We start from the raw sequence: 144,179 nt of genomic DNA on the forward strand, positions 1-144,179 counted from the left end.
GACAACCATTATTCATGGAAGTGTTCTCACAACAAATACAGCTAAACCAGGAGAGACAGCCTTTCTTGGAGAAACTGTTGCTCCTCCCCTACGAGAGTTCACTAGAGAGGGACCCTCAACATCAAAGTGGACCACTGCAAGTAGCCCAACTCTAGCACCAAGATATATTCCTACACCAAAAGTGCGACCACAGATCACACCACAACAACATTTTTCTCACTATGACAATCGGAGGGTAGGTGAGCCAACTCGGCCTCCCATAAATGCACCTCCTGAAATGCGGATAACAAGATCTTTGGAGGGGGTTGGTGAGGCAGGTAATAGGGGACCCACACCAAATTGGGATGCATGTGGACCATCTTACCAAAGAGAGGAACAATTCCCACTGAGAGTGAGAGGCCGTAGGCCCTATGATGAGTATTCAAGACAAGTAAGGCCATCAACTCTTTAGAAACTAGTAAAGAAGTATGAAGGGTCGGGAGATCCATACGACCATGTAGCAGCATTTAGGCAAGCAGTTCGAGCTGACTGACAAGCATACTCAAATTGAAGGATTTGGGCTCACTCTTGAGGGAAAGGCCTTTGCTTGGTTTCAGGCACTAGAGGCTTCAAACAAAGCTTCTTTACGAGTTTTGGAAGAGAGATTCATTGGTGCTTTTTCCTTGATGGGGATTCAACATGACACAGTAGCAAACATCTACTCTTTCAAGCAAGGCGAGACTGAGAGTGTTAGAGACTGTGTAAATAGAATGAAGCAGTACATTAATCGTTGCCTAGAAGATGAGAAGCCCGCCCAAAGTCGATTAATTTCTCTGTTCTTAAAAGGACTCAAAAATTCAACACTGCATACACATCTCTATGCAAAGAAGCATACAAATTTCAATGAGTGTTGCCATGATGCTATGGATTTCACCGATAACTTCAAATTCCAAGATGGTACTAGCCCTGAGGTGAAACCTAGAGATCAGTGGGGTGATGACCAAAGTTCAGGATCTAGCGCGCTAGTAAATCCAGACCAGATAGCTAACCTAGTACTAAGGAGATTGGGACAAACCTATCGCTCACCCATGCAGCCACAACAACAGCAGCAACAAATGAGGAGTGTACTACCTACAGATCCTCATCTTTATGGAGCATGTGGCGGTAACCATAAAACTGAAGAATGTAATACTTTTTCTCCTCTAGTCACAAACCAACCCACAAAGAAGTGGTGCCAGGCCTGTGCTTGTTGGAACTTTACCCACACCACACAGGAATGTACTCGCATTGCAAGAATGAGAGAGGAACGTGAGCAGCCAAGGGGTGGAGTGGCTCCACAAATGTATCAACAGTATACTAATTTTGAACGTAAGCCACCGATGGCACAAGAGCAAGCACGACCTGTTCTTGGAGCTCAACCTCGTGCTGCTCCTGTGAGGGTTGTTGACTACGACATTTCAAATATGTGTAGAGACTTGGTAAACCCAGGCTATGTGGAGGAGGAATACGCATCATATTCATCCAAGGAAAATCTCTTTGAAAGTCCCGCATATCAAAGCCAAGCGCTGGAGGCTCAACCAGGGGAACAAAATTCTTTGATGTTGCTACTCGGCTACCAACCTAGGACTCCAGGCCCCTCAGGTCAATGGCAGCAAAGGAAAGTAGAAGCTAAACTAATGGGCCCCTGTTATGAGTGCGGAGAACCCCATTGGGCTCGTGATTGTCCACATCGCTCAAGGCAAGCAGCTCGATCCAATACAACAATACCACAGTTTCCACCAATTGAAAGATATTGTCTAGGGTGTTGTGTAGAACACTTCCCAAAGGATTGTTTGCTGAAACCACATGAGGAAGGCACCTCTCAACCAAAGGTCTCACTCAACCTTGTAGGGGCAGTTCCATCACCACCTTCCTCTGAGAATGAGGATGTCGTGCCACTTAGAGTCATGACTAGATCACAGACACGAAATGCCGAAATGCAAACTGATGAGACACCTCGAACTAGGGATGCAAAGGCAAATCTAGTGGACAAAACCCTACATTTCAATAGAAAAAGGACCACTAGGAGGAAAAAGAACCGAAACAAGTGAACTAAAAGTGCATCCACTAGTTCTCAAGAAATCTCTAAACAAAACATGAGGGATAAAACTTTTACATCCCAAAAAGTGCATGAGGAGCATCAACCTCAACTTGGGCCTAGTGCTAAACAAGCCCATTTCACAAGCTCATAGCGAGAGATCTGCACCAATTGACACCCCATTGAAAGAAGGAATTCTGCCACCACCTAGCCTTGCCTTCCCGTGCAATGATGAATTTATTGATGCTAACGAGGACATGGCAAATGAGATGGGGGTAGCAGTTCATGAGAAAGTTAATGAGAATATGTCCTCTATTAGTTCATCTCCATTCTCTGAGGTGGATTTTACCAGCGGCACGAAAAACAACTTTAGACGCCCAAGCATCCAGGAGGAAGTTCAAACAATTGTTTCTCCTAGAAGTAAGCATACAATGAAAACCTTACCATCATATTTGGGAGAATATGAGAACTGTTCTCAAACCTTGAGGATACCCTCTATGCATAGAAGGTTGACAAAGGAGATGGATATGGGTATCGTGCAAGCTAATTTGTCAGCACCAATGGCTTGTACCTTACCTTTGCTTGATTTGATAAAGCTTCGACCTGAGTTGTGGAATGATATTGCCACATATTTGTCAGAGCAGGTATTGCTACAAAAGGGTCACCATCATTGTACTATACACCCTGAGACAAAACATGTTTTACCAGTTCCTATCAACAAAGTAGAAAAATTTTGTGAGGACGATCAGGGAAATGCTACCCTCCCATTAGAAGTGCGAAAAGTAGCTTCAACTGCAATACTTGATAGTGGTGCAGGAGTGGGCATTGTGACAAGGTCCATATGGGAAAAGTGGGGCAAACCAGCTATTAGGAGTACCAGGATGTGCTTGCAGCTAGCAAATGGAAGCTTAGAACATCCCCTTGGGCTGCTTGAGAACATATTGGTCACCACATGTTGGATTGAATATGAGCACACCTTTGCAGTAGTGGATTTTGGAAAACATCCAAACTATGAAGTGATATTGGGTAGACCATTCATGCGACAATTTCAAATGATTCAAGATTGGGGATACAGTTATTTGTACCTCCGACATGATTCTCTCATCACAAGGGTCAACCTAAGGAATCACTCATATCGTGATGTAATAAGGTCTCCAATAGATGAGTTTGATTCTGCTTCATCTGAGGGCTCGAGAGTTACATTGTCAGATGGGCGAGAAGATCTGTGGATGTGTGGAGCCTCATGTAGGGATTTCAACACTGAGAGACTTAAGGGTAATCGAAGTGTATCAGACGAGGCATACATTCCACAACCCTTCCCTGAGCATTTAATTGATCCACTAGAATGGAGTCATGTCCTTACAACATTATCGACCTGTGCTTTACCTAAACCAATTCAATTTTGTGACTCAGATGGATATGACATTATTCCTATACGAATGGTACAACCACGTGACCTTCTAGATGTTTTGTACTATAGGGATGCATCCACAACAGCTCTGCATGTAGAGGAAGTCTCAGTGGAGGATTTAACACTCGAATCTGCTTATGATGCTGATAAGGAAGATGGATGAGACTTTGATTTTAATAATGATGTGATAATCCCTGAGGAAGAGTTAGGAAAGGCACGCTTACTCTTGAGAGGAAGGGAGGTTCAAGTAGAGATCTCTCGAAGCCGACCTAAACGTAAATGCTGTAAGAGCCATAAAAGAATCTGTAAACAAGATGAGAGGGAACGACGTGAGAGACTACAAAAAGAAAAGGAGGAGGTTAAGAATGAACACTCTCGACCACCACCTCACTTCTCAGGAAAGAACGGATATCTATACTATGTCCAAGCACAAGATAGTATCAAAGACCAAGTAAAACGATCAGATGGATTCCAAGCAGGAGAAAAGCTAAAAACTGTTAGCAAAAATCGTAAAAAAATGAAGAAACAAAAACCAAAACTCAAGTCTAAAACCGATTCAAAAGAGAGTGTCGGAAGTGCAAAGATAACGGTTGAACAAAAAAATCCGATGCAAGAATGCAAAGGAGAACTCAAAACTGCATGGTCTTCAATGAGTGATGACTCAAGTGGACAAGAACAAGGTCTCAATGTTCCCCCCCAACTTCACACAGTACACTCTTCAAGATCGGAAGATTGTTCTTCAACAGCCCATGCGACAAAAGCCAAGCGTGCCAGGGGTTTCATATGATGGTCCAGAAGATGCAAAAAAGATTGATATCGCTAAGCCAGGAGAAGAGCCTCGCTATGTGTGGATTGCCACAGACTTGTCCTTAGATGAGGAGAAGTTATTAATTCAAACAATAAAGGAGTATCGCGATGTTTTTGCTTGGAGTTATAAAGACCTCAAAGGAGTTGATCCAAGCATATGTCAGCATACAATTCCATTGCGAGAGGATGCAAAGCCTTCCAAGCAACGTCCTTATACTTACAATGAGAATTTTGCACGAAAGATAAAAGAAGAAATAGACAAGCTCTTAGAGGCAGAATTTATCTATGAGATTGAACACACTGAATGGGTCTCCCCTATTGTAGTGGTGCCCAAGAAAAATGGAAAACTTCGAGTATGTGTAAACCTCAAGAAGGTAAATGCAGCTACTGTACGTGATCATTACCCACTTCCAATCACACGGATCATGTTCTGGAATGAGTTGCAGGGAAAAAGGCATATAGTTTCTTGGATGGATTCTCCGGTTACAATCAAGTGTCAATTGATCCAAAGGATCAACACAAGACAGCCTTTGCTACTGAAGATGGCATCTTTGCCTATCGTGTTATGCCATTTGGTCTAACAAATGCACCAGCAACCTTTCAGCGGTTAATGAGTCATGTATTCAAGGAGTACCTTAGGTAATTTCTTGAGATCTTCATGGATGATTCGTGTGTTCACTCACAAGAGCGTGATGATCATATAGAACACCTCAGACTTGTGTTTCAAAAGTGTCAACTTTATCGTATATGCTTGAATCCTGACAAGTGCAAATTCATGGTAAGACAAGGAAAAATCTTGGGCCATATTGTTTCTCGCAATGGGATTTCAACAGATATGGATAAAATTGATGTCATTGTCTCATTACCTTGGCCTATCAACCCTAAAGGGGTACAAACATTCATGGGACATTGTGGCTATTATCGTCGATTCATCTACATGTACGCGGTCCTAGCCAGACCATTATATGCTCTTCTTGTAAAGTTTAATTGGACTGATGAGTGTGAGGAATCCTTTGAAAAGTTGAAGCAAGCATTAGTGATGACTGCACCCATCTTACGGGCACAGATTGGAACCAAATCTTTCATGTCCATATTGATGCTTCAAACTTTGCAATTGGATGTATTTTGGCTCAATCGGGAGAACATAATAAGGATTTCCCAATCTCATATGCTAGTCGACAGTTGAACAATGCTGAGAAGAATTATACCACAACAGAAAGAGAAGGTTTGTCCATGATATATGCAATGAAAAAGTTTCGCCATTACCTTTTGGCAAACAAATTCATATTTTTTGTGGACCATCGAGCACTGTTATATTTGGTGAATAAGCCTTGTGCAACTGGAAGGATTGTGAGGTGGTTTATCATCCTTCTTGAGTTTGATTTTGAAGTGGCAGTCCGAAAAGGAACAACTCATCTTAGGGCAGATCATTTATCTCGAATGAAGCTCCTGTGGGTGTGGACGATGATATGTTAGATTCAACACTTTTCCTTGTAGAGACAGCTCCTAGATGGTCTGAATCCATCTTAGAAATTTTGACAAGTGGGCAGATACAACTAGCGGGTCATAATGTGGACCTATGGCGACCATTCAAGTTAATCTGAGGGAGATTATATCGTCAGGGTAATGATGGAGTGTTGCGACTTATACCTAACCCTGATCAATATGAGGAGATCTTGGAATGGGCACATGCGGGTATCAGTGGAATCCATGCATCAGCTACTACTTGTGTGCGACGTATATCACAGGATGGGAAATGGTGGCCTACCATGCATGCGGATGCTGAAAAATTTGTTCATAACTGTGCTTCATGTCAAATTCAACAACCAATTCATAATGTCACATTATTCCAAATTTCAACTACACCAAGTTGGAGTAAGTATATTGTGGACTATCTTCAGCATGGTCATACTGATCAAAAAATTCCTAAACATCGAAAGCGTGCTATTAAAGTTGAAGCGGCAAACTATATGCTGATAGAGGGCCAACTCTACAAGAGGGGCAAGGATGGCAACTTACGCATGTGTGTATGTGAAGCTGACTACTTGAAAATCTTGACTCATGCACATGCAAGTGTCGGGGGTGGACACTTTTCGGGCAATACCACAACTAAGTTGATTAGGTGGTCTGGGCTTTGGTGGCCAACCTTACAAATGGATGCCGAAAAATATGTGAAACGTTGTGACGATTGTCAAAGGACCAAACCTCCCATCACAAAAGACAATATGCCATTGCGGCCTATGTTAAGCACACGTGCTTTTGCAAAATGGGGTATTGATTTTGTCGGTCCCATTAAACCTCCAGCTCGTCACACGCATGCAGAATATATTATAGTCGCAACTGACTATTTGACCAAATGGGTAGAGGCAAAGGCTACAGTTAAAAATGATGCCAGAACCACAGCCAAGTTCTTGTATGAGTACGTGTTTACACGCTATGGCTTACCTATTGAGATCGTTAGTGATCAAGGTGTGCACTTTGTGAATGAGGTCATAGAGTTTTTGCTTCAAGAATTTATGGTAATTCACAAGCGTTCTGCACCCTATCATCCCCAGACCAATGGACAAGCTGAGAGTACTAACAAGATTCTCTGCACAGCACTAACAAAGATTGTTGAGGGACATAGGACTGATTGGGAGCAAAAGTTGCACTTAGTTCTTTGGGCATATAGGACAGCCTATAAAACATCTGTGGGCACAACCCCATTTGAGCTTGCTTTTGGGCTAGATGCAATTCTTCCCATTGAATTTCTTGTACCTACTCTACGAGTAGCTAAACAATTGGATTGGACTGGTCATGAGCTTTCACAATGCATTGATGAATTGGAAAAGCTTGATGAGACCCGCTTATTGCTTGGCGGTAATGGGGATGTATGCCGAGAAGAGGAGACAAAAGCAATGGTATGATAGAAATGTAACAACTGGCCAATTCAAAAAAGGGGACCTTGTGCTCTTGTACACACTTAAGAAGCATAAGAGAAAGCTCAAGAAACGTGGCCTAGGACCGTTTGTGATTAATGAGCTTACTCCAAGTGGTACAGTGCGTTTAGAGACACTAGAAGGTGAGCAAATGCCTAACTTCATTAATGGAAGTCGTCTCAAGAAATACAATGAACCATTAACTGAAGCCATGCTTCAACAAATGCATGCTGCACAAACACGGAAAGAAGCACTTGACCTACTTAAACGTTAGGCTCAAGAAGAGGCTAAAGCTAGAGTTGCAAAAGCCAAGGAGCATCGCAAGGCTTCTATGTTGGCCTTACAGTTGGCTACTGAGATGAACCATATGTCGATCCTTTCAATATTCAAGTGTGCCTTCATCTTCATGAGACTACCTACTTTGTCTCTGCCTTAATTGACTCTGGTGCAGATTATAATGTTCTCTCATTTGACACATGGAAAGCCTTGGGACAACTAACACTTGTGCACATTCCTATTAACTTACGAAGCTTCTCAGGTGAAGACAACCCTATAGAGGGAAAATGTGTCATTATGATGTCCATTCAGGATCACCAGATGTCAGTGCCCTTTTATGTGGCAAGTAAGTCCAAGGCAGTGGTGGTAGAGGCTGTTCTTCTCGGTCGATCATGGTTAAGTGCTACCAATTGTTCATTAGATTGGAAGAATAGACAATACAAGTTGCAAATTGATTCTGATTGCATCTTGGGATCTGCTACTCCACGAGCTTTATCATGTCAAAAGGGTGGTGTTTCTACCCTACACAACCCACTTTCAAAATCTGCTCTTGAAGCTCCAACACAAATGATGTGGATAATTGATGAGTACTCAAGTGAGGGACATGGCTGGCATGTTCCAACTACTTTAGTCACTGCTCAAAGAAGGCCAGGCAAGAAGGAGTTATTAATTTGGCTACCAAAAGATGCGTACAAACTTGTACCATCTAGCCTAGTTGCCTAAAAAGCACATCTTTTCCAAGCCTAAACCTCATATTGTTACTCGTTGGGTCCCCAAGCATGTTCTTAAAGCACAAGGCTATTATGAGGGTGCAACAGCACTTTGGCTTCCCAAATGCCATGGTTTTCTAGGGGTAAAAGAGTGTATCAGAAAGATTCCAAAGGCCACCCTTGGTTTTCCATATCAGTGGGTGCAAAAGAAATCAACACAACCTCTTCAAGATAGGATAGGTGGCTGCGATAGCACCTACAAATCTACTTGTGTTGATCTTCCTAAAACATGTATTGAAACACCAGTTGTCCTAATTTCTCCTTGTTACACAATTCCAGCATCAACTTGTGTACCTAAGACAAGTCCAAATGAGTCTCATTTGAGCATAGATTCTAGCACTTCAATGCCTAAATCCTCTTATCTTGCTCAAATTCGTCGACAATTGCTAAAATTCCCACCTCTTAAGAAGGACATACCCAAAACCAAAGATAAGGCATTAACACTACAATTGAAGCTCTTTGGTAGATCAGTGTTTACATAATATGGTTCCTTATGCCTTTAGAGGATTGCGTTCTTTTTGAGATAATCTTGTCTACAATGTTTTTGATTGGGATTTTAATGATGGATATGAGTGTTTCTAAATTTCATTGTTCTACGTCCAGATAACTCCTGATGGATATTTGGCGAGATACATGTCCACCATGCATTGACCCTGATAGTACTCGACCTGATCATCACGGGGGTTATAGTGCTCCTTCTTTTCAAACTCATTCTAGGTACTTCTATGCTCCCTTAGGTGAAAATTGCTGTGGGCATCACTTTGTCACATTATTCTATCAACAGCATCACCCATTTCCACATTGTCAAGAGTGTGCACGACTCGTATTAGGAGAAGCTTCACACATTTGTTGGATATGCTGCTCTTACTTTCGACGATATGGCATGGGCTTAATGAAACAAATTGTGGGAATTACACTCCAACGCCATAATCTTCTTAATGTGAGAATACCAGAGAGAGGACCAAATCAACGTAGATTACCTGAGGAGGTTCAAGCACAACAATGGAGGGATACATGCTTAAATGACTTGCAACCACCTATCTTGCAAGCCCTCCTTCCCCAAGCCTCAACATGTCAATTTTGGATCAATATGAGTACCTATATTGCGCAGTTCCAAAATCGAAATTGTCTGCTTAACCTTCCCATAGAACCAATGCCATATTTTAGCGAGGAAGCACTCCTTCCTCTACCACCTTCTCCAGAGGCCGGTTTTTGTGAAGAGTTGTCCCTGCATCCTGAAGAAATTGATACCATCTTTCCAGTAGACGTGGACACGGATCCACCACCAGCACAAGGGTAAGCTCAGTGACTACATAATAAGATCAACAAGCCAGGCAACTTTTCTCCCATTGGGTTTTTCCCCTCGGCTATATTCGGTGATTGGCACCAATAACAAATTTTATTCCTTTCTTTTCTTTTCTTGTTTGTTAATAAACATTTTGCAGAGATCTCAGCTAAACAAGAGCATTAACCACGCCCCAATAGTCCACCTACCGTGCATACAAATTAGGAAGGGGGGAGACATGCAATGCCTACAAGAAGCAAAAAGAAGCAATCAGCATCAGCAATGAATCAATGCAAACACACAACATCAACGAGCACTACAACAGGTGTATTCAAATCATAATCTTTTGTTCTTTATGTGCTTTTAACTTTTGGATATATGGTTTGCATGTTCACACACAGTTGGCTGGTTTAAGTTTTAGATTAGTTGTTAAAATGTGGTGAGTGATTTCTAGATTCTTAGAGGACTTAGTAGAAGATATTTCTATTTAAAGACAGTGTAGGATATATACCAATGGAGTATGCCAAGTTCTTATGTTCTCAAGGTATATTAGTTATCCCTAGTGGTAGCTACCTCTTAGGTATGAGCTAGGTGCTAGGATTAATAAAAAATTTACGAAAGTATACCCTAAAAAAATATATACAAGTGAATCGAGACATGACGTGTCTACAGCCATGTGGAATGCTTGGTAGGACCTGGGGTTGTCTTAGCACCTTGGGGCCGATGCCTTGGTTTCCATGGGGTGAACACTGACGTCTAAAAGCTTCAGAAAAAGACCTTCAATGAATCTATCGCCTTGATAGATGTTGGTAGGACTCCGACATTATGGGCCCTCGAGACCGATGCCCTCATCTTCATGGGATACTCCTTATGACAAAAAGAAAGAAAAGGGTCTGTCGCCTTTGAGATACTTAGCGGCCTTTAGATTCTCTTGGCGGAGGTCTCTTGGCCATGGCTTGGGTCTCATTGGGATCGAACCTTCATCTTTATCATCTTTTACAAACAAAAAAAAGAGAAAAAAAAACAGGAGAAAACAAGAAGAGGTCCAATCACCATTTGCTCATATTTAGGAATAAGCTTGCCACTTAGGAATAACTTAAATACTTGTAGGACATTGAGACTGCGGTCATAACCTGTGGTGTGCAAGCACACTTGCCTTTGCATAGCACTTCTCACTTTGACTAGTCTTTACTCACCTATTTTAGCACTCTTTAAAACTCTAATCAGCCTTTCACTTGTATGTTCACGTGTGAAATTGTCATTGCTGGTTTTTTTTCTTTCCTTTTCTTTTCTTTTTTTCAATAAGAGGCTTTACTTGTATCCATTGTTTTTGTAGCTCTTGCTTCTACCGCGCTCGAGGACGTGCACAAAATAGGAAGGGGGGAGTGTTGCGTGACGAGTGAAGATCAATGCAAGGATGCAACAAAAAGATACTTAGGGCTCTTGTAAAGAGTTCCAAGTTGTAGATGAGTGTGGGAGTGGGCTTGACAATAATCCCACATGGGAACTTTTGGGAGTTTTAGAGTTTTTGTATAAAAAGTGGCTCATTTGAGAGCTTAGGGAGACATTGGGCAAATTCATGTTTGAGCTCTCTTGAGACTAGCTCTCCCTCTTTTCCCATAGAGGTGCAAGTTCTTCTCTCTCCCCATCTACATTGTTGTAAGTTCTATTTTTTGTTAATTCAATGCAATGAGTTGATATTTGTCTCTCTTCTCATGTCTATTCTCTAGTGTGCATGTTTCATGGTTGATAGTTTCAAGGTTTTTTGTGCATGCTAGGGAAATGAGTATTTGAGAATGAAGAATGCTTTGATCTTGTGTATGCAATAGCTAAGCTTTCTTCTTATTTGGATGCATGGATGAGTGGAATGTGGAGTTGAGTTAGCAATAGCAAGATTGAGCTTGTGTGTGTGTCAAGTCTATGTCAATAGTAGTAGTATTCCTAGCATTCTCTCCATCAAATGGATAAGCTTTTGTGCACCGATACGGGTTGAATCCCTAGCTCCGAAAGGGTTGCAAATCCCATTGGATTGAGCTACATGTGGATCATATTACTCTTGCTACAAGTGAGAGAGTTTTCCGTCTCTCTAGTAGCTTGGGCTTGAGCCTCCTTTAGTTGCTTGAGGCGATCCTGCCAGTGAGATTGGTTGTTGATTAAGCTGCTGGTTGACATGTTCTAGAACTTTCATGTGACTCTTGAGCATATGGTCCATCTCCTTGGTCTTTGCACTAATAGCCTCATTGAGCTCCCTTATCTTTTTTATGTGTGTTTTGTTGAGTAGTTCATGTTCAAATTGCAGGCTAGTCACCTTAGGCTAGTCACCTTTTATTGCAAGGTAGCCTTCTCTTCTTTGAGTTCATCTACTTGTTATACCCACTTCTTTAGCTTTGAACATGGCATGTGCTTCCTTCAGTTATTGTTTGTGCTTCTCTTCTTTTTCTTTATGCACTTCCTTCTAGAGATGTTCTTTAACCTGTTCGCGACCTGAGTGCTGAGTGTCTCATTCTCCTTGTGCCTTCTAACGATTCTCTTGCTCAGCAGCTTATTATGTTCTTCCAATGATATCAGCTTTTTTTCTTGGTCCTCTACAGTCTTTAAACTTATAACAATTGCTTCCTTGTGTGTGGCTTTTGCTATAATGATCTGGTCTTTTAGGGCTTGCACATGGCTGATGGTGGCTCTGATTTGCTTCCATAGCTCTGCATGCAGTAGATGCATGGTCATTAGGTGGCATCGCCACACTCGCTGTTGTTTGTGACCATATATGTGTGCTAGTAGAGGTGGACACTCGTTGTTCTTGTGACCATATATGTGTGCTGGTAGAGGCGGAACCTTCTATTTCTTCCTGAAGCTGGAGCTGGAGCAGCTGGTCCATCCCTTCCAAGCTTTCTTCTAGGAATGTATCTGCATCTTTTGGCATGTCTAGCTGCTCTAAGAATGATCTTGCTCCTTGGAGATTTTCAAACTCAAGGCGCCTTCTGGGGCTGGGACTCTCTTCTTGCCTTTTCACTTTTCTTCTTCCTTTGCTTGTTCCTCCAACCAGGCTCTTGAGTGCTCATGAGGCTTCCTTGATTTCCTTAATGACATCTCCCTATGGCTGTGGCTACTCCTCCTTTTCTGGTTGCTCTCCCTTTTCATCTGATGGGGGAAAATCTAGGAGTATTGTATCATGCAAAAGCGAGAGGTTTTTGAATACTAAGGCTGTCGGGATGGAAGGGGGGGGTTAGAGTATAGATTCTATTATTTTTTGTTGGGCTTATGGGACAGCTTGTTCTTGAGGTGCCTTTGGTATCAGAATATTACCAGCATGGCTTAGAATTTTGGTGAGGAGATAAGGGTTGCAAACCTTGGATTGGTGAGATTTGAGGTATTGCTCCATCTCTTTATGCAAGTACCAAGCCCAATCATATTCTTTCTCATCATGCACATGTGCTATCTTGTGAAGGGGAATTCGGTTGTACCTATCCACCGGCTTGATTTGCATAATCATTGAAATTGCATGGCACGCTCTCTCATCCACTTCTTCCTTTATGTTGTCATACTCTACCCCATTAGAATTGTAGAAGATGTCCTTCAGCATATCTTTTACAGGCATCTCATCAATGTGGTGGAGATGTGTTGCAAAAACTGGAGGTGGCAAGTGGAGGGCTTCTCTGATCGTGTGTTCCGTGATATGGATTTGCTCCTTGGATCCATCGGGCTTGGTGATGGTTCCTCGCTTTGTGTTTTTGATGTATGTCTTGAGGTATTCTGCACATAAGTCCTGGTTGAAGGTTCTCGGAGTACCTCAGCCATCCTTTCCAGCCCCACTTTCTCCAGCTTGTACTACACATCTGTATTCTCCAAAAGCTTGAGGCATTTTGGGATATGATATTGGAAGAGGAGGTTCCCTTGCTCTGTCTGGACGTCTTGTTGAATCATTGTCCCATCCAGGTCCTTGGCATAGGGGCTAAGATAAGTTAGTTTGATTCCTTGATGCCCCCTCTTCTTACCTTCTAGTGACTCCAGCGTAGGATTTGGCTTTGTCTTCTTCTTCTTCTTCTTCCTCTTTTCTGCAGGAGATCTGGTGACGCTTGCTTGAGTGACATCAGGGGGGTCTCTTCATAATTAGGGTCGGAGTCTTGTTTGGTGGATTTGGAAGCCATCTAAAACAAAATCATGAGAGCGTCAGCCTCTTTCGGGGGGCTAGTAGGATTTTAAAACTGCTCGGTACATGTGTGTGGTAGTTAGCTATGCCATGGGGATGTCAAAAACTTGAAAGTGGTCAAAAAGTGAGAATTTCACGTTCTGCCCTGTCACATGGCATTTCACAACGTGAAATGCAACCTGCTCATGGCTTGAGATCTCAATTGTTCGAGTGTAGGAGTTTGATTCTAAGATACAAAAGAAAAGTATGATCAATAATCCACAAGTGGATGTGATTGCAAGCATGAGAAGAAATTGATGAATCAGTAAGCATGGTTGCAAGCATGATGAGAATCAATGAATTATTAACATGTCAAAGCGTATGAGCCCCCACCTGAGGAATGGAAATGGCAAAGTGCTGAGGGTTGATGATGCGCATGCGAGGAACACGATCTTCAGATCTTAGATGCAGAATTTGAAGGTTGATAGGAGCGAAGTGCAAGAAAATGGCCTAACCTGTCGGCATGGTGAATGTCTGTTAACCTATGACGGACATTGAGACGTACTATGTTTTACATTATTAATTTAAATATTCTGAGTCATGGGCCGGGCTTGTCGGCACCATATGTTAAGGATAAAGGGATTAGGTGATCGCTGATGAGAGGCGCACCTTGAATATCAGTAGGATAAGGGTTAGGATCGGCCGGCCATGTATGGGCACCCATGTGTGAACGGCCAGGTCACCTATAAGAGTCAAATGTAACCCTAAAACCCTCATTCTCATGTGTTGAATACAAGAGTGCTCTTGCCTTATCTCCTTGGTTTCCTTCTCCTGCGTGTGTGTGTGTGAGAGAGAGAGAGAGAGAGCGAGAGAGCGATCGAGCACTGTGTAGCGGCACGGCGGCGGCGAGGTGGTAGAGCGGCGATGGCGGCTCCTCCTTCACTGCTGCAACGCGGGAATCCTTCACGATGGCGGTTAGAGCGGTGAGTGACACACCTTTGCATTCTGTTTGAGCTTACTTTCCTGGTTGTATGCTTGTAGCCATTCGTGGCTCGCATACGGTGTTCGGCAAGTCCCCAGCTACTACGACCTATGCGGCAAAAGCGCACATTTTTGGCGCCGCTACTGGGGAGATGCCCTGCACCAAGCTCCAGTTTGCAGCTCGGGCTACTGCGTGAAGTGAAATTTACACTGTAGGAAAGGCGACTGTGTGTTTGTTGTTGAGGTGTTTCCATGTTTTGCAATCTGTTTCTGCAATTTGTCTTCTGTAACTCTGCTTCTTTTGTTATTTTTCCCTTCCTCATGCATTCTGTTCTCTGGTTTTCCGCGTGTGAGGGGGGGATTTCTGAATCCCCAGGCCTGCGCTCTGTGTGCGAACTGCACCGCGACAAAGTCTGAACCCTAGAAAGAAACCCTAGAAAACTTATCCCACCAAAATAATAATAATAATAATAATAATTTTAGAAAAAATATATATATATTAATAAAAATAAAAAATTAAATTTTTCTAAAAGAAAAAAAACCAAACGTGTGAAGAAAGATTTTTTATTTAGAGAAAAAAAATTTGGAAAGAAAAACCCCCAATCGACCCCGGCCTTGGTCTCGGTCTTTTGATATATATATATAGGAGAGTGAGCCTCCATAGCTTTCTTTCAAGTGAGAGCTTATGGGAAGTTGTGCCCTATATGTAGCCCACCCCCCAAGGAGTGAAGTAAGCATGTGGGATAAAGCCTTCACCCTTTCCTCCACAAGCCAATAGGCCTGCACCCCTTCCCCCACAAGGAAACAGACTATTTTGAGGACCATAGGAGCTCTGGATAGGCGAACACGGTGCTGTAAAGCACGCTAGGACCCTTTAAACGATACGCTCGTTTCGAGCTATCACACGTCCTAGTTCAGGTTTTTCGAGCTATCACACGTCCTAGTTCAGGTTCGACCATAAGCAAGGGGGTTAGAAACAGGTTAAAAACAATACAAAAACAAGTAAAAACGGGGTGTGAAACACCTAAGAAACCACTTGTGTGGACTTCAAGGGTAGTTACCAACGCCCGTAGGGTACCCACGTCACATGCATCTATGCTCTGGTTGGGTGCTAGAGCCTGAGCCACTAGAAAGCGTTTCAGTTTACACAGGCTCACACCATCCCTCCACGATAGCATCTTGGCCTTCTGCTGGAACCCAAGGAAGTGCAACCCAAGATCCACGAATAGCGACTAGTGACTCGTCCTCTGACTCAGAAGCCATGGAAGGGCACCCTACCAAGAACCCTGAGGAGACAAGCCAAAACATGCCAGTTTGGGCCCACAACCCGGATCTAGCATGTTTAGTCGTTTAATAGAGACCTTTAGTAGAGCTACACGCTCTGAACATGCGACAAGCGAAGTAAATGAAGAAGGAGGGGTAGTGGATTCGCCATTCACATCTCATGTAGACCCTACCCTAACAAAGAGTGTCCATGTGGATATTCTACCCACTTCGTTTAATGAGGGTCCTACTGAGCTACCACCTTCCGATGCTCTTCCTAAAGTAGAGGTCCCTAGAAGCCAATCCATAAGAAGTGACATTGCGTCCACTTCAAGAGAACCGTTTGGCACACCAAGTCTAGATGGGATATTTCTCAATGAAAATTGGGAATATGATCTACACACAGAGACTCTAACTGACCTATACACGGGTTACACATACCATGTAGGTTGGTTAGAAGTCCTACGATCTACATCTAGCGCCACTAATCTAGAGGAGCAACAACAAATGATATGTGAGGTTATTCATAGAATTATCCAAATTGAGAGGCAAAATAGGGGAGTGAACTTAGTTTCCACTAGCCCTATGAGATTTTTGGATACGGGCAAGGCCAAACAACCAACCCTATCACAATTGGAGACTCCCTCGGTGAGTCCCATAGACCCTTCGTATCTTGTTTCGCCTGGAGTCTCAATGCAGGTTGAGCCCACGATCAGTAACTTTAGCTTTCCAACCTTGGCTCAACTTTCCATTAAGGAATCCACAATGCCTACCCCAATGATGAGTATGACGGAAGGCGCACCTGTTACCGCTGTAGTTAGTACGACGCCGCTACCTAGTGGAACAGTACCTACAACAGTGCGTGCCAGTGCCTATCGACCATATGTACCTATCGCTACTCATACTCATGTAGCTCCTATGCCTCTTAGTATGCCAATGGCGTATGCTCCACGACCGCCTTATCACAACCCTTATCCAAGAGGAGCTAGGCCTAGTCACATATCATATCCTACGTCATTTGCCAACATACCCAGACCAACGCCAACTCCTATCAGCCAGGCTATCCCAGAAGTGCCTCCACCAGCTATGCTTGCTCACCTAGGTGATCTCGCAGCGTTTGCTCAGACGATCGGACGATCTATTTACGGAAAACATGCGGGGCATGCCTGAGAGAGAACCTAGAAGCAAGGCAATACAAGTGGCTAAGCTCACTCAGAACTTCAGTGGTAACGAGGATGTTAGGAAGCACATTGAAGTCTTCGAACACGTGTGTGATTCCTTGGAAGAGCACAATGAGCTGCATAAGTGTAAAGCCTTAGGCTTAACCTTGAGTGGGAAGGCCAGAGATTGGTATCGAACCTTAAGGATTGAAGAGCGCACTCACTACCCCACTCTCAAGAGATTGTTCTTGAAAGAATACATACATGAGGGTGTGCTTTGGGGAGTAGCATCTCAACTCCAAAAAGCTGAACGTGAGGAAGGGGAGTCAGTGATGAGAGACTTTATAAGTCAATTGAAGCATCTAAATTCTCACTGCACGCTTCAATAATAACCAACTGCTCGATAGATTCATTGGAGGATTGCGCCATGAGGACATATACAATGGCCTAGTCATTAGAGGTCTTACAACGTGGAAAGCAGTCACTGCCAATGCAATCCAATTAGAAGACAACTTGATGATTGCAGGTAAAAAGGTGTCTTCGGAGACAAAATTCGTTAGTTCGCACAAGTATCTGGGCACGAGCCAATGATGACGGTAAAACCTATTGCCAAGGAGCCCAAGATATCCGAAATGTCTGTGAACCGACCTTACTAAGGCTCTCCAAGAATACTTTAGGGGTAATCGAGCTCCTCAAAATAGCCATATGTACCCAAGAAGAGAGCAACAATGGTGTTCGGTTTGCTTAGGACCACATAGCACGAGTGAATGTCCCACATTTAGAGTCAAATTCAATGGGAATTGTAATGCATGTGGTAAGTATGGCCATCAATCTAAAGATTGCCTAGTACTTAAGCGAATGTTAGCAAATCAGGCACCATTAGCCTGGTCAAACACACCTCAAGTACCCGCGCTAATGCATGCACAACCTGTCGAGCAACCGTCACAGCACATAGTTCCAAGGAATCCGAATGTAGTCTAGTCTGTGTCGTTACCACCGCCAGTGCTAGGACCACAACCTCCACATCCACCAAGGATTACCCCTGTAAACTAGATGGGTTGTGAGTCAAGGACCACAACCTCCACATCCCAAGGATTACCCCTGTAAACTAGATGGGTTGTGAGTCACATAGTGCGTGTGGGGATTATGAAGAGGAGATAGACCCTCTTCGGGCATTTCTCAATGGAGAACTGAAGGCGGGATTACCACAATTTGCAAATATGGATAGACCCGACACGCTTCAAGATGAAGGGGAACATTGGGATCTACAACCCAACCTAGATGAAGACTCGGTCGTTGAAATACTTGTGAACAAGTTGGGACAATACTTTGAAGGTGACGAATCTAATGCCACCCTCCCCATTACTACCAAGGGATTAACTCTAAAGGGAATCCTTGATGGTGGTGCTGGCGTGAGCATTGTGACTAAAAACTGTTGGGAATCCATGGGAAGACCTCACCTCGAAGTCACAAACATAGTGGTTAAGATGGCAAACGGAACTATTGCTAAACCTATTGGAATGTTAAGGGACCTTAAGATCAAGGTTCTGGGATACAAGGTAAGACATACCTTCATTGTAATGGATTTCTCCAAGCATCCTATGTCATATCAAATGATCTTAGGACGTCCTTTCATGAGGGAAGCACAAATGGTGCATGATTGGTCGAAAAACCATGTCTACCTACAATCCCAAGACTCTGTCATTCGAGTTGATCTTGAGAATGGTCATGCACATCCTTTAGGAAGCAAGGTTATCATTGATAATCGATCGGATACCACTATTCACTCCGCCCCATTAAGGTATTGCTATACATGCAAAAAAGAGACTGATGATGGGAAAGATTCTCCTTATATGGATGTCCTACTGGGTATGACTGAGTCGGATAACGTGGATTGGGTATACCTAGTGGCAACCATAGACACGCGGGGAAATAGAGGCACAAGTTGGGTAACACCTGAGGGGCAAGATACCACCATTAGTGCCAATAAACATGATAGGTGTTATGCACTTGACTCCTAATGGTGAGAAAGTGGCAAACTCCACTGACACTGAACGCAGCAAAGACTCTGACCAATGCAACTTTGAGTATGAATCTCGAGAAGAAACTGACCCTGAGCCTGATGGGGGGGATGAATCAAATATTCACCCAAATGTGGAAGCAATGTGCTCAAGGCCTAGGATGGTGACCTCCTGCAGTTCATCCGAAAGTGAGGGGGACACAAGTGAAAATCGACCAAGTGAGTTCGAATCTGACAGAAACAAAAATCAAAAACTTGGTAAGAAGAAAACGAGACATAAGCGCCAGCGCTATCGAGCTAATGTACGCACTGCAATAAACAAGGAGAGATCCACCGCAGAATGGCTTAGTTATGTAGGAGCTATTGACGCTCATCGGAAGTTAGCAGATAATTGGGGACAATACCTCCAAAGTGTCATGTGGTGTATTCTGCAACGTCATGACGTCGCCCAATTAGAAATCGAAGAGAAGCTGAAACTAAGTCGTACTGCAAGAAGGCGGCAAAACCAAGAGTTAGCTCAGCAACAAAAGGAGGCGGAATTGAAAGAAAAAAGCCTGGCACAACAAGAACGAGTAGACTTACACCCCGCACCCGAGCATTTCAAATCATTCACCACAGGGGAACGTAAAGTGGTCTACACAAAAACCCAACGACGAACGGCTACTAATGGGAGTAGTGGTGTCTACGATGGCCATGCGTGTTGAGATATCGAGCTCGTCTAATGAGGTGGTGGCCACTGATGACCCGCCTGGGGGATAGGCCCCACACTTACACCACTGGCATGGTTGGTGAGATCTTGGGTGATATGCGGCCAGTGGGATGACAGGCTGTGTGACAGCCATTCTAGAGACTGGCATAGTTATAGCACCAACTCATTTAGTCGGGTTCACACTTTAGAGAACCCGTGTATGTATTGGTTGAGTACCTTTCATATTGTGAGTACTCTTATTCTTGTATATGGTGTGTTGAGTGTGTTGCTACTCAAGAGGGTTGGGATGGTAATCCCTTAGTAGAGCGTCTATATATCCTTGAGCGGCTAAACAAAGAAAGACAATTGGCTGTGTACAATGCCCTTCTGGAGAAGGATAGAAGGAAAAAATGGTTTGATCGCCACCTAAAGGACAAGGACATCAAGGTTGGGGATAAAGTCATGATGTATGGAGTGCGTAACGGAAAGAAGAAGCTCAAATATGCTGGTAAGGGACCGTATAGAGTATGTGAAATTACCCCGCAAGGTACCATCAGAGTGGAGACTCTCGACGGAGTTGAAACCATTGGATTCCTTAATGGGAGTAAATTCAAAAGATACTATGACCCCCTGAGCCAAGAGGAGTTACATGCAATCCATCAGAAGAAAACAGCTAAAGAACAAGCTGAGCTTAAAAAGATACAAGCAAGAATTGAAGCCAAAGAACGTCAACAACGTGCTAGGCGCCAACGAGAAGCCAACTTGGGGATTACGCAAGCATTTTTTGAGGAGACAGAGGAGGATTCACTAGAATCTGACCCGCCTCTAAGATACCCAATTAAGTTACAGAGTTCTTACAGGGAGGTGCTGTATAATGCATTATTGGATACAGGAGCTCAACACAATTTGCTATCATATGGCATGTGGTGTAAACTTGGAAAACCACCTTTATCCAAGAGTGCTATCCAAGTTAAAGAAATCAACAAGAAGAAAACCCCTGTCTCAGGAATTCTGCACACTCCGGTTGTCTATGACAAGGGGACCGTAATTCAAAGGTTTTTGGTTATGCCTACTGGTACCATGGAAGGGACTGTAAACTTAGGGCGCAAATGGATGTTGGCCACCAAGTGCAATATCGATTGGGCAACCAGATGAGTCACAACGCAAGAACCAACACTCAGTCTGACCGCTCAAAATCCCGCACCTAAGGATAACGAAAAATCACAAAGTCCAGTGGCAAAACCATCTTTGATTGTTTGCCACCCCTCTAACGCTTCAATGCCAAGAGAGGAAACAGGCAATGTGGTCTCCAAGGTTCCGCTTACTATGCCAGAGAGTACATACAAATGGGTCCCAAAATCTTCGTTAACAACTACTTCCCCTGCTCAATCTCGTTCAAACAAGAAGCCTCGTAGAAGGAAAGCAGCTACCCACCCGAGAAAGGGCAATGTAACATCACGATGGATCCCTAAAAAATTATTAGTAGCCCAAGGGTATTACGAAGGGAATGACCAGATTTGGGTCCCTAAGCATAAGCTGAATCCCTCTACATCACCTGTAAAACCTTGCAAACCAAATGTTGCCACCCCAACGACAATTCAAGACCGTGGTAAAGGGAAGGTAACAGAGTGCTCCGCACCACTCCCTCCAGAGCTAGTTTGGATTCCCAAACAATATCGATCAATACCACCTAGGGGGAAGCCACATGAAGCTTCTAGCTCCTCATGCTAGGCACACGACGTTGATATAGAAGTTTCTTCATGCTCTACACCTACTCTTGTCAACACCCAACAAGAGACCAATGAGTCTATGTCTCCCTTTGTAAAAGTATCGTCGAAAACCATTTCCTCCATTCGTTAATGGGAGCGTACACTACCATCTCTGCAACTGGATGTGGCCACAAGGGTCATAAAAAGCTATCTGCCCACATCACAACCTATGACCCGCTGGACAAATTGGTTCCAAGAGGCTGCAACATCATTGCAGAAAATATGATCTACCCAAGGAAAGGGGGAGCATGTACTCACGCTCGACATTCTATTGCTTCCTCCTTAACCTTCTTCCCTAACCATGTAATTGCCAAATTCAAGGGGATGTATATATAGCTTCATACATAAAAAAGAAAAGAAAAGAAAAACAAAAAATAGTAAAAAGAGCAAGAGCACATTAAGAGCAGAAATATCCGTATACAATCAGGAACTAGATTGACCTGTCATAAACCTACTGATGCTATATCTGTGTTTGCAGATATGGCAAATGCACGAGCATCACACACTTCATCCACTCCCACCTTTGGTGAGAGGTATCATCTGTACCTTTCTCATATATTTCACATGTGCTATCTTGTAATTGAAACTGAATGGGATCATATAGATGTACTAGCTAGAGAGGAAAATGTTGAGGAATTAGAATGGCTAATTTGCCTATTGACCATGACTGACCCCTACTCTGTAGAGGAAATATCCCCGATGGCCCAATGCTTTCCTTTTCTACAAGATGACTATCCTCGCATGGTTACATTCTTGATGAGTTTCTGTGGATGGGAAAACGAAAACGATATATCTGACGACGATAAATGGACGGATGAAACTCATGGCACTATTGAGGCTGACTTTATTTATTTGGATGATGCGGATAAAGGCTTAGCCTTAGGGCTAGCGCCAAGACTCTACAACATCCTCTTACCATATCCTCAATAGTAGTGTGGTGACTGGTAGGTAGGTTAGTGTTTTCAAGTTGTTTCTAGTTTGGAGTCCTTAAACGAGTCTTTATTTTTTCACATTGATGTGCCTCTCGAGGTATAGTGCTTTTTAGTTGATTGTACAGGTTGAAAAGTTTGAGGTGGGTTCGCTTTCAAGTCCTGAGATAGCCGCAACGCTCATACATAAATATCTCATCAAATTGCAGGCATTTCTCTCATCGAATCAAGGAGATCTCCAAAATACAGGTGTAATTCTTCCATGCCCACTCTCTTTCGTTTTTACTGTTCAATTAATTGCATGAACTGAAGGCATGACCACATGGAACTTATCAAAGTACTACTTAGTTTTTGAAGTTGCCTGACGGGCTAGTGTAAATCATTAATGAGCTTAACCTTATTGGATATATTCCTAAGAATGCATGAAGTCTTTCATTAACCTTGGAATACGATTGTCTTAGGTCTAGGGTCAAACCATCTTAATGTTTGACACCTGGCCATGTGTGTGTTGACCTCTAAGACATAGCTTTTACCCCTTGGTCAAAAGGATGTAAGAACACATTATAGTTCAGGAGCGAAGATCAAAAGAAATAAATCTTTTAAAAAAAAGCCTACAATAAATGGCAATGCAAGTCTATTATGTGCTCTAATGTTGACCTATCGCCTTATTGACACTTGGTAGGCGAGGAGTATTCTACTCCAAACCAATGCCTTGGTTGGTAGGGGGTAGCCTTGACTAAGGTGAACTAATAGATTCCTGGATAATGCTTTGTGTTAAACATGGTACCAGGATCGATGTTAGTTTTGCCTTAGGGAGGTCGCCATTGTGTGTAAAAATTATCACATGCATAAAGAAATAAAGGCAAAAGGCTCCTGTAACTCTAATGTTTCTTGTGTCCCTAGGCTCATGGTATTAACTTGTTCTTAGAGTAGACACATTGTGGTCATCTGTTTATTTATTACGCTTGGTTATTTCCCTTGACTTAAGCCACTTATAAACCTTGATTAACCTTTGCTTGCTAACTCTTGATTTACTTTCAATAATTTTAAAGTCCTGTTAATTTGCTACACTAGCTCATTCATGTGACCCCTTAAACTAAGGTTCTCATAGCAACATCCATGGTGGTCTAACATGCTTGAATTTAGTACACTTTCTATCTTTTGAATTCCAGCATACTTTCACTCTACTTTCCTGTTTTGCAGACGGTCTACCACAACAAACCCTATCGAGCTTACCATACCATAGCTTCCGAGGACGGAATCTACATCAGGAAGGGGGGCATGTTAACCTACGAAAGGACATTGAGACGTACTATGTTTTACGTCATGTAATTAATTTATATATTCTGAGTCATGGGCCGGGCTTGTCGGCACCATATGTAAAGGATAAAGGGATTGGGTGATCGCCGATGAGAGGTGCACCTTGAATATCAGCAGGGTAAGGGTTAGGATTAGCCGGCCATATATGGGCGCCTATGTGTGAATGGCTAAGTCACCCATAAGAGTCAAATATAACCCTAAAACTCTCATTCTCATGTGTTGAATACAAGAGTGCTCTTGCCTTATCTTCTTGGTTTCCTTCTCCTGCGTGTGTGCGAGAGAGAGAGAGAGTGAGTGAGTGAGAGAGCGATCGAGCACTGTGTAGCGGCACGGCGGTGGAGAGGCGGTAGAGCGGCGACGGCGGCTCCTTCTTCACTACGATGCGAGAATCCTTCACGGCGACGGTTTGAGCGGTGAGTGACACAGCTTTGCATTCTGTTTGAGCTTGCTTTCTTGGTTGTATGCTTGCAGCCATTCGTGGCTCGCATACGGTGTTCGGCAAGTCCCCAGCTACGACTCGTGTAGCAAAACCGTTCAAGTGGAAGGTATGCAGAATATGTGAAGCATGACAATTTGGAAAGCAAACAAAGCATGTATTTCCACGTAACAGATATGTGAGCAGAAATGCACTAGATGTTGTGTATTCAGATGTATGGGGTCCTACAAAGACCATGTCTATGGGAGGCTACAGGTATTATGTGACATTTATTGATGACCACACAAGGAAAGTGTGGGTATACTTCATGAAGCAGAAGGGTGAGGTGTTCACTCACTTTCAGAATTTCAGAGTTATGGTTGAAAAGCAAACAGGGAAATATGTAAAGTGCCTAAGGTCAGATGGAGGGGGAGAGTACTTCTCCAATGAGTTCTCTGAATTTTTTAAGAAGAATGGTATTCGAAGATAGTTTACATGCAGATACACTTCGTAGCAAAATGGAGTTACTGAGTGAAAAAACAAGCACATTGCTGAGATTGCACGAGCATTGATGGAAGAGAAGAATATGCCGCATAGCTATTGGGCTGAGGCTGTTTCTACAGCAGTTTACATTATGAACAGGACTCCAACTGCAGCCATACATGATGTAACTCCAGAGGAGAGGTTTACTGGCAGAAAACCTGATTTGTCTCATCTGAAAGTCTTTGGATGCATTGCATATGTGCATGTGCCAGATGAGCTAAGAACTAAGCTGGATCCACTAGCTAAAAAATGTGTGTTTATTGGATATTCCCTTGAGCAAAAGGGATACATGTGTTATAACCCTGCTACACGTGAGCTGAGGGTAAGCAGGGATGTTGTTTTTGATGAGATGAGCAGCTGGTATGCTTACTGAAAAAGAAGCTATTGGGGCTGATGTGGTTGCACAGAATGCAAGTCAGCAATCATAGTCTTTGAGTGGACCAGGAGAGTCCTCATCTAGTGGTTCAGTTGATAGACCATGGAGTGGCAAGCTATGTCATAATACCAGTCATGCAAATGTGATTAGTACATCATATAAAGGAAAAGAGAAAGTGGTTGAGCCCCTTGGTATGCCTGACATTTCTGCAGGGCATTCTCATGTTAGTGGCTCAGAGATGAGCCTTGATGAGGAGCTTGGGATCCCAACTATGAGAACACCTGGTGTAAAGAAGGCTATGGAAGCCATGAATGAAAAGCTCCGAAGATCTGGGAGAGTGAAGAACCCTGTGCAGAGGTTTACCTATGATGGTTATGTGGCACATCACTATGCATATATGGCAAAGGTTGTACAGGTTGTAGAGTCCACATGCATTGATAAGGCTGTTGGAAATGTGTGTTGGGAGAAAGCTATGGATGAGGAGATGGATGCACTATATGGAAATGAGACTTGGGATTTAGTGCAATTGACTGAATGCAAGAAAACCATTTGGATGCAAGTGGGTGTACAAAGTAAAACATAATAGTGATGGAAGCATAAACAGGTATAAGGCTAGATTGGTAGTAGCCAAAGGATATGCGCAGACATATGGCATTGATTATGAGGAAACTTTTAGCCCAGTTGCCAAGATGGCAATAGTGAGAGTTGTGATAGCAGTGGCTAAGTGAAAGCAATGGTCTTTACATCATATGGATGTAAAGAATGCATTCTTGCATGGGGATTTACGGGAAGAGGTGTATATGTTATAACCACCTAGTTATGAGGATGTGAGTCACCCTGAGCATGTTTGCAGGTTGAAGAAAGCCTTGCATGGCTTAAAACAAGCACTAAGAGCATGGTCTGACAAGATTTTTGAATATCTTGTCACTATTGGATTTCATGTAGCCAATGCAGATTTCTTGCTGTATGTGAGACACAGTCATAGAGGGGTTGTGCTTGTTGTCATCTATGTAAATGACATGATCATTACGGGGGACCATGATGCAGAGATCTTTGATGTAAAGATCTTGCTTAGACAGAAGTTTAAGATGAAGGATTTGGGGGAGCTCAGATATTTCTTGGGCATTGAGGTGATTAGGTCACCACATGGTATTGGATTACTACAGAGACAGTATGGCTTGGACATGTTATCCAAGTATGGTATGATAGGCTGTAAGCCTATCTCAGTGCCATTGGATCAGAATGGCAAGTTGAGTGTAGATTCAGGAGAGATTTTGGAGGATCCTACTATGTATAGGCGCATAGTAGGTGATCTACATGACGATTACCAGACCAGACCAGATTTGAGCTATGCTGTTGGGTTGGTGAGTTAGTTTATGTAGGTTCCACGGAAGTCGCATTTGGATGCATTTAGATGCATACTGAGGTATGTGAGGTCTACTTTGCATTGTGGACTATTTTATGAAACTAGGACAGAGATATGTGTACATGGGTACATAGATGCTGATTGGGCTGATAGTATCTCAGATAGAAGATCTACTAGTGGCTTCATGTTTTCTTTGGGGAGTGCTGCTGTGACTTGGAGCAGCAAGAAGCAGCCTACGGTTGCTCTATCCAGTACTTACAGAGACCGAGTACAGAGGTGCTGCTATGGCAGCACGTGAGGTAGCTTGGTTGAGAAAGCTACTTGCAGATTTGGGTCTATCAGGTATCTCTAGTGTATCTTCATGCTCACCTTCTATATAGTCCCAGTAACCCTTTCCCATCAAGAAATATGTCAACTTAAACCTCCAAGCATGGAAGTTATTCTTATCAAGCTTCTCAGTAACAATCTGGTTTATGCCATCATTTGACATCTTGCCAGACACACAAATTTACCAGAAACAGCACTCTGGTTTGTCCTGCACAAACTGCTATATTTTCTGCAGAGCAGCGGTATTGTATTACACTCAAATGTCACAACCAGTGACCTCAATGTGCATACATACACCCAATGGCAACTGTTGACCTCCTTGCAGCACACACAATGTCTGCACAACCAATCTGTCTTCCTGTAGTTCTTAAAACATAGTTCTGCAGAGAATCGATGACTTACCCCCGCAGTGCTCGAAATCGCCTGCTTTCTGAAAAACGGAGGTCTTAACGCACCCGAAACACGTTTTCGGCTTGAAAAACTCTGTCCAATAGGATAAAACCTGTTCAATAGGACAATATAGTTACCCTATAGCTTTACTCCCGTGAAGAAAGCTCCTCAATCAGTGGTCGTTTGTCGGTGCCTCCCGTAGAGCTCCCGACAAGGGTGTAGTCACCCCAACACAAATAGGGAAGAGTAGTTGAAGTTCTTACCCTCGTACCGCTTTCCGTGCTTCTGTTGCTTGCATCTCAGCCCTTAGCATGAACCAGGCTCTGATACCATGAAAAGATGTAGGGGAGAAGAGAGCTTGAGCTCTTGCAAGCACACACACACTCACAAAACCCTAAAAGAGAACACACAAGGTGAGAGGCTGAAAATCTTCTTCTTCACACAACACTCAACACTCCATATACAAAGATAAGAGTACACACACTGAAAAGGTACTCAACCAAATACATACTAGGGTTCTCTATAGTGTGAACCCAACTAAATGAGCTGGCGCTATAACTATGCTAGCCTCCTCTAGAATGGCTCTCACACAGCCTGTCATCCCACTGGCTACATATCACCCATGATCTCACCAACCATGCTAGTGGTGTAAGTGTGGGGCCTATCCCCCAAGCATCCATCGCCTCACTAGATGAGCTCAATATCTCAACAAATGTACCCCCACCATTTGCAGCAGTGTGAGCACAACTCTACCAACTCCTTTGACAAGATATGGGGAACCATTTGCACATGTGATGGTTCTTGCACTTGGGACAGATTCCAGAGATGAGAACACACCTTTTTGTGAAGTAATGTGCTTACTAGAACCACTGTCAAAGTACCAAACATCCGATTATGCCACTGACACATGCATACATCATGAACAAAAGGGTCATAACTGTAATGTACATTCCATGCCCAATCATCTTGAGCAAAACTTACAGATTCCTTCTTCTCTGCACTTGGTGCAGATGCATCAGCCCCACAGCCATGCCCGATTCTTTCTTTTTCTCCTTCTCTAGCCTTTTCTTACACTCATGTATGTAGTGCCCTGGTTTCCTACAATAGTGACAGTTGCCCTTCTTTTTAGGTTTATCACCTTTTTTCTCTGCATCCTTACCTAAGGATTCTGATTTTGTCTTATAGCCACCATGCGAAGAAGCTTTACTTTTGCCTTTCTTATTAGCAACAAAAGCTTGGTCACCAACTTGCATATTAGATTTGTTTTTCCTAGACTGCTCTTCTTGCAAGAGTACTGAAATCAGCTCATCAAATGTAAGGGCATTTGGATTTCCCTTCATCATGATTCTAAGGGTAGAGGCAAAACTTTGATAAGAATCCGGCAATGCATTAAGAACTGTGGGACACCAATGTACTATCATAATATATCTCATCCACACTAACAAGCTGCTCCTTAAAATCTTTGATCTTGGTCCAAAAGCTATCCATTGAGTTTCCCTCATTCATGTGCTCAGACTCCAATTGTTTGTTCAGATATGCAACACGTGCTTCATTGCACACCTGGTATAATGCAGCAAGTGCACCCCATACCTATTTTGAAGTCTTACATGACCGAATATGAGGAATAATGCTTCGCTTCACAGAAAGTGCAAGCAATGCATGTGCCTCTGCATCTCTTCCATCCCATCTCGTTTGAGCAGCAATGGGAGATACTAGTGGTGCATGTGGAGGAGCCACATCTGTATCAGATTCTACTTCAGATGTACCTGTAGCACTTGGTTGCACTGGTAGTAGTGAAATAGGACGAGTTTCACTACCACTAACCACATTCCAAAGGCCTTTAGTAACTAGTGAATGCCTCATTATATAGGACCACCATGGGTAGTTAGTCCCATCAAGTTTGTCCTCGATAGACATGTTGAATACATCATTACTGCTAGCCATGACTTTCTACCAAATGTAAAATCTTTACTACTAGCCATGACTTTCTACCAAAAGTAAAATCTTTCAACACACTGCAAGTACTCTGCAAGTACTTAGGATTCACTGAATGCAACCTTGGATGACTGCCGACTAACTGAATCACTTGCAAAGTGTATGAAAAATAACACAGGGTCAAGAATAGAGTGTTACTGGCAAAAGTATAATGGTCAATGTTATTGAAGACACTGTAGATGCTGCTGCACACCAAATCTTTGCCGCTACACAACCCAAACACCCATAATCAAGTAGAACCAATCCAAAATGATACCTCTCCAGAATGTCTGCAGAAACCTTGCAGTGCCCAAATTGCGCCCGAATTGTACCGCAGACCCCGAAAATGCTCTATACATTGTACACAACATACTATAGTATACACCTTCTTCTCCTAAGAGGGTATCTCAATCGAAGACAGAAAAATAGGGTCGTGTGAGGAGGGAGGTAGACTACTAGATCAAGTGTCAAGGAAGCTAACTCTGATACCAATTATTGGAATTAGGGTTAGGGTTGCAACAATGCACACACACAAGATAGAGAAGCTTGAGAGCACACAAACTCACTAGATTAGACTGAACAAATGTGTACTTGATATACAAAAGATAAGTACACACCCCAAAATGAGTAGATAAGAGGATGTACATACGTATGGGGGAAAAACCTCCTAGTAGTGAGGGAAAAAGTGCCCCGATGGTCCTAAGTGTGTTCACACAGATCACTACCATATAATGCTACAAAAAAACAGCCTAGTTTTTCATGTATGGAAAAAAATGTCCAAATTATCATTGAATGTACAAATAACTTCACTAACAACAGTTTATAACATCAACACACTTACTCTTTTAAAACAATGAGGTAAGCAACTAAGGAGTCTCTCTACAATCCAATTTAGGGCTGACAAATCTAATTCCCATTGTTACAAGATGACTCCTCATAAGAAGGAGTGTAAAGATTCATATTATGCATACTCAGAGCCAGAAACCCCTGGAGAGGTCGAGACTACCCCAGCCAAAAAGAAAGGAAAAAAGAAGATATCAAGGGCCCAGAAGCTCAGAGCCAGAAACCCCTGGAGAGGTTGAGACCACCCCAGCAAAAAAGAAAGGAAAAAAGAAGATCTCAAGGGCCCAGAAACTCACCAACCTGGGGCCACAAAAATGTGGGCAGAAGCAAGCTCTCTTTTCAGTATCATTTACCAGAGTGCCTACTTTTCTTGGAAACCCCAAAAGTCAAGGCCAAGCTAGAGATGATCAAGTTAGACCAATACGCACAAAAGCTTCCTTGGCTATGTGCAAACTTTATCAAGTCTTGTGATAAGAGGACAAAGACACGTAAGGCCTTCAAGGAGAATTATGTTCCAAGAAGTTAATATCAGGCAAGCCATGCAACTACCCTTGGCCACACCACACATAGGGTGGAGCAAAAGGATTTTCTGTTTGACATAATGCTTAAGGAAAATGTCTTCAACAACAATGGCATGGAATATTCAAAACTCAAGGAGAGGGCGGATGAACTCACCAAAAGGGTAGTATCGATGATAATGCAGATTGCCGAGAGATTCACTCTTAGAAAACTTGCGATATCACGTGAGTGTACAATAGGGGAGTTTTTTGAAATGAGGCATCAGTGTATAAGGTAGGGGTAAGGCTATGTATTTAGGTGAATACTAAATCTTAAATTTAAGCTATTGGGAGGGAACCTCAGCAGGGGGGATGGGGAGGGATATATGAACATAGCTGTACAAAATTATTGCAATGTTTTGGTAGCATTCCATCAATACTTTTAGCAATGAAATGTTAGAGAAGGGGAGTGACATAGTCATTTTTAAAGGTATCCTTTATAAGCTTAAATAAGGGGGTGTTATCATCTTATGAGCATCATATATAGGGGGTTTTCTTGAGGTTCATGTATGCGGGTGACATCCTTCTTTGTTGTGTGATTGAATCCCCTAGGTGTAGATTAAACCCATAGATAGGGATAAGAGGATAGACCTTCATAAATTATATCCAAATTAATCTGAAGGAATGGACCTACTACCTGAATAAGGAGCTATATGCATACTTGTCATCACAAGACCAAAACAAGTTAGTAAAGCCATTCTTGATCATAAAAGTTTTAAGCCATATTACGTGTACATATTACAACTACCCCACTCCTCGCCACACCGAAGAGGAAGTGTTTGTAGAACCGGCCAAGATGAGCCAGGAGGGTCTCATGGAACACCTGGAAGAGGTGGATGTTATAAGAGATGAAGATGCAAAAGGGTCAAAGGAAAGACCAAGCAAAGTATAATGGAGATTCCCTCTTAAGGATCTTACCTTACAAATGTTAGCCCAGGGTTCCTCACTGATCGTTTGCTCTTATTTCCATGCCACATAGAGCCTAACCTTTTAAGTTACATGATAGCTTTGGAAAATTTCCTTGGGAAGAAGTATAGAGATATGGAATCTTACATGGAAACCCCATCAAAGGAGGAGGATGACAATGAAGGGTTAGTGTTCAATGGTGGTCACACATTGACTAGCTACATATTGGACAAGAATCAACACTTCGATAGGAAAAGGCTAAAATCTTATTGAGAGAAATTAGAAAAAACGAAGGACAAGCTGGTTGTAGAGGGGAAAAAAGGGACCAAGGTGGAGGAAGAGCTCAAGGAGACGAAGAAAAAACATGATGCTACGATGAAGGAGATAAATGTCCATCTCAATGTAATGTGAAATCACGTTTTGATGATAATTTGAAAACCCTACAAGGACAAAGGATAGAATCCAAGAGATTGCAAGAGCAGGTAAGCCAACATGAAAAAAGTAAATACATGACTCCTAAGAGGAAAAACTAAAAAAGGAGGTAGAGCAACCTAGTGAACTAAAGGTAAAGCTCTAGCAAACAAAGGCCAACTTTGAAGCAAGTAAGAAGCTAGCCGAGGAGCACATAACATAATTGCACATGGAAGAAGATATCAAAAAGCAATAGATAAAACATATAGAAAAGGAACACATGCCCAATCTATCCATTCGCTACATGTAAATATCTATCTAAATATCCAGTCTCAGGGAAGAGCAACTAGAGTTAGCTACTATTAATAGTCACCAACAAAGGTGACTATTAATAGGTGAATGAAAATAGAGATTTTCAACAAGTATGAAGGCCATGGAGTGTTTGGTGTCAACAAGGAAGCTGCCAAGAAGTTTGTGGAGGTGCATTCTTGTCAAGATGATGGCAAGTGAGATGGTGGATTCAATGGAGTTCACATATGTGTGCATTAAGAAGAGGATGCACTTGTGAAATTGCTCAAAGAAGGTTGAGCATGCAAATTCTTTCACTTGAAACAAAGTATGGCTAAGTGCTTCAAGAAGGGAAGCACAATGGTAGTGCACAAAAGGATGCACAATTGGAAGCTTGGACAACAAGCTTGTAAAAAGAGAGTGAAGACTCCCTAATTAGTAATGGTGAAGGCCATAGTGGCCCTAAGAGCCTTAATGCAAAGGCTGTTGGAGCTTGACTCTCAACTAAGGAGAAGCTCAAGAAGATTTACAGCAAAGATAAGGCTAGAGAAAGCCTTGAGAGGCTCAAGAGAAGAGTCACCATCCTCATGACATGTAGAAGCTTAAGCCCCATAAAGAAGTGCAACTTGTAGTGGAAGAGAAGGCTTTTGAAGCCTTCGAGCAACTCAATGAAGGAGTTGCTATCCTCAAATGAAAGAGCTTAGAAAGGTCTAAGGTTAGCCAGTGTGCATTGAGAGCATACAAGACAGCAGCAAAAACGCAATGGCATTAGAACCAGAACAGTAAAAAAAGAGGCAATCAATTTGAAATCTCAAGTTCATGACAATGTGTGGAAGCTTAGCTAGCTTCAAATTGAAGCGATGATGAGTAGCAGCAGTTGGACGGAATGACAAAAAAAGTAATTGGTGAAAAGCATTAAAATGATAGCTACAGAAGCTAATGCGATGGTGGCCAGGAATTTGATGGGAGCTAATGCAAATGCAGGAAAGTCTTTAATACCCACACTTGCCATGGGCCAATCATCTAAGGAGAAGTTTGGTGGTATTGTTCAGAGTATCATGAGAATTCGGGGGGCTAATGCAAATGCAGGAAAGTCTTTAATACCCACACTTGCCATGGGCCAATCATCTAAGGAGAAGTTTGGTGGTATTGTTCAGAGTATCATGAGAATTCGGGGGGCAAAGATCAATATTGATGTGTAGGAGACAAGAGTGGTTCCTATGTTTAGCAATGCAATGTGTAGGAGACAAGAGTGGTTCCTGTGTTTAGCAATGCAATGTTGCATGAAGCAGGCATGGAGGAGAAGACTGGGTACAGCTAGTAGCGATTGCGTTACTATAAAAAACAAAGGTAAAAGGCATTGCACGTGCTAGGGCGAAGGTAGCTATGTAGAGTAGTGAAGATAGCAAGCTCAGAGCAAGAGTCCAAGGTCTAGCTATGGCAGTAACACAAGCTCTTGGTGGCAACACTAACAGCGGGTCCCAAAGATACAATGCAAGATTGTTCAGCATAACAAATGCAGACTGCAAAGTCCAAATGGCCAGCTACTACAAGATAAAGTTCTTTTAAAAGACATAATATGAAAAATGTGTGGTATAAAGGGGCCAAATTTTAGCCTTTGTTCACATGGACAGTTTTGAAACATTTTTTTTGGAAAATCTCTCATTAGCCTTGAAAAATTGGGCAAATATCAGCTTGTAAAATAAAGCAATGGAATTTATTTATTTATTCTTATCAATTGGAGTTTGACGGGTGCCCTGCCTTGCTCGTACGCATAAAAAGGATTGTATTTTCTCACCTAGATTTATGAGGGTCCCCTGCCCAAGCTCGCTGGTGCTTAAAACGATTTGTTAATGTGGTGTGCGTTGAGTTGTGCACACATAAGCGTTGCACTTCATGGGTTGGTTCCCACCCGAACATTTATGTTTAAATTAGACTTACTGGTTCTGCCTGTGAGCAAGTGGGATCAAAATGGACTTCGTGACTAGGTTGGCTAGGCACATGCACACACACTTGTTGAACACTTAAATTTGCATTGAGGGGGAGTGTTGACATTGGCAATGCCAAATTGGTTTGGGGTGAGAGGTGAGTTATCACATCATGCTCTTGTTCTTCATCTTTATAATCCATATCTATATAAAATGGTATGGGCTTCCCTCCATCAGAATGTAAGGAAGTCCATGTTGCTACATGTGGAGGTTGCATTACTTTGGTGATTCCCTTATTGCATGAAGAAGAAGGAGGAAGCTCCTCCTCGATCCAACGTGGCTATTCCACCACATCACAGCTCACTATGGTCTTCTTTGCTTGAGGGTCATAGAGCCGATATCCTTTTGACTCCATGCTCTAACCTGAGAAGATGTATTTCTAGCTTTTGTTATCCAATTTGGTCCTTTGAGAATCTGAAATATGTACATAACATTTACACCCAAAAACTTGCAACAAGTGTGTAGCTAAAGGTTTCTTACCCAAGTAGGCATGTAATGGAGTCATCCCTTTTACGACCTTTATTGCACTCCTATTAAGAATGTAATTGCCTCAGATTCTTACCAGTAAGCATACTCCTTGCCATCTCAAAAAATAGCATGATTCTTGATTTCCCTGCAGAAACTCAAGAATTCATCAGATGTGAATCCTCCTCCTCGCTCTATGTTTTAAACTACTTCAGTTTTGTTCTTGATTTCCCTGCAAAAACTCAAGAATTCATCAGATGTGAATCCTCCTCCTCGCTCTCTGTTTTAAACTACTTCAGTTTTGTTCTTGTCTCAATTTTAACCAATGCAAGTCATTCCTTAAACTTTCCAAAAGCTAGAGATTTTTTCTTAAGAAAATACACCCAAATCCTCCTACTATAATTATCTATAAATGTGAAAAATACACCCAAATCTTTCTACTGTATTGTTTTCTTAAGAAAATACACCCAAATCTTCCTACTACAATTATCTATCAATGTGAAAAAATAGAAAGAACCTCCAAGTGCATTATGACCCTACATCCTCATCCTTATCACATGAAGTAATTGGTTGAACTCCTCAAATGTGAGAGGAGTTGGCCTAACACCAACATTCAAAGATGTAACAAAACTATCATACTTAGGTAGAAATACCCTTAGACAACGAGACGAGCGTCATCTAAGGAGAGAACACTCATGCCGATTATAGCCATCTAGTCACATAGAGATCTTTAATTCTAGTGAGAAACACCTCCATCATTTCGCCTTCATTTATCTTCTCTTGTTGAAGGTGTTTTTTGAGATTCTGAATCCTAGTCTCGTACTAACTCTGCAACAATAAGGCACATGCTACAAGTGTGGAGACATATTGAACCATGGTCAGCACACTATCTTGCACACTAGTGATAATGGCACGTAGAGCATGTGAATCCCTTCAACACCAATGACAGTGTCCCAAAGCTCATCGGAGGAAAGAAAAGCTTGAACTTCCATAGACGATAATTGGTGTTGTTAAGCTTTCCATCAGCACCAAATGGTTATGGGCAGGGTCAATTTAGCAAAGAAGTTTTATAACTAGCCGAAGCTTTGATACCATGTAAGAGGATATAATATGTGATGTATACAAGAGAACACTCACAAGAAGTAGGGTCTTTTATTGCACAAAACTTTAAAACTCAAATGGCAAAATAATAGAGATAAAGATAATCCTAGATTATTAAAAGTGATATAATAGATGGTCAAGTCCCACACCCATGTGCTCCTGTGAAGGGAGCTTCGACAATTGATTTTGGGAGCGGAGGTTGTATGGTAGTAGGAGCTAGGGAGTAAAATCACAATGATGAATGATAAAAAACTATGTGGAGAAGGGTTGGTCATGTGTCTTTATAGGCCTGTATAGGCAGGGGCGGCCAAGACATAACCGTGTAGGTCTGTGCGCATAGTTAGTGCCATCATATGCAGTGTAGACTCAGCCCATAAAGATGTATCTTTATAGACTTGAATAAGCAGGGGTGGCCATGACGTAGTCCATGGGCATAGTCAGTGCCACCATCCATAGTGTAGACTCGGCCCATAAAGATGTATCTTTATAGACATAGTCTGTGGTCTCAATGCCATCATTCCCAATGTAGACTTGACCCATAAAGATGTACCAGAATAGGTCCGTGGCATATTGATGCCATCGTCCATAGTGTAGACTCAGCACATAAAGATGTGCTAGAAATTGTGTCATAGTTATTCCACCTCCCATGGCCATCTGGGTTCACCTTGGGCCTCATAATATTAGGACATGGTGTCCAAGAGTAAAGTCTACCTACTACATGGGTGGACCGTTCCTACTACATACGTGGACCGTTTTATGAGATACTAGAAATTACATCATAGTAGCTATTCCACCTCCCATGGCCATTCGGCTCATCTTGGCCCCCGTAATGTTAGGATATGGTGTCTAAGAGTAAAGTCTACCCACTACATGTGTGGACCGTTTTATGAGATAATGGTCTAGTGTAGCATGCAGCCTATTTGGCAATGTGCCAAATTTAATCTAAGCCATCTCTGCAGTGTGCCAAATTTAATCTAAGTTGTCTCTAAACCATTTGGCCTCCTAGGTCACGTTTCGGTGTGAATATGGAGATGTCGGGTGCTTGAGTTACTCAACCATGGCTACTCCTCATCATAATGGGGGCCGTACAAACATGAGCTAATAGGTGCTGCCCCCGAACAATATAATACGAGGGTGGAGCATTGATATCCAACACCTACCCATTAGGGCTACCCAAAGCTTATCACCAATATGCCCTGCATCTGGCTGTGGATTGATGCCACTTTACCTTGCACGCCAACTTTATGGAGTATCATGGACCATCCACACATTTCCACCCTAGCAGCAGTAGCTTCACCAACTGGCTCGAGCGATGCAAGGAGGTGATCACAGAAAGGGGGGTATGTTTACTTGCTCAAATGGGCACTTATTTCTTATAAGACAACATTGGAACATATAAAGCATCCTTATCTTGAGCTTAATGTCAAATAATGAAAGTCTAAGGACTTCGTGTACATATTTGTTTAAGATTAGTAATAGTGTGTCGGACTATTTAGTTTGGTCGACCTAGTGTGAAAACTAGTCACTTGTATATAAGTTGTTTTAAACACTAGCAATAAACATTTTTGACACTAAGAAATACATTCCCTTGCAATAGAGAATACTTATGAGCTCCACTTCTTCCCTACTCTTGCTTACATGTATGTTATTGAATCTTTCTTTCTTGACGGATACATTCTAGTAGATAGATTTGTTTGTAGGTTTTCCTCTTGCATTAGCTTTTCCATGCCTTTTGTGAGAGAGAACCACTATGAAGGCCAATATCTATTTTCCTCCACCGAGATAAAGTGAGCTCTTTCTTCACCTCCTTAGCAAGGAGCATTCTAGTGTGAGCATTCTGGTTTGACAAACATAGTGAGGACACGATGGACGCTCAAAGTTGTGGCTCAAAGGCAAGACCCAATGACACATGATTCGGCAAGGCTAAGGCAAGCTCTTGACTTGAATAACCTTGTTTACAATGTATAATGTCTCTAATTTGGATAGAGGAATGTGTGTAATGTAATCTAGTCATCATATTCATAATAGTAATCTCAAGAATATCGTGCCTTTATTTTTTATTAAGCAGGACTAATAATGTGCATGCTAAACACAATAATCAAGGTTTAGAATCTATATAAACTCAATCAATTATGCTATAATTAGACATATTAAAACCATATTTATGTATTTGGTTTTCGAAAAGCATGTGGTAGGAAACTTAGCAATATTTGGTTTTCGAAAAACATGTAGTAGGAAACTTAACAATATTTACACATTTAGATGAATGTCCAATGAAACACGATAGCTAACCCAAATACACTATGAATGTCCAATGAAACATGATAGCTAACCCAAATATACAAAGAACCTAGATATTGTGGAAGGGCACATTTGTCACTCTATTATCACACATGAATGATTTGTGCTAATAAGGGGGTGAAGAAAGAGGTGTACCAATAGAGTGAGGACACAGTGTGTCTCGAAGGTAAGATCCAATGACACATGATTCAGCAAGGCTAAGGTAAGCTCTTGACTTGCACAACCTCTTTATAGAGTATAATGCCTCTAATTTAGATAGATAATGCCTCTTGACTTGCACAACCTCTTTATAGAGTATAATGCCTCTAATGTGTATAATGCCTCTAATTTAGAGTATAATGCCTCTAATTTAGATAGATAAATGTGTATAATGCAATCTAGTCATCATATTCTCAAAAGTACAATGTCTCTAATTTGGATAGAGAAATGTACATAATGCTATCTAGTCATCATATTCACAATAGTAATCTCAAGAATATTGTGTCTTCATTTTTATTAAGCACGACTAATAATGTGCACACTAAACTCAATAATCAAGGTTTATAATCTACATAAAGCCAATTAATTATACTATAATTGGACACATTAAAACCAAATTTATGTATTTGGTTTTTAAAAAGCATGTAATAGGAAGCTTAGCAATACTTACACATTTAGATGAATGTATAATGAAACATGATAGTAAACCCAAATACACTATAAATCCACATATTATGAAGGGCACCATTTACTCTTTTGGAGAGTTGAGTTATCTTTAAATCTTGATAAGTGGGTGACTTGCACATTGCTTTGCAACATGAAGTTTTTGCTTGTATGCATGTGTGTAAATATGCATGTGAGTATGTAAGTGTGCGACTACGTGCTTGTGTATACATCTATGCATGTGTATGTGTGTGCAAGCATGTTTGAGTGAGTGTGTATGCATGTGTGTGTGTGTGTGTGTTGGTATACACCTATGTGCATGTGTGTGTGTGTTGGTATACACCTATGTGCATGTGTGTATATACATGTATATATGTGCATGGGTCTATGGGTGACTCTCACACATACACATATCTATACATGTCTCTCTCACATGCATTCTCTCTATGTCGCTCATGTGCACAGATACAACCTCTCTCACACATGTATACGTGCACATGCACTCTCTCTCCTCACACTTATCTCGCATACACACACTCACACTCACACACACACAGAAGCTCTCTCTCTCTCTCTCTCCTATGTTGCTCATGTGCACAGACACAACCTCTCTCACGCACGTACATGCACTCTCTCTCCTTACACCCACCCACACACACACACACACCGCCCTCCACACACGTGTGATTATGTGTACGTGTACGTATCTGTGCTTATATATAATAGTATTAATACAATATTATTATACTATATGTATATTAATTTATATATCATTAGTATATTATATTATTATATATTTACTATATGTATTTTTAGTTTTCTTAATTTATCTATTTTATTTATTAATTATATTAAATTATCATATTTATAACATGTTATAATTTATTTACTATATATATATATGTCTTTAATTTTCTTATTTATACTTATGTTTTATTATATATAATATTATAATATATTATTAAAGATTTGATATATATATTTATTTAATATCTTTACTTATTATATATTGACATATTGTTACTATATACATCTATATTTTATACTTATTTATTATTAATCTTTATATTTTTATATCATATTATATTATTTAATCTTTTTTCTTTCAACATATCCCCACACTCCTCTCCCCCCCCTATTCCTCTCCCTCTCTCTCTCTCTCTCTCTCTCTCTCTCCCTCTCTCTCCTCATAGGCTCCTCCCTTCCCCATCATACTCCCCTCTCTCTTTCCCCTACCCCAATAATTGGCCATCTTCCAATCAGCACGTGTCCCTTTCCCTCCAAAACTTATGCGTAATGGATAGTATAGATAGATATATTACACACACACACACACGACATATATATGGGCATTTATAAATGTAAAAAATACACACATACACACATATATATTTAATCTATATTTATATTTTATTGAAATCTACTTCTCTCTCTCTCTCTCTCTCTCTCTCTCTCTCTCCCTCCCCCTCCCATAGGCTTGTCCCCATCTCTCTCACACTCGCTCTCTCCCATAGACCTGCCCCATCTCACATCTCTCTCTCTCTCTCTCTCTCTCTCTCTCACACACACACACACACACACACACACTCCCTCTCTCTTCTCACACACCCACTCCCACACATTCGAAGCTCTCTCTCTCTCTCTCTCTCTCTCTCTCTCTTTATATACATATATATATATCTCACACACACACATACACACACATGTAAATAGATTTTATATATAATATTTTATTATATTATATTTAGACAAATATATACCTATACATACCTATATATGTATTTTATAAGAGACACCTACACGTTGAAGTTTTTATCATGAAGCTCACCTTTTAAGAGGGAGGCTTCTATTTTTTCTTTCATTAGGTAAGAAGGTTCCAGGGATAGCTCAAAAATTCAAAATTCAAACTTGTGAAGCTTGTTTGGCAAATTAAGGTTGAGACACTTTTCATGCCAAGCCTTTAGTGCTTGGATTTATAACATGCACATACATACTTTTGATGCCAAACCTTCAATGCTTGGATTTATAACATGCACATACATACTTAAGGTTTCATGCCAAATCTTTAACATTGTCCTTTATCTTAGAGTAGTGGACAACCCGTGCTTCGCACGTCTTTTGAGACTCAAAATTCAAATTCTACCCAAACCTCCTCCTCCCCTTCCCGAACCTCCAAATTCTTGCCATGTGGCAGCTTTGTGAAACTCTTCCTTAAGATAATATAGAGAAGAGAAGAGAAGATGTTTCAGTATTAATGTCACATTTTGTTCTTATCCAATGCTAATAATAAAGCTTCATTGTCCTTTATCTTAGATATTTCAGTATTAACGTCACATTTCTGCTTATCCAATGCTAATAATAAAAGTTTAGAGAATCCGGATTGATGTTAACCCTACATCTCTAACCACAGTGGTTGTACCAAAGGTTATTTTTTTTGACGTTGGAAATTGGGTAATTTGATCCTTTCATTTTCAGGTTAAACAAGCACACCCAAGTTAATTGGATTGCAAGGTCTTAATAAATGGGTTGTTAAATGCATCTTCTCTCTCAATCCCTATACTATGTAAGTAAAGGTGAAATCATATTTGGCCAAATATAATTTCACCTTTACTTACGCATCGCTCCCAATACTGTGTAACTAAAGGGAAATCATATTCGATCAAATGTGAATTTGGCTAAACTTTACTTATATAGTATACGGAGCGAGAGAGAGTGACATTTGGCCAAATATGATTTCACGTTTACTTACACAGTATAGGGAGCGAGGTAGAAGATGTGGGTGGATGATGTGTGTGTTTATGTGATCCAAAGTATAGGGAGGAAGAGAGAGTGACATATGGCCAAATATGATTTCATCTTTCCTTACACAGCGAGAGAGAAAAAGTGGGTGGACGATGTGTGTGTTTATGTGATCCAAAGTACGGGGACATATGGCCAAATATGATTCTCTCTCTCTCTCTCTCTCTTGCCAATGATATTGATGCCAAGCTTCAAGCTGCAATAACCACAACACTTCCTCTCAATGCACTTCCTTCCAAGCTTCATAGTGTTTGAGTCCATGGACTCAAACTCATTGGGATTTGAAAAAAAAACTTTTTTTTTTGGGAGGGAATAAATAAAAGATTGTGAATTAGAACTTTAGAAAACTAATTGTGGGCTATAGCCGAGCGGTAGCCACTAGTACTCTAGGAAGTGTGATTTTACACAATAAAAAAACATTAAAAAAGAATATTTCAAAATACGAACCATGTAGGGCCCACGTTGTGATTGAGTTGGGGATTATGAAATTGTAACGCCCACCTAGAGTGTCCGTTCTGATAAACCAATTTTTCTATTTCCTGTGCTGCTGCTTTCTCCTTAGAGCTATGGCGCTGAAGGTCCTGCAGGCTGCCCACACACAGAAGACGTCTACGCCCACGACGATGTTGTAATCGCCGTTATTTGTTGGGCGCGCTACCCTGACCCTATTTTTCCCCATCACAACTTTTAATCCTCCTGACAGACATGCCATTGTTGTGCTGATGCCCTATTATGCTTCCAGGTTTTCACTGTGTTAGCGCCTCTGCGGTGTTCATATCCTGGATCTTCTGCGGTGTTAGGTGTTCAGCCATATCCGGGGTCTCCTGCGGTGTTAGGGTCTTAACCATATTGCGGTGTTAGGGTTTCAGTAATATCCTGTGCCTTTTGCGGTGTTAGAGGTAGGGTTTCGGATCGCTTTAGGGTTTCTATCATATCCTGGATCTCGTGCGGTGTAATGGATTCAGCCATATCGTGGATCTCCTCCTGTTTGAGGGTTTCTCGTTCTTCTTCCATAGTGTTAGTGTTCCCGCCCTGTGCAGTTTCAGCCAACTCCTCCATCTGTTATGGTTTCTGCAGTGTCTCATCACTAGGGTTTCTCCTGTAGTCTTCATCTGCAACAGAAATGGCTGTTATTCATTTGACAGATCAAGTGGCTGGATAAGGAATGGGAATGCATGCTATATCGCAGGATGACATTGTATATAGTGGTAATCTTTCTCGGGACTTTGAGTAGTCTCGAGCATTTGTAAGCTGTTGTGGTCATTGCATTTGCACTTTGCCAGATCGGGGCTCCATGGTCCAGACTCTCTTTGATGCCATGGAAGAAGACAACACCATCATTGGAGAACCCCTGAAGCTAAACATATACGACCTTACTCTTATGAATGGATACATGTACTGGGTGGGCCTGGGTGTATACCATTCTGCAGTTGAAGGTGAGGTAATTTTAATGTCCTCTTAAAAAAATAAAATCGTAAAGGCAGTCTTTTGCTGTTAAAAACTTCTATGCAACATGCAGTCAGACAAAACTTGGGCTTTCATCACTTTGTGTAATGGCAAACAAAATTTATGTAATCAAAAGAGATTTCTGAAGAGGGTACTCGACATGCTGTTGCTTGATTGATTTTTATGTGTGTTCCAAGGTCACCATCTATCATCCTGTCCTAGACCCCACAAGAAAGATTCATTTAGAGCAAAAGATACCTTCTTTGGTAGGCCATTTTTTAAGGGAAAATTTGATGGCTGCAACTATGCCTCTCTAACAAACATGGTGTCGAAAGGCAAACTGTCATGGCACTGCTACATGCAGATACCATTGCCTACAGGCATCTCCCACATGGCAGGTCCCCAACCACACAACTGATGATTTGCCCTCCCAACACCCCTCTTCAATCGCGCCATGCGAATCAAGAGAGCAGGTGGCCTTAGGTCATGTGAGATCTGCTTCAACACCATAGCGTATGCAACCTCATGCACGACTGGCATGGTCAGCACCAAATGGGTGAGTGCAACCATTGCAAAGGGGGGTGGGGGGCCTTTTGTCTCCCTTCCGTGCCTTACAAAAGATTGGCCAGAGGAGATGCTAGGAATCCATCATTGATCCCAATTATATAGCGCTATAGCGACTCTGATATCGCTGTGTATGAGATAACGGGTACCCAATGATCCATGTTGCAAGGCCCCAACAACAGCGTGCAATTTGCATTCCCAACACTCTCCTTGTTGGAGTGGCAAATTACGTAGCTACTCCGGGGTCATTGCTCTGCAAGAATACACACAGAACAACCGAAGTGAAATCTTCACAACACAAAGCATTGAATTGCAAAATGAAGGGGAGAGCAAATAATATTATTGCTTGCAAACTTTGATTACAATTTGATGGTTGCTTGTCCACCTAGGTGTCCTCTAGGTAAGGAGCTTTAATGGCGATCTAGATAGACTTTGGACGAAGGATGTCTTGCTTGCAAAGAGCTTGAAGAAACTAGTCTATATAAAGTGCTTAGGGTCGGCATGGACGTAGGTCAATCTTGTCGACAAAACCCATGATCTGGTCCAAAATGACCAACCGACCATATCATTCGATTGGGGCTATATTAGATTATAACATTGTCTTGTTGGGACAATGCATAGCTCGCACGATTGTTGTAGACCGTTTGGACCCTCAAATGGGTTCTGCAACTTGGAAATAGCCTCTCCTCTGCTTGTTGTCTAGTGCTCACAAATGCGGTTACATAGTTGACACAAGCATGCATTCTACTTAGTAGGGTTCCAAGCCTACATAAGTCGTCTCCTAACCATTTTGCCATCATTCAATGTCCTAATTGGGAATTGTTGGGTGCTGACCACAATGGCTACTCCTTATATAGGAGGCCTTATAATAGAGCACATCTGTCAGTGACAACATGAGGCTGGATCATTGAGCAAATGCCTCCCCCCTCAACGTCCATCCGTAGGTGTCATGGTTTGGTTAAGGACTAACCTTGGTTTTCAGTTGTGTTTAGGGAGATTCAGGGAAGGACTTTACAGATGGTACTAGAGCAACCTTAACACAGAGGCTGAAGAGGTATTCGTGTCTAAGCGTTGTTCGTGTTGGATTTCCGAGGTAAGCCTCTCATCATTTCTCTTTCTATCAAATTGATGCTGTACAGAAGTTGTACAAAGTTTTTGTTGGCTTCAAGGTTGCAAGAATAGTTGTGTGTTAGAGGGGATGCAAGGAGTTGATTCGCTGCTGTTTGATGTATATGTGTATGGCTGTAGTGATTACCCAATAGGGGTTGTAGGTGGCTGAGGGTTGCAAGGCTTGAGGCCTATGATGGCTAGCCTTAGGGCAGCCAATCTTGGCTGCCCTAGGTGGCTGTGTTGGGGTAGCAGCCAGGCTAGCGTAGCCTGGGCAGTCACCCAGGCAGCCAAAGCTAGCCGGCGAAGGGTAGCGGGGCCAGCTTGTGCATTTTGTGCAGAAGCATGGTGTGTGCAACATTTAGTAGGCGTTGCAAGCATCCAACACCGGCAGCCAAGAGAAGGCGCAGAGATGAGGGCGACCAGTAGACAAAAGCACCGGCAAAAGCTAGGAAAAGCTAGCGCACACAAAAAAAAAACAACATGCCGGCACTTTTAGAAAAAAGCATCATCGTTTTTTGGAAGGAAAAAACAGTTTTCTTATTTTTATAAGCGATGGCTTGGGAAAAGTTAAGTCAATAAAAGCACATGAGATTTTTTCAATAAAATTGAAAAGCACTTTAGTCTTTTGAGAAAAAACTCGAAAGCAAGTTAACCTCTCCACTTTTTAGTATAAAAAGTAGGTTTGCTTAGAAGTTCTCCATACACAACAACAATCTCCTTGGTTAAGAGGGCTGAAAGTACATGGCCAATTTCCAAGTGCGGGATTGGTACTTGTGATCGGGGGATGAGCGGGATTTCGGGTGACACTTCATCTCGACACGGGAGTTTTCCTTGAGCAGCAACAAATTATCTAGGGTTTGTCATGGCTGATGAAGTGCTTAGTGGAGAATGATCGTGGGATGGACGAGAATGTTCAATTTGATGATGGCCATCAACATGACGATGTGACGGTTGATGACCTTGTCACTAAGGTTGACTTTGATGTACGGATGACATTGTTAGAGCAGTAGATTACGAACCTGACTAACACCATGTTTGTTATGCAAACAACTTTGGCAGGTCTGGTGATAGTAGGGGGAGTTGGGATAGCTTTGGTTGCACCCTCTTTTACTCGAGAGTCCTACACGAGGGAGAAAAAGTAGAGGACTTAGGAGACAATTGACTCCTGGCTCACAGATGGGGTACACATTTTGAGTTCCACCCTTTTGCTAAGGATAAAAGGATACATATGGTATAGGGGTTCCTGATAGGAAAGGCTCTTGGAAAGGCTCTTACTTGACCTGGTGGAAAGTGTTATGCATGAAACCTACGATGTGGGTAGATTTTGAGCGGGTTTTTCGACAAGTGTCAGTGCAGGCCGAGGATGAATACGACATTTATCTCCAAGTTTAAAAACTTGGAAATGAAGAATATGTCTTTTGACATATATTTGCAAAAGTTTCGAGAGTTACAAGCTTGAATAACTTAGATGGACTCCATCACTATTCTTGGATTATTCTTTCTGGATGGATGCTTGATGAATATTAGCTCCAGATTAGGAATAATTGAAGCAAGATATTGGATGATGCTCTCCGATATGCCAAGATTTATGATGAGATTGTGGCTAGCTAAGACACAACTAAAGAAACCCCAACAACCCTCTTTGACATACCAGTTAGGATCCCAACATAAACGAAAGTTTAAGCATGGGAAGGATTCTTAGAAATAGCCAAAGAAACCCCTAACAACCCTCTTCGACAGACCAGTCAAGGATCCCAACATAAACGAAAGTTTAAGCATGGGAAAGATTCTTAGACTCAAACCCAAAGTCAACCCTAGACTTTGGGAGACCCCAATTCAAAGAAGGCGAAGAAAGCGGTGCAGACACTCCAATACATTACGGAGGGTCGATGCTTCACGTGCAGTTAGCAAGGGCACATGAGGACGAATTGTCCAGAGGCTAAGGGTAAGTCAAAGTCAAAGGGAGCCCATTTGACCGAGCTAAAGGAAGCTACGAGTGAGGATGTAACTGAATGATTATGTGTGTTTGGCATGTATCTCAATCACTCTTATTATAGAGGAAGTGATTTTGTGGTTCCATCCATGATTTAGTGAACTGTGTTAAACTTTGTAAAAAGATAATTATGACGTGTGTTGTTCATTTTATCTGTCGTCGCTAATTGGAAGTATTGAGTTAGCTTCGATGTATTGGAATATCCGAGGATGGGTAATAGTAAATCTCCTGATGGACGAGGGTGCTTCTTGAAGCACAAGATTGACAAAGGCAACTATATATTCCTTCCCATACGAATTATTTTTAGAGATAGGTTGTAGAGTGCTACCTATTTTAAAGGTTGATCTTTGCACTTGTGGAATAGCTAGTACCAGTTTTGTAATACCCTTTGGGCTCTTAGATGCTCTTGCTATGGTTGTTGGCAGATATGAGATGATTTCTTTAAAGCATAGTTAGAGCAGATCTAGAGGGAGATTGAGTGGTGGACTTTCTCACTAGGTCAGAGACTGTCTCATGGTTCCGGGATTTATTTTCTCTTGTGAGGGATTAATTGACCTGGCTGTTCCTTTATAGCCTACCTGCAAGGAGACCGTAACATGAGGCGAGGTATAGTCGCATCAAGACAAGGATTGGGAAAGGATTGATCACCCTAACTCAGTCTTGCAATATAAAGGAGGTTTTATTATTTATATGAGGTATATCTTGGTGGCATGGGACACTAGGATCTTGTGTGAAAATGGCATTTTTCCAGCACTAAAAGGGGTTTTGATCTGATTTATTTGATTATTTTTGGGTTTTTATGTCTTGTGCTGCTGGCCGACAGCCCCTTTATTGGGCTGACCAGCAGCCCACCTCATATATATAGATTTGCTTCATCATTCAGCATTTGTACCACATCAGCACCACATCCGTGATCACATTAGTCACCACCACATCGTACACTTGCTGTTGCTGTTGCTGTCGGCGCCTGCACTACATCAGATCATCATCTTCGCTGTTCAGCACCAACGTTTCTCTTGCAGCATATCTTGGAACAGCAGCCCTCTCTACTACAGTAGAGCACATCAGCGTTTTACATCAGCTCATATCTTGGGACAGCAGCCCCCTCTCTGCTACAGTAGAGCACATCAGCGTTTTACATCAGCTCATACCTTGGGACAGCAGCCCTCTCTGCTACAGTACATCAGTGTTTTACATCAGCATCACATCGTTGGGACAGCAGCCCTCTCTGCTACAACACATCAGCGTTTTTTCATCAGTTCATATCTTGGGACAGTAGCCCACTGTATGGAGCGTATGGAGGATGATCATGGCCATGGAGGTGATGATGACCGTGATACGAGAGAGGCTCAAGAAGTTTGTGGACGGTGATTTTCTAGTTTTAGATATTTTGGATTATGTTTCATAAATCGAAGATGAACACATACTCTTAATTCCAGAGACAATTCTTGATGTCAGACAGAAAGAAACACGACATAAGCTCACTACATAATTTTTGGTTAAATGGAGAGATCTTAATGATTCCGACTCTACTTGGCAAAGTGATGAAGACTTACAGGAATATCCAGAACTTCTTCGAGAATCCTTTCAAAGACAACCATCTCTTCTTAGCCGGAGTCTTATTTTAAGTGGGAGGGAATGTCACGATTGTGACTAACTCTCTTAATCTCTCTTTAATTACTCCTTAATCTCTTATTAACTAAAAGGACACCTATGAAGGGTCACACCCTTACACATGGGTCACTATCAAAGGACATGTCTATTCATTAAAAGACACATCCCTAAGTCCAAAGGACATAACCATTGATTCAAGAGCCACACCCCTTCCCAAGGATGTGTCTCTTCACTTGTACCCTTTCGGTCTCTATTTAAGAAAGGCTCCTCACCACCACTCAGGTATTGCAGCACCCTTGTCTCTAGAGTCTGCATCACTTCATCTTTCGCTACCCACTACCACCTCGGAGTATCTTTGCATCCATTGACGTGAGCCCTTGACACCGACCACCTCTCGGAGTGCCATGTTAGCAGTCATCTCCTGTCTGTACACTTTACCAGGGTCTCTGTTGTGGGTGTGCCTGTAGGCTGCCTGTTTTAGGTTTTCCCATTTTTCCTCACTCTCCATGTATTTTTCCATTTTTCCCTAAGGTGTGGAGGACTGTCGGCTGTTCTTAGAAGTTGCTTTGGTACCTGACCTGTCCAGGTATCCTGGCCGACTTCAGGCACTTGGCCGACTTGCTTGGTTGCTGGTCGGGGGCTGCCCATTGGCTGGTCGTGAGGAGCATGGGTTGCTGTCGGCCTGTTTTAGGCTGGCTGACTAGAAGCATGGGGCCATATAAAATGGCCCCCTTGCCCCCACACTTCTCACTTGTCATTCTGGGATTTTCTTGAGTGTATATAGCAGAGTTACACAGCTTCTCTCTCTCTCTTTCATTTGCGTTTTGCTTTCTATAGCATTTGTCTTCATTTCTGTTGTGCATTTTGACATGGTATCAGAGCCCCAGGTGGCTTGATGCTTGGAGACAGTGGGACGTCGAGGGTTTGCTGATTTGAGGTGCTGGTTGGAGATTGTTTGGGCTATGTGGGACTTGGAGATTGGGTAGAAGGCGGCCATCACCTTTGGACAGCCACCTTGCATATTATTTGCAACCTCCTCTTCTTCTTTTTTCCCACCCACCCTCCCTTCACAAGACCTTGTGAACCCTTGAGATGGCAGACTTGCTTAAGATGGCTGAGAAGCACGTGAAGATCCCAACACTCCCACGTTCCCGGTGGACCGACAGTTGGGCGGGAACAACTACGGCATATGGAAGGTAATGATGGAGTCCGTTTTGGAGTCTTATGACTTGGCTGATTTCATTGTTGTTGGGATTCCACGGCCGGAGTTGGAAGACGGGGAGTTACCCTCTATACAGAAGGAACGGGAGGCTCAAGCATAGTTATGGGATCGTGTCAATGCCTGTGTCCGTTCTTTCATCTTTCTAAATTGCACACCACAGGTGATCAATCACATAAAGCATATGACGCTGGCCAGAGGGGTTTAGCTTCTCTGTACAATAGGGTATCATCCATGAAGAGGATCTCCTTGGAAGTTCAAATGTGGGTGATGAATCTTGCAAAGTCGTCGACGATGCGGGAGCACATCAACAAGGTGCAGGCTCTTCAGTAGGAGGTTCTCCAAGCAGGGAAAGAGATATCGTTAGAGGATATGGCCATCACGTTGTTGTTCCATTTGTCCTCTCAATACTCAGCATTTTACTCCTCTTTGATCACCAGTGGCAGGCTCAACACCATCATGTGGCAGGAGCTTGTGCCAATGGTCTTGGACCATAAAAGCGATTTACGAACTCTCCACAGGGCGGAGGTTCTGAGGCCTTGATTGGCCAGTGGTCGAAAGGTCATAACGACAACAAGGGCAAAGGGAAGTCTTCATCATCGGAGAAGTCTTGTGAGAAGAAGCCCGATTCAGACTGTGAGAAACTGATGGCCGAGCAGACTTGTAACGATTGTGGCGAGAAAGGCCACTATTGGAGGAAGTGTCCCAAGCGGAATAACGGGAAGAGTGTTGATTCTTCAGCTTCAGCTTCAAAGATTCCAGCCTTTGTGCACTTAGAGATTTTGGACACAGATGCTTCATCTTCTTCGAGCGAGGAGGCAGTTGGCTTCACCGCTAGGGATACTCGGGAATGGATGCTTGATAGTGGTGCTTCTAGGCACATGACTCCTTCCCGCGATTTCTTAGAGATCTTAAACGGCAGTCGCATTTTCATTGGCGATAATTCCACCATACTGATTCATAGTGAGGGTAGGATGGAGATCATTCTCGATGGTAGAGGGGGGAAGCATTCCTCTCGTGTTCTTTACGTCCCCGCACCTGGTTTTCATCTGTTGTCAGTGCATGAGGTTTGTGTCATGTGCACAGTGTGTATCTACCGAGTGCTACACGCACGCAAGACTAGTTTCGAGGCTTGGGGAAGCTTGGAGCTAGGCAGGCTGATTGACGAGCTGAGTTAGGGATAGACTAACGGGCGGGCACCCAAGTATGGACGGGCGGGCACCCAAGTGTGGACGCGCGATGATCGGCCAAGAGCCTATAAAAGGGTGGCCAAGGTTAGTTATTGGGATATATAGAGTCTCACGAGTTTGTGAGAGCTCTATGGTCTTGGAGCCTGGATCTAGTGCAGACGTGCACCTGCTTTATGTAGCCGAGGCCGGCAGCAATCTCGAGGCCCGCGAGGGTAGCTTCGTGGCGGTATGGGATGTCGCGAGGAGGAGATTGGTCGGTACGTCAACCTAGTTAGCTCAGCTCGTGGCTCGGTGGGAACAGCCAAGACTGTGGGCTTGCCCACGGCTGTCATGGTTGGGAGGTAAGTCAGGCCTGCACCCCCTTGTTTGTTTGTTCGTTTGTTTGCAGGATTCGAGTCTCGTACCAAGAACGATCACGAGGAGATCCGAGGGGATTTGACAGTGGTATCAGAGCATACCTCGTGAACGAGCAAGTCGGTAGGTAGAGAAGATGAGGTCGAAGAAAGGTATGTGTTAAAAAAGTTTGCTGTTTTTCTGTGCATACTGCTGTTTTTTCAGATTCAGTATGTGTTTTTCTTCATCAAAGAAACCCATGTTGATGGGAGGTGGTAGTCTAAGTAGGGTCGTTTGCTTTGCAATGAAGAGGCATGATTCGTTTGTGCAGTCGCATGAACGTAGTGAGAGAAAACAGGAAAGCATGATTCGCTGCTTTTGGTTGAACGCGAACGAGAGCGAGAGAAAGAGAGCAAGCATGTGAGAGAAGGTGCTGGCGGGTGTTAGCGTTTGGCTATCGGAGGTTGGCAGCTGGCCAAGCCTCTGTAGGCGACCCTGCAGGCGGGCGCATGGGCTTGCGTAGCCAGGCGGCCAGGCAGCCAAGCCTACGCAGCGCTTCGGCCAGGCGGGCTGGTGCCTAGGCCAGGCCCACGTAGACGCCTAGGCCAGGCCAGGTAGGCGCCCAGGCCCATGCCGCTTGTGGCCATACCTACGTGAGGCTGGCGCAAAAGCTGAAAAGCAAACCGGCAGCAGGTTGACGTCAGCAGACAGCATGCCGGCGGCTAATCCAGGAGGGATGAGAAAAAAAAAACAAGGAAAGCACTCGTTTTTTTTGGGTTTTCATTTTTTTTAGTTTAATTTTTTTTAAAAAATAGTTAAAAAAATCTCCCCCTCCAAGGTTTCAAGGTGTTTTATTTTTTATTTTTAAAGAAAATAGAATATATATATATATATATATATATATATATATACATACATAAAAAAAAACACAAAAGCAAAAGCTAAAGATAGCTTTTGGGGCTATCTTTAAAAACCCCCTTAAATGGGCTTCTTGCCACACATCTCTCAAGTTTTCAAGCTCTCAAGCTCTCAAGTTCACTCGCACTTTCATTGTGTAAAGATCGAATTTTCTCTCCACTTACCCTCTTCACGATGTCGACCCAAGAATCGGAGTTGGAGCCCCTTGTGGAACGCGAAGGCTTGCCGGCTACGGAAGGTATTGATGTCGATCTTTTTGACGATTTTGTGTCAAAATCAGATTTCCAAGAGTTCAAAGTAGCTCTTGAACGTCAGGCACAAATCGCAGCCCAGATGCAAGCTTTGCAGAACTCCATCGCTCTATTGACCACTACCCTCTCTACTCTATCAGGTATGGATACCTTGGCCTTTGCTTTAGGCCCCAACATTACTCCGGAACCGTTCGGGGGCGAGCAAAAGTAGCGCACCAAGGAGATCGTGGACACGTGGCTACATAAGTGGCAAGTTCACTTTCAGTTTCATCCATATGATGATGGGAAAAAGATCCAGTTAGCAGCAGGTTTCCTGTCCGGCAAAGCTTTGCTTTGGTGGAAGAAACTCAACCCTAAGTCAACGACTTGGGCACAATTCGAAGACGTCTTCAAGAAAGAATTCCTCAAGAAAGAGGATGATTATGATGTTGTTGCTCGGTTTTCAACTTTGACCATGACCTCGCAGCACCTCACTTATGAGGTCTACCTCCAGAAGTTTAGGGACTTGCAGATGAAAGCTACAAAGATGGATCCCACTACTCTTTTGGGATTTTTTGTAGCTGGTTTACCAGACTTATACCGTTTACAGGTAAAAAATAACAAATGTAAACGAGGCCATTTATTCAGCTCGTATCTATGATGATACAATGGTCTCTTCCAAGTCGAAACCTGTTACCGATCAGGGAAACAAGCATAAAAGAAAGTTCTCCACACCTATGGCTAACACGACAGAAGGAAAGTCTTCGGACCAACCTTTGAAGAATTCAAGTTTGACACTAGCGAAGAAGAAACGACTCCTTAGGGCTTTAAAGCTCAAGAAGGAAGGACGTTGTTTTATCTGCGAAGAAAAAGGACACATGCGTAACGAGTGTCCGAAGCAAAAGGGTGCCAAGACAAACGCAGGACCCAAGCCAAAGGCAGCTAACCAGTTGTCTCTGACAGGTACGTCAATTAGTGTACTTTCTCACCCTAGTACTTGTTCTAATTGTCTGTTCAATTCTAAAGTATTTGGCTTGCATGATCTTCTCCGAGTTTATGAAATGGCCATAAGATTCACATTCTTCTAGACCCTGGCAGCTCACACAACTTTGCTAACTACAAACTTGTGTAGAAATTGAGTCTTGATACGACACCCAGCGATCATACCTATGAGGTACGCTTACCTGCGGGAAGGCAAGTATGGGATCGAAAGGTGGAGATGCTTCCAATCCAGATTCAGGACTACAAAGACACTCTGGAATGCTATGTTATGCACCTAGAGAATGTAGACTTGTTATTAGGGATTGAGTGGTTTAAGACTCTTCAAGTCCAGATAGATTGGTCTAGTCATATTTTTTCTTTTCAGCATAAGGACACCCAGTATAGTATTTTAGGTGATTGTGTTCATCCCTCTCAGGGACCTCTTGTAAATACAATTGATTTTGGAAATATAATGGATTCTTCTTTGTATACCGCTTTCCATTGTGTATTGATTTCACTTTCTTCATTTCTCATACCTTCCATGGATGTCAATGAATTAAGTGTGTTTGAAAGTAAAGAATTATAGAAGATACTTGATTCCTTTCAAGACGTATTTCCTAAGGAACTGCCATCGGGTTTACCACCTGAACGGGCAGTAGATCATCGCATTGACTTGATCCCTGGTGCTCATCCTGTCAGTATTCCATCTTACAGGATGAGCCAAGCTGAGGAAGATGAGTTGGCTAAACAACTCGACGATTATTTAAGGATGGGCCAGATTCGTCTAAGTAAATCACCTTGGGGTGCACCTGTGTTGCTTAGGAGAAAGAAGGACAATACCTGGAGAATGTGTATAGATTACAAGAGATTGAACAAGCTGACCGTTAAGAACCGTTATCCTCTCCCTAGATTAGATGACCTGATTGACCGGTTAGCAGGAGCAAAATATTTCACGAAGATAGATTTACGTACTGGCTATCACCAGATACGTATTCATGAAAGGCATGTCGAAAGAACCGTCTTTCGGACTAGGTATGGCCATTACAAGTTTCTCGTATTACCTTTTGGGTTAACCAATGCTCCAGCCACTTTCCAGCAAATGATGAACGATCTTTTTCGTGAACATTTGGAAAAATTTGTGGTGGTGTTCCTGGATGATATTTTGATATATAGTCGTACTCTTGAGGATCATGTCAGACACCTCACGATTGTCTTATCTATTTTAAGACAGAATCAACTATATGCTAAGTTAAGTAAATGTGAGTTCTTTATGACCAACATCATTTACTTGGGACACAAGATCACTCGAGATGGATTGAGCATTGACTATGACTCAGTTCAGAAGGTTCTGGACTGGCCTATACCGCAAACAGTGAAACAACTTCGTTCTTTTCTCGGTTTTGTAGTTTTTCTTCGGAAATCTGTGCGGGAGTACTTTGAGCTCATACTACTGATGACCGACTTATTGAAAGGTCGTGGACGTAAGTCAAATCAGCCTATCACTTGGAATAACGTTTTGGATATGGCCTTCAGACTTTTGAAAGATAAAGTCAAGGAAGCACCTATCTTAGCATTACCTGATCCTAGTCGGCCTTATGTTCTTGAAACTGATGCCAGTGACTATGCTATCGGGGCTGCTCTATTTCAAGATGGTAGACCGGTTGCTTTTGAAAGTAAAAAGCTAGACGACACTCAATCTCGTTGGCCAACCCTTGAGAAGGAGCTTTATGCTGTGATTCATGCTCTCAAGGTTTGGAGACATTATTTATATGGCTCCAAGTTTGTGGTATTGACTGATCATCAGTCAATCAAGTATGTGTGTGATGCGGATGATTTGAGAGGAAGGAAAGCTCGTTGGGCGGAGTTAATGCAAGATTTTGATTTTGAGATTATCGGAAAGGGTCCATGAATAGTATTGCAGATGCGCTTAGTCGAATTAGAGAGGTGAATACTTTGTCGTTCACCGAGATTTCTACTGACTTATTTCAGTCATTGAGAGGGCTTTGCAGGACTGATAGTTATTTTGGTCCATTTTGGCAGAAGATCCAGGACGGGAGCTCATTGATTGACCAAGACTCAATGACTGAGCAATCTACCATTCAGGCTGTAGGAGGCCAGTGGATGATTCGGAATGGTTTACTATTCCGTAATGATAAAATTTGTGTACCACAGATCCCGGACATTATGTCCAAGATTCTTAAGGAGTGTCACGACGCCCCTTCTGCTCGACACCCTGGGATACACAGGACGCTATCGTTAGTGAAACACACTTTTTATTAGCCAAAGATGAAAGGGTATGTAGAAGATTATGTTCTAAAGTGTCAAATTTGTCAGGCAAATAAAGCTGAACGCTTTAGACAGGCTGGGTTGTATCCTTTGCGAATCCCAGGTAACAAATGGAAAAGTATTTCCATGGACTTTATTACCGGATTGCTTCACAAAAATGGCTAGATTTTTATCGACCCAGAAGACTATTACAGCTACGCAATTAGCACGGCAGTTTATTAAGCAATTGTTTAGACTGTACGGGTTACCGCATGACATCGTTAGTGATAGGGACTCTAAGTTTACGAGTGACTTTTGGAAACTTGTTTTTGAGAAGTTGGAAACAACTTTGAATTTGAGTTCCTCTGATCATCCTCAATCTGATGGCCAGACTGAAAGAGTGAATCAGATTTTGGAGGATATGCTTCGAGCATATGTATCCAAAGGACAGAGTTCATAGGAGGATTATCTTCCTATGTTAGAATTTGCATATAACAGTACTAAGCATACGAGTACAGGTTTTAGACCTTTCATGCTTATGTATGGTTTTCAACCTAGATCACCTGTTACAGTAGGATTCTCAGGCCTTCAGCATGATGCAGTACGTAATTTTTAGCAAGATATGCAGGAAATGTTACAAGTTGCGAAGTGCTCAAGACCGAGACAGGTTTTATTCTAATAGACATCGTTCACCCAGAGAGTTCTCTGAAGGAACGATGGTGTATTTGCGAGTTCCGAAAGATTTCGAGACTTTACGGATAGGTCGATCTTCGAAATTATCCCCTAGATACTGTGGACCATTTCGTATTACACGACGGATTGGTTCAGTTGCATATGAATTCGATTTGCCTTCTCATGTGAAAGTTCATCTTGTATTTCATGTCAGTAGACTTAAGGAAGTACTGGGTGGAACAGATCAGTTAGTTACTCCTCAAGAAATTATAGATGTCGAGAACATGACATTTGTTTTGCACGAACCTGAAAAGATTCTTGGATTTCGTGAAAGAAGATTGCGTAATACGCTTATCACGGAACACAAGATCAAGTGGAAGGACTGTGTTGAGGAGGACGCTACATGGGAGACATTGACTACTCTTCAGAGAGATTACCCTGGCTTTTTAGTGAGCTTAGGAGTGAGCTCTTAGAGGAAGGGGAGTATGTCATGTGCACAGTGTGTATCTACCGTGTGCTACATGCACGCAAGACTAGTTTCAAGGCTTGGGGAAGCTTGGAGCTAGGCAGGCTGATTGACGAGCTGAGTTAGGGATAGACTAACGGGCGGGAACCCACGTATGGACGGGCGGGCGGCCAAGTGTGGACGCCCGATGACCGGCCAAGAGTCTATAAAAGGGTGGCCAAGGTTAGTTATTGAGATATAGAGAGTCTCGCGAGTTTGTGAGAGCTCTATGGTCTTGGAGCTTGGATCTAGTGCAGACGTGCACCTGCTTTATGTAGCCGAGGCCGGCAGCAATCTCGAGGCCCGCGAGGGTAGCTTCGTGGCGGTATGGGACGTCGCGAGGAGGAGATTGGTCGGTACGTCAACCTAGTTAGCTCAGCTCGTGGCTCGGTGGGGAAAGCCAAGACTGTGGGCTAGCCCACGGCTGTCATGTTGGGAGGTGAGTCAGGCCTGCACCCCCTTGTTCGTTTGTTCGTTTGTTTGCAGGATTCGAGTCTCGTACCAAGAACGATCACGAGGAGATCCAAGGGGATTTGACAGTTTGCAAGACTGGCTTCCAGGTGGAGTTTGAGGAGCATTCTGTTGCTCTACGGGATAGAGAGACAGGCCAGGTTTTTTGGGAAGGCGGAGTGGAGAACGGTATATACAAACTCTCAGCACTCTCCTCTCTTACAGGCTCTCAGATTGGTGACTTGTGGCACTTTCGGTTTGGCCACTTGAATGTGGATGCGCTGCGACGAGCTTTCCGGGACCAGATGGTGGTTGGCTTGCCAGATGTTGGCAGCAGGCAGGGACGCTGTAGTTCTTGCATTCGTGGTAAGTAGCACAGGGAATCTTTTCTGAAGCAGGCTTCCAGGTGGGCTTGAAAACCTTTGGAGTTGGTACACATTGACTTGTGTGGACCTATGCAGACGCCATCCTTGGGAGGTTCTTTGTATTTTATGCTGCTGCATGATGATTGTAGCAGATTCACTTGGGTTTATTTCCTTTCCCAAAAGGACCAAGCTTTTGCTTGGTTCTATGGCTACGGCTGTCCATATCCTCAACCATGTCCGACGACTTCAGTACCAAACATGACTCCCTTTGAGGCGTATTTTGGCACGAAACCAGATGTCTCCCATTTCCGTGTGTTTGGGAGTGATGCATATGACCACATTCCAAAGAAGCAGAGGGGAAGCTTGACTCAAAGTCCCAGAAGCTTGTTTTTGTGGGATATAACTCTCTTTCCAAAGGATACAAGTTGTATGATTAGGAGAGGAACGAGGTTGTCGTGAGCACAGATGTGGTTTTTGATGAGCATGTTCCAGCTTCCACTGTTGATGAGCTGCCACTTCTTGGAGATCCAGACGAGTCTGATGATGATTCCCAGTTGCTTGTTCGAGCTGGACAGCGGTTGATTTTGCCTATGAGATGTTGAGCATGATCGTAGGTTATGTTTAGTATGGGTATTTGCAAGATTCACTAACATTGAAGGACTTGAAGGTGTGACAGCTTCTGTTGGATGCTCTATCAGGGATCGCTACCCTAGATAGAGTGAGTATTCTTAGGGATTGCGACCTTGGATGAGAATTCTTAGATGTATTTGTTTACTTGATAGTTCTACGTTTGATAGGGAAGTATGTTATGTTATCCCCTAGGTACAGAGATTATTACCACGCCCAAGTATGGATAGATAATTGGTTGGAATTGACTCTAAGGATTTACGTGCTACCAGACTTTTCGAGTGAGGGAGGTGGTGAGACTTGTTGAGGCTTGATCTGCTGATTTTTTCCGCAAGATTTGGAGTTCACATTGAGGCTTTAGAGACAGAGGATCCATTTGGATTGTTTTTGATGGGTTTGATTGTGAGCAGGATTTCAAAGACAGAGAGCTTGGTTGGGGCTTAAGCCGTCTTTGATTAATGATTGTAGGAGGATATTTGACAGATCAGTCTCAGGGTTAGAGTTCTAGTGATACTTTCTCAAATTGCCTTACACGAGTAAAGTTCTTTGCTTCCTTGGCCTTTTCAGCCTCCTCTTTGTGTTTTTTCTCTTTGGCTTTTTTTGCTTCTTCTTCTTTCGCCTCAATTTGTTGCTTGAGCAATTTGTTTTGTTCCAAGATTGCTATGACGAAGTCTTCACTGAATTACGGAACTGTTTCCGTGGTGGTATCTTCTTTGTTGATCTCTCCTTCCATGTCTTCTTTGTAGCTTTCTGAAGAAGTCTCTCTTGACATTGTGGAGGCATGGGTGGTTTTTCTTGACCATAGTTTTACTATCCATGGGATGCTCTTACTTTTGGGTAGTTAAGTTGGTTCACAACTTGTAGCTCTGATACCAATGTAGCATGCAATAGGTTGACGGTCGTAACCGGCAACAAAGCCTTCTTTAAATGTGTGAGTTGCTTGTGTTTCTTTGGAGAACTTTGTACAATGATGATGAATGATGATTGAGGATTGCCCAACGCAAGGTCACCCGTAGTTTAGGCTTCCCACTGAGCTAGTTCTGTGCTCAGGAAGACTTGCTATTTAGAGGTTCCAAGAACGGGAGATATATCCATTACATAATGCATATGCACGCATCTCTGCTTGCTTGAAATTGTTTTGACGTTACTTGTTTTCGTGTGACGGCTTGCAGTGACGTGTGCAGTTCACAGGCAGGGGATGCCTACCTGTGGACCGTGCGAATGCTTGGTATTCTTACATGGTTTGTGGCATGTGAACAGGTGATGAGTGTTAATTTAAACCTTTGTTTATTTCTCTAAGACTTTATAACCTTAGCAGTTCACATTCTTTTAAGTTGGGCATCGGCTAGTGCCTGGGCCCAAGGACCAAAGTATGGCCTGTCCAAGCCTTGGGACTCATTAATTTAATGAGGGGGCACCTTATAGAGGTGCCCACCTTCATTAAAGGGGGAGGCTATGCCACGTGTCCTATGAACATTGGACCCCTTCCACCTCAAGCCCACCAACCTCTCCCACAATTGCTCTCTCTCCTATCTCACGTTTGGCAGCTGGCGCATCCCTCCCTACCTCTCCATCTGCAAGTTGACTAGCTCCAAGTGCTTCTCTCTGCTGCCGTACAGTGCTATGTGATGTACCCGACTGTGTGCTTGCACTGTACCTGCCCTCTACCGGTTGCAAACGACTGTACTTGCACTGCACCTGCCCTCTACTTGCTGTACCCGACTGTGTACTTGCACTGTACCTGCTGTACCAGCAGTACCCGATTCTGTAGCTGCTGTACTGACTGTGGAGTGTGCACCACTTGTACCCGACTATTATACCTGCAAGTACATGCTGAAACCCTAACTGCACAGTCAGTACATGCTGTACTTGCACTGCACCTGCCCTCTACTTGCTCTACCCGACTGTGTTCTTGCACTGTACCTGCTGTACCACCAGTACCCGATTCTGTAGCTGCTGTATGGACTGTGCAGTGTGCACCACTTGTACCTGACTATTATACCCGCAAGTACATGCTGAGACCCTAACTGTGCCTGCAAGTACATGCTGAAACCCTAACTGTACCTACAAGTACATGCTGAAAACCCTATTGTATCGGCAAGTACCTGCTGAATATCATCCTATATCTGTAGTACCAGATGTACGTGCCACCAAGTGTACCTGTTTGAGTACTAGTTATTGACACCGTGTACGAGGAACGCTTGAGCCACGGTCCCTGCTGCTGCGAGGGTGTGAGCTAGGCTCTAGTATGAGAGTGCATGTTTGTGCGTGGTCTCAGAACGACAGTTTTTTGTTCACCTCCCTCCAGGTGTATGAGATTGGTGGCTAGGCTACTTTCACTCATTCGACGAGTCCGGCATCGACAGTCTACTTCGACATACTTTTGTTTGAGTAACTTGTCTTCATACTTGCATTATATTGGATTATCTGGTAGGCCCGCCCTTGGAACTAAATACTCCAATAATATACTGTAGTATTGAGACGGGGGTGGGGGGGTTGGCCCGTTCGCGGCCCCAGTGGTACTGTGCAATGCCTGTCTCTTTTGTAGATTATCTTGTGCAGTGATGTATCATTCAGTTGTTTTGTGCAATGTGGCTTTTATATTTTAAGTGTTGACGTGTGTATTGTTCATGAGACGGTGCCCAAGGACATTCACACCTAGCTAGTGTAGTTACAATCTCAAGCACACATGTTCTCTTGAATTGCTTTGCTGAATTTTGATGAATGAAGTGATTTATGCAATGGACCATGGGCTGCTTATAAATGAATGAACAGATATTGGTTGGTGCAAACATGTTGCTGTTGGCCAGCTCTTAGAGCCCATGACTTGTAATTTTTAAGCATTTAATGTTATGATTATTGGCATTATGCTGGCTAATTGTTATATGCTACTGGCCGATTGGTTGTTTATGTGGGGTTATGATGCCTTAAGCATCAACCAAGGCAAAAGTCCCATATGGACTGGCCTTATGAGCTGGATTAGGGCTGGCCCATAAGCCATATGCTTATACTCAAAGTATACTGCTCAAAATACACAAATCCACTCGGATCAAGTCACGTCCCAAACGGCCACCCCGTAGAGTATGACGACGAAGGATTAACCCCTTGCGTGATGAGGTAAGGGTTTGGTGGGGGTGCGGGTGCGGGTGCGGTGAAGCAAGGAAGCAAACCAAGCCTCCCCATTGGCCTATGCTATAAAACATACTGTCTGCCAATGCTTGCTTTTTCCTTGTGCGTGCTCCTTCTCACCCACAGATGCCTGAGAGGTGAAAGAAGGTGCCACAGTAAACAAGTGCTCCCGTCGTACCCACAAGTGCCAAACCCAAGTGCCTATCTTAATCTCAAAAGGGATCCTTCTAAGTTCTGCTGCTATGTCATAGTAAAATACATGCTGATTCTGGAAATTACAAAAAAGCGGGAGGAACAAACACACTTTATGCGAGAAAATCTAAAAATAGTGGCAAGGAAGAACTTACTCCTGTTCCATGTACAAGAGGGTTGCGAAATCTGCCTCCTAGCACTCTTGTCCCAGGCTTGATCAAAGGAGTCAACCTCTAGCTAAAAAAAAAACGCCCATATTGCTTTTTTCTTAAAAAGAATTGGTGCCTTCCTTCTAGAATCCCAAAAACGGCAAAAGTTGCTCTATTTAGAATGTTTTTCTAAAAAAACAGCATGCATGCTTTCGGTTTTAGAAACTGCATCAAAAGTAGCAACTCGTACTTTCCTCTCCTTGGTGGCCTGCTCTAAACAACTCTCTGCAGTCCACATGCCCATGTATATGTGCATACCCGATCTGTTTGCTCTCTTTGCTAGCTGCCTTGGTCTCAACTGAAGTCATCGGAGGTCGGTTGAGGGTATGGACAGCTGGAGCCACAACCACTCTCCAAAGTGAACGAGGAAGATCACGATGCTCCAGCATCGTCCTCGCCATCGCAACCATAGTTTGATTCTTTCGTTCAACCACTCCATTCTCTGAAGGCGAACTTGTATTGGCCAGCTCTCGCTTGATACCATGTTTTGCACAAAACTGCACAAACGCATTAGAAGAGAAATCTCTCCCTTGGTCAGCCTGAATAGTCTTTATGTGCAATCCAAACTCCTTTCTCCACCATAACATGCCACTCTTTGAACCGAGCAAAAGCTTGGACCTTCTGGGAAAGGAAATAAATCCATGTAAATGTGCTACAATCATCAATAAGTAGCATAAAGTACAAAGAACCTCCCAAGAATGGGGTCTGCATAGGTCCACACAAGTCAGTGTGTACCAACTCCAAAGGTTTCGAAGCCCACCTAGTAGCCTGCTTCGAAAAAGATTCCCTGTGTTGCTTACCACGAATGCAAGAACTATAGTGTCCCTGCTTGCTGCCAACATCTGGCAAGCCATCCACCAGCTGGTCTTGGAAAGCCCGTCGTAGCGCATCCACATTCAAGTGGCCAAAATGGAAGTGCCACAAATCACCGATCTGAGTGCGTGTCAGAGAAGAGAGTGCTGAGAGTTTGTAGATACCATTCTCCACTCTGCCTTCCCAGACAACCTGGCATGTTTCTTTGTCCCGTAGAGCAACAGAATGCTCCTCCAACTCCACTCGGAAGCCAGTCTTGCAAACCTCATGCACTGACAATAGATGAAAACCAAGTGCTGAGACGTAAAGAACACGAGAGGAATGCTTCCCGCCCTTTCCATTGGGAATAATCTCCGTCCTGCCCTCACTGTGAAACAGTATAGTGGAATTGTCGCCAATGAAAATGCAACCTGACTGCCGTTTAAGATCTTGTAATAACTCTCGGGAAGGAGTCATGTGCCTGGAAGCACCACTATCGAGAATCCACTCTCGAGTATCCCTGGTGATGAAACCAACTGCCTCCGTGCTCGAAGAAGATGAAGCATTTGTGTCCATAATCACCAAGTGCACAAAAGCTAGAGTCTTCGCAGCCGAAGCTGAAGAATCAGCACTCCTCTCGGTACTCCGCTTAGGACATTTCCTCCAATAGTGGCCTTTCTCGCCACAATTGTTACAGGTCAGCTCGGCCTTCAAATTATCACATGCTGAATCAGGCTTCTTCTCAGAAGACTTCTCCGATGAAGACTTCTCTTTGCCCTTATTTTTATTGTTGTTACGGTCTTTCGACCGCTGGCCAGTCAAGGACTCATAACCTCCGCCCTGTGGTGGAGGGTCCGTACAACGCTCTTCCTGGTCCAAGACTATAGGCACAAGCTCCTCCCATGTGATGGTGCTGAGCCTGCCATTCGTGATCAAAGAGGAGTAGAAAGCTGAGTATTGAGAGGTCAGATGAGAGTGCAAAGTGATGGCCATGTCCTCTGAAGATATCTCCTTTCCAGCTTGAAGAACCTCCTATTGAAGAGCCTGCAACTTGTTGATGTGCTCCTACATCGTCGAAGACTTTGCCGGATTCATCACCCGCATTTGCACCTCCAAGGAGATCCGCTACATGGGTGATACCTTGCTATATAGAGAAGCCAAATGTTGCCAAATCTCTCTGGCTAGCCTCATATGTTTGATACGATTAATCACTTGCGGTGTGCAATTAAGGAAGATGAAAGAATGCACACGGGCATTGACACGATCCCATAACTGTGCTTGAGCCTTCCGTTCTTTCCGAGTAGAGGGTAAAAGCTCTCCATCCTCCGACTCCGGCCGTGGAACACCAACCACAATGAAATTAGCCAAGTCATAAGACTCCAAGACAAACTCCATCATTACCTTCCAGATGCCGTAGTTGGTCCCGTCCAATTGTCGATCCACTGGGAATGTGGGGAGAGCAAGGATCTTCACGTGCTTCTCAGCCATCTTGAGCAAATCTGCCGTCTCAAGGGTTCACAAGGTCTTGTGAATGGAGCGTGGGTGGGAAAGAAAATGAAGAAGAGGCTGCAAATAATATGCAAGGTGGCTGTCCAACGGTGATGGCCGCCTTCTACCCGATTTCCAAGTCCTGAACAGCCCAAGAAATCTCAAATCATCACCAAAAAATAGCAAACCCTCAAGCTCCCACTGTCTCCAAGCTTCAAGCCACCTAGTGCTTTGATACCATGTTGGAATGCACAACAGAAATATGAGACAACTCCTATAGAGAACAAAATGCAGAAGAGAGAGAGAGAGAGAAGCTGTATAAACACTGCTTTATACACAAGATCCGGTACAAAATAGGAGGGGTGGGGGCAAGGGTGGTCTAAATACCACCCCCAAGTGCTGGTGGTATTTATAATCAGGCTCTGAAGATATCTCCTTCCCAGCCTGAAGCAACTGCTGCACGTGTAGCAGTACTACAACACAGGCTGCTGACATTGCGGTGCTGTACTTGTGATACCTGCCTTGTCTTCTATACTTGTTGATTCTGCTACTCACTCTGAACATGCTCCAGCTTCTGCCAAACAGGTAGTACCTGGCTGACGTCATCACATGTGTGGAGTTCTAGAGCTGCTGCCGTCTCCTGTGTGCTGCCCATACAAAGGATCCAGCATATGTGGAATTGATCAATCGTTTGCTTCTGCTCTTGGTCCTGCTTTTGGTGACTGGAAGACAGAGTCCTGGTAATATTCTGATTGGTGAGCCCTTGCCTTGGGCTGGTCACAGGCCTGAGAAGAGAAGAAGACTTGTGAGGACACTCGAGTTTCCAACCGCGTGCTCACATCTGGTTTGGTAGGGCTTGGTCCAAAATCTGGCATGCTGTGCTTGGAGGCCTGTGGAGGGTAGTATAGGATTGGCAGCACGATGCTGGAGCTTGGACAATGTGGGGCTGCTCCTTGGTGGTGGAATTTGAGTCTACAATGACACACATCTACTGTTTAGTATCTGTTTTCATTTTACTCTTGTATTGGAAATTCGGCCCAAGGCGCGCGTGAAGCTTGTATATTCAGATACTCCTTAATAATATATTATTTGGTGGGGGGGGGAGTGAGTCAGCCCATTCCAGCCCCAATGCTTTTCAGGTCTGTTTATTTGCTTTGTGCTGTGCCAGATGTCATCTTGTTTATTGATATTAATAGTTTAAGTGTGACAAGATTGTGCTAAACCCCGTTCGGGGGAATTTTATGATGTCACCGTACACTGAATGACCTCCATGCTTTGAGTGAGCCCTCCGGTTGTGGATTGACACCTGTATGTGGCTAGGACCTATGTCTTCCGCTTGGAGCCTTGATTGGATTTGTGAGGCTGGGGATTCGGTTGGTGCCTAGCCTTGACATGACATTTTGGTAGGCCTGGGGACTCCTTGTCCATGCTCAGAATGATTCACGAAACAAGCTATATGAATGGGAGGTTATCCCTTTACAAGTTGTGCATTGCATCACATCTTTGTGCGCTTGTTTCGTGTGAACTGTTTGTTCTGCCTGCTTTGCGTGTGAACTTGTCCAGTTCACGGGTGGGGGGCGCCTGCTCCTGAGCCGTGCGTGTGAACTTGTCTGTTGACTAGCTTGTGGGCATGTAATAGGTAGTAAGTAGAGCTTTTATAGTTGTTTTTATTTTTAAAATGTTGTTATGTTATAATTATAACATGCCTTGTTAGGTTCTCATCCACTTATAAGTGTCCCTATGGGCACCCAACACATCTTTAATAAGTGTGTCCACCTGTGGGGGATTGGCCCAACAATTGGCACATGGTTGGTTTATGGCCAACCACCCAACCTTTGGGCCTCCTCTCTCTCTCTCTCTCCATCGGGCAAGGGAAGACACATGTGAGATGAGAAGAAGGATCCCATTATTGCTGTCGTACTAGGCCCCTACTGCAGCCATCTAACTTGTTGTACCCATCACAAAGTGCCCGAGAAGATAAGAAGATCAGTTTGGATGCTTTGGTTTCCAATTGCGTGTATGCATTCAGTAGGTTGCATCCGTCCGTATGTACCTTATGATAAGGTACATTTTAGTGTACATTACGTTATTGTACCATATGGTACTTTTTTCTCTCTCTCTCTCTAAAAAAAAAAACTGCGCTGTCTCTCTCTCTCTCTGTGCTCGCCGCCGTCCTGTTCGTGTCCGCCGCCTTCCCTCCCGCCTGCTGTTCCCCCTGCTCACTGCCGCCGCCCTGCTCACTGCCGCCGCCCTATTCACTTCCGCCGCTTGCTGTTCGCCCTGCTCGCTTCTGCCGCCCTGCTGCTCGCTTCCGCCGCCCTCCCTCCCGCCTGCTGTTCGCCCTGCTCGCCGCCCCCTCTCTGTTCGAACTTGCTGTCACCCCCTCCCGCTTGCTGCCCTGTTCCCTGTTCGCTGTACGCCGCACAGTTTTGCTGGCAATATGCTGGCCAGCCTATCTATCCGCTAGGCTGTGCGCCCTGCTTTCCCCACCCACCCTTGCTCAGGCCCCCAAGGCAGCAACATAACTCTCTCTCTCTCGCTTCTTCCATGGCTTCCCCCTTGCGCAACCCGACGAAGGCGACCTTTATGGTCACAAACAAGAGGATAACAAATGTGGAAAAGGAGATGAAGGAATGGAAGGCAGAGATGGAGGGATGGTGGAAGGAGAAAGCCAACTTTCTCCAAATGGTATTCAATGAGGGTAAGCGGTGGAAAGAGGAGAAGGAGGACCTCATAGCAGAAGTCAAAGACCTTCACGGGGAAGTCAACACGCTCAAAGGCGTAATTTCAGCTCTTCAGAGGGAGCTTGCAGAGGCCAAGGCAAATGGTGGACTTGAAGAAGGTGAAATTCAGCCATCCATGATAGAAGAAGAGCTCAAGGTTATCAAGGAACAAGTACGGGCAATTAAGGAAGAAGAGAAGCAACACGAAGCAAAGACTTCCTCATGGGTGGAAGTCATCACCAAAACTCAAAAGAAGATGGATGAAGCGGAGAAGTGGATAGAGGTCGCCAAGAAGGGTAAAGGTAAGGAGATAACAACCCCTACACCTACAATCATTAACATGACTTTGGAAGAGGAACAACGAAGACGTACACGTGCTTTGCATGTGAGGATTACCGGCCTTAAAGACGGGGATAAAGTTGAAGAGGAGGTGAAAGAGCTTATGGTGTTGATGGGGATTGACAGTCCGGCACACGCAAAAGCCTGGAGAGTGGGCAAAAAAAGCAGAGGCAATGGGGAAACATCAAAGGAAAGAGCTCTCATACTTCGCTTCCCCTCTATTGAGGCGAAGAAGGAGTTCTTGAAGAGACGACCCACTTTAAAGAATACAGGCATTTTTCTTGGTGATGATCTTACTCTTTCACAGCTTGCACATATGAAGGAAGTCATGCTAGAGATTAGGGCGGCAAGAGAAAAGGGAAAGATAGCATTTTATAGAGAAGGGAGGGTGGTCATCGTGGAGCGACGCTCTACATGACGGTGCGAGACCTATGGGACCAAATTAAAGCTGGCAGCCTGGAACTGCAATGGATCCCTCAGACTTGATGTAGGTGCCTTTGAGGACAGCTTTAGAGATAGAGATATAGTCTTCTACTCGGAGACTCACTAGGCCCCTGGTCAGATGATGCCACAGGTGACAGGATACAGATGGGAGACAGCTTGCAGAGTAGGGACGAGATCGGTACACAGTAGTAGAGGATCAGGGGGGGTGGCAGCTCTTTTCAGGGAGGAGCTGCAACCGCTTCTACACATCGTTCGGAGAGATGATCAGGCCAGATATATGTGGGTGAGGAGACTGAGGGCCGACACAGGCAGATTCTTGTATATTGCCATATGCTATTTTGCTCCTAGTACATCGACATATGCAGCACCTAGAGGGCAGTCTCCTTTCTCTGTGCTAGATGATGACATATGGGAGTTCTCTAGGGATGGAGACATCATCCTGTTAGGGGACTTTAATGCCCGGACGGGCAACCGCCAGAAAGCCTTTTATGATACCTCGGAGGAGATGCTGAGAGAGCTGGACACTCTGGATATGGGATTAGACAGACGCTCACAGGATGTGGAGTGCACAGAGTATGGGAGATATTTGGTAGATATGGGGACTGCACATGGGTTGGCCATACTTAATGGATTGCAGAGGTTTCCGTCAGCAGCTGGATTTACTTGCTTTCCACATAGACATGGTGCTAGCACAGTGGATTATGTTATGGCTATGCCGAGCTTTGTTTCATGCATTGAGGACTTCACAGTTGGATCTCGGCCCATTGGGGTAGTAGTGGATCATGCATTGTTGACATTGACTATCTCCTTTCACTTTACCACAGCTCAGAGGACAAGAGTGGCAGATCACACTCGATATACTTTTACCTCAGAGACTGATGCTGTCTACACAGATGGGATTTATAGACGTCTGTCTGTACACAGAGGAGCCAGGGAGACCTTTGGAGGAGTTGACCCATATACTGACAGAGACTTTACAGGATGCAGCGAGAGAGGCATATCCACATACTCAGCCTGGACAGAGACAGCGTTCTGGATGTATGCCCCAGAACAGCTGGTCTGATGAGGAGTGCAGAGAGACCAGAGCCCGACTGCAGCGGGAGGTTGCTTTGGGAGTCACTACTCACCGACAGTCACGTATTGCCTTCCGACGCCTTGTGCGAAGGAAGAAGCGGGCCTTCCTTGCTCAGCTAGAGCAGGAATTATACCAGCTGTTCTTGAGCCAGGATTCGAGGGAGGCTTGGCGTCTTTTTCAGGAGTCCTCCCCTGCTTTGGCCATCACTTCTACAGAGGTCTGGGGTAGTTATGCAGCATCTCTATATACAGTTCCTGGACAGACACCTTTTCCTGACCCGCCAGCACCATGCCCACAGACATGTACTTTCTTTACCGCAGAGATGGTAAGGAAGGCCATTGATAGGATGAAGACTGGGAGAGCATATGATCATGATGGATTGGTCGCTGAGCACTTTATTCATGCGAGAGACATGCTGGCAGAGCTTCTAGCAGTGATGTTCAATCGTGCTATGTGCGAAGGCTTACCCGAGACTTGGAGTAGGTCCACCATCGTGCCTATCTTCAAGTTAGGGGACCCTATGGAGCCATTCGAGCAGAGGGACAGGCAGGGTTCAGGAGAGGTTTCTCTACTCTTGACCACATCTTGACTCTGCGGGCCATTATTGAGGAGGGCAGGTCGCATGGGCGACGGATTTATTGTAGCTTTGTGGACTTCCGCAAAGCATTTGATACAGTGCCCAGAGCCAGATTGATGAGGCGATTACAGGAGATGGGGGTACCCACAAAGCTCATATGGGGGATTATGGCTTTATATAGATCAGTTGTTGCAGGACAGGTACGCACCCCAGAGGGGGTCTCTACTTTGGTTCACTCCACTATTGGAGTGAAGCAAGGTCGCCCGTTATCTCCTTCATTGTTTGGTATGTATGTGGATGAGGCTTCTGACTACATTGAGAGATTGGGGGACAGAGGAGCCCAGCTAGCAGGTACATGGATCCCACTATTGTTATATGCTGATGATATTGTGTTGATCTCTGACTCCCCTGAGGGTATGCAGCGTCATCTGGATGCTTTACATGAGTTTGCACATGATAGTGGATTGTCTGTCAACCTTGGCAAAACCAAGGTTATGGTGTTTAACACCACGCCACAATGGGTTAGGCGATCAGCTTCCACATTTACATATGGGCAGGAGATTGTGGAGTATACAGATGCATATACATATCTTGGGGTAGTATTCAGTGGGCCAGTGTTTTCGATGAGGAGAGCAGCAGAGACTAGATTGACTAGAGCACATGCAGCCCTGGGTGGTTTGGAGAGGATGTGTTCGCAGGTTCAATTTCAGGAACCTCGAACGAAACTTTGGCTTTTTGACACCCTAGTGACATCAGCTATGCTTTATGGAGTGCAGATATGGGGACCTTCAGTGGGCCATCACAGCGCAAGCGGGTGGAGAGGTATGGAGAGGCCTTTGGAATCTATGATTGCTAGGATTATTAGAGCCAAGGCCGTGGTACCTCATGAGATTATTCGAGCAGAGCTGGCAGCTGCCCCTCTGGTGATTACGAGATCAGTCTCCTACATACATGGCTTGTGGGATCTCCCCCGAGACAGATATGCACGCCTCGCCCTGGAGTCCTCCCGACAGTTAGCTTTACAGGGAGACACGGCTTGTTGGTATGGACAGATGACATCTTGGTTCCAGGCACATGGTTTTAGCATGGACAGATTGCCTCCCTTCCAGTATTCTCTGGAGGCACCCTCTCTCACTCTCACACGGACAGAGATTACCAGACTCATCCGTCAGGATTTAGTTCAGCTGGACATTAGGAGGACATGGATACAGCCGACTGAGGAGCTGGGCACGAAGATGGCTTTCTACAGAGAGCATTTTCTTCAGCTCACAGCAGATGGTTTTGTGATCAGACCCAGTTACATGGATGTACACTTGTCTCATGCAGTACGATGTGCTATTGGTCAGATTCGCACATCCTCACACCAGCTTGAGATTGAGATTGGCCGATATAGAGGTATACCAGCTGAGGCCAGGATATGCCGAGTATGCCATGGGGAGCCAGAGACAGAGCTGCATTATATATGCCATTGTACTGCATACTATGAGATACGTGGTCATTTCCACTGTTTATTCAAAGAGGGTTTTGGACCACTTTCCAGAGTCATGGGGTACCAGGACCAGAGGTGTTTGGGATTGTTCTTGCTTGAGCTGCGGAGACATAGAGATAGCCTGCTTAGGCGCACAGAGAGCCAGACTCAGAGGCACATTACAGACTTCTTTAGTCCAGCCATCACTGCGCCAGATGGACCACAGCAGCAGCAGGACATGGATACCGCCCACACCAGAGGTACACTGATTGATCGTGCGATTGAGCTTGGGTGGTCCAGACGCCCACGACTACGGAGGAGGGCATCCCAGCATAGACGGAGGTTGCAGCGGCGGATTCGGATTATTCTTGCGAGGCATGCGAGACACCCAGTCAGGGTGCTGACCACAGAGGATATTGAGGAGATCCGCCAGCGTCCGATGCGGCACATATTATGAGATGGAGGCACCTCCATAGTGTACCCCTCCGTCCCACATGATATTGTATCCCCTCACTATATTCCACTCACCTCCATAGCGTCCCCCCCCCCCCCCCCCCCTCACTATATTCACACCCTATAAGGGTTTCTGTTTACCTTCCATTTCCAGTTTCATTTTCTAGGTGCCAGTAGTATCATCTTTATTTTTCATTTTCTGGGTTTTTTTAATCCAAACATTGTATCAGATCCACCATGATGTAACTTTTGGTCTCATAGGTCATTATGGCCTTTTGAAGACGTTAATATAACATTTCATTTCATTTCTCTCTCTCTCTCTCTCCCCCCCTTCTTCTAACTGGCCTTTGGTCCAAGATCCTCCCGTAGTTACCGATTCTTCACTGCCCGTAGGCGCCCACCTATAGCCGCTTATTTATCCACCCGTAGGCGATGCCATAGTTGTCACGGTACGAAAATAGGATACAGTACGATACGATACCGTACGGGAATTTTTGGTACGATATGAAATTTTCGGATACCGTATGATAAAATACGGTTTTTTTTTTTTACACTTACAAACTATGGAGCTTCAAGCTTGAATGTGAGGGAAGGTTGGGGGGGGGGAGGAGTCTATAGTGCTTGAGGAACATGAGGATCTCCCAATTGTCTCTAAAAAAGAACCTGCATGGGTAATGCAATACCAAAGGTCTCCCAGTGTAGTGTTTATGACTAAGGGACCGTCCTTGCACAAATGCGACCAGTGCATCTAGGGTGATAGGTTTAGGGACTCCTCTCTAGATCAAAATGGCCATGTCCAAATCTTCTCCCTCGTACATAACGTGAGGATCTGACTGTTTAGCCTACCTATACTAGGGATCTCCAAGTGATGTAGCAAGATTCTCTCATCCTACCAATCAAGTGTACACTACCAGTCTACCTTGCCATATTTTTTAGGTCTCTCAACAACCCCATATGGAATACTGAGTGGACACGAAAGTTGCGAACTATTGCGGGCATTTGGGATCTTCGTTAAGCAGGATTTCTATATTTATTTTAGTGATTGGAATTTTTTTCTCAAGGTGGGGTAAAAAAAAACCTCGTACCGTATGAAACCGTACGGTACAGTACCATATGAATGGGTTCGTACCGGTATGAGAAACAAGTATGGGCGATGCAACGAAGTGAATTGATCATTGAGCGCTCTGCAATGTGTAGTGATAGTGACACTAGTGACTAGAACTATTATTTTTTGGCTTCTCTAGATAGTAAACTGTCTTTTAACTTTTAAATTTTTGTTGATTGCTTATAGTATGTAACCCGTGGCATTTGAGTCGTGGGTACTGAACGTTTGAGTGATTCCATGTCATGAAACCTATTTATGCTTTTGTTTACTGATAGCTCTCATTTTGGTAATTGTGTTGTTCATAAATGAAATGTTTTTCAAATTTAAAGTTTTCAGTTTTTCAGTATATATATACACTATATAGTATTTTTTAAATGTTTTTACTTACCTTACGTATTTAACATACCTCAAAATCTCAACCCGTACTTGAATGCGTACCTTATGTACCTTATTCATACCGCACCTTATGTACCTTTCCACCTTGCTTCTACCACTCGGTCTTGGCTTTCGTGTGTTTTGCTCGGAGGGTAGCAGAGGGTAGAATGCGTAGATGCGGTTGATCTCCTTTCAATAGGGATCCAAGAATGAGGTGGAGTGGGTTTTGTAGCGTGAGTGGAGAGCAACGGGGAGCACGGCGAACAGCAATGGCATGCCAATAGGCAATGCAGCGGGCAGCAATGGCACGCGATGGGCAATAGGCATTGGATTGGGTTAGTGCAATGTGAAAAGTTCGTCGAATAGTACGTAGGAGTGCCCACAAGATGCCCATAGGAGCGCATTTGTTCCCACAGGATGCATAGTTCCCTATGCGTAGGGTGCACACAGCAGCATGATGGGAAGGGATCAAAGGGCTCAGCAGGCGAACAATAGCAAGGCGGGAAAGGCTTGGGGAGGCACACAGCAGCATGGCGCGCGCGCGAGAGAGAGAGAGAGAGAGAGAGAGAGAGAGAGAGAGAGAGAGAGAGGAAGTTCTATTAAACGTCTTCAAAAGACTGTACAGGTCTGTGAGACAAAAAGGTGTCACAAAATCTGGTAACAGATGAAATGAAATGGATAAAAGAGAACTTATCTACCTCAAGCCAAGGGCCTTGGGCTGTACATACATCATCTCAGCATTGGTGTGCCATTACTATCCACATCCACGTCCACGTCCACGTCCACATCCACATCCACGTCCACATCACAACCATGTCCACATCCACATCCACATCACAACCACATCCATAAGGTAGGAAACATCCATTGCTTAGGTAGGAAACATCCACTGCTTGAGGATGGTTCCGATGTTGAAGTAGAGTTTGGATTTGGGGTTGTCACATAGAAGGGCCTCTCCTCTCCTCCAGCGTGCCTGACGCCCTCAACCCCCCCGTTGGCCACGATCACCTCATCAGCTCCAGATCCAGGACATGCTCCACCGCCATCGAGCTACCTTTCCACGTGACATAGCTGAGGGAGACCTCTCGGCCATACTCATTAGCCCTATGCTTGATATTTTGGAGAGTGGTATACCATCTACTCAGAGCTGATGTTGCTCTCATGTTTCTATGTTCTTAGTATTCCATGATGAGTTTCCATGGACAGTTTTGTATCACCCCAGTGAGATAGCTATGTTTATGTTTTCTTTCTGTTTTATTTTCCATTCCATGATGAGATATGCCACGGACATTATTGTATCACTTTGGTCTCATAGGCCCATTGGGTCTTTAGTAGATGCTCTCTCTCTCTCTCTCTCTCTCTCTCTCTCTCTCTCTCTCTCTACTGTTCGCTGCCTTTTGTGCGCTTCGCTACTGTTTGTCGCCCGCAACTCTCCCTCTCTCTCTCTCTCTCGCCTTCGCTTCGCTACTGCTCGCCGCTGTTCGCACCCCTGCTCGCTGCCGCCTTCTGTTCGCTCTGTTTGCGCCTCTGTGCGTAGCCGCCATCTTCGCCCCTACTCGCCGCCCTCTCTCCTGCCTGGGCTGGCCCTGTTCTGTCTGGACCCACTATGCTATTCTGTTCGCCTCGCTACCCTGCTCGCGTTATGCTAGCCCGTCTGCCTTTCCGCTAGTCCCTCCGTCTCCCTTTTCCCACCTACCCTTCCTCAGGCCCCCAAGGCAGCAACATAACTCTCTCTCTCTCTCTCTCTCTCTCTCTCTCTCTCTCTCTCTCCACCAGTATGGTACAGGATGGAGCTAGCTAGGTTGCATATCATGATTGTATACTCCATGCATATAGCTTTGCATTCTCCTAGTAGTAGAGCTCCATCCCCTCCCCCCCACTCATTATACTTATTGCACACCCAGATTCAGCTTTTTTTTAAGTTCAGTACTTTTTCATTTTGTTGGGATGATAGAGGATACCCCACACAGGTACACTGATTTGTCTCATAGGCCGAGTTTGGTCTTTTGGAAGACGTTAATAAATCTTTCTTTCTTTCTTTCTTTCTTTCTCCTCCCTGCCTGTGGGAAGCGCTGCAGAGTAATCTCGAGGAATGGCTCCGAGTCTCCAAGAGAAGCTCGAGGCCCTCGAGACGGCAATGAAGGCACTAATCAAGGAGAAAAAGAAGAATTTGATTCCAACCTCAATGAGGTGGAGAACAAACTACACTGGCACATCATGGCCCTCGAAGCACGGGTCACGGACCTTGAACAAGAGAACACAACACTCAAGGAGGAGGTGAGTGCATTAAAAGTGGAACTGGTAGCTGTCAAGAACACCGAGAAGGAAGAAGGGGAGATCAATGACAACACTCTCACGGCCATCAAAGAAGAGATCTCCAAGGAGATCACAAAGGACATGGAGGAAAAACTCGAAGCCAAGCAGTCAGGATGGGTTGAGGTGGTGAAGAAGAACATCCGTAAAGAAGTGAGGGAGGAGACTCAAAGGGAAGAACACCAAATCATTCACACCATCATTGAGGAGGAGAAGATGAGGCATGCCCGCCACCTCAACATTCGAGTCACAGGTATAGCCGAGACACCCGACTCCACTCCCGACGAGAAAGATGGACAGCTTCTATGCATGAAGCTCGGCTACAGGGAAGAGGACCCTCTCCCCTTCACCAAAGCATGGAGAGGTGGGAAAGACTCAACACGCAAGCGAGCCCTCATCCTACAGTTTGCAGGAGAGACGGAGAGGGTCACCTTCATGAGGAAGAGGGTGATTCTACGAGGATTACAGGGAGATCCCATCTATTTGGATGATGACCTTACAAGGATGGAGATAGAACACAGGAAAACATGCATGCCGAGAGTCCTACATGCCCGGAAAGAGAGCAAGAGAGCATTCTATTGCGATGGCCGTGTCATCATCGATGGCAAGGCCATCGATTAGCGCCAGGTGGCCTTGGGACATCGGCTATGGAGGATCCAGATTCACAGATACACATAGCAGTTTGGAACTGCAATGGAGCACTTTGGACACATCCTGGGAGGATGGAGGAGGTCATGGAGGGACGGGACATCATACTACTTACAGAGACGCACTAGAGCCCAGAGAGGGGGCTACCCAAAGTAGAGGGCTATCAGTGGGAGTTTACATACAGGGAGACCACACGGCAGAGCACATCGAGAGGATCTGGAGGTATAGTGGTACTCTTCAAGTCAGAGCTACAGGAGCGCCTACAGGTGGTAGCACGTGACCAAGAGGCTAGATACATGTGGATTAGACTGCAGCTCTCAGCAGACAGGGTGTTATACATTGCTCTATGCTACTTCTCTCCTAGAGGATCGAGATATGCCATGACAGCAGAGGATGAGAGTAGAGACGAGGAGGAGGACACAGAGCCATTGGGAGAGTCACCATATGCAGCCCTTTCTGATGAGATCATACACTACTCCAACCTGGGGGAAGTCCTCTTTGGGGGCTTCAATGCACAGACACAGAGCCGACAGTGTGACATTTATGATTTCGAGCATCCCGAGGTGATGCACACACTAGAGGTGGAGGACACGAGAGCTTGCAGGGTGTCAGAGGACATGGGGCCGGATAACACCAGATATGGTCATCACTTACTTGAGCTGGGAGTGCGACACCATCTCGTTATTTATAACGGGATGAGACAGTGGCAGGATTCAGGAGCACTGACATGCTTTCCACGATCAGAGGGGGGGGGGGGGGGGGGTAGCACAGTGGACTACATCATGGGGTCCATGGAGACCATACAGGCAGTGACATCTTTCACCATCCCTCCTTGTCCTATTGGTGCGGATCACACGTACCTCTTATTGTCACTGGCGAGCTCCACACCAACACCCACACAGGCCACACAGGCATCGCATAGAACTTTCTACTTCACCCATGACTTGGCAGACAAATATGAGCATCATGTATATGACGGGCTATTCCAGATGGATCCCCTGTCACCTCTAGATACACTCACCACCCAGTTGTCATCTCTACTACATACGGCCGCCACCCACAGCTTCCCCCATAATACACACATTGCACACATAGATAGATTTGGGAGCATGCCCCAGAATCGGTGGTATGATGATGAGTGCAGAGAACTATATAGACACCTCTGTGCCCAGAGAGCACTGGGGACCATTACACAGAGATAGGCGAGCCGACAGATGAGGATCCTCACGCGCCGTAAGAGGCGTGCATATGAGGAGGCACAATACTGGGATATATACCACCTACTCATGAGCAGAGATGCAGCCACTGCATGGCGCAAGATGAGAGAGCCTCGCCCTTGTACCCCGATTGAGGATCCACACACATGGCACACATATGCAAAGAGCCTCTACCATATCCCTCAGCAGTCGCCCATACCACAGCCACAGGAATCCCGCCATACCACCTCTACTTTCTTTACCGCCTCGATGGTAGAGAGAGCTATCCGCCGGTTACAGCATGGGAGATCGACTGACCACACAGGTATACAGAGTGAGCATCTTATTTATGCAGCTGACACACTGGGACCCTTTGTTGCTCACCTCTTTAATAGGGCACTAGTGGAGGGCCTACCAGCTGAGTGGACTATGCACACCATCGTGCCTCTCCACAAAGCGGGAGACATGCTAGACCCTAGCAACTATAGGACTATCATGATTGGTCATACATTGGCCAAACTTTATGGCGAAGTGCTCGAGGCAGAGTTGAGCTGAAGGAGGGACTGCGAGCACCAGGTGAGGCCCGATTCCGACGAGCTTTCTCCACTGTTGACCATATATTCACTCTGAGATGTCTGATTGACCAGGCTAGGGCACAGGAAAAGAGATTATACTGCTGCTTTGTGGATTCCGCAAAGCATTTGACACGGTGCCACGAGAGAGACTCTTCCAGCACCTACAGTTGGGGATCCCATCAGAGATGGTTTGGGGTATCTATGCTTTATATGAGCAGGTCTTCGGGCGCATACGATGCCCCGGGGGGCTATCTGATGTTATTGCTAGCACCATAGGTGTGAAGCAAGGATGCCCACTCTGTCCTACACTATTTGGGCTATACATCGATGAGGTGTGAAGCAAGGATGCCCACTCTCTCCTACACTATTTGGGCTATACATCGATGAGGTGGTTGACTTCATTGGTCACGGTGGTGGGGACGGGGTAGACATCTCAGGTACCACAGTCCACATTATGCTATATGCAGATGATATTATTCTGGTCTCTGAGTCGCGGATGGGACTACAGCACCATCTCCATGCACTCCATGACTTCTGCACACAGAAGGGGCTTACAGTGAACCTTGGGAAAACCAAGGCCATGATTTTTCACACCTCAGGGCCGGTTCGACGACAGGCCATCTTCACACTAGTAGGAGGACAAGTAGAGGTGGTAGACTCATGTGTGTACCTGGGGATTACATTTACGACTCCGCCAGGAAGATTTACTATGGCACAGGCAACCAGGGATAGACTCACATGAGGGTATGCAGCTCTGGCCACGCTAGAGAGACAGTGTCACCAAGCACACTTCCAGGAGCCCTGCACGAAGGGGTGGTTGTTTGACACACTAGTCACCCCTGCTTTGATGTATGTTGCAGCAGTAGGGGCACCTGGGCTCGCCACCTCCACATGGTCTCATCAGATAGAGAGGCCTCATATTCTCATGCTCTCACGGATGATCCGCAGCAAACCCTCCGTCCCACATGACATTGTCCGGACGGAGTTTGCTGCACCTCCTATGCTAGTAGAGGCCCTCTTCCAGACGATCTGCTTCATACAGAGGATCAGAGATGTGCCATCAGATCGACTCTCACATAGAGCTTTTGAGGCGTCCAGGCAACTGGCAGAGTGGAGATAGGAGATCATGGTATTCACAGATGATACAGTGGCTCACTCAGCATGGTCTTTACATAGATCACCTGCCACCTTTCCAGTATGATATACATGCACCACACATCCAGCTCTCTCACAGTGAGAGGAATAGAGTCCTTCGGCAGGATTTATGGCAGCGATACACTCAAGAGACTTGGATTACACCTAGTCAGCCTCTACTGCCGAAGATGCTATACTACAGAGATCAGTTTATGCGTATCTCAGCGGATGGATTCATACAGAGACCTGGATACATGGATGTGTACAAGCCTCATAGTGCCCGAGTGGTGATTGGCCAGCTCAGAGTGTCATCACACCAGCTTGAGATTGAGGCAGGTAGGGCAGCACGGAACCCCAGAGCAAAGAGGATATGCAGACTATGCCAGGAGGAGGTTGAGAGTGAGGAACATTATGTATGCAGATGAAGAGCATATAGTGTCATTAGAGAGAGATACACCATCATCTTCAGTGGACATCCCTCACTCCACCAGATCATGGAGTCCGCAGACCAACGCAGATTTGGCCAATTCTTGCTAGAGACAGCGCCACAGAGAGACTGCTACGGACTCATACCACAGGGAGAGGTGGGCGACAGCTCCAGCTCACTGATTTCTTTGAGAGATCTATCCCAGTGCCTATCCTGACACATGAGGGGGTTACACTTTAGAGCTTTGCGGACCTCCGAGCCAGACGGAGACCGAGAGCACCAGGCTACCAGACTCCCAGACTACATCAAAGGGAGATGACAGAGATACGGGCTCAACATCAACACCATATCCAGGAGCGGCTAGCTCACTTACACTCACACCCGGAGATCATGCTCCGAGGTATTTTTGCGTCACAATATTAACACCCCCATTATGGTACTGGTTGGAGCTAGATAGATCTGCATTGCATTCTTGTATACCCTGCGCATATAGGTTGCATACTGAGCCTCTAGCAGAAGTGCTCCATCCATCACACCCCCCCACTAGCAGATCTGCTCAGTACTTTCATAGTTTATTTCATGTTCATTTTCTCCTTTTTTTTTCTGGACATCCAGAAGACATTGACAGTTATACATTGATTTGTCTCATAGGTCGAGTTCGGCCTCTAGTAGACGTTAATACAGCTTTCTTTCTTTTTTTCTTTCTCTCTCTCTCTCTCTCTCTCTCTCTCTCTCTCTCTCTCGATCAAACCATGCCCTTTTGCCTCCTCTTTTCTTGCAAAACTTGGTCTGGCAAGGAAAAATTCCATTCTGTTAGCTCTGTCAGCTCTGCCTGTTGATCCAGGCACTTTGGCCTTAAATGATTTGAATGCAGTGAATGCTTTCTATGGACCTGTTGCCAGCCCTGATACAAAATGTTATATGTGTGGATGTGTATGTCTCTCCACACATTGAAAGGTAGCTGTGTAGGACCAGTGTTTTTTTTGTCTTATAGGGAGGCAACCTAGCTCATATGCTACTAGAGTAAGTGAAGAAAGCTGTGGACTTCTAGGATGCATCATGGATGTAAGGTATGGATTTCTTTGTGCTGAGTGCTGAAAATTCTGTGGGGTCTATGACTTGCTGCAGCTTATGGCACAGAGTATGCTTACGGTGCGCACGACTATCCCACCAGTGGTGTATTTGAAGTGGAACCGCGACAGTGTCCTGGGTTCAAATTTCGGAAGTCCCTGACATTAGGAACTGTGTGGATGGGCCCTGCGAAATTCAGGGACTTTGTGGAGGAAATCGCATGCGAATATACTGGGGACTCCTACCATTTACTCTTAAAAAATTGCAATCACTTTTGTGATGATGTCTGCATGCGGCTGGTCGGTTCGCCCCTGCCGGGCTGGATAAACCGCCTTGCAAAAATAGGTCCTGCTCAAGCAAACCTTATCTTGGATGTTTTGTTTTGAGTTGTATTAAAAAAAAAAAAATCCCCTTAATTTATAGTTTGTGGTTTCAGGATCTTTATGCAGCTGCGTCTTACCTGATGCCCTTCACACAGAAGGGCTGAATACACTTGATTATGAAGCATATGAAGATGATGCAAAATGCTCTCAAAGTAAGTATCGCCATCTAGCCAGTACCTTGGCTATGGTGGCACCAAAGAGAAGACACCTAATATCTTCCTCTGCTTTTCTTCGATCCTCCTTCAAAGATGGCATTTTTTCTCGGGACTGGAAAGATCATAATTTTTCTAGGAATCTAACAAGGGAGAGGTTAAGAGAGCTTTGATGAGAAGAGTGCTGCAGTGTAAAGTGAGGCAGACCGGCATTTGCCTCTGAATGTGCAGGGTCCATCCCAAAATAATGCGTGTGGGTTTGAGCCTCTTTTCAGTTTGATGTATTAACTCTTTGTATTTTGGTGGTGGTCAGGACATGGGATTCCTTTGATTTGATAAACTGGGCTCCTGATCTCGCAAAAGTGCATGGGTCTCAGGTTAACTATTCTTTGTAATTTGGCTGGAAGATCCTCAAACTGATTTAGCAACATTCTTTTTAATTTGGGCGGAGGATCTTCAAACTTGTACTCAAGTATAGTAAGTTTTCCTTCAGCTTAAGCAGCTGTGCTATTCTAACGCTCAAAATTATTATGCCAACGAGTGTTGATCAAAGAGAGTGGTCCTTGTTGGGAAGATGCATCGATTTTCTTGATGGGTTTTAAACAGAGAATACGTGACTCTTGAGAAAAGTTCTCAGGCGCCCATCCCTCATAGGCAGGGGAATCTCTTCTGTCTGGTGGTGGATGGTATATTTGTCTGGAGGGGTTCTAAAAAATTGAACGGTCTCCATGTAAGATTTCTTTATGATGTCTTGACTTGGCCATCCCCTCAGAGTGGCCCACAGGATTCTAGTAGTGGGAACCTGGTTAGTGACTGCATGTCGTCCTGCCATGTGTTAATTGTGGCCCCCTCCACCCGAAGGCACAGTAGGTCTCAGATTCTACATGTGTTTGGTTACCATTGCTTGGGGCTGGGACTGCGTTTTGAGGAGGATTGCAAGGGTCACATCCTCATACTCGTTTACCTCCACCACAATGACCACCACAGATCAGACGGGGGAGCTTTTAAGAATATGGCACAGTGGAAAGAGATAGCAAGACAGCACAATAGACAATGCAATAGATACACAATGGAAAGAATTTAAAATTTTGATTAAACCAAAGGGGCACAAGTGATGGTGCTGTCCACCCGTGCGCTTTCAAGTAGAGCTTAGATGGCAATCTAGACGAACTCTGGATGGAGTATGTACAAGGTGTAGAAGGGGGTGGATACTTACAAGCTTGGATGCCTTAGCTCATGGCAACAATGTCTCTATATAGTACTGTAGGTGGTGTGGTATACGCGTATACAACGAGGACGGCTACACTGTATAGACACGGTCACCGCCCGCGTATCAAAAACGCGGCCCACCGACCATCGTCCACTAATGATGGACTTAGTATCCGAGGGAATATTCTTCATACCGTCACCTTGGGGGATCCCGCCCCCAAACCCCCACCAGGGGGGTTGCTAGCTCCCTTGGGACCCCCCAGCCGGGGCGATGTCCCGGACCCCAGCTAACCCTCGTATCCCTAAGTCTCTCCTAACCATCATCAATGGTCACAATAATGACCCCATCGGCGTCAAAGCCGGAGTTCCCACTAAAGACATATGCACCATGGCTACTCATAATGGGAGCCTAAACAAATGTGCATTATACATGAAAGTGAGATACATGTTGAGAGGCGGGCATTCAGTGTATACTAACAGAGCTCATCAGTAGTATCATGGCATGGAACATTTGGTAGGTGTGCCACAACGAGACCATAGAGGGGCATGGTCACACTGCATGGTTCACCAGCGGAGCTAGTTGTTTCATCTACATACTTTGGGGATGGGATGGCCTTGTAGGGTAACCAAGAGATCATGTAGCATGGGCAGGCAAGGCAGCCTTCCTATGCACGTGAGCTTGGGTCCCTTCCACATTCCGGGGACCATGGTAGCTCGGCATTACAAGCCCCTAGCATGGCTTTTCCAAATGTTGTCTCCTTCTGAGGGTGACCAGCCATGGAAAGGCCCCCCTCCCCTCCTCTCCACCACCACCCAAAAAAAAAAAGCAAAAGAAAAAAAAACCGTCCTTGCCTCTTGCTTAATCCCGTCTCTCTATCCCTCCCCTTCCTTCCTTTCCTCTAGCATTATACCTCCTTGGAGGATTGGAAACTGTCTAAGGGCAGATGTTTCTTTTTCTTGGTATTTGAATGTCATTTTTAAATGATATCCTTGGTAATTGTACTATTTCAAGACTTGGCATTTCAATGTTGATCATTGCCCAATTTAGAAGAGCTTCGAAGTGTCCTTGCCCTCTGGACTCTACACTTGCTTATAGGACTTTAACACCTATTTTATATTATAGGCTTTAAGACTGGTAGATGGGGAGAGCAACAAATTGAACAATGATATATTATATTGATTGATAGCTCTGCACTCCTAGGCTTTTTTTTTTTTTTTTCAATCATGCTTTCTACAAGAGGCAGGAAGTATATATCTAGGCATTTTTTCAAATGACTTGTCACTTTTGCATAGCTCCAAGAAAAAAGTGAAGTGTGTGTGATCTGTTTTCATTTCTGTTTGTCATGCTGTAATATGCAATACAAATATGCTTTAAATTACATTGGAAGTGATCTCAATGTCTTTCCATGTGTCATATTATACTAGTGTTTTGAAATTTGTCACTCTTAAGGCATTACACCAACCAATTTGTGTGGGCCAATGTTGTCGTCAAGTTGTTTTGCATGTTAGGCCTCTCTCTCTCTCTCTCTCTCTCTCTCTCTCTCAAAGTGCATACCAAGATGAGCACTAACATGTTATATTTTTATCTTAAAAAGAAGAGTTTTATGTTGAAAGCTTGACCTTGGAGAGAGCTTGCCGTGTAATTGGCATTACATAGTGATGGTTAGCCACTGTTAGCCTGATCAGCAAGGCCTCTATCAAATGCCTCTACTTCAACTTTCTTTGCTAATTACTATTGCTAATTACTTATCTTCTAGAAGCTCTCTTTAATTCAAGCGTATATCAAGCTCTATTCAATTATAAACTTTGGGCAAAAAAGGAATCTCAGAGCTTGCGTATATTCTTAAGTGTAATTTTGGGGTTCAAGCCCCTGAATACTCTCCTTGATTCAAGCAATATGAAACTTGCATATCAGAGATAGCAATGCATGAAAGATCTAGCAATCGAACGCTCAGGATTGAAATATCAACTCAAGTCCATTAGATTTGTACGTGCAGAAGTTGACTTGCATGCTTAAATGGTGCTTTTTATTTAATCGAATGGTGCTAAAAAGCATTAGCCTAGGCGCATTCATGTACCCTTTCTAGCTTGTATTTGGTAACGTGGCTGTTGCAATAGTCAGACATATCAACAGAGAGCTTTGAACCTTAGCCCTAAGCTAGCCCTTTTATGCCTCTACTTTTGCTAATTACTATTGCTAATTCAAGCGTAGATCAAGCTCTATTCAATTATAAACTTTGGGCAAAAAGCCCATTAGATTTGTACGTGCAGAAGTTGATTTGCATGCTTAAATGGTGCTTTTTATTTAATCGGATGGTGCTAAAAAGCATTAGCCTAGGCGCATTTATGTACCCTTTCTAGCTTGTATTTGGTAACCTGGCTGTTGCAATAGTCAGACATATCAACAGAGAGCTAGGTGGGTGGTGCATTCGATCGGGACATGGGGAACGATTCTATCTTTGAACCTTAGCCCTAAGCTAGCCCCTAAAAGTATCCTCCCCTTTTCTTCAGTAGACTTCTACATGATGGGGATGCTTTTCATGTTCATCCAACATGTGATGACCCTTTTATGAACATTCGAGGGAGCAATTCTTGTGATCTTGATCATCAAATGTGATTCGTAGGTAGTACACAAGGAAAGGAAGGAGAGTTACGATACAAGAAGGTTTTTTGTTTTTGGTTTTGGTTTTTTGAGCCAGAACTAAATAGCGTAACACACTTTTCTTTCACTCCTTTGTGGAGTGAGGGGGGGAGGGGTTGTGCTAGAATCAAACCTGCATCTCGGAGGAGAAAGGGTGACACCTCATCCACCCGACTTGCCCAACATAGTTTTTTTTTAAAAGGTTTGTTTTTTATAGCGAGTTCATGGGTGGACATTCAATCACACAAGAATCACATAGCATTCATGATGTTGTGACATGAATGAGCAAAGAGGTATACAAATTTGGAATATATATATATATATATATATATATATATATATATAGAGAGAGAGAGAGAGAGAGAGAGAGAGAGAGAGAGAGAGAGAAAAAAAAAATAGAATAAGGAAGGCTTGGGTTTAGAATGAAATAGTAAACAAAGGAACTAGCCTAGGATGCAGGTGAGAATAAGGGAGATAGAGGTGGAACTAAAGGCAAGAATATAAGTGAGATTAAAGGAGATAGTGAAAAGAATGAAGTAGATTGAGGTGATATAAAGGTGAAACACTTGAATTAGAGATAAAATAAAGGAGGGAGAAGAAAATAAAAGGAGAGGCGTTGCACACATACGAGAAAATAAAGCGAGAGAATAAAAGAAGAATATATATGAGAGGTGTGACATACGTATCGGATCATGAAGGTATGAAGCACATGGATAAGACAGAGAATAAAGGAAGGAAGAGGGAATTGAGGTAAAAAAAAGCACACACATGCTTCTTGTGATCACACACACACACACATCTCTCTCTCTCTCTCTCTCTCTCTCAAACATGTATTGGAGTATGAAGATATGAAGCACATGTATAAGACAGAGAATAAAGGAAGGAGGAGAGAATTAAGGTGAAAGCACACACATGCTTGTTGTGATCCCACAGACACACAGACTCTCTCTCTCTCAAACACACACATGCTTGTTGTGAACACACGGAGACGACCCTAACACACACACTCTCGTCTTGATTGGTCTCTCTAGATCATTAAGTTGATGTAAAGCCCCCCCCTCTCTCTCAAACACAAACATGCATAAATATAAATACAAGTATAAGTAAAAAACATAAACATAAAGTATAAATATAGATATAGATATAAATAAATGTCCCTTTTAGTCTCTCTCACATACACATAGTGTCTCCATAGTGTGTCTCTCTCTGAGCATAGGCTTCCATGGACATCAGTGTAAGGTATAGTAGGTTAAATTTGTTCTGATTGATAGCTAGATTACCGACATCAGTGTAAGGTAATCTAGCTATGTTAATTGCTGCCCACCACTGGGTGTCAAATGCATGCCTAGCATTATCAGCCTGCTAGACCTCTGCATTGCTGCCATCAGCTTACAACCACATGCTTTCTATCAATATGGAATCGTTTCAGGTAATCCTGTCTTGAAAGTAAACAATATCTTTGAAACAATATATGTCAAGAGAAATGGTTTTTTAAATGAAAGTTTTTGAAGTCGACGGTCATATAAATGAAGTTTATACCTACACTAAAGTATAAATATTATAAGGATTTTTTATTTGGCGTGTGTTGTTTTGTAAGGTGTTGAAGTACAATAAGATCTTGAACCTTATGTTATCAACGTAATCACATTAGATGATAAAATATCATTTAGATGTTGTTAACTACTTGGTAGGTTAACACGGTTTCACTTGTTCGACCTACACTAAGGCACTTTGCCATCTTACCTACTCGAATGGGCACCTATCCTTTTTGTAGGATAACATTGAAATTTATAAAGTGACCTTACCATGAGCTTGATGTCAAATAGGGAAAGTCTAAGGACTTTGTGTATATATTTGCTTAAGATTAGCAATAGTGGTCGAACCATTTTTAAGTTTTGGCCAACTTAGTGTGAATACTAGTCATTTGTATATACGTTACTTTTGACAATAATCAACAATAGGCATTCATTACTTTATAGTAGAATACTTTTGAGCTCTTCTCTTCTCTACTCTTTGTTATCTTACCCACTTGAATTACCTACTCAAATGGGCGCTGATCTTTTGTAAGATGACAGTGGACTTTATAAAGCGACCTTGAGCTTAATGTCAAATAGGGAAAGTCTAAAGACTTTGTGTACATACTTTTCTTAAGACTATAGTAATAGTGGCCGGACCATTTTTAAGTTTTGGCTAGCCTAGTGTGAACACTAGTCATTTGTATGATGTAAGTCAATTTGACAATAAGCAACAATAGGCATTCATTTCTTTACAATTGAATACTTGTGAGCTCCTCTTCTCTACTCTTTCTTGCATGTGTGCTATTGAATCTTGCTTAATGCCTGCTAGATTTTATTGTAGATTTCTCTCTTCCATTAGCTTTTTCCCCATTCCCCCTTCTGTGAGAGACACGGAGAATATTCCCTTCTTCCCTCCATCTAGGCGTAGAGAGCTCTCCCTTCACCAACATAGTGATGGAGCATTCCGATGTAACAATGGAGTGATGATGTGACAGGACAAACTAGTGCACCAACATTGGGGAGTTGCATTGTGGCTCAAAGGCAAGACCCAATGACACATGATTTAGCAAGGCGAAAGTAAGATCTCGACTTGAACATACTCGGCGCCACCGATAAGGACTAACCTATATGAATAAACTCGATTCTTCCATTTATTCCTAGCTATTGGGATCACCCAATATTGCAAGGCGATATTGCTAGGTGTCGTGATTAGGAGGTTACACTTCGAAGGGCATACGATCTTGGAACCTTAAATGTGTTAGTTCGTTGTTTTCAAATTCGGTTTTGAAGCTTGTTTGCATTTTATTTCCATATATAGCTCTCAACCCCTGCTGCCGTTTGTCACCTTCACGCAAATCCCTTACCATTGTCGCTTGTTCGACACCATCTTCCTGTCCCTATGCTGCTCCCACCCTTTGCCCCACCAGTGTTGGAGGGTGATTAACCAAGTGCACACAGGGAGAGAAGAACATGGAGAGGGATTAGCCAATTGTAATTGGAGAGAAGGCATGCCCTTCTCTCCCTGTGCGCTTGGCGAATCCCCATGTCCTTCTGAAGTGCATAGGGAGGGAGAAGCCATGCCTTTGCCCACAAGTAGGTGTAAACCTAACTTCTCCATTGTCTTTAAGTTTTCTTCAATTTCATGGTTTTTTTAAATGGTTTTGCATTAACGAAGCTTAATTGAACCATTACTCCTTATGTATTAACCTATAAATAATATTAATTAAATCATTAGTCTTTGTGTATTAACTATTAAAGAATATCAATTAAACCATTAGTCTTCATGCATTAACCATTACTCTTTGTAAATTAACCATAAGTGCATTAACCATTATTCTTTCAAGTTTTGCATTAAAGAAGCTTAATTAAACCATTAATCTTTATGCATTATCCATTACTCTTTGTGCATAAACCAGTAACATGTATGGAGTAGACATCATTAGAGTTGCTCTATGAATTTACCTTTTCCATCAAAATTATTAGAAAAATAGGTTAAGAAAAATCAAGAGATAAAAACATAAAACCTATCAAAAAATGTGTTCCTCTAGAGAAGAATCATGAGTTCCCCAATGACAAACATGTGTTAGGCTAAGACAAGAAATACACATATTTCTGGGAGAGGGGCTGACTATGTGATTCCTAAAAATTAAAGGATTTTTGTTCTTTTTCAATCTTGAAGGGAATAATCTTCTTAATTATGAATTAAGAAATTTAATGAGCTGACAACCCACTAAGTGTTGATTGCAGCCATTTATATGGTAGTGATTTGTTGACTTGGCTAATAATGGGCCGGGATATTTTTTCCCAACTTAGGAAGTTTCTCCCCTCCCCCCCAGTGTGTTCGGGGTTTTCTCCCAACTGAAGAGGTTTTTTCCTGGAGCATGTGTACACACTCTTATGAGTGTATAAGTGACCTTATCATATCATTTCGATTATACTTCACTCATTCTCATCAATCTACTTGAGTGTTATGCTTCTCTGTATCTCTTCTTACTTGTTTACATCTATGTGTGTGTTGCTACCTTTGCTTCCACTCCAACAATTGGTATCTAAGAAGGTTCTCTTGGCTCTCGCCTTTATCATGTGCTCTCCTCATCATCTCTACTAGCTTCTGTTTTTATTGTCTTAGATTGAGCTATCCTCTTAGGTGGAGAAGGTATTCTCTATAGTGATATTGAGGCAGTCCAGGGCGGGCAACAAGAAGAGCGGCCTCTAAGCACTCCTCTGTTGAGATATCGAGCTCATCTAGTGAGGCGGTGGACACTGATGACCCGCCTGGGGGATAGGCCCCACACTTACACCACTGGCATGGTTGGTGAGATCTTGGGTGATATGCAGCCAGTGGGATGACAGGCTGTGTGACAGCCATTCTAGAGACTGGCATAGTTATAGCGCCAGCTCATTTAGTCGGGTTCACATTATAGAGAACCCGTGTATGTATTTGGTTGAGTACCTTTCATATTGTGTGTACTCTTATTCTTGTATATGGTGTGTTGAGTGTTGAGTAGAGAAGAAGAAGATTTTCAGCCTCTCACCTTGTGTGTTCTCTATTAGGGTTTTGTGAGTGTGTGTGTGCGCTTGCAAGAGCTCAAGCTCTCTTCCCCCTTGCATCTTTTCATGGTATCAGAGCCTGATTCGTGCTAAGGGCTGAGCTGCAAGCAAGAGAACCACAGGAAGCGGTACGAGGGTAAGAGCTTCAACTACTCTTCCCTATTGTGTTGGTGACTACACCCTTGTCGGGAGCTCTACGGGAGGCACCGGCAAACGGTCTCTGATTGAGGAGCTTTCTTCGCGGGAGTAAAGCTATAGGGCAACTATACAGTCCTATCGGACTAAATATTTACGGGCCGAAAACGCGTTTCGGGCGCGTCTGGACCTCCGTTTTTCAGAAAGCAGGCGATTTCGAGCACTGCGGGTAAGTCATCGATACTCTGCAGAACTCTGTTTTAAGAACTACAGGAAGACAGATTAACTGTGCAGACACTGTGAGTGCTGCAAAGAGGTCTACAGTTGCCATTGGGTGTATGTATGCACATTGAAGTCACTGGTTGTGACATTTGAGAGTGCTACAGTACCGCTGTGTAGGAAATACTGCAGGTTGTGCAGAAAAACTAGAGTGCAGTTTCTGGTAAAATTGTGTGTTTGGCAAGATGTCTAATGATGGCATAACACAGATTGTGGCTGAGAAGCTGGATAAGAATAACTTCCATGCTTGGAGGTTCAGGTTGACGAATTTCCTAATGGGAAAAGGCTACTGGGACTACATAGAAGGTGAGCATGAAGAGGCACCGGAGATACCGGATATAAATCCGACTGCTGCAGATGTGAAAGAGTTTAAAAACTGGAACCAAGGAGCCAGGAAAGTAATGTATTGGCTTTCCATTAGTATACAGGACACCATGATTGGGCACATTCAGGATGCCAAGTCCCCCAAGGAGGCGTGGGACACCTTGGTAAAGCTTTATGAAACAAATACCAAGGCACGTAAGATACAGTTGAAGAATGAACTTCATACTGTGGAGAAAAAGAGCATGTCTGTGAATGACTATGCGTTGAAGATAAAGGGTATTGTGGAATCCCTTGCATCTATTGGTGTGTCAGTAGATGATGATAAGAAGGTGGAAGTCTGCTGTCTACGTGGTCTCGGGCCACAATACAAGGCGTTTAACACTAGTTTGGTACCAAAACAGGACACTTGAGTGTCCTTTTTTGGGGGTTACGAAAAAAAATCAAACTCCTAATGTAGGCTTTAAAAACCAAAATGCTTCATTGGGCATGTAGAACATAACCCTATGCTTATGTAAAAAATGCTAAACATATAAAATGCCTTTTTATTTGGAAGTACATAAGCAACAAAGTAGCATATGTCTTGAAAATGAACATTTTTCAGGATTTTTCAAGATTTTTTCAAATATGCAAGCATCATTCTCTCTCAAAAAAAAATCCAATGATATCAATAGCATTTTTCCCAAGATATTTTGATAGCATACATCAGTCCAAGGAGGTAGAAGTTCACCAAAAAAATCATTTTCCTTTCCTAGAATTTTTTCCAAAAAAGTTGTATAAAATCAGCAAAAGTAACGCGTATTATCAAAACTCAATCACGCCACTAAAAAAAATTGTAGCCCTATCAATGAGAATGTTGATTATTGGTTTTCATGCTTGAGATGAGATAAATAAGCCATAATTTGATGTGTATGACACTAACTTAGCCTCCACTTAAGTAGGTTCTTATCGCCTAGTTCTAAAAAAACTGTAAAAAACAAAAATACAAAATTTGATCATCTTTTTTCAAAAACTAATCATAACTATGCTTGCACAAGTAGTCTACACCTATAGTTACAACAAATAATGCACTTACACAGCTTTCCCCTTTGATGAAAATCAAAATTAGGCTCATAATTAGACATTTTACGTATTAAAAACAGGTTGCGCAAAAGGCCATGTATGACAAGAGGCCCAAAAAGTGGCTCTAAAGTTTTGGAAAATTCAAAGCAAAGTAGTATTTACCCTATATAACATGGGTGCACCTCAAGTTTTACATTATTAGCTTGCATATGGAAGGAGAAAAATTCATGCTCCACCTGTATAAAAAACATCATTTCAATATTAGCGAGTCAAAAATTTATCCAATAATTATCGTTTGATGATTCCAAGATTTAGTTTACATCATGGGCTTTCCATCAAGCCAAGTTTCATGATCAAACTATGTCCCTTCTAAAAGTTATGTACAAATTACTACTATTTTGAAAACAGCAAAAATCATGCGTTTTATCAGCATGTGTCTAAGAAAATTAAAATATTGCCTTGCAAAAGCTAAGAAAAGTGCAATTTAAAAAATCTCAAATTTTTTTTGGGTCTTGAGGAACATCTGTGGATGTTAAGCATTTCAAAACTCTTAATAGATTGCCCACAAAAATTCAAGAAAAATGCTAACTTTCAGGACACTTTAGTGTCCTCAGGACACTTTAGTGTCCAATTACAGAACTAGTGTTAAGACGTCTATTCAGACTCGGGAAAACATTCCCAACTTTACAGATTTGGTGTCTATGCTGATTATCGAAGAGAAGAACTTGGGTGAAGACCAACAGTCTTCACAAAGCAAAAACAATTCAGAGCAACAGGCCTTCTACACGAGTTCAAGAAGAGGACGAGGTAGAGGAGGCCGTGGACACGGTCAAGGAGGTGGCCGAACAGGTAATCAGAATTATGGCCAGCAGGCAGCAGCAACAACAACAGTCCCAGAATCAACAACAACAACAACACGCAGGTGGAAGAGGCAAATTCAGAGGCAGGGGGAGTCAAAGAGGCCGTGGAAATTGGCAAAGGCAATATAATGATGCACGTGAATGCTATTATTGTGGTAAGCTTGGACATGTGCAGTCAGAATGTTATAAGAAGCAGGCTGACATGCAAAATGGGAAAGTGCAGCAAAACAACTATGCATCCTCAAGCAGAAATAATGAGGATAATGAAAGGTTGTTTGTTATGCAGTATGTTGTGAATGCCATGTCTGAAAATGTTGATGCAGCACAAAAAGATAATGTATGGTATGTGGATTCAGGCACTTCGAACCACATGACGAGTCATGGGGAGTGGTTCAAGGAGATGAAAAACCCGAAAAGACCAGGTTTTGTGGAAACAGGGGATGACACTGCTCATCCAATTGCCCACATTGGAGATGTGCCATTTATCTATGCAGGATGGCAAAGTGAAGTACCTTGCAGATGTACTTCATGTACCGAACATAACAAAGAATCTGGTTTCAGTTGGCCAGATGATTGAGCAGGGTTTGCAGGTTCGGTTTAACCCTGATGGATGTTATGTTGAAGATTTTAAAGACAAGTGCAGGTTGGTTGCAAAAGGCAACAGAATGGGCAGAATGTTTACGTTGGATGTAGACATGCCTGAGATGAGTGGGCAGAATGTTTACGTTGGATGTAGACATGCCTGAGATGAGTGCTGCGATGTTTGCAAATGGTTCAGGAATTGTTGCAGACACAGACATATGGCATAAAAGAATTGGACATGTGAATGTGCAGAGATTGAAGTCTATGCAGACAAAAGGAATTGTGACAGGGCTGCCAAAATTTAAAGTGGAAGGTATGCATAAAATCTGTGAAGCATGCCAATTTGGGAAGCAAACAAAGCATGTGTTTCCACGTAATAGATATGTGAGCAGAAATGCACTAGATGTTGTGCATTCAGATGTATGGGGTCCTACGAAGACCATATCTATGGGAGGCTGCAGGTATTATGTGACTTTCATTGATGACCACACAAGGAAAGTGTGGGTATATTTCATGAAGGAGAAGAGTGAGGTGTTCACTCACTTTCAGAATTTCAGAGTTTTGGTTGAAAAGCAAACAGGGAAATATGTAAAGTGCCTAAGGTCAGATGGAGGGGGAGAGTACTTCTCCAATGAGTTCTTTGAATATTTGAAGAAGAATGGTATTCGGAGACAGTATACATGCAGATACACTCCGCAGCAAAATGGAGTTGCTGAGCGGAAAAACAGGCACATTGCTGAGATTGCGCGAGCATTGATGGAAGAGAAGAATATGCCGCATTGCTATTGGGCTGAGGCTGTTTCTACAGTAGTATACATCATGAACAGGACTCCAACTGCAGCCATACATGATGTAACTCCAGAGGAGAGGTTTACTGGCAGAAAACCAGATTTGTCTCATCTGAAAGTCTTTGGATGCATTGCATATGTGCATGTGCTAGATGAGCTGAGAACTAAGCTGGACCCGAAAGCTGAAAAATGTGTGTTTATTGGATATTCCCTTGAGCAAAAGGGATACAGGTGTTATAACCCTGCTACACGTGAGCTGAGGGTAAGCAGGGATGTTGTGTTTGATGAGATGAGCAGCTGTTAGGGCTGATGTGAGTGGAAGTGTGGTTGCACAGAATGCAGGTCAGCAATCACAGTCTTTGAGTGGACCAGGAGAGTCCTCATCTAGTGGGTCTGTTGATAGACCATGGAGTGGCAGGCTGCGTCATAATACCAGTCCTGCAAATGTGATTAGTACATCACGTAAAGGAAAAGAGAAAGTGGTTGAGCCCCTTGGTATGCCTGACATTTCTGCAGGGCATTCTCATGTTGATGGAGAGTCTAGTGGCTCAGATATGAGCCTTGATGAGGAGCTTGGGATCCCCGCTATCAGAACACCTGGTGTAAAGAAGGCTATGGAAGCCATGAATGAAAAGCTACGAAGATCAGGGAGAGTGAAGAACCCTGTGCAGAGATTTACATGTGATGGTTATGTGGCACATCACTATGCATATATGGCAAAGGTTGTGCAGGTTGTAGAGCCCACATGCATTGATGAGGCTGTTGGAAATGTGTGTTGGGAGAAAGCTATGGATGAGGAGATGGATGCACTATATGGAAATGAAACTTGGGACTTAGTGCAATTGCTTGAAGGCAAGAAAGCCATTGGATGCAAGTGGGTGTACAAAGTTAAACATAACAGTGATGGAAGCATAAACAGGTACAAGGCTAGATTGGTAGCCAAAGGATATGCGCAGACATATGGGATTGATTATGAGGAAACTTTCAGCCCAGTTGCCAAGATGGCAACGGTGAGAGTTGTGATAGCAGTGGCTGCGTCAAAGCAATGGTCTTTACATCAGATGGATGTAAAGAATGCATTCTTGCATGGGGATTTGCAAGAAGAGGTGTATATGTTGCAGCCACCTGGTTATGAGGATGAGGGTCACCCCGAGCATGTTTGCAGGTTGAAGAAAGCCTTGTATGGCTTAAAGCAAGCACCAAGAGCATGGTCTGACAAGATTTCTGAATATCTTGTCACTATTGGCTTTCATGTAGCCAATGCAGATTTCTCATTGTATGTGAGACATGGTGATAGAGGAGTTGTGCTTGTTGTCATCTATGTAGATGACTTGATCATTACGGGGGACCATGATGCAGAGATCTTTGATGTAAAGATCTTGCTTAGACAGAAGTTTGAGATGAAGGATCTGGGGGAGCTCAGATATTTCTTGGGCATTGAGGTGATTAGGTCACCACATGGTATTGGATTACTGCAGAGACAGTATGGCTTGGACATGTTGTCCAAGTATGGTATGATAGGCTGTAAGCCTATTTCTGTGCCATTGGATCAGAATGGCAAGTTGAGTGCAGATTCAGGAGAGATCTTGGAGGATCCTACTATGTACAGACGCATAGTAGGAAGTTTGATCTACATGACGATCACCAGACCAGATTTGAGCTATGCTGTTGGGTTGGTGAGTCAGTTTATGTAGGTTCCACGAAAACCGCATTTGGATGCAGTGAGACGCATACTGAGGTATGTGAAGTCTACTTTGCATTGTGGACTATTCTATGAGACTGGGACAGAGATATGTGTACATGGGTACACAGATGCTGATTAGGCTGGTAGTATCTCAGATAGATGATCTACCAGTGGATTCATGTTTTCTTTGGGGAGTGCTGCTGTGACTTGGAGCAGCAAGAAGCAGCCTACGGTTGCTCTATTGAGTACAGAGGCCGAGTACAGAGGAGTTGCTATGGCAGCATGTGAGGTAGCTTGGTTGAGAAAGCTACTTGCAGATTTGGGTCTATCAGTGGATAGACAAGTTGTCATTTTCTGTGACAACATTAGCAGTATACAGTTGGCCAGAAACCCAGTCTTTCATGCTCGTACAAAGCACATAGAGGTCCACTACCACTTTGTCAGAGAGAAGGTCTTGGCAGGAGATCTTGACCTTGTTTATGTCAGCACAGAGGATCAGGTAGCTGACATTTTCACCAAAGCATTGGGTACAGAGAAGCTCCGCAGATTCAGGGCTTCGCTTGGTGTACATGAGATGGAGTTGAGCTCGAGGGGGAGTGTTGAGATATCGAGCTCATCTAGTGAGGCGGTGGACACTGAGATGACCCGCCTGGGGGATAGGCCCCACACTTACACCACTGGCATGGTTGGTGAGATCTTGGGTGATATGCGGCCAGTGGGATGACAGGCTGTGTGACAGCCATTCTAGAGACTGGCATAGTTATAGCGCCAGCTCATTTAGTCGGGTTCACATTATAGAGAACCCGTGTATATATTTGGTTGAGTACCTTTCATATTGTGTGTACTCTTATTCTTGTATATGGTGTGTTGAGTGTTGAGTAGAGAAGAAGAAGATTTTCAGCCTCTCACCTTGTGTGTTCTCTATTAGGGTTTTGTGAGTGTGTGTGTGTGCTTGTAAGAGCTCAAGCTCTCTTCCCCCCTGCATCTTTTCATCCTCAAGGCTCCCGTGTTGCTCAATGGGCTTGGGGCACAACGTAACACAAACATAAGAACCCCAAAACCACACACCCAACAAGAAAAGGGACACCACCTAGTTATGTGTGTGAACCAGGACACCAAACATCTTTCCTTATAGCAAATCAATACAAGCTAACCATAACATCAATCAAAAGGCACACACACCCTCAACAAACACTCATAACATATGATATTGTGTGTGGAGGAGACTAGCATAACACAAAGATGCACACCAAACTTGGAGAAGAGTTTAGAGAGACAATATAAACTTGATTTTGTTGTCGATATACACATGGTCTTAAGATTACGGGAGCCCTCTCACCATACAACCCTCTTACCATGGAATGAAAGGCAACAAATCAAAAATAGGCCCTCAAGCTGCCAAGCATAAGATCACACCACAAAATACAAGGATCGAATTTACCTTAAATCAAACATCGGACCGCTTTGCTAAATCAACTTTGGAGATGTAGGAGTCCAAGATTTTATACACAATTGCACCCAAACTACTAATCTTATTTATGCACAAAGGCAAGATACAATTATGATAGGGAGTATGGCATCACTCAAGCCCTCACAATGACATAACTAGCTTCAAGCTTCAAGCTTCTCTATGCAATCAAAGGTATTGATGTATAGAGAGAGCTCACAAGTTCACTATCTCCTTACACACTAGAGTTAGGAGTGGTGTACAATGTGTGTAATCTCCCTCTTTACAAGGAATGGAGGGGGCTCTATTTATAGGTTTGAGAAGCCCCAATTAGGATTAAGCCTAATCAATCTTATTATGAAAAATTATAGATTATGGATTTTTTATTTTGAAATGAGAGTGGGCCTCTTCTTATCCCTTGAGTCACATGGATGTGGGCTCAAGGTGAGAGAATTATTGAAGATGAGAGGAGAGTGTGATGTAGAGGTTTGAGCAAATAACTTGTAGTAATGCCTACTCCAAAAGTAGTAGAGTGGGTGCTTATTTACAAACAAATGTTAGTGGTTAGTAGTTAGTAATCACTATAAAAGGTTAGTAGTACAATGTACAAATGGGTGAGAAGGGCTGAGAGGTTGAGTAAGAAGAGTAAAGATTTGGAAGGATCCTTTGTGTGGTTGAAAGCTCGAAGAAGCTTGGATTCTCCCATGTGTAGATCTTTAAGTTAACCGCCGATCTCCTTCTTGCATTTGACGCCATAAAAGTTGATTGAGGTGAAGAACATGGGGTTTTTTGTAGATGGAAACCCCATATTTGCAGAGGTTAATATGATACATTCATGTTGAATTTTTATGTATTTTTTAAGATTGGGAAAATAATTTAGTAATATGGGAGTAGTAGGGAGAGAAATGGAGATGAGGTATGGGTGTAGAGTAGATATGAGAGTAAATGGAGATGGAAGGAGAGGGCCAAGGTGGAGAGGGTGAGAGAGGACATGAAGTTTGCAGGTTTGATGGAGTGACAAAGGAATGAGTAAGTGTGTAGGTGATGAATGTGTAAGGGATGTGAGAAGGGACTAGGTGTACCTTGCCAAAAAGTAGGCAGACTAGGGTCCAATAAAAAATTCATATCTCACCGCCATTAGCTCTAAAAATTCTCAAACAAATTGAGCATATTCCTCAGCTCCGAGCTAACTTTTGTCTTTTGATGACCATTCCAAATTCGGAGTGGAGGCGGGCGCAAAAAATTCAGCAGAATCATGTATTTTCTGAATTTTTTAAAAAAAATCTTTGTGTGGGTCCCCATTGGTGGAATTTTTTGATATCTCCAAGAGTGAGCCCTCCAATACATCATACCCTGACCTTAGAGACTCAAGTGTATGTGGACACTTGCATGGAGGAGTTTTTTCCATTTTATAAAGGATTTACATAATAAGAAAAAACAAGCTAGTATTTAACTAGTCAACATATCATGACAATATGGTTATTATGATAGGAAAATAAAATAAACAAAGAGATCTAATTGTGAATAAAATATACAAAAATAATTGATATATGAAAAAGTATTAATGAAAATATATAAAATATTTAATAGTAAAAAATATATACAAAAATACTAAACTAAGGAAGTCAAAAGGGAGGGAGACCCTCATTTATTTTAGGGTAGATGAGAGAATAAAAGATGAAATAGTCTAAGGAAAAAAGTGATTTGGGTAGTAGGCTTTCTACATGGTGTGGGTAGAAATGTGAGGGCATAGGATTTACTTATGCATGGTAAAGTTGAAGCATATGTACAATGATGGTCCAAAAGTATTATGAAGAATAATAATAATAATAATAAATAAATAAATAAAATATACTTAGGTTTTGTAATACACACGCCTAATGAAGTATTTACATATTTGAGAAAATAGAGACCCCCATATTTAGTCTCTTATATAAAATAAAATATTTACACAAAATGGGCCGTAATAATTTTATTTATTTTTGATGAGTAGTTAGCAAAATTTTTAATAATAATAATAATAATAATAAATATATAGAAGATATGGGTAAAGTCCCTAACGCACACACGTCTATTTACAGTGAAAAGGTATTTATGACAAAGAGTTTATGTGATTTTCCTTGGCCGAGGTAGCTCCTTGTGGTAATGTGGATAGCCGGAAAAATGGCTATCATGTAGCCCTTCCCCTAGATGATGGTATATTCATGTACCATCATAATGTAGGCCTTCTAAAGCAAGTGGTATAATGTGGTTCCCTTGTCCATCTTTCTTCTGTTCCTTGTGTTTTGCACCACATCCATCACTCAGACCACATAACTTACAGGCCCTTTTATCTCCTTTTTGTGGTTGCTTCTGTAAGTCTGTCGGTAGAATGCGACTCAAGTATGGCTTGAGTCTGTAGCCATTAACCTTCTTAGAATGTTCTTTGCCATCCAAATCCATGAGCTGATAATAGCTAGAGTTGAAAACCTTCTTGACAATGTATGGTCCATGCCATCTAGTTTCAAACTTGGCATCAAACCGATTATCAAGTCGATTGTCATACCTTAGCACAAGATCTCCTTCTTTGATGCCCTTGTCTTTCAAAGTTGCATTGAACTTCTCTGCTGCTTGCATGGCTTTTCTTCTATAACACTCATATGCAGCTTCTCTTTTCCACTCTAGCTCAACTAAAGTGAGAAGTTGATCCACCCATGCATCTTGATCTCCTAGTCCACCTTTTCCATGTAGCCGCATTGTTGGAATGTTGAGCTTAATAGGCTGCAATGCTTCTTGACCATAAACCAAGTGAAAGGGTGTAAACCCCGTTGCTTCTCGGTAGGTAGTCCGGTATGCCCATAGTGCTCCATCAAGGAACTCGTCCCAAAGCTTCGTCTTGTTCTCCACCATCTCCCTTATGATTCCTGCAATGACACCATTAACCTTCTCTACTAACCCATTTGATTGGGGATAGTAGGGTGCGCTATGATGATGTGAAATATGAAGCTCTTCACAAACTTCGGTGAGCAAACCTTTTCTAAAACCTGGACCATTGTCAGAAACAACCTCCAAGGAGGTGCCAAATCTGCAACATATATGAGTGTAAACAAATTTGCTTACAGTCTTTCCATTCACCCTTGCCACACTTTGAGCCTCCACCCACCTAGTCATGTAGTCTATGGCCACTAAGATGTACAATTTTCCATTTTTAGTTCTAGGTAGTGGACCCATAGCATCAATGCCCCATTTTTCAAATGGACCACTTGCAATGACTAATTGGCGTGGACCATGTAGCAACCTCTTATTACCATTGACTTGGCAGTTATGACAGCTCCTACACCAATGTTGGACATCCACATGTAAGCTTGGCCAAACATACCCAGCAAGCAAAATCTTTTTCACAGTTAGTTCTTGAGCAAAATGGCCACCACATGCTTCTTCATGCAAACCCTCTAAAATGGCTGGAATCTCCTTGGTTGTTGGTACTCTTCTGCACACTTGATCTTTTCCTTTTTGGTAGAGGGCACCTTCTAAGAACAAGAAAGAACTTGCCCTCTTCATGAGCCTCCTCTTTTGTGCCTTTGTGAAGTCTTGTGGGAATTCACCTTCCAAGATGTAGCTCACTATGGGAGCCAGTGCCTCCATTCCTTGGTACCGTGGTTGCTTAATAGCCACTGCAGCCAAGACTACTACTTGCAAGACTACTACTTGCATTTCCTTCTTAACACATGCAACAACTTGTTGTGCAAGTAGATCAGCATCCTCATTTTCTTTCCTAGGAATATGATACAATTGCACCTCCTCAAATTGATTAAACAGCCTACGGATAGCATGAATCTTTTGCCTTAATCTTTCATTCTTCAATGCCCAAATGCCTAAAATTTGCCTTACAATAAGAAGTGCATCCCCTTTTACCAGGAGACGTTGTATCCCTTGATTGATGCACACCTTCAAACCATGAAGTAGTATGTCATACTCTGCTTCATCGTTGCTAGTAGAACTTGGCAAGTTGACCTTCTCCTTCATAACCACCTCTCCATTTGGGTTGAGGAGCACCAACCCTCCCCCTGCTTTACCTGTGGCTTTTCTAAAAGCTCCATCAAAGAACAAGGTGAATGCATTAGGTATAGTTTTGGGTGGTGGAAATGGTAGGGTCTTTACTTCAGGCACCTTAATCTCCTTTTCATGCACTCTATAAGTGAGAATCCCTGCCAATTGTGCACGCACACTATCTTCTACCTTGAAAGAGTATTGGAATTCTTGCAATTCCATAACCCACTTTGTGATTCTAGCACTGATAGTCATTTGAGAAGACACCCAAGGAAACAAATTTTTTGTAGTGAGAATTACAAAAGATTTTGGTAACTGGTAGGATCTAAATTTTCTCACCGCAAAGATGAGAGCAAGCATCATGAGTTCCGCTTCCGTGTAGCCTTTCTCCAAGACATTCATGACCCTACTAACAAAGTAGATGGGCCGCATCCTAGTACTGTGGGGATCTTGTTGTAACAAAACTACACCCACCGTTTCCTTTCCAACACTAGAGCTAACAAAGAAAGTGTACTCCCAACAAGGAGGCATGAGTGTTGGTAGCTCTGATGACAAAATGACTTTAATGTTACAAAAGTACTCCTCAAGCTCATTAGACCATGAAAACTCTACTTGTTGAGTCAATTTTTGCAAGGGGTGAAGTAACTCTGAGGCTAAGTGAATGAAGCGTGACATGTACTTTACCTTTTGAATGAATGAGATGGCCTCCTTGAGACTCTTTGGAGATGGTAGGTCGATAAGAGCCTTTGCCTTTGTAGGATCCACCTCAATGCCTTTGGAAGAAACCTTATGACCAAGCAAGATTACTTCATCCTCACCAATATGACATTTGTTGGGATTGAGTTGGCCCCCCATGTCGTAGAGTTTCTTCAAGCATTCTTCCACGCTCTGCACATGCAATGACTTAGAGCTATAGATGCAAAAATCATCTATGAATACTCTAATGGATTTCCCAAAGAATGCTTGAAACACCATGTTCATGAAACGTTGAAATGTCGCTAAAGCATTGGTTAAACCAAATGGCATGACTCTGAAAGCATAACAACCCCAAGGAGTGATGAAGGTTGTTTTCAATTGATCCTCCAATGCAATCCCAATTTGAAAGTAACCCGAGTAGCCATCACATATTGTATACTTCTCATGACCTGCTACCTCAGTTAGGATCTCATCTTGAAATGGAAGAGGAAAGTGGTCCCTTTTTGTTGCCTCGTTGAGTGGACGATAGTCCACACACACCCTCCATTTGCCGTTCTTCTTGGGAGTGACCACGACAGGAGAGACCCACTCTGAATTTTCTACAGGATATATGAACCCCGCTGCTACAAGCTTCCTCACCTCTTTGAGTAGTGCTTGCTCCTTGATGACTCCTAATCTTCGTAGCTTTTGTGCCTTAGGTTTGGCTTCTGGCTTTAGCTCGATCTTGTGTTGAATGGCCTCTATGCCACGCACATCTGTGTAATCTTTAGCAAAAAACCTAGGAAATTTCCTTAGTACACATTTAAACTCCTCTCCTTCCTCCGATGTAAGCATTTTTGAGAGCATAGCATCAAACATTTCTTCATCATGCACAATTTGGTCTTCTTGAGAGCCTACCTCCTCCAAACCTTGACAGGGTGTCTCTTTGTCTTTTGCTCTGAATCTTACCCCCATGACTTCAATGGAAGACTCCTCTTCCATAGTGCTACTGCTGCTTTCTTCCTCTGAGGTGTCATCGGTCCAATCCTCCTCTGCTTCGCCTTGAGAAGATTCTTCATTTATCTCCTCTTGTCGTTGCTCCTTCATGTCAAAGATAATCTTCTTACGATTTTCATTCCTGCAAATTAACTTTCCATTTTCCCAATCCTGCAAAGCTCGCATTCTCATTAGCCATGGTCTACCTAGGATAAATGGATAACCACTTCCCTTGGTAGACATAACATAAAAATCAACAATCTTCTTAATGCCAAAAACTTCCACAGAAACATTCTTACAAATCCGAAGACACTTTGCTTTGCTATTGTTTGCCATTTTCACCTTAATTTCAGGTGTTTCATGAATATACATGCCTAGTTTTTGCATAAGGTCCTCTGTCATGATGCAAATTTGTGCACCCCCATCTACTAGACCCTTCTTAACTAGCCTTCCCTTGATGTAGCAATCTAATATAGGTGTAATGTCCTCATCCATCTCGGCTTGTGAAATTTTTACAACAGGCACATTCTCTTTTGTTTTTCTGGCCTTTGTTAATTCCCTCCTAACTTGTGGACATAAGGCTAGAAATTGAGGCCACGAGATATTAGGACCCTTACCTCTCATGTCTTCCAAAAGGTTGTATGGAGCCATACCATGTCCAAGGGGGAAATCTTGGAGGTTTATACGACGTCATCTCCTCTTGACTTCCTTGTTTTCCTTCATTTTCTTTCCTCGTCCATAGTCACTTTGTGATGCCACACCCTCCTTTTCCTTCTCTTTTCCACGCCCTCGTTTGACACCATTTGCTTCAATGTCTACCTCCTTGGCCTTTGTTACCTCTACCACATGTACATTTGGGTCCGGCAAGGGTGGCATTCCTTCCACTCCTCGTGGAGGTGGTCTTGTTGCATTGGGCCTCTGCAAAATCATCGGTTGTTGTTGACTAGTGCCTTCACTTGCATTCATCACTGGATAATTCATGTTAGGCTTCCCTGGCTCCCCACAAGACCAAGGACAATTATACATCCCATGCCCTGACTCTCAGCAATCCCAACATTGCAAGAGTCGCCTAGGTCGTTGCTCTCATTCTTCAACCCTTTTAGCTTGGCCCTTCTGTTCCACAGCTTGTGCAAAGTGGATAGACAAGTTATTTAAAGACTCATTCAACTTTTCTATCACCTCGACTGTGACCTCAGGTAATTCTCTACGAGTGCAAGACTGTACCTCTTCCCTAGGCTTTGAGTCATCCAAGATGAAGCCCCCCCCAAGCATACACCTCATCTTTCGGAGTTTCTTGGTAGCCCTGGCCTTAGCAACATCAAATGTTGTGGGCTCTCCTGACTCTACTTGCAGTTTTAGTGATGGATACATCCCTGCAATAAATCTCTCCTTCAAGAATTCTGCACCATCTCCAGGGTTAGGAAGACTACGCAACCAAAGAGTCCAAAGACGTAAGAATTCTTGCTTATAACTCAAGTAGTCCTCTAGATCCTTTTGCTTATGAGCAACTATTTCTTGCCATAGCTTTTGTGTGTTCAAAGGAGTGAAGTAATTGTCTCTAAAAAGTTGCATGACCCCCTTGTAATCTACTCGTGCGGGTGCAGGTAGAGATTGAAACCAAGTGGACGCATCACTTCGTAGGACCAACTCAAACATGTCTAAGCATTCTTGGTCTCCTAACACTCTCTTTATGTGGAGTGCCATTCTAAAGTTTGATAAGAACAACTCGGCATCCTCACCGGGCTCTCCAAAGAATAAGGGGTAGCCACTCATTTGCCTAGTTGTATCCATGCTTAAGAAGAAGCACAAATATGATTGCACAAAGGTCTTCCTTCACTCTCTTTCTCTCTCACTCCTTTTTTTTTTCTTTTTTTTCCTCTTTCAAAGTAGAATGAAAATGTAGACGTCAAAGCTTATGTCATAACGAATCAAAGGCAAAATAAATGGATTAACTGAGGCATTAATGGCTGCTACTTGCCTAGGTCCAAACATACGACGAATGACACGCTGAAATTGTAACTTACTACCAACAACTATGTGTATTTCTTGCCTAGCATAAGAAATTGGCCTATGGTATAAGTCTTCTTGATTCATAAAACTAAGCTAAAACAAGATGAAAATATGCACATCAAAGGAAATGGTGTAATCTACAATGGGAAGTATGACAAGATTAGGTGATGCTAAAATCTCACTTAGTCTTTCTGAACCAAAAAGAAGAACCATGCGTTGTTGGTAGAAAATTTTTCTATCAATGCAAACATTCACTCTAATGGAGTGCACCCAATCAAACTGGTTGAATTGAATCCCAAGAGGATTAGGAGGAGGTGGATTATTCATGAAAGATCACACAAAAGTACCAACTTTCTTCTTAAAATATGATACCCAACAAGCACACAAGGAAATTTATGTGTTAAAGAGATTGATGTACCTTAAATACCCATTCAAAAACTGCTCGTTCCTGAGTGGGGGGCACCAAAATTGAGGCAGTCCAGGGCGGGCAACAAGAAGAGCGGCCTCTAAGTACTCCTCAAGGCTCCCGTGTTGCTCAATGGGCTTGGGGCACAACGCAACACAAACATAAGAACCCCAAAACCACACACCCAACAAGAAAGGGGGCACCACCTAGTTATGTGTGTGAACTAGGATACCAAACATCTTTCCTTGTAGCAAATCAATACAAGCTAACCATAACATCAATCAAAAGGCACACACACCCTCAACAAACACTCATAACATATGATATTGTGTGTGGAGGAGACTAGCATAACACAAATAGATGCACACCAAACTTGGAGAAGAGCTTAGAGAGACAATATAAACTTGATTTTGTTGTCGATATACACATGGTCTTAAGATTACGGGAGCCCTCTCATCATACAACCCTCTTACCATGGAATGAAAGGCAACAAATCAAAAATAGGCCCTCAAGCCGCCAAGCATAAGATCATACCACAAAATACAAGGATCGAGAATTTACCTTAAATCAAACATCGGACCGCTTTGCTAAATCAACTTTGGAGATGTAGGAGTCCAAGATTTTGTACACAATTGCACCCAAACTACTAATCTTATTTATGCACAAAGGCAAGATACAATTATGATAGGGAGTATGGCATCACTCAAGCCCTCACAATGACATAACTAGCTTCAAGCTTCAAGCTTCTCTATGCAATCAAAGGTATTGATGTATAGAGAGAGCTCACAAGTTCACTATCTCCTTACACACTAGAGTTAGGAGTGGTGTACAATGTGTGTAATCTCCCTCTTTACAAGGAATGGAGGGGGCTCTATTTATAGGTTTGAGAAGCCCCAATTAGGATTAAGCCTAATCAATCTTATTATGAAAAATTATAGATTATGGATTTTTTATTTTGAAATGAGAGTGGGCCTCTTCTTATCCCTTGAGTCACATGGATGTGGGCTCAAGGTGAGAGAATTATTGAAGATGAGAGGAGAGTGTGATGTAGAGGTTTGAGCAAATACTTGTAGTAATGCCTACTCCAAAAGTAGTACAGTGGGTGCTTATTTACAAATGTTAGTGGTTAGTAGTTAGTAATCACTATAAAAGGTTAGTAGTACAATGTACAAATGGGTGAGAAGGGCTGAGAGGTTGAGTAAGAAGAGTAAAGATTTGGAAGGATCCTTTGTGTGGTTGAAAGCTCGAAGAAGCTTGGATTCTCCCATGTGTAGATCTTTAAGTTAACCTCCGATCTCCTTCTTGCATTTGACGCCACAAAAGTTGATTGAGGTGAAGAACATGGGGTTTTTTGTAGATGGAAACCCCATATTTGCAGAGGTTAATATGATACATTCATGCTGAATTTTTATGTATTTTTTGAGATTGGAAAAATAATTTAGTAATATGGGAGTAGTAGGGAGAGAAATGGAGATGAGGTATGGGTGTAGAGTAGATATGAGAGCAAATGGAGATGGAAGGAGAGGGCAAAGGTGGAGAGGGTGAGAGAGGACATGAAGTTTGCAGGTTTGATGGAGTGAGAAAGGAATGAGTAAGTGTGTAGGTGATGAATGTGTAAGGGATGTGAGAAGGGACTAGGTGTACCTTGCCAAAAAGTGGGCAGACTGGGGTCCAATAAAAAATTCATATCTCACTGCCATTAGCTTCAAAAATTCTCAAAAAAATTTAACATATTCCTCATCTCCCGAGCTAACTTTTGTCTTTTGATGACCAGTCCAAATTCGGAGTGGAGGTGGGCGTAAAAAATTCAGCAGAATCATGTATTTTTTGAATTTTTTTAAAAATCTTTATGTGGGTCCCCATTGGAGGAATTTCTTGATAGCTCCAAGAGTGAGCCCCCCAATACATCATACCCTGACCTTAGAGACTCAAGTGTATGTGGACACTTGCATGGAGGAGTTTTTTCCATTTTATAAAGGATTTACATAATAAGAAAAAACAAGCTAGTATTTAACTAGTCAACATATCATGACAATATGGTTATTATGATAGGAAAATAAAATAAACAAAGAGATCTAATTGTGAATAAAATATAAAAAATAATTGATATATGAAAAAGTATTTAATGAAAATATATAAAATATTTAATAGTAAAAAATATATACAAAAATACTAAACTAAGGAAGTCAAAAGGGAGGGAGATCCTCATTTATTTTAGGGTAGATGAGAGAATAAAAGATGAAATAGTCTAAGGAAAAAAGTGATTTGGATAGTAGGCTTTCTACATGGTGTGGGTAGAAATGTGAGGGCATAGGATTTACTTATGCATGGTAAAGTTGAAGCATATGTACAATGATGGTCCAAAAGTATTATGAAGAAAAAAAATAATAATAATAAATAAGTAAATAAAATATACTTAGGTTTTATAATACACACGCCTAATGAAGTATTTACATATTTGAGAAAATAGAGACCCCCATATTTAGTCCCTTATATAAAATGAAATATTTACACAAAATGGGCCGTAATAATTCTATTTATTTTTGATGAGTAGTTAGCAAAATTTTTAATAATAATAATAATAATAATAATAAATATATAGAAGATATGGGTAAAGTCCCTAACGCACACACGTCTATTTACAGTGAAAAGGTATTTATGACAAAGAGTTTATGTGATTTTCCTTGGCCGAGGTAGCTCCTTGTGGTAATGTGGATAGCCGAAAAAATGGCTATCATGTAGCCCTCCCCCTAGATGATGGTATATTCATGTACCATCATAATGTAGGCCTTCTAAAGCAAGTGGTGTAATGTGATTCCCTTGTCCATCTTTCTTCTGTTCCTTGTGTTTTGCACCACATCCATCACTCAGACCACATAACTTACATGCCCTTTTATCTCCTTTTTGTGGTTGCTTCTGTAAGTCTGTCGGTAGAATGCGACTCAAGTATGGCTTGAGTCTGTAGCCATTAACCTTCTTAGAATGTTCTTTGCCATCCAAATCCATGAGCTGATAATAGCTAGAGTTGAAAACCTTCTTGACAATGTATGGTCCCTACCATCTAGTTTCAAACTTGGCATCAAACCGATTATCAAGTCGATTGTCATACCTTAGCACAAGATCTCCTTCTTTGATGCCCTTGTCTTTCAAAGTTGCATTGAACTTCTCTGCTGCTTGCATGGCTTTTCTTCTATAACACTCATATGCAGCTTCTCTTTTCCACTCTAGCTCAACTAAAGTGAGAAGTTGATCCACCCATGCATCTTGATCTCCTAGTCCACCTTTTCCATGTAGCCGCATTGTTGGAATGTTGAGCTCAATAGGCTGCAATGCTTCTTGACCATAAACCAAGTGAAAGGGTGTAAACCCCGTTGCTTCTCGGTAGGTAGTCCGGTATGCCCATAGTGCTCCATCAAGGAACTCGTCCCAAAGCTTCGTCTTGTTCTCCACCATCTTCCTTATGATTCTTGCAACAATGACACCATTAGCCTTCTCTACTAACCCATTTGATTGGGGATAGTAGGGTGTGCTATGATGATGTGAAATATGAAGCTCTTCACAAACTTCGGTGAGCAAACCTTTTCTAAAACCTGGACCATTGTCAGAAACAACCTCCAAGGGGGTGCCAAATCTGCAACATATATGAGTGTAAACAAATTTGCTTACAGTCTTTCCATTCACCCTTGCCACACTTTGAGCCTCCACCCACCTAGTCATGTAGTCTATGGCCCACTAAGATGTACAATTTTCCATTTTTAGTTCTAGGTAGTGGACCCATAGCATCAATGCCCCATTTTTCAAATGGACCACTTGCAATGACTAATTGGCGTGGACCATGTAGCAACCTCTTATTACCATTGACTTGGCAGTTATGACAGCTCCTACACTAATGTTGGACATCCACATGTAAGCTTGGCCAAACATACCCAGCAAGCAAAATCTTTTTCACAGTTAGTTCTTGAGCAAAATGGCCACCACATGCTTCTTCATGCAAACCCTCTAAAATGGCTGGAATCTCCTTGGTTGTTGGTACTCTTTTGCACACTTGATCTTTTCCTTTTTGGTAGAGGGCACCTTCTAAGAACAAGAAAGAACTTGCCCTCTTCATGAGCCTCCTCTTTTGTGCCTTTGTGAAGTCTTGTGGGAATTCACCTTGCAAGATGTAGCTCACTATGGGAGCCAGTGCCTCCATTCCTTGGTACCGTGGTTGCTTAATAGCCGCTCTGCAGCCAAGACTACTACTTGCATTTCCTTCTTAACACATGCAACAGCTTGTTGTGCAAGTAGATCAGCATCCTCATTTTGTTTCCTAGGAATATGATACAATTGCACCTCCTCAAATTGATTAAACAGCCTACGGATAGCATGAACCTTTTGCCTTAATCTTTCATTCTTGCATGCCCAAATGCCTAAAATTTGCCTTACAATAAGAAGTGCATCCCCAAATGCCTAAAATTTGCCTTACAATAAGAAGTGCATCCCCTTTTACTAGGAGACGTTGTATCTCTTGATTGACGCACACCTTCAAACCATGAAGTAGTATGTCGTACTCTGCTTCATTGTTGCTAGTAGAACTTGGCAAGTTGACCTTCTCCTTCATAACACCTCTCCATTTGGGTTGAGGAGCACCAGCCCTCCCCCTGCTTTACCTGTGGCTTTTCTAAAAGCTCCATCAAAGAACAAGGTGAATGCATTAGGTATAGTTTTGGGTGGTGGCAATGGTAGGGTCTTTACTTCAAGCACCTTAATCTCCTTTTCATGCACTCTACAAGTGAGAATCCCTGCCAATTGTGCACGCACACTATCTTCTACCTTGAAAGAGTATTGGAATTCTCACAATTCCATAACCCACTTTGTGATTCTAGCACTGATAGTCATTTGAGAAGACACCCAAGGAAACAAATTTTTTGTAGTGAGAATTACAAAAGGTTTTGGTAACAAGTAGGATCTAAATTTTCTCACCGCAAAGATGAGAGCAAGCATCATGAGTTCTGCTTTCGTGTAGCCTTTCTCCAAGACATTCATGACCCTACTAATAAAGTAGATGGGCTTCATCCTAGTACTGTGGGGATCTTGTTATAACAAAACTACACCCACTGTTTCCTTTCCAACACTAGAGCTAACAAAGAAAGTGTACTCCCAACAAGGAGGCATGAGTGTTGGTAGCTCTGATGACAAAACGACTTTAATGTTACAAAAGTACTCCTCAAGCTCATTAGACCATGCAAACTCTACTTGTTGAGTCAATTTTTGCAAGGGGTGAAGTAACTCTAAGGCTAAGTGAATGAAGCGTGACATGTACTTCACCTTTTGAATGAATGAGATGGCCTCCTTGAGACTCTTTGGAGATGGTAGGTCGATAAGAGCCTTTGCCTTTGTAGGATCCACCTCAATGCCTTTGGAAGAAACCTTATGACCAAGCAAGATTACTTCATCCTTACCAATATGACATTTGTCGGGATTGAGTTGGCCCCCCATGTCGTAGAGTTTCTTCAAGCATTCTTCCACCCTCTGCACATGCAATGACTTAGGGCTATAGAATAAAAGATGAAATAGTCTAAGGAGAAAAGTGATTTGGGTAGTAGGCTTTCTACATGGTGTGGGTAGAAATTTGAGGGCATAGGATTTACTTATGCATGGTGAAGTTGAAGCATATGTACATTGATGGTCCAAAAGTATTACGAAGAAAAAAAAAATAATAAATAAATAAATTATACTTAGGTTTTGTAATACACACACCTAATGAAGTATTTACATATTTGAGAAAATTTAGACTCCCATATTTAGGCCCTTATATAAAATGAAATATTTACACAAAATGGGCCGTAATAATTTTATTTATTTTTGATGAGTAGCTAGCAAAACTTTTTTTTAAATAATAATAATAATAAATATATAGAAGATATGGGTAAAGTCCCTAATGCACACACGTCTATTTATAGTGAAAAGGTATTTATGACAAAGAGTTTATGTGATTTTCCTTGGCCGAGGTAGCTCCTTGTGGTAATGTGGATAGCCGAAAAAATGGCTATCAATATGTAAATGACTTTCATGCCATTTCGAGCATGCTGTAAGTTTTTCCATTTAAGGTTATTGATAATGTTGTGGTAGTGATAATTGTCTATGTAATGAGTATTAGAAATCAAAGAAGGTAGATAAACCACCCAACCCCTAGATAGAATTGTACACCTATAGTCCCAAACATTAAGTTTCATGATGCTAAGTGTAGACCAATGTGTTACGGAATGCGAGAAGTAGACATCTTGGGGGAGTGCCAGTTCAAAATGTCTTTGTTTGATTTTAGGTTTTCACCAGTGCATCAGTATAAATTTGGTATGTAGACATTTGGTTATCGTCGCTTCTCCTCGTCGGTGCTTCTCTGTCTCGTCTCATCGATATATCGCATCTTTGAGCTTATCATCAATAGCATCATCATCATCGTCCTCATTGTCATGGACTTTTGTATCCTTGCTAGTAACACTTCTACACTCTACACTATACCATTTTTCATACACTTGTAGGTCTCTTCATCATTTAATGATCTTCTGGCATCCATCTTAGTTACATTCAATGGGGCATTGATAGTACTTGCAGGGTTATTGGGATATTTGTATTTTGTGTTAGAGATTTGTTATTTACAGGCTCAAATGATAGGCAACGATGTATTTGGGATGCTTTCCATTGAGGATACACTTGTATTCTTAGCAAAAATCAATTCTTTTTCAAAACAAAGAATTAAGAATTGCAAGTTATAGAAATCTCCACTTTGAGCTGATTTATCTTAAGACAATTGGGAAATGAACTACTCTCATCCTTTATAATCCGAGTCATACTCTTGAATTACATAAACCAATTCTTTTCAACCCATAATAATGCATGCTTTGAGAGAAATGACCTTTTTATGAGTACTTTATTCACATAAGTTTAAGAGCTTAGACCTATGGGTAAGCCTTGGTCAACCCAAGCCATAAACCCCATCTAGAGTTTATTTCTACTTTTTATGAGAAAAAGAAACTTGGTTAAGCATTTTTGAGAACTTACAATTATCCAAAGGAGAACATTGGGATCTTTAGGCGACCCCATTTGTCTTTTAGAATAGCAACAACAGGAATCAAATGTACAAACATGTGGAAGTGGCCACTCTTGAGGTAGGGGGAGCTAGAGAGGTCGAGATGGTTTTGGCAAAGAAATCAGAGTGCTATTCAAATGGTAAACTAGGGTAAGGAAATCAGAGTACAAATAGAGTAGAGTGATATTACTATGGCAAACTAGGACAGATGGTAAAGGACTTCTATAAAAAGCATAATGATGTCAAATTACAGGCATAATTGAGATGAGTAGCTACAGGGATGTCTGTAAGCAAGATGAGATGAGTAGCTAGAATGCACTAGTGAAGGCAAAAGAAGATGTAGATATAAGAACTTATGATGTTGCCCCACATGTAGAGTAGCAATCTCACAGGTGATTTAGTGGACCTAGAAAGTTCTCTAACAGTGGATCCAATGTTAGTCCATGGCCAGGCACGTTGAGGACAATAGATAGATGTAGGTACATATGCAAAGGAAAGAAAAAGGTAGATCAATTTTTTTTCCTGATTTGTTAGCAAGTCATTCATATGTGGATGGTGACTCTAGTGGCTTTGAGCATAGTCTTGATGAAGGAGCTTGGAATTCTGTCAGTGGTTACTCCTCATGCAAGGAGAACCAGGGTTGTTTTGAGGACATCTAGAAGTGATCCAATCGTACGCAAGTCTACAAGGGTTAGATACTGTGTTAATAGGTTAAGATATGTTGGTAATACAACCCATCATTACGCTTACATGGTTAAAGAAACAGAGAATTTAGAGCCCCTAGGTAGGCACTTAGAAATAAAAATTGGGAAGATGCCAACATGGGAGTTAATGCCTTTACCTAGGGAAAAAAAGGCAATAGGATATAAGTAGGTGTTGTTGCCATATATATATATAGGCAGTGATGTGTGTGAACACACTTAGGACCGCCGGGGCACTTTTTCTCTCTTTGGGAGGTTTTTTCCCTGGCTTGTATATACGCCCATCCTTCTAGGGCTAACTTATCTTTTGTACATTGACACAATCTAATACATTGTGTGTTGTGTGCATTCTTGCTTCTTCTTCTCCAAGCTTTGTGTGCTTTCCTGCAACCCTAATTCTAACAATTGGTCTCAGAGCAGGCATCGGCTCCCAGAGCTACACCGCCAACACCCTCCGACTCACGTTCTCCGATTGAGGTGAGCTTTCACGAGCGCTTGCAGGTCACTATACTCTGTAAACTCGCTCGTAGGGCTTCGCGTTCTCAGAAATTGCATCTGAGGTCGTTTCGGGCTCCGTTTTTGCATTTCAAGTTCTGCACAGGTGTTTTCGTCATTTTGTGCAAAAATTTTGACAGTGCAGTTTTCTACAAAACAAGCATACGTATTCTATTATGGATCGTGCTACATAGCACGAGTTGTTCTCTGTTCAGTCTTTGCTTCATTACATGTAGCTTTTGCATCAGTTTCAGTCAGTGGCCATGGCTAATAACAACAATGATGTATTTCGCATGTTGTCTACTGAAGACAAACTAGATGGAGACAACAATTATCCACTTTGGGCATACATGATGTAGTATGTTTTGGTTGCAAAAGGAGTGTGGAACATTGTGCAGGGTATGGATGTACGTCCAGGTTCTTTGGATGTAGGATCTATTGAGGATGTTGCAGGTTCTAGCAGCTCTACTGTTGCTGATGTTTTACCCACTGCTGAACAAGCTCGTTGGGATGGTAAAGATGCGCAGGCTCATGCCTTGATTGCACTTTCTGTCAAACGTAACATCACCCCACATATTCGTTCAGCTAAAACAGCAACACAGGCTTGGGATATTCTAGCTGGTTTGTATGCAGGTCGTAACGAGGCAAAAATCTCTTACCTGCGTAAAGAGCTAGAATTGAAGATTATGTAGGAAGATGATGACATGAATGTTTTTCTTGCTGAGATTAAGGATCTCAAAGAACAGTTGATTTCTGCAGGTGAGATTATTCTTGATCATTCTCTTGTGCAGACTGTTCTTGATGCTTTACCTGAGACATATCAGACATATCAGACTTTTACTTCCACGTGGAGACTTCTTACTGAGGACAGACCTGATGCTGTCAAGTATGATACTTTAGTCAACAAGCTCTTGCAAGAAGTGTAGTCCAGGCAAAACAGGGCCAGGCAGCGTGCAGTTGATCAAGCATTTATTGTTGCCCAGCAGCAGAGAAGAAGTGGTAAGGCAGCGTGCAGTTGATCAAGAACACCATATTGGGGAATATGGGAATTCCCCACAAGTTTGGGACACGTGGTCAAAAGTTTGGATTAACCATAACTTGAACACCACTAATCCAAAATGAGCGCTTTATAGCTCTTTAGATTCCATTTTTCAAGCGCTTTCCAACGATAGGTCATATGATAGGGTTTTGAGAAACTTACAAACATGTTATCCATGTCTCCTTTTTTAAGTATTCAAAAATGGGAATTGGAAAATTCCCAAATTCACTAATATGGTGTTCAAGCATTTATTGCTGTGCCCAGCAGGCAGCAGAGAAGAAGTGGTAAGGCAGTCCCTTCCACTGTTTCTTCTCCTATTAGTAGGTCTACAACTTCTTCTCCTTTCACAGGTAGCAACAATAAGTCTGAGAAGGCTCTTGATAAAGGGAAGAAAAAGACCAGGTGCAACTATTATAAGGCAAATGATCATGTCATTAAGAATTGCCCTAAGCTAAAGGCTAAAGAGGCAAAGAAGAAAGAGTCAAATGCAGCCACAATAGCGGATGCTTCTACAAATGCAGATTCTGCAAATGTTGTGCAGGATACAGAATGGGCGTTTAGTGTGTATTGCCAGTATGACCCATTTGTACATGATGCATGTTTGGCAGTTTCTGTTGACTCTAATGTATGGTATTTTGACAGTGGTGCTACAAAGCACATTACCTCGCATCGTGATATGTTCACTTGTCTTGAGGCTGTCTCTAATGGGGATACTGTCACATGTGCCAATAATGCTTCTTACCCAGTAAAGGGAATTGGTAAAATTATGCTTACTGCTGCAAATGACAGCGCTTTCACACTTTCAGATGCTTTGTATGTGCCAGGGGTAAAGAAGAATCTATTGTCTGTCTCTGCACTTACTAGACTTGGACTTGTAGTCAAATTTGTGGATGACAGATGTACTGTTCATGATTTGACTTCTGGTGATACGATTATTGCATCTGGCACCTTGTTCCGTGGGCTGTATAGGCTCAATTCTTATGACAAGTGTGGGCACCCTCCGTTCTGATCGAGGGGGGGAGTACATGTCTAAAGAGTTTGATGCATTTCTGGCTAAACGAGGCAAAAATCTCTTACCTGCGCAAAGAGCTAGAATTGAAGATTATGCAGGAAGATGATGACATGAATGTTTTTCTTGCTGAGATTAAGGATCTCAAAGAACAGTTGATTTCTGCAGGTGAGATTATTCCTGATCATTCTCTTGTGCAGACTGTTCTTGATGCTTTACCTGAGACATATCAGACTTTTGCTTCCACGTGGAGACTTCTTACTGAGGACAGACCTGATGCTGTCAAGTATGATACTTTAGTCAACAAGCTCTTGCAAGAAGTGTAGTCCAGGCAAAACAGGGCCAGGCAGCATGCAGTTGATCAAGCATTTATTGCTGCCCAGCAGCAGAGAAGAAGTGGTAAGGCAGCGTGCAGTTGATCTGAAGCATTTATTGCTGTGCCCAGCAGCAGTAGAGAAGAAGTGGTAAGGCAGTCCCTTCCACTGTTTCTTCTCCTATTAATAGGTCTACAACTTCTTCTCCTTCCACAGGTAGCAACAATAAGTTTGAGAAGGCTCTTGATAAAGGGAAGAAAAAGACCAGGTGCAACTATTATAAGGCAAATGATCATGTCATTAAGAATTGCCCTAAGCTAAAGACTAAAGAGGCAAAGAAGAAAGAGTCAAATGCAGCCACAATAGCGGATGCTTCTACAAATGCAGATTCTGCAAATGTTGTGCAGGATACAGAATGGGCGTTTAGTGTGTATTGCCAGTATGACCCATTTGTACATGATGCATGTTTGGCAGTTTCTGTTGACTCTACTGTATGGTATTTTGACAGTGGTGCTACAAAGCACATTACCTCGCATCGTGATATGTTCACTTGTCTTGAGGCTGTCTCTAATGGGAATACTGTCACATGTGCCAATAATGCTTCTTACCCAGTAAAGGGCGTTGGTAAAATTATGCTTACTGCTGCAAATGATAGCGCTTTCACACTTTCAGATGCTTTGTATGTGCCAGGGGTAAAGAAGAATCTATTGTCTGTCTCTGCACTTACTAGACTTGGACTTGTAGTCAAATTTGTGGATGACAGATGTACTGTTCATGATTTGACTTCTGGTGATACGATTATTGCATCTGGCACCTTGTTCCGTGGGCTGTATAGGCTCAATTCTTATGACAAGTGTGGGCACCCTCCGTTCTGATCGAGGGGGGGAGTACATGTCTAAAGAGTTTGATGCATTTTTGGCTAGTCGTGGGATAAAAAACCAATGTACAGTGCCGTATATCCCTCATCAAAATGGTGTTGCTGAGAGGAAAAACAGGTCACTTATGGAGATGGCACGATGTATGGTCAAGAGCCAAGCTTTACCACATACGTTTTTGCTTGAGGCTGTCATGTGTGCTGCATATGTACTCAACAGGTGTCCCACTAAGGCCTTGCAGTCTATTACTCCATACGAAGCTTGCCATGGCAGGAAGCCTTCTATTGGTCACTTGCGTGTCTTTGGTTGCTTGGCCTATGCTTTAGTGCCTGTGCAACAACGCAAAAAATTAGATGATAAGGCTGTCAAATGCATTTTTGTTGGCTATAGTGCTGAGAGCAAGGGTTACAGATTGTATCATCCGCAGTCAAAGCGTATCTTGATTAGTCGAGATGTTTTTGTGGAAGATGCTGTGCAGCCTTTGTTATCATGTACCAAAGAGACAGGTGTGAGCTCACGGGATGTATTTGATACATTGTTGCCTCTGTTTACAGGTGAAAATTCAAATGTAAGTCCTAATGAGGCAAATATTCAGCCTATGCAGATTTCAAATGACATCATAGATCAGCCTATTTCTGATGCAGATTTACAAGATGTAATTTCTGAGGATAGGGCTGAAAATTAGCAGGCTAGAGGTATGTCTAAATGGCTGGTGCAAACCTTGCATGATAGTAAAATTGATGCACCTATATCTAGTCGTACTCGTTCAGGTTTTCAGCATGCCTCTTATGCATCAGATTGTTATGCTTTGGCTGTGTCTAGTATGTGTGAAGAGGAAGAACCTCTTTCATTTGACGAGGCACAAAAATCAGAAAATTGGTTGGCTGCAATGCAAAGTGAATATGATGCTATAATGAAGAATGGTACATGGACTTTGTGTGATTTGCCTATTGGTAAAAAGGCCATTGGATGTAAGTGGGTTTTTAAGTTGAAACGAAAGCCAGATGGTAGTGTTGATCGCTATAAGGCTAGACTTGTTGCAAAGGGTTATGCTCAAGAAAAGGGCATTGATTTTGATGAGACCTTTGCTCCCACTTGTCGTATGACTACCATTCATAGCATTTGTGCATTGGCAGCTCATAATGGTTGGAATGTACATCAACGACTGCGTTCTTGAATGGAGATTCGCATGAGGAGGTGTATGTATCGCAGCCTCATGGTTTTGTTCAAAGAGGGCAGGAAAACAAAGTGTGCAAGTTGAAAAAGGCTTTATATGGTTTAAAGCAAGCTCCATGAGCTTGGTATGAAAAGATACATACATATTTGACTGCACATGGGTTTCAAAATAGTCCAACAGAAAGCACTTTGTATGTTAAATGTGTGGATGGTATACATCTAATGATTGATCTCTATGTCGATGACATGCTGCTCACAGGACCAAATGAGAGTCATATTGCTGATTTTAAGGCTGATTTGAATGCCTCTTTTGAGATGTCAGATCTGGGGCATTTGCATCATTATTTGGGGATACAATTTAAGCAGTGTGATGGAGGTATTGCTTTGTCAGACAAAGTATATTGAGACATTGTTGCAGAGATTTGGCCTTGAAGACTGCAAGCCTATTGCTACTCTAATGGAGATAGGTTTGAAGTTGAGTCTTCATGATGCTGGAGATCACTTTGATGTCACACTCTATCAGACAGTTGTTGGTTGCCTCATTTATGTATGCATTACGAGGCCGGACATTCAGTTTGCATCACACCATCACTCCTAGGGGGGATTTGTTGCCATATATATATATAGGCAGTGATGTGTGTGAACACACTTAGGACAGCCGGGGCACTTTTTCCCTCTTTAAGAGGTTTTTTCCCTCGGCTTGTATATACGCCCATCCTTCTAGGGCTAACTTATCTTTTGTACATTGACACAATCTAATACATTGTGTGTTGTGTGCATTCTTGCTTCTTCTTCTCCAAGCTTTGTGTGCTTTCCTGCAACCCTAATTCTAATAGGTGTATAAGGTCAAGCATAACTCAGATGGATCAATGAGAAAATATAAGGTAAGATTTGCCAAAGGTTATGTGTAGACCTATGGCATTGACTATGAGAAGACATTCAACCTAGTTGCGAGAATGACCAACCGTGAGAGCTTTCATTATTATGGCTACAATGAAGGGTTGGTATTTATATCAGATGGATGTAAAGAATGCTTTCTTGCATGATGATTTGTAAGAAGTATATATAATGCAGCCATTGAGTTATGAGACTGATGCATACCCAAATTCAGATGGATGTAAAGAATGCTTTCTTGCATGATGATTTTTAAGAAGTATATATAATAATGCAGCCATTGAGTTATGAGACTGATGCATACCCAAGTTCTGTGTGCAGGTTATGAGGGTGATGCACACCCAAAGTTTTTGTGCAGGTTGCGTAAAGTCTTGTATGTCTTGAAGTAGGCAACCCCATAGCATGGTCAAACAAGGTTGAGGACTATCTTATTACCATTGGATTTTAGATATCCAATACAAATTTTTCACTTTATATGAAAAAGATAGATAGAGGGATCATGATGCTTTTAGTTATTTATGTGGATGACTTGATTATCATTGGTGATTGTGAGGCTGACATACATGATGTCAGGATGATTTTGAGACAAAGAATTTGGGTGAGCTACGGTATTTCTTGGGTATAAAGGTGGTGAGATTAACTCGTGGCCTTTTGTTGTTATAGAGCCAGTATGAATTAAACATATTATCTAAGTTTGGTATGACAGGTTGTAAGCATATGTCAATGCCATTAAAACATATAACACAAAGATTTTCATAGATATAGATGAGATTTTGGGAGGACCCCACTATGTAAAGGTGTAAAGTGGGATAGCTTGTTCTACGTGACCATTACTACACCAGACTTGAGCTATGTTGTTAGACTTATGAGTTAGTTTATGTAAGCCCCTAGGAGGCCACACTTGGATGTGGCTAGATGGATTCTCAGGTACATAGGGTCCACACTTGATTATGGACTTTTCTATAAGAATGGCATAGAGATACAACTACATGGGTACATAAGGTCCACACTTGATTATGGACTTTTCTATAAGGATGGCATAGAGATACAACTACATGGGTACACAGATGCTAATTGGGCTGGTAGTGTCACAGACAGAGGCTTTATTTTCTTTTGGGAGTGCTGCCATGAGGAGTTATAGAAATAAGAAACAACTGATTGGCCTTGTCAAGTATAGAGGCATAATACAGAGGTGATGCTATGGCATCTTGTGAGGTGGCTTGGTTTTAAGTTACTTGGTGATATGGGTTAGCTAGTAGATAAGGTTATTGTTTATGTAACAATATGAGTAGCATCCAATATGCCATGCTAGAATGAAGCACATTGAGGTGCATTATCACTTTGTGAGGGAGAAGGTTCTAGTAGGTGATGTAGATTTAGTATATAACATCATATAGAGGATCAGGTGGCTTACACCTTCATGAAGGCACTTGGTATCCAGAGAAGCTCCACAAGTTTAGGAGCTTACTTGGAGTATACTGTGTGTGGAGTTAAGCTCAAGGGGTGTTGAGATATCCAGCTCAACTAGTGTTGCAGCGACGGACATTGATGACCCGCTTGGGTGATAGTCTTCACACTTGCCACTAGCATGGTTAGTGAGATTATGGTTGATATGCTACCAATGGAGGATAGGCTCTGCGATAGCCATATTTGAGCTTATGGTTGCATACTTGCTTGTGTTCTTGCTTACTTGTATGCTTAGATTATTGGTATATGTCATGGTATGCTATAGGAGGATAGTAATTTCCCTTATAGTATGTACTCTTATCTCTTTACGTTAATGGATTGACCTTCTCTTCTCCTCTACCCTCTCCTTGCTATCTACCATGTCCCATTTTCATACTAGTGGCATGCTCTAGCATGTGGTGATACATACCTGCCATTCCTTACACCTAGAGTTCTTACCACTGGGATTCCCATCTCAAGCTCTCAAGCTCTCAAGTTCACTCGCATTTTTTTGTGCAAGACCGAATTTTCTCTCCGCTTGCCCTCTTCAAGATGTCGAGCCAAGAATCGGAGTTGGAGCCCCTTGTTGAACGCGAAGGCTTGCCGGCTACGGAAGATACCGATGCTGATCTTTTTGACGATTATGTGTCAAAATCAGATTTCCAAGAGTTCAAATTAGCTCTCAAAGCTTCTTCGTCGGAATGTCAGTGCTTAAATTAAAATGTTTTTTAAGCATATCTCTCTCTCCCCCAAAGAATGGTCATTCCTATGACCTATTCTATATTTAAATGATTCTTCTCATGAAGCAATTCTCAAATCTAAAAGTAATTTCTATGCTTGTCAAAAGAAGTGGCTTTTTAATGCTTTTTACAAACCCTAGGTATATAAGTTGAGATGTCAAGAAGAGAGAGAGAGAGAGAGAGAGAGAGAGAGAGAGAGAGAGAGAGAGAGAGAGTTCGCATGGTGAATTGGGATTGGACGGTTCATTTGTGGCATGGATCTCAATGGCTCGAAGCTGTCAGCGATTGGGTTTAGTGAGAGTGTTGGTCCACATAGTCCCTCTATCGTTGCCATGTCTGAGGTTGTCAATTACTCTTTAATGAGCTCGAAAAAGGCATCAAATGCATGATCATGTATGCATGTGGGTGGTCAATTACTCTTTAATGAGCTCGAAAAAGGCATCAAATGCATGATCATGTATGCATGTGTGTGGTCATGGTTCATGGTATCCCATATGCCTTTCAGAAATTACTTATGTCATTTATATGCTACTAAGAAAGACTTGCACAAGTTCTTCACATGATTATGTGCTCAAAAGGGACTTTGTGTTTTAAAAAGTCCACACTCTCCTTGTGTCACCCAAGAAGAGATCCAATGATAGGTCGAGAGGGAAGGAGCTAAGGAGAGCTCAAGAAGAGATCCAATGATAGGCAGAGAGGGAAAGAGCTAAGGAGCGCTATGGAGAGCTCAACCCACCCAACTCCTTGGATTGTTCCATCCCACCGCTCGCCCACGCGGGGGGGGGGGGGGGGGGGGGATGGTGCATGGGTTTAGTGATTCGGATTGGGGAGGATGTTACGACACCAATGTGTGCACCAGCGGATTTTGTTAAACCCCCTCTTGGTGGCTATCCTCTCAACTTTAACCACCCCCTATTGGTGGTGGGAAAGTCCTCTCACCCCCTGGCTGGACATCCTTTCAACCTCAACCACTCATTAATAATCCAATTCTAGGGTTAACAAGATCTACCGCCATTATCTTACATCAAGGAGTCACGATAGATACACCAAAGGGTCATACATTCAAGATATGAAGCAATAGTGTCCAAAGCTACAACTTGGATGAGCACTTGTGATGGAGTATTTATGGTGATTCTCGCTTCAAGAGCGTGGGTTAGCAAGATAGGATGAAGTCCTAAGTGATGTACTTCATGGGGATATATTATGAGAGTAGTCATTGTAATAGCATTAGCTTATGAGCCTAAAGTGCTTGGTCGGCCACAATTTAAGTGAGTATGAACACTTATGGCCGGCCATGTATATAAGTGAATATCTCTCATAATACAATATACTCTCCCATTGTGTAATTGAGTCTTGCTCTTGCTAATCCTCTTGCTAATCTCTCTCCCTAATGCATGCTAGTGAGTGTGTGTGAGTGAAGTGAGGTGAGAGAAGGGATGAGTACTTATAGTGCAACAAGGCGGTGTGACAATGCTCGCGGGGCGGAAGGCGCATGGAATTGCTTCTCAAGGAGTTATAGAGCCTAGAGACCTCAAGAGTGTCATTGGGTTTTGCACCCCTTGTCACTTCAATACCACTGGGCTTTGGTCCTTTACCTAACATTTCCACCAATCCTACCAACCCCTGAAAGTCCAGACCTTGGACATACTGACTAGTCTAAGAAAGGGGGTTGCCCAAAGGACTCAGTGAGTCCTTACCCACAAGAGCACTCACATACGGCCTGAGTGACTCATACAAAACTACGACCATACAGATCTCCAAAATTATGGGCAAATATGATGAAGCAACTGATCCTATTCAATTTATTCAAATGTTTGAACAGAGATGTGAAGCCTTTAGAAATCCCAATTGCCACTCCAAGATACATGCGTTGAAGCAACCTAGGGATGTCAACACTACTTCAAATATTCCCAAGCTTCATACCGTGTATGGTGGTAGTGATGGCAAGACAAATTACAGGTTTGGCAATGCTTCAAATAGGCCTTTTTTTGGAGATGGGAAACCTCCTAGTGGTGTGAACAAAAGCAGATTCATGAGGGAGGACTGTTTGAATGAGATGAGAAGCAAAAACTTATGCTTCAAATATGTGGTGAAAAGTGGAGTAAGGAGCATGCCAAGTCTTGCAAGGCATGCAATGTCACCATTAACATGATCTTTTCTGAAGAGCTGAATGAAGACGAAGACAAAGAATTGGAAGCTTTGAAAGAATGTATTGAATGTGATGGTGAACATGACACTACACCGGATGGGGAATTTCCATTTGACCCCAGTGGTAATAGCAATGACAAGCTTTGTTAATGTGGTGGCGGATGCACTCTCTAGAATGTGGGTATGCACATTATTTTCCATCAAGGAGGTTCACAAGGATTGAACTGATGATATCCAAGAGGAGTACATGTTAGACAAAGAGGCCACAAATATGATGTAGAAATTACAGCATGGTACATGTGATGATTTGCCTCATTTTCAATTGCAAAATGGACTCCTTTACTACAAGGAGAAGGTAAATCTTGTGCCACATTCGGCTTTCAAGCAAAAAGTGATGATTGAGATGCATTCTTCTTCCATGGCAGGATATTTGGGTTTGTTTAAAACCTATGATGCCATTAGAAAAAGCTTTCATTGGAAAGGCCTTTGGAGGGATGTGAAGGAGTTTGTCTCCAAATGTATGCCATGTCAACTCAACAAAGATCCCACACAAAAGCCCGATGGTTTACTACAGCCCTTACCTATTCCAGAAGGCAAATAGACACACATTACTATGTATTTTATTACCGGCCTTTCTATCACTAAGAAGGGGTGGGATAACATTTATGTAGTGGTTGATCGGTTGACAAAAGCTACTCATTTTGTGCCAACAAAAGTGAAGTTTGTGGCATCTATGGTTGCACATCAATTCATGGGAGAATGTGTTTTGCATACATGGTATGCCACAACAAATTGTGAGTGACTGAGATGTCAAGTTCATGGACACATTTTGGCATACATTGTTCATGGGTTGCATTTGGCGGAGTTTGCCTACAATAGCACATACCATGTGAGTATTGGAATGTTGCCTTTTGAGGCTATGTATGGTTACAAGGTGCAAGTGCCAATTGTAGCGTTCAAGAATGATGCTGTGAATCCCAATGCAAAGGATGAGGTGAAAAGAATGCAAGTTCTTTTGCAAACATGCAAGGAGAACATCAAGAAGTCTCAAGCCCGCAACTATACTACAAGGGTTTGAGCATTTATTGGAAGCATCTAAAGGAGTACATTGAGGCTTATAGCAGTGAATTGGATTACTAGAATTTTTTGTAATTTACTGTTATGTGGCCTATTTGATTCTCAAGAGATGTGGATATCATGCAAGTAACATATGGGGAGCATGTGATACCTATGGGCATACTTGGATAAGGTTTTGGAGAGCATTTGTTGGATGTTGGATGATCTTATTGCTCATGCAAGCTCTCTTGGATATAGATTTTATAGATTGATGGCCTTCATTGATGCCTCACTCATGTAGAGATATTTTGGTTCTTCGACATGATGCATGTTTCGAGGACGAAACATACTTGGGTTGTGGGGATGGTTTGTAATGAAATAAGGGGGCCATGGCCTTATGGGTTAATGGTCATGGGCCAAATATTGTTTGTATATTTTACATGGGCTATGGGCTAAGGACAATAAGATGTAAAGGTGAATGTGGCTTTGGCATGGGCATGGGAACATATTAATGTAGTGTGAACCTAATGTCTACCATATAATCCAATATTATCCATTCACTAATCATTCCATAATCATGATACTTTTTCACTAATACAATTACAAGCTTCCATAGCTTTTCTTGGTGCAATCCACCCTTGCCGTGCTTTAAGTAAACAAGCACACATCTATTCTCCCTCCTTGCCTCTTACATGGGGTGTTTATGGGATTGGCATGGGTGGGAGGTACGGTTAATAGGTTGGGAGAGTGCCTGCTTGATATGGGATTTGCATAGGCAGGGGGTTGTATGTTAGGGTTGCTTTGGGATGAGGGGTATTGGTGTATGCTACTATGGTTACTTGATCTCCTTGCTACTGAGATGATGTGGCCTAGGGCAGTTGAGGGGTTGGCACATGGGGGAGGGAAGAGTATGTGGGGAAGCTAAGTATGAGGGGCCAATGGTGACATGGTTAATATAAGCTTGGGATTAGGGGGAAGCTACTCCTACTGATTGATGGTTCAAGAAGGGTGTTGGGTTTGGTTGTTGGTGGTTAGAGACTTGGGCGAAAGTTAACGCACTACTGGTTGGGGTCACCATGTAGTGTTTGGTGAAGGGATTAAGCAGGGTGGCACCTTGCTTCAGTCGTTAATGCATAAGTCAAAGTCCCTTGAGATAGTAACACTCCCTGTCCTCATGGACCGCTCTTGAGAAAAATGAGCAATCTTTCTTGGTGGGACAATCCCTTGGAAGACGGCCTTGGGAACTATAGACTGCACACCATGGACTTGTCTTTGGTTCTTGGGCCTGGAGCTGCTTGATCTCCTTCCTCAGCGCTGCCATGGACGCATCCTCTTGCTATGACCTTTTGAAATCTTCAAGCTCCTTCTTGAGCTTGGTGAGCTCATCCATGGAAACGGATGTAGAAGCTATCATTGGGGCTAGAGGAACCATTGGAGGAGTCGAAGACATGCTAGGGATAAGTGCGAAACAAGCGGTACTACGCTCCATCTGCCATGAGGCGAGCATTCTTCAGTTGTGTAGCTATGTCTTGGAAGTCTTACAGGGTGCCTTGCGGTGGAAAGGTCTCTCTCATCTTCATTGCCATTTGAGTAGGGAGTGCGCAAAACACCCACTGTTGCAGCATGTAGTTTCTAGGATCTTGGGGTAGCCAAGCAACCAAAACTTTAGCTCTTGAGACAAGTTGGGCCATTGACTCCCCTTGCCTTCATGGAGAGTTGGTTGAGCTCTTGAGTATTGAGGTCAAAGTAGTTCCTAGGTCAAAAGGTAGCCAAGAACTATAGCTTGACGGTGGCCCATAAGGTTAGAACATGAGGATGTTGAGGGAAGAGCAAGGGAATGAGGAAGAACCCTACGACAACTAGTTTGAATAGGAGAACGAAGGGGTGAATTGCCTCCAGAAGCTCTAATCTTTGGGGGCATACATAACACTCCTCTCACCACCACGAACTACCAAAAAAAGAAAAATAATTTTTTTTGAGACTATCCTTGAGCTCTAGGAGAGTCCCACCATGATCGCCAAATTTTGTCTTAGCTGTGGATGACTCCACCGCGGTCCTTGTTGGGAGCTTGCGGGACTACCTACACAAACACTATGGTTGGGGGGGAAAGGGAGCGTGGATCCTCTCAGGGAAGTATACCCGCCAAGGATGAGTTGAACTCACTGGCTAGACATGTAAGACCTGGGCGAAAGCAAGGGATGGTGGTACAAAATTGGTTGTCCTTGACACCACCTAGGCTTGGTAGAACGAGAGTAAAGAAAAAGAGGGCAAAAAGGAAATAAAGGAGAAATATTAAGCTGTGAAAATTCCCTGAGGTGTTATACTTTAGTCTTTTTTTTGAAACGTCCCATAACAGATAGACGTGGGTGGAGACGTGGGTGCAGACGCAAGGAAGCAGATTTCTCTCTCTCCCTCTCTCTCTCTCTCAGACCTCCCCTCTCTCTCTCTCTCTCTCTCTCAAACCTCTCTCCTGCACATCCTCTATCCCCTGTGGAACACCATAGCCCTCTCTCTCTCAGACCTCTCTCCTGCACATCCTCTATCCCCTGCGGAACACCATGGCCCTCTCTCTCTCAGACCTCTCTCCTGCACATCCTCTATCCCCTGCAGAACACCATAGCCCTCTCTCTTTCTGTATAAACATGGTAGCTCAGGCCGTCAGCATATTTACAGAGACGATGCTGGAGGTTGAGTGTGATTCCTTCACTAACCTTGAGTCAGGGATACCTGCATTTACAGAGGATACTATCAATGAAACCCAAGCTGCTCACGAACCTGTCGGCAACCAAGAATTTCTCCGGGGCTATTGGGTGCAAAAGAAGCATGAGCAACAATGCAAGGAGCGCAACCCTGCTAGGGAAGGTAGCCTTTCAAGAACCAGGTCAAGGAACAATATATGCAAAGCCATGGCTAGATGTTGGCGTCGACAGACCCAAGAAGTAGCAAACAGTAGCAAAATAGCACCAAACAGGAAACAAAACAGTACCAAAACAAAACCAAAAAGTAGCAAAATAGTACCAAAATAGGTAACAAAACAGTACCAAGACAAACCAATGACAAACCAAAGTAGTACCAAAAGGTTAACAAATCAGTCTCAAAAAAGTACCAAAAGGTAACTAAACAGTACCAAAACATGTAAATTATGCCAAAACAGTTGTAAACAGCAATAATTTGGTACAATTAAGTACCAAAAACACACAAGACTCCCAAAAATACCCAAAAGACCCAAAAACTTGTCACAGTGAAATTCCAAACTAGTACCAAAATAGTGCAAAAAGTACCAAACGAATCAAAGAAAACAAAAAATACCAAAGATAATACCTAGATAGCACCCAAGACATATTTAGCACTACCATATAAGACCAAATAAAAGCTCAACTTCAGTACCAAAACACTTCAAAAGAGTACCACATGAAGCAAAGAAGCACAAAAAGTACCAAAGTTAGTGCCAACATTGAACCCAAGATGTAACTGCAATACCTTAAAGACTCTAAAACTTGTAGCTAGAAAGTACCAAAGCAGTATCATAATAGGTCAGAAGAGTTTCAAATGAACAGCAAAGCACGAAAAGTACTAGTCATGGGTGCAACCAATTATCCAAGACAACCAAAGGTGCCCTATTAGACTAAACTCAGTAACCTGAAAGTACCAAAACAGCACAAAAATAGTTCAATAGAGTACCAAATGAAATAAAGAAGCACCATTAAGTACTAAGAAAGGCAGCAGCACAACACCAAGTGTTATAAAAAATACCAAAACAAGTAAAGAAAGTACCAAAACAGTTCAAGAAGTTCCAAAACCACCAAAAATGTCAGCAGATAAACCAATCAAGAAGTGAAACATGCCAAATTGCCAAACCATGTGCAAATTAGACACTATCAACAGTCAAACACAATGCAATAGGCCAGAAATACAATACCTCCTGCTGTTCAACCTCCGCTTGGAGCTTTTGGATATTTTCGAAAACCCCGTGTCGTCGCAACAAGCGCCGACTTGCTCCCAGCTCAGCCTCCACCTCTCTGATCTCTTCATCCGGAACAGGGATTTGTTGCTGAAGCTGAACAATGCGTGCTTCTAGGGTATCGATGTCTTCCATCAAACTCTTCGCCACGTCCTTTCTACCTTCATATACCAGTAGTAGTTGGTCCTTGTTTGCTTGAATAGAGGCCTTCAGGCTTCTGAGGTTTGACCATCCTGGATGTGACACTGGGTCTGCCAGTCTTTGCAGCAATGCCTCTAAATCAGGTAGGTAGTCAGCAATTACCCCTTTGCAAGCATTATCTGGTTCTGTGCAGATATTACTACCACTTTGAGTCATCCGGGCCTTCTTATCTGAATGCAGGACACTGCCAGGAGAGGAAGCATTTTGCCTCCTCCATGCCTCAATTTTACGCTCAAGCCCGCCACTCCTAGATGATATCATCTGCAACACTCCTTCCCCAAACCGGGCCCATGCTACTTTATGCCCTGCTGGGTCTTTTTTCGCTGCATGGCATTTCTCAAAAGCGTAGCACGTAGCAAATTTGTTGGTCAATTCACCACATGAAGGGGGCCCTTGATAAACTTTGGAGAATAGAAGTCTGCAGTCTTCCACCAGTTGTGGCTGCAAATGGTTTAAATAGATCTTGCTGTTCTTTTGGTACTTGAACTTGAATACAGTTAACCATTGGTCGGGTGGCATGTCCTCATCAGTCAAGTCCTTGAAGAGTTTGCCCTCAAGACTGAGACCATACTCTTCATGCAAGTCCTGTGCTGTGTAACAGAACCTGGTTTGTTGAGGGTACTCCTCCATTTTGTTCTTACCTAAAATGTGCTCAAAACAAATCAGAGAATTGCTGACTCCTATAGATTAAATGTGGTGCCCGACATTATGTCTAATGTGAGGTGATGCCCTACAGAACCAATTGTGGTACTCAAAGAGTACCAAATTTGCTACTGCAAAGTACCAAATATAGTACTGTTCATTTAACTTCAAATGTCAGTGCAGGGAGTGAACATGCACCATTTACTTAGCACATGCATATGCCAATGAATAGCGTACCACGTCTTGACTTGCTAGTAGATTTTGATGCGTCGTCGTCGAAGAGGAGTGAGGTCCGTTCGGAGTCGACCTTGCACTGTTTTGCACTTGCCCTTGTGTTGGGACTGGCTATGTGCTCCGGCTTTGTTTGTTGGGGGGGTGTGGTGGAAGTACCCTTCTTGTTGCTGCTGCTAGGAGGCACCATGCCCTCCTTTGCCTTCGCTTTTGGTTTGCATGTTGAAGGTGACGCTCCCAAATATAGTAGTGTTCATTTAACTTCAAATGTCAGTGCAGGGAGTTAACGTGCACCATTTACTTAGCACATGCATATGCCAATGAATAGCGTACCACGTCTTGACTTGCTGGTAGATTTTGATTCATTGTTGTCGAAGAGGAGTGAGGTCCGTTCGGAGTCGACCTTGCACTGTTTTGCACTTGCCCTTGTGTTGGGACTGGCTATGTGCTCCGGCTTTGTTTGTTGGGGGGGTGTGGTGGAAGCACCCTTCTTGTTGCTTCTGCCAGGAGGCACCATGCCCTCCTTTGCCTTCACTTTCGGTTTGCATATTGAAGGTGACGCTTTGCTGGCAGCAGCTCCCTTGGCCTTTGGGGTCCTCATAACTAGATGACTGCTCTAGAGCAGAGCAGCTCTGCTACAATCGAATGCAGGGGGAGAGAGAGAGAGAGAGAGATGGTGCGACCAGACAACGCCCGCTTAGTTCAAACAGAAATGAGCAAAAACAATAAAAAATTGAAACCATAAAAAATTGAAACCACTACCACCACTAATGACACCACTACTCTCACGGGGTGGTACTGCACAAAAGATTCTCAAAGATCTTAAAAATAGTTCCTAAATACAAACCTTTTACCCTCAAATTCCCCCCCCAAGTACCAAAAAGGTGGAAAAAAATTGGCCCTTTTCTTGTACCACCAACCCTTGCTTTCACCCACCTATGCTCTACACTATCTATTGTGCTCTTCGAGCACCTCCTAGCATCATAGTATCCTAGCACCATGCTCTCCAACCACCTCCTAGCACCATAGTATCCCCACAAGCCACTCACTCACACCACACCCACCATTGACCACTCACTCACCTCATTAGAGAGAGAGAGAGAGAGAGAGAGAGAGAGAGAGAGAGAGAGAGACAAAACACCATAAGAGCATAACATTGTATACCAAAATGACAAAAAGAATGATACAAGAGAGATTGTGCTCCATGAGAGAATGTACTACACCCAAGAATTTGCTACACGAGAGAATGTCCTCTGTCCTCCACTACCAAGAGAGTTCTCCCCTTATATCCTCCTTAGGTTTCCTCCTCCGTGAAGTCCCAACCCTCATCATGTTGTGTAGAGGGAAGATCTTCAGTCGAGAAAAGGGAGGTGGTGCTCAAAGAGGATCTCGCCCTACCTTACGAAAGAGAGAGAGGTTTTGCCTCCATGGTACCCTCGAAGTTGGCTATGCATGTTGTAAGTTCCATTGGTAGTTGGAGGACCCGATGGTTCAGAGATGTCGGAGGGCACCAGCGGTGATGACAGTCAGAGATGTTAGAGGGCATCAGTGGTGGTTGGAGGTGATAGTGGGAGGAGTTGCTCTTGGTGGAGTGTGGAGGACTTCGGCTTCCTGTCCACAAATATGTCATCAACAAGGAAGCTACCAAGGAAACAATGGTGTCTCAAAGATAAGGTTGGTTTTGAATGTTTGCCTCAAAGCTTTTTGGTTTGAGCATGAGAGAATGCTCAATGTAAAGAAGGGTTATTGATTTATGGGATGATAAGTGTTGAGATATCAAGCTCATCTAGTGAAGCGATGGACATTGATGACCCAACCGCCCTGGTGGGGGATAGGTCCCACACTTACACCACTAGCATGGTTGGTGAGATCATGGGTGATATGCAGCCAGTGGGATGACAGGCTGTGTGACAGCCATTTTAGAGACTGGCATAGTTATAGCGCCAGCTCATTTAGTTGGGTTCACACTATAGAGAACCCTAGTATGTATTTGGTTGAGTACCTTTTCATATGGTGTGTACTCTTATCTTTGTATATGGTGTATTAAGTGTGTGAAGAAGAAGAAGATTTTCAGCCTCTCACCTTGTGTGTTCTCTTTTAGGACTTTGTGAGTGTGTGTGTGCTTGCAAGAGCTCAAACTCTCTTCTCCCCTGCATCTTTTCGTGGTATCAGAGCCTGGTTCATGCTAAGGGCTGAGCTACAAGCAAGAGAAGCATAGGAAGCGGTACGAGGGTAAGAGCTTCATCTACTCTTCCCTATTTGTGTTGGCGACTACACCCTTGCAGAGCTCTATGGGAGACACTGGCAACCAAATGATCTTTGATTGAGGAGCTTTCTTCGTAGGAGTAAAGCTATAGGGCAACTATATTGTCCTATTGGATGGAGTTTTTCAGGCTGAAAACGCGTTTCGGGCATGTTAGGACCTCCGTTTTTCAGGAAGTAGGCGATTTCGAGCACTGCGGGGCGGGTAAGTCATCGATTCTCTGCAGAACTCTATTTTAAGAACTGTAGGAAGACAAATTGGTTGTGCAGACATTGTGTGTGCTGCAAGGAGGTCAACAGTTGCCATTGGGTGTATGTATGCACATTGAGGTCACTGGTGGTTGTGACATTTGAGTGTAGTACAGTACCATTGCAGAAAATACAGGAGTTTGTGCAGGACAACAAACCAGAGTGCTATTTTTGGTAAATTTGTATATCTGGCAAGATGTCAAATGATGGCATAAACCAAATTGTTGCTGAGAAGCTTGATAAAAACAACTTCCATGCTTGGAGGTTCAGGTTGACAAATTTCCTGATGGGAAAGGGTTACTGGGACTACATAGAAGGTGAGCATAAAGAGGCACTAGAGATACCGGAGATCAATCCGACTGCCTGCAGATGTGAAAGAGCTCAAGGATTAGAACCAAGGAGCCAGAAAAGTTATGTATTGGCTCTCTATCAGTATACAAGACACCATGATTGGGCACATATAGGATGCCAAGTCCCCCATGAAGATGGTTTGGCACCAACGGCCAGGAAAGTCCCCTCCTCCTTGATAAAATCCTATGGACTCACTCACATCCATCCCATGGGCACTTAAAAACTCAGTTTGCCCACCTCTTTTCCCCAACGGAGCCTCCTTCATGAAGCTCCACCCTGCCCCTCGACTTCATCTCACCAAACCAAGGGGAAGTGCTACAAATGGCTGAGCTTATCCAACCACTCAAAGGTAAGCTCACAAATCTAGGCACATGGGCCACTCATCAGTACAAAACCCTCTTTAGGGGTGCTGATCAATAAACCCATGAAAAAAAGAAGACAAAGAAAAGTATCTAGGTGATTAGGACCACGGGCACACCTTTTACCCTTTTCCATGCCGCATGACACCTGAAACTCTCACTGGGCTGGTCTATCCTATGCACATATCGCACAAAATTTCATCATCAACAACCATCCAGGTACAACTCTGGATATGGGGGGACCATCGTGTGGGTGCAAGCCTACTCAATGGTATGACCCATCACCTGGATATTCTTTATTACCCTGGCTTCACCCGAATAATTGTGCTTCATGTCTAATCAATCCTACCCTTCATTTATTCTTTGGTTCCACATGTCTAGATCCTCGCCACATCGACTACTACCATTCCTATCACCACAAGATCCCAGAGCTCCAATGATAGAAGAAGACAACCCACAAAAAGAAAAAGAGAGAACACCGCAAACCGATACCTCCCCACGGGAGCCAAGATACCCATTATGGTATCTTGACAAAGATGCTAGAGCTTCATGTACCTCGCCATCAATTATAGCATCTTGGACTGCAAACAGTTCAATGTGTGTTGCCTCCTTGTCCCTCTGGAATTCCCCCCTCACAAATTTCTTACACCATTGTTTTACTAACCCCTCCTTAATAATACCACCTACCACTTGGATACTGGTCCTTAAATATTCCGTGCTACTCGTTCAAGTACTATGAATCCTCTAAGGAGGAGGTCCCCTCGCATACGCGATAAAAATAAAAACACCAAAAAATAAAATAAAAATAAAGAGTACTACTGGGCACATACAAAAAAGCAAACTTCTAAGAGCCCATCAGACTAGCTGGATAATTCACCAGTACTCCACTGACTTCTTTCCAATCTTACTCCCCCACCCGCTCTCATTTCCAGAGAGACATGAGAACCAACCAAGTGCGACACTTCTCTGCATGCATCGACAACCCCTCACTAATCAGGAGGACATGATCGACTTTAGGAAGGGGAGTATGTTAACCACATATTGGTTAACACATTCCTATGACAACTATGTCTGCACACTTATGTAATGGGCGCCCGCAATATATTGTAAATCTCATCATTTGATGAGGGAAAAAACTTAAAGATGCTCCCAAGTATTGATCTTCTAAGGACAGACAAGAGGATCTTGGTGAGTTGGCCAAACCATAGAGAAAAGCCTTTGTAACTATGTTTTGGGTGCCTCGGGTCTCTTACTCTCGGGCGGCCCAGTGGGAAAAGGCTTGGAACTATAAATGCCAATTTCTCTTGTTTGTAACTCATTCTCCCATTTGTGCAATAAAATTAGTACCTCGACATGTGCAGAGTGTGGCTACATGGGACAGGGTCTCCTCCTCCATCTGTGAAGTGAGTAGAGAAACATACCTCATCAATAGCCATGCCGTCAGATGAGCATCAGCACTTACATTTCCAGATGCAAAGACCTGCTCTGTTGTACGGTGGTGACAGCAAAAATGTTTTTCAGATTGGCGAAGGTTGGAGGGGGCCGCGAGAACACTGGCCCCACTACCACAAATTACATTTCCAGATGAGCATCAGCACTTACATTTCCAGATGCAAAGACCTGCTCTGTTGTACGGTGGTGACAACAAAAATGTTTTTCAGATTGGCGAAGGTTGGAGGGGGCCGCGAGAACACTGGCTCCACTACCACAAATTATGACATGCATTGGGGAGATGCTAGGGTTAAACCCGTCCACTAGTAGTGCAATGGAGGGGCCAACCCTAGGCAAACAACCGTCCACCCGAGGGGCCAACCCTAGGCCATATCACCGATCAACCCCGCCTAGGTAAGAATGCTTCCTAGATTTGGCTTAGTAGGCACCCTACACAGCTTCACATATGGGCTTGAGCACACCACACGTGGTAGGCTACACATTATCATTATCATTATTAATTATTCTCATGAATCCAATCCCCTACCACCCACACAAAAGCATAAGCTCTCTTTCTAGTACATCGCTTGCCGCTTGTCAAAGTGGGCTGGTGACATGAGGGAAAGGCATCATTTATCCTTAAGGGGTGGTGATGTGGGTACCTAATGCATGTGAGGTGCATGCCTGAATATGATGTTAATTTGATGAGTTGCATGCATGGAAGGGACCTGAGAGAGTTGAGTTCACCCAGAACAAGAGGGAGGATGGGGGGGAGGAAAATGTTGCTGAGATGAAGAGATTGCATGAGCAAGTGGAGGACGAGAGGGAGAGAAAGAGGGTAGTGTCAGATTGGCTAGCTGAGAGGGCCTCTGGATACGCTCAAATGCCTCAAACAGGGGAGGGAAGGTATGCTTGAAGGTCTCTTCTGAATTAGTTGAGCATCAAGTTGGCTTGTTTTCGGTGTGCAGTGCTATTCTATTATGTTCTAGTAATCCTCTATTGAACGTTGATGTCGATAAATGGTTGCAAGAAGAGGTTTTTTATGATAGAGTTGTGTCGCCCGTATTTTACTTAGGAAAAGTCTTTTTTAATGTTCTCTTTATCAAAGGTTAAGTAGTCTCTGATCTGTTTGCTAGAGCCCCTTTAATAATGAATCAAAAATTAGTGCATGCTATGCCTTTCAATCCCTTCTTTGATGTAAATAGGAGCTTGGTTGAGGCATGCCTTGTCTGGGTAGAGATCATGGGTCTTCCTCATTGGTTGAGACTTGCGTTGAGGGACATAGTTGGCGCTATCGGTCCGGTGTTGTATTTGTCTAAAGATGATGTTTCTAGCCGTCAAGCCAACAATGTTTGTATATCTTGGAACACCACGAATGAAATCCCTAAAACTATAAGGATGCCTCCCACACAAATCGGCCAACACTTCTTGCCTCCGAGTGCCATGACCAACTATTTCTTAGGGCTATAAAAAATCGGTTGATTTGGGGGGGATTTGTAAATTAGAATTAAGTCTTGGGTTTGGTCCTTTCCCGAGAGCCTGATTTAAATATAGAGGCTTTGGTCCTTTCCCGAGAGCCTGCTTTAAATATAGAGGCTTTGGTCATATTGCAAGGAACTGCATGGGAGGGGCTCATGATAAACCTATCAATGATGAAGAGAAGGAGAAGGAAGGGAAAGGTGAGGAGAGTATAACTAAAGGAGAGGAGGTGGGTAAGGAGGGTGATGAGGAGAATAAAGGAAAAGGGGTTGTGTTGAATAAAGTTGAGCCCTCACAAGGGAAATGGGGTGGAAAAAAGTCAGAGGCATAACTAGTGTGAGATAGGCTAAAGAGGAAGCAAGAAAATCTGTCACTAATGAGACCATTAAGGATAATTTAGGAAGCAAACCAGTTGGAAGTTTGAGCCCAATTATGTATTCTAATCCTTTTAGTCCATTAGGAGAGGAGGGGAGTGAAACTTCTTCAATACATAAGTTTAATTGGCAGGTGGATGAAGCCTAGAAAGTGACTTAAAAGGAAGGGGAACATAATGGGGGTGAGGAGGAAGTGGATATGGTCCCTAAAACTACCTTAACATGAATAAATCTATGAGTATTTGAGGATGTACTTGGAATGTTAAGGGTATTAAAGATAGGAGAAAAAACTTGACTTTTTGGGGGCTAATCAAGGAGTGGGGTGTATCTATCCTTACTATTCATCAGGAGCATAATCTTTTTGGGGGCTAATCAAGGAGTGGGGTGTATCTATCCTTACTATTCATCAGGAGCATAATCTTTTTGGGCCTAAATTGGTAAGAAAGGATAGGTTTAAGGATTGGACTATATTATATGGTGGGGTGAATGGTGAGTTTAGTGGGGTTATGTTTATTATTAAAAATACTTTAAAGCCTATTAATATTGCTAGTCATCCCAATGGGAGCGTTTTGGTTGTAGAAGTCTTGATTGAGGAAGAGAGGATTTGATTAGTGAACCTGTATGGTGCTCATAACTACAGAATCAGAAGTAAGATGTGGGATTGAATTTTTAATTTGAATATCCAGAGACAATGTATTGTTATGGGGGATTTTAATATGGTAGAGAAACAGAGGGATAGATGGGGGGAGAGAACTATGTTGATGGGCCAAGAGAAGAGAAGGTGGAAAGACCTAAGAGGAAGGATGGGACTGAGAGATGGATGGGAAATGGGGGACTGGGGTATGGATCTTGGACATAATTATTTTAGTCTTCAGTACTTTGATTCATCTTCTAGATTAGATAAGAGTGTTCTTTAATCAGCAAACAAGCAACTTGGGTTCCTCATACTCTTAAGTTCGCATGTTATAGGATGGGAGGAGGCTGAATTGAATAGATTTCCAACTAGGATATTAAGAGTAAATAATCTGGCTACTTAAGGATGAGCTCTTCAAGATGCAAACTGAAGAGGCCATAGAACTATTGAAAAGGAGAGATGCCCAGGGGTCCTGGAGTCTGTTTTCTAATGAGATGCAAGGGATAATTAGGGGGGTTGGTAAACTGAGGGCTGATGAAAAGAGACAAGAGAGAGGGAAGTGGAGTGAACTTCTAAATCATCTTCAAGAAAAGACAAACTGGGAAGTTATATGAAGATGAGATTATTTGGTATATTAAATGCCAAGAAGGTTTAAAGAGTGAAGATGAGAATTGTTCCAGGAGAGGGGATAATACATATAAATGGAAAATGTTCAATAACAAGAGGAAGCCTTATAGAAGCTTATTTAAGCTAACTGAGGTTAAGAGTTGTAAAGAGGTGATATGGGTAGAGTATTGGATGACAATGGACAAGATTGGTCAGCCAAAAGGTATCAATTAGAAAGGGATATAGATGTGGATGAATGCTGGGATGCTCTTCACAAACTGGGAAATGAAAAATCACCTAGGTGGGATGGTTTATCTGTAGAACTTCTTATAGCCTTTTGTCCCTCTTTAAAGGATTTAGTTGGGAAAATATGCAGAGAGGCTTTTAGGACCTAAAAGAGGGGCTGGTGAAGCTCATTCCTAAGCAAGCTACTTGTGAGAAGTTCAATCACTGGAGACCCATTACATTGCCGATTGTCATCTACAAATTCCTGGCTAGAGTCATTGCTATCAAGATTACTCATGTTCTGCCAAGAGGTTATCTCCAAGAGACAATGCTGCAATGTTGGGCAAAGATCTGCTGGCCTTGAGGACTAATCAAAATGTATTCTTATACAACTGGATTTGGAGAAAGCTTATGATAGAATACACTGGTCTTTTGTGGCTAGGGTAATGGAAAAACTGGGTTTTGGTATGAGGATGGCTACTTGCATATATACCCTTACATTTGGAGGTCATTCTTAACTGTTGCTGAATGGTAGAGTTGTTGGGGGATTTGATGTGAACGGGTCAGTTAGACAAGGATGTCCCCTTTCTCCTTGGTTGGATAAGATAATTATATGTCATGTGTCATGTGTTCACATGTTAATGTGATTTGTGCGAATCAAACGATAAGGTTCTAAACCTACAAAAAGCAAATAGTAAAAGATGCAAAAGTAGAGTCAAGGAGTGGCACAATCGAATCACTTAAGTAAATCTCATAACTCTAATGAGTACTTGAGATGCAACAATTTAGTGGTCAAGCACATGAGATGGAGGACTTTGCAAAGAATGCCCACAGTAAACAAAGTCAACTGTTCAAAAGGCTCTTAACCTTCAAAGTATGAAACCCAATGCAAGGCTTGCATAGCTCTCGCTTTTAACTTTTGGCATTAAAAGCACCATGGATTGTACTGTTCACAAGGCTCTTAACCTTCAAAGTATGGAACCCAATGCAAGGCTTGCATAGCTCTCGCTTTTAACTTTTGGCATTAAAAGCACCATGGATTGTACTAGAGAATGATCCATGATGTGCTTCGGATACGAAATTAATTTAGGTTCTAGTTTGATAGGCATAAATGTAGATAGACTAAGGCTACATATTATCGATTGAAGGACTAGGTGTGAAGCTAAAGAGATTTTGCAATGGCAACGATAAGATGGTTAAGGAGATAAACACCTTAGCGTTCTTACCTTAACCATCATACTGTTGCAATGGCAATAGTAAGATGGTTAAGGAGATAAACACCTTAGCGTTCTCACCTTGGTTATGTAGAATGATTCAACATAAGAACTTCACAAGGGGGATCAAACAGCAACACATTTAGCTTTATGCTTGAAAAGTGAATAGCAAACTGCTCTCAAAGAGAAGGATTAAGAAATTGCCATTGTCTTAACAAAGAACAACTAGCAGCCCCAAGGACCCACCAACTAGTGAGTCCCAAGAGCTCAACGAATGACTTGAATAGAAACAAGAGCTAAGGAGGGCTCAAGAAGATGAATATCCTTATTTCAAAATTCGTAACCCACTCTTTGAGCCCAAAGCAATGCTCAAAGTTCTTTGCCAAATTGTACCAATTGTGTACACAGATTTGCTGCCTCATGAACATATGCTCATGCACAACTGGGAGTATACCCACAACAAGTGGACCTAAATCGAATTAAGAAAAAATTATCCACCCAAAATCCATGGCGATGTATCGGTAATCTAAAAACTTACTTGAACTCACTTACCTAAATGACGCCACACTGCTTGATTTGCTGGAAATCTGCATGGTCACACTTACGATATAGTAGAGTTTCTGTACATGGAGAGCATCCATGCAAAGGAAGCAAGAGGCTGCTCTACCATAAACAAAAATGCTTCCATGTTGATGAATTAGTACCACCAACTCCACTGAGCTCTTGGGTGGGCAACCAAACTAGAGGACAACGTAAGGTACTTATGCAATAGATTCTACGTATTTTCCAATCAAAAGAAGGTGGAATTGGAAGGAATTCAGTGCTCTCAGAAAAGCAAGATCTGCATTTTAACTTTAACTTTCCTTTCTTTGATCTAGTAAAATTTAAAACCACCTCACAATTAAAGTAACTAATGGAATATATGATTGAGCAATAGTGTAGCCATTTATATGGCAACGATGTGTGTACGTAGGCTAATAATGGGACATGGCAGTGTTTCCCTCCTTTTAGGAGGTTTTTTCCTTCTTATGAGTGTCAAGTGTGTAAGTGACCTTAAAATGTCACTTAACTTATACTTCACTCAGTCTCATCAATCTACTTTAAGTGTTGTGCTTCTCTCTATCTCTTCTTGCTTGCTACATCTGCATGTGTGTGTTGTTGTGCATCTCTGTGTGTGTGTGTGTTGCTCTGCATCTGTGTGTGTGTATGTGTGTGTGTGTGTGGGTGTTGCTACATTTGTCTCCACTCTAATAATTGGTATTAGAGCATGTTCTCTTGTCCCTCACATCCCTGCATCATCACCTCCTCAAGCTTCTCTCTGATTGTCTCCTAAAGTCACTATTCCTAGCCTAAGGGAGGTAAAGGAAATGTAATGCACAAAGCATTAACTCCAAGGACCCAATGTATACGATGATTGCTACAAGTGCTCAAAATAAACTTGTTCTTGTCGTACAATGGGAAAGAACAATTGGATAACCTATTGGTGATCCATGAATATTGAGATCAACATGAGCTGATGACACTCACGAAGCGCCTGCATGACCATTCAACATTTGTATCACTAGCGGGTTTGGTAGTTGGCACCGACATATCTTTGCCAGAGATTCTACAGTTGGACTACACCAACTAGTCCACATCTACCCACTCCTCTTAGCATGTTCACATTATGGACCGCTTGTATATACTCTATTATGTGTGTTAGTCACTTTTTCTTTGTAGACCTCTTTTGTTGTGTGAAGAAATAGAAGAATTTTCAGCCTCTCACCTTGTGTGTTCTCTTCTAGGGTCTGTGTGAGTGTGTATGCTTGCAAGAGCTTAAGTTCTCTTCTCCCCTACATCTTTTCAATGAATACAGGAGGTCTAGCACCTCATATAGTGCAAGTGAAAGCCAAATCAAGGCACTAAGACTCGATGCACCACCCTAGGATAAAAACAAGAGCCTTAGCAAACAACACGCTTAAGAGACCATGCTCCAAATTGTTGAGTTGTTGACTAGATTACTAGTTGATAGTAGTGAACCAGATCTTGATAAACCAATAGAATTAACGAACCCAAAAAGGCGTACCAATTCCCTTTTCAAGAGGAAGAGAAATTGTGTACCAAAATCAATCCATCAAACCAGGTGAAGATATATTAGAAGATGAATCTACAGATGATACTGCAAATCAGTACTCAACTAAGAATGAGATTGATAGAATCAAGTAGTTTTCTAATAATGCATGTGAACATCCAAGGTCTTCACATACTTCTAAACATGATTCAAGACTAACTTTATCCATGGAATTTGTGGTACTTTGAACATATAATCTACATGCAAACTAACACCATTAGCATTAGTTCTTTGTGCTTAAGTTTATGTTGTAAACAAAATTGGTTCTCATGAAACCATGATTTAGGAGCAATATAATCACGTTGAAGATCTACAACATGGACATTTTGTGATAGGGATAATCCAACATTGAAGGATCTATATGATGATGCATGTAAAACACTCCTCAATCTGAAAAACATACCTTCTCCCTCGGACACCCTTTTCCTTTCACTCAAAAGAATAGACTTCCACCTCTAAATTCACAACCTTATAGTTGGCAGATCCACTTTGAATTCTTATACCATGTTGACCATCAACAACACAAATTAAATTTTACTCTTGCAAAGGTAACTCACCACAACCTTCAATGTCAATACACCCTTTGTCGACATCAATAACAGAGATTATTGAATCTTACTCTAGTAAGGGTAACAATCCACAACCTTCAATATAAATAGACCCTTTGTATGAGAAAATAACCTCCCCAACGACTTCTATCGATAATAAAGGCCTACCCCCTACATCGGCGGTAGTACCTTATGATGAAGCCTCTACTCCAAGAGCCCCTCTTTGATGACCAAACCTCGCCAAAGGAGTCAAAGGCTTCAAACACAAAAACCTCGTCATCGACCCTCTTGAAAACAAACCTTAATCATCAATGACGACAACATGGAAGGACATCACTGCAGCCAGCAAAGGTAAATCCATCCAAGTGTCATCACCATCAACACCCCCTCTCGTGAAGACCTAATCCTCATCATTAATGCTACCTAAACTAATAAATATCACTACTCCTTTGCAAGCTAATGCTAAAAAAGGTACCCAATCATCAGTTCCACAAAAGAAGGTATATCCACCTCATAAGTCAATGTCAAGCTATCACCATGGTATTAAAAGGTGGGTGGAACTATCAGATGAAGGCTACTATGAGGGTGGAAATCCAATTTGGTTACCTTGCCAACCGAGGCAACACTCAAGGCAATGTACCCAATGCAAATCTCAAAATCTTGGAAAGCATATTACTCGTCACACAGTCCCTTCTATAGAGCTCGATAAAACCTTCTTCCAACTCATTAGTTATGGGTTCCCAAGAGATTATTACAAGAACAAGGGTTCTATTAAGGTAATAAAGATGCGTGGATCCGAAAAAGATCCAAAAGACCCCCTCAACTTGCACAAAGGAAGCAACCTCATTAATGAAGGCACTACCCTCATCACAAGATTCACAAAAATGGGTGCCTTACAAGCACATGGGTTCTGTAAAGGTGATAAAGATGTGTGGATCCCAAAGAGATCCAAAAGGCCCCCTCAACTTGCACAAAGGAAGCAACCTCATTAATGAAGGCACTACCCTCATCACAAGATTCACAAAAATGGGTGTCTACATGTCTACTCGTTGCTCAAGGGCATTATAATGGTAATACCACCACTCGGGTACCCAGGGCCATGAAAGAAAGAATAGCCTCACCACCAACATTTGTGCCAAGTAGAAGCTGACCCAAGTCTCGAATGATGTGGTAGCCAAAAAAACAATAAAAAAAACCACAAGGACCCTCTCCCAAAAATGGAGAAGCCACAAGAACTTGCTTACACTATAAGTAATAAGTAATAAAAAAAACCACAAGGACCCTCTCCCAAAAATGGAGAAGCTACAAGAACTTTCTTACACTATAAGTAATAAGGGAATGCAACAAGTCACATCATCAAATGCATCAACATCTGATCAGCTAGCTTCAACAATTACTCAAGCCACAATAGAATCAACATAATCAACAGAACACTCAATGGCACAATTCAAACTATTTGCGAACCCACTTTGGGAGTCACCGCCAATGGTCCTTTTGAAGCGTAATAGAGAAAGCATAAGGAAGGGCACTAACACCCATGAAAATCAAGATGTAGAAAACACGTAAGACTCTTCATGCATGAATTTCATAAGATAGTCATGCCGTGAGTATCTCATATTTTTCATGCACAAGAAAGTCACTCATAAAGGATCATAAATCATGCTTAGGACTTCATAAAAATGGCAATAATAAAGGCCAATAAAAAGAATTATATTTAGAAAAACTATTGGTGTGAAAAACGAGTGGTTGGGGACAAAATCACACCGTGAAAAATTCAAGTTTTTTACATCCAAATTGGCTTAAACAACGTTAGGGACTATTCCATGATCTTCAAAATGATTAGGCAAACCATAAAATCACCTCATAAGTAGGAAATTCAAAAGTTTTTTGATGAAAACTCATGACTGTGAGTATCTTGAGTTTCTCATGCCAAAAAGGTGCTCCAAAAGAAATAAAATAATACCCAGCCTTTCTAAACAAATCACATAAACCACAAGATAACCTCAAAAGAAGAAAAATCAAAAGTTCAATTGTTGACATTAAAGTAATTAAAATCATACTACCCAGCCTTTCTAACAAATCACATAAACCACACGATAACCTCAAAAGAAGAGAAATCAAAAGTTCAGTTGACATGAAAAATTAGTCAAAATTTACGACTATGAGTATCTAGAGTTTTCATGTCCAAAAAAGGTGGTTTAAAGGTAGTGTAAATCATATAAAGGTCTTCATAATGATCAAATAGTTTAGAAAATCAACTTAGAAATATGAAATTCAAATACTTTTTTGATGTGAAAACCTAATATGACAGAGTCCTGTGTGATGCCTGTAGGACCTGCATGTCGGTGTGCAGAGGGTCCCAATTGTGTCTATAGTAAGGGATTTAATCTGGAGGTCCTTGTGCATCGCCTCCTCTGTCAGCACCCTAATCTGCATGTCTCTCTGTGAGGAATCTAGCCTGGAAGAGGCTAACTGAGCCCAAGAGAGGCTATAATCGTCTCTTGAACTTGGGAGAATCGGTCCAAGAGGGCTTTGAGCTGCAAGCCAAATCTCGTGAAGTCCGTCGTCTGTAGATAGGTGGGGGAGGGAGTAGAACTGTGAGGGGGAGTCGGTGATGAGGATGATCCTGCTGGTGAGGACGTGAGGATCTGGGTGGTGGGCTATGTGAGGGGTAGAGGGTTGGGGTTGACTGAGAGAGGAAGAAAGGGGGGGAGACGGTCTGTGAGGGAGTGCAGGATTAGGTGGGGAGGAGAGAGGCATGTGTAGAGTAAGGAGTCGGGTATGGAAAGGGGGAGGGAATGGGTGAAAAATATGAGGCAGGGGTGGGTATTGTTGAGGTAAGAAGAGGAGTAGGGGAGGTTGTGGGGGAAGAGAGGGGTGACGAGGCAGGAAGAGGAGTGGGGGAAGAGATAATTGTGTAGGGGGAGGGGGAAGATGAGATCAATGGTGGCAATCCTATGGAGGACATCAAGATTGGTATCGATGGAGAAACCATCAGTACCGACAGTCTGGATACCGTCTGTGTCGTGGGGCCTATCTAGAGAACTATTTGGAGCCCGCTTGTGGAGCTCCGTGGTGTATCCCCAACACCCCCTTTCGGGAGCGTGTGTGGTATTTGATAGTGTCATCCTCCGCGTGTGTGTCCTCGCTTTGCTTGTATCCGGTTTGCTGATGTTTTCTGCATTTTCTTTCTCCTTTTCTTTCTTTTAAGAGGGAATATTAACCCATTTTAGGGTTAACAACAATTGTCATTATAATTCTACATCAAATAAAAAAGGAAGAGACACTATAAGCATGTATAATTAATCTACGAAGCAACGGTGTCCAAACCTATAACTTGGACATGCACTCAAAAATGGTTTGAGCGTGATGGAGCACTTATGGCAATTCCCACTCCAAAAGTGTGTGGTAACAAGCTAGAATGGATTCCCTATGAATATACTTGATAACCCCTATTTTTATATTATTTGGCATATTTATTAGTTTATATCAACAAATATTTATCATTTTGACTATTAAAATCATTTATTTGATGAGCTTTATTATATAAATCCATTGTAAATTGGCATGGCAAATATAGCGGGTTCATATAAATTTTAAAAGCGATGATTAATATTTTTAGTGTGTGAGTTTTCACAACTTTTGGAAGGTTGGAGGACACTTTTTAGTTTCTTCAGTTGTAAAAATGAAAGGCCTTTAGACCTTATTCCAAAAAGATGTACTCAAATTTTTATAATATCAAGAAAAGGAAAAGAGGGGAGTTGGTTGAGGAGGTTATGACTCCTTTATGTGCATGCTTCTTCTTATTTTTCTTTCTTGATTGGCACAACTCTTACTCTCCTTTATTTGTGTTTCTTTGTTTTGCAATCATGGAGGAAGAAGGAGATAGTCAGGATGGTGATGATGATGATTTCTTTTGTGTGCCATAGTTCTTTGTAAGTGTGTGGGCTATTTTTGTGGTAAGAAAGCTTAATTTGCAGATTTTATTGGCAAGGGGCAAAGCCCTAGGCATAGATTTCGCTGCCTTGGTACCCTGGTTGTGTGTCAATTGCAAAATATGCAAGGAAAGGTGGGTATTCAAGGTTCATGGTTCAAGGTTGGCTTTTGGGGCTTATTATGGCGATAAGACCGTGGCCTCTATGTGTAGATCTAACAGGTGATGGCACCCCAATAACTGCCAGTTGCTTGCTCCACAATACTGAGAAGAGGAGTCACCTCCCAGCCCCAGTTGTTTGTCACCATCTATGATGCAGATCTAGTAACAGCCACACTACGAGTTTCTTGTCCATATTAAAGCCATGTCACCTGCAAATTTGTTGAAGATAAGGTTGAAAATTATATCTTAATTAAACTAAGGTTTAAAAGAACCTTGTGTGAAGAACCTTACACAAGGTGGTGTTCTTATGCTGAGTATTTCTTTGGTCCAT

General features: G+C 42.8%; 1 protein-coding gene across 2 annotated transcripts; it reads left to right on the forward strand.

Moving 5' to 3' along the window:
* The first annotated feature begins 41,977 nt into the window (after positions 1–41,977).
* On the forward strand, positions 41,978–80,716 carry LOC147635563 (deSI-like protein At4g17486). Of its 2 annotated transcripts, none has more exons than XM_086802898.1 (3): positions 41,978–42,907; positions 79,744–80,031; positions 80,123–80,713. In XM_086802898.1, exons 1-3 carry the CDS (start codon positions 42,766–42,768, stop codon positions 80,392–80,394), a joined length of 702 nt encoding a protein of 233 aa, XP_086659024.1. In that variant the 5' UTR covers positions 41,978–42,765; the 3' UTR covers positions 80,395–80,713. The 2 variants fall into 2 exon arrangements, with proteins under 2 accessions (XP_086659024.1, XP_086659025.1); XM_086802899.1 differs by lacking the exon at positions 41,978–42,907 and adding an exon at positions 46,418–46,536 and having other exon boundaries at positions 80,123–80,716.
* Positions 80,717–144,179: the final 63,463 nt, after the last annotated feature.

Source organism: Cibotium barometz, chromosome 9 (genome assembly GCF_041138505.1).
Source record: "Cibotium barometz isolate CiBa-2024 chromosome 9, ASM4113850v1, whole genome shotgun sequence".
Lineage (NCBI taxonomy): Eukaryota > Viridiplantae > Streptophyta > Polypodiopsida > Cyatheales > Cibotiaceae > Cibotium > Cibotium barometz.

Excerpts from the sequence above, each read along its gene's own strand:
- LOC147635563 (XM_086802898.1), top strand. The coding sequence starts at position 42,766 with ATGGTCCAGACTCTCTTTGATGCCATGGAAGAAGACAACACCATCATT. Across the intron at positions 42,908-79,743 it reads ATACCATTCTGCAGTTGAAG|CTTATGGCACAGAGTATGCT; the intron begins GTGAGGTAATTT and ends GACTTGCTGCAG. Across the intron at positions 80,032-80,122 it reads AAACCGCCTTGCAAAAATAG|GATCTTTATGCAGCTGCGTC; the intron begins GTCCTGCTCAAG and ends TTGTGGTTTCAG.